The following is a 144,179-nucleotide window of genomic DNA, read 5'->3' on the forward strand; positions in this document are numbered from 1 at the left end:
CCACTAGCTTGACGTACTACTAATCCTATGTTCTCGTTCTATATCATATCGCCACAAATTGTTACACCCAGGTACGTGTATGAGTTGATCGGTTACTGATGTAGTTGTACGATACTTCGTTTGTGAAGTGCAGTAGCTGACACCTCTGAACATTTAAAACAAATTTCCAAACTTATTGCGACTTTGCAATAATATTATCAGACCAGGCTGAATATCTCCGCAATTGTTTTCAGATTGTACTTATTCTCCTGCTTTTATGGCCTTATTGGACCACTCCAGTCAGTCATTTTCTAATTATTTTCTTCTGTAAGTTTCCTTTCCTAACTGACCAGTACCTTTTCATTCGTTATAATCTTTTTTGTCGTTCCTCATCTGTAAATAACCTTTTCGCTGTAGGTCGTTTGTCTAAGTTTGTTCTGAATCTTACCTTTTGCTGCGCAGGGTAGCCGCGCGGTCTTAGGCGCCTTGTCACGGTCAGCGCAGCTCCCCCCCCCCCCCCCCCTCCCCTCGGAGGTTCGAGTACTCCCACGGGCATGGTCGTGTGTGTTGTTCTTAGAGTAAGTTAAAGTTAGATTAACTAGTGTGTAAGCTTGGGGACCGATGATCTCAGCAGTTTGGTCCCACAGTACCTTACTACAAATTTTAAAAAAAATAAAAAAAATCTTACTTTATGTTTTTCAGTTTCTTTAAATTCTTCTCCAGGTTTAGTTCTAGCTTTTTCATGTCCTCCATGATTTCCTTTATCCACCCTACTTGTTGCTTCATGTCCTAAAATATCTCTATAACTTTTCGTGGTAATTTGCTTTCTGGTGTCCTCATAATGTAGCAAAACGAAGAGATCCTTTTCCTCTGCATAGAATGGGGCTCCAGTTCACTGTACACCACTTCATTTGGCACTATCCGCCATTGCACACCAATATGGTATTTCTTATTTAGGCATATTCTAGCTGTTCTTTCCTCTGTTTTTATGGTTTTTTCGATCCTGTTTTAATACGATCTTGACGTGTGCTCAATTCGCATCATAACAGCAAGCGTAAATGTTCTGTCTAATGGTTCGTTGACCCTTTTTTGATATTTTTATTTCGAGCTGTACTTGGTAGGATCATACCCCTGAATATTTATATTTTCCTTTCTTCTTCGAGATATAAAATCTGATGATGCCATAAAAAGGCGAAACGCATCAGTCAACAATAATTTTCGCAACTAAGACTTTTCCATAAGTTCCTTTCCTCACCGCTTCTGCGGAGAACGTCCTCGTTCTTCAACAGTCGCCGGCCAGAGTGGCCGAGCGGTTCTATGCGCTCCAGTCTGGTACCGCGCGTCCACTACGATCGCAGGTTCAAATCCTGTCTCGGGCATGGATGTGTGTGATATCTTTAGGTTAGTTAGGTTTAAGTAGTTCTATGTTCTAGGGGACTGATGACCTCAGAAGTTAGGTCCCATAGTGCTCAGAGCAATTGGAACCACTTTTTTCACCAGTCCATTCTAACCTTCAAAATCCTTCTATAGTACCATATCTCGAAACCTTCGATTCTGTTCTTTTCCGGTTTACCCACAGTGCATGATTAACTTCCATACAATGGAATATGCCTTCTCAGACATTTGTTCCTTAATTTAGGCCTGATGTTTTTTTGCAAGTAACCTTATTTTTGCGAGGAATACCTTCTTTGCCTGTACCAGGCTACATCGTATATCTTCCCTGCTTCGACCAACTCGTGTAATTTTGCTTCCAAGGTAGCAGAATTCCGTCATTTCGTTTACTTCATGCTCACCAATTTGCATGTTACCTTTATCCAAAGCATCAGTTTTAAGGTTGAATAACAAGTGTCTTCGTAGGACATCGGGGCTCTTTCAGAAGCTAGATACGTCTTTGAATAGAATTCTAGTGAAGTCAATGAGAATGCAGGCCGGAGACATTTCTGGAGACGCCCGCAATGGTGGGATACCAAGCTGATTATCATTATCGCCCGCCATACGAAGGGACAACCAGAAGTTACGGTCTGGGGTACCAATTCATTTCGCAGAAGGACCCTTTTCGTTGTCATTCGCGGCACCAAATTACAGCAGCGGTTCGTCGACGATATTCTTCCGGGCGAGAGTTTCTCCTGCATGACTTTATGCTTACCAAACCCTACCTTGGTCAGAAAAGTCGTTGTATCTCCACCCGACTGACAATATTTGTAGCATAGTTGGCAGGTTTCTCCAACCATCTCAGGATTTTGTCAATCAGACGCACCAGTTGGACAGAATCTGGCACTGTATCCATCATGGGGATATCCAAAAATGCTATCTATAAATAAGGGCCTGAAGTGGACCAACGCGTTATTGAATTGCTCAATTTGTGAAGCTTTTTCTTTCGAATAAATCATCCAAGTTTTCTGAAATTGTCATGAGCTGTTTGTTTGTGCGTGTACATCACATCTGCTATTTGCGTCCCATTCGGACGTTTCCTTCTTGGTGCGTCTTTTTTTAATTTTTAATTTTTATTTCTTTTTAACTTCTTCCTTTTATCTTGTTTCTTGCCAGCAACATGGACGCATGAGCTGTTAAGATGACTGTGCGATAGTTCTCGCATTTATCTGCTCTTTCTTTGAGATTGCGTGAACGATGCTTTTACTGTTGTCAGATCGTGTGTCTCAAGACGTTCCTTATTTCTTTTTAAACATATCGTCTGATAATTAGTTTCTGAGAAGTAGAGGCGAGAGACTACTTCCATTACACACTTTTTAATTCGAGCACTTAGTTCTTGGTCTTCCACCCTTATTATTCCCTCTTGGTTCTTGTAATACTCTGCCGTTTCTGCAAAGTGCAACACTGAGAAGGAATTACCCGAATAGCGCCACACTTGGTGGAAGTGACGAAGGATGTTCAAGCAATACGTGATACGTTTTTGCAGCGAGACGGGGTACACGTAGGCCGAGCTGAGCCCTCTCGTGTCCGCCGACAGAGTCGAGGTTGCGTCCAGTGTAGTCGGTGCAGAGCTGTCACACAAGGTGGAAACAATACAGTGAGTGCCACTATGCCTCGTCGACGTCAAAGGGCATGAGCCTGAGTTTGCACGGAGCAGAATGCTCGGCCTTCAGGAAGCGGGGTTGTCGTACCGTGACATTTCGGCTCGCACAGGGCATGCTGCTACGATAGTGATGCGTATGTGGAAGCAGTGGAGAGAGGAAGCGACGAGCGGGAACAGATCCACGGAACATGACCACAGCACGGGATGACCGTCATCTTGTGCGCATGGGCATTACGGTCCCTACAGCGTCATCCACAGTGTTGGCTCGTCGCTGGAGCAGTGCAACAGGTGTGAACCTGTCTGCATGGACGGTTCGTCGCCGTCTGCTGCAGGTTTTACTGGTTGCACGCATGCTATTAGGTCGGCTTCCTTTGTCCAGAAACCACAAGCTCCTCCGACTTCAAAGGGCACTTGAACACCGTCACTGGGGTGCTGAGTGGCAGCATGTAATCTTTTCGGATGAGTCCAGCTTCAACGTGTCCTACAGTGATGGCCGCATACGTGTCCGGTGGTACCGTGGTGAGCGCAACATGGAGGGCTGCATTGTGGAGCGACATAGCGGGCAAACACCAGGTGTAATGGTTTGGGGCGTCATCGGTTACAACAACCGATCTCGCCTCGTACGTATTGCGGGCATTTTTGAACAGCAACCGCTACCTAACGGAGGCTGTGGAGCCTGAGATACTCCCCCTGCTTCAGGCATCTCCAAAGGCCACATTTCAACAGGACAATTCCCGGCCACATATTGCGAGGATGCGAGGAATGTACAGGCCTTCTTCGAAGAGCGACGGGTACCATTGCTTCCCTGGCCTGCAAGTTCGCCAGAAATGTCGCCCATCGAACATGTATGGGATATGGTTGGTAGGCATCTGATGTGTCACTGTTCTCCGGTAACTGGTGTCACGGATTTGTGAGCTCGGATACAAACTGCGTGGAGAGAAAACCCTCAGGAACCTATTCAGAACCTCATTGATTCAATGCCACGGCGTATAGCAGCTCTAATTGCAGCGCATGGTGCTCACATGTACAGATTTGAAAAGGTAATCATTTGTTATTTGCCATGTACCTAACCTGTGGTATTAAATTAATTGAATTCATACGTTTCCTTCTTGGTGTTGCAATTTCCACAAACGGTAGTGTTCAAAAATTTTCAAATGTGTGTAATTCCTATGGGACCAAACTGCTGAGGTCATCGGTCCCTAGACTTACACACTACTTAAGCTAATTTATGCTATGAACAACACACCCACCAATGCCCGAGGGAGGACTCGAACCTCCGGCGGGAGAGGCTGAAACGGTAGCGTTACTGTGTTTCTTTACTGCTTACACCTGTTTTCCCGAAAAAACCGGAAGTCACACCACTTTACATTATCGAACTGTTTTCCAAGTCGACATATCTTGATTTTTCTTTAAGTCTTGGTTCCATTATCAAGCGAAACGTCAGAGGTGTCTCCCTGGTTCATTGATTTTTTCTAAAGCCAAACTGTAAGTCAGCTATAGGATTCTCATTTTTTACATACTTTTGTACATTTTTCTCGTCAGCGACGTGGACGAATGAGCTGTTAACCTTATCGTGCGATAGTTTTCACTCTGACCTGCCCTTGCTATCTTCGGGATTGTGTCGAAGATACTTTTCCTATTCTCAGATGTATTATTTCTCAAGACCTTTCTTATTTCTTTTTAAACAGGCGTCTGATGGTTATTTTGTAACAAGTCGAAACCAGTTAAGATGACTCTTGTGTGACATGAGACTGAAAAAAGAGCTGTAGAAGAAAAAGATTTTCGTCTCCGACTGGCTGTTATCTACTCCTTCGGTTCTACTCAGTTTAGGAACCGGCATCATCTACATAACTTTGTTGCTGAACGTTAAAACTTCCGGTATTTTCACATGTTTTTCGTTTCCGTCCCCGGTACTTTTGCATCTGAGCCGTATTCCATGCGTACCGATCTTTTTATTGGTGGACCCCCACCGTTTTCCGTATGAACATGACGTACACTGTAACCCTCATTTTAAGTCTTTCACTTACGGTCGTCGTGGGAAACGATTCCCAAACCTCAGACTTACGAGACAACGATGTTACCTCGAGCCAACAGCGGTCAGCATACACAGTGTGTTCCAGTTCCGTTGGGACAGCTTGTGTTGGTTGGGGTGTTTGGGGGAGGAGACCTAACAGCGAGGTCATCGGTCTCATAGGATTAGGGAAGGACGGGGAAGGAAGTCGGCCGTGCCCTTTCAAAGGAACCATTCCGGAATTTGCATGGAGCGATTTAGGGAAATCACGGAAAACCTAAATCAGGATGGCCGGACGCGGGATTGAACTGTCATCACCCCGAATGCGAGTCCAGTGTGATAACCACTGCGCCACCTCGCTCGGTACAGCTTGTGTGATATCCCAAATTGCAATGCTATGTCGTGGTGGGTTGCGCCGCTACGATCCTTGATGTTTCAAAACCTGCTGTGTAGAAAGTCAACGTGCTAGTATTTTCTGAAACAGGCGTCCGCGAATGCAACAGTTCGTGTCTGACACTCGTCGGGAAATGGCAATGAAGCTACGTCAAGTTTTTTGAGTCCTCCAGCGTTTGTGGGCGAGAATTCGTCAATAAATGTTAACTCCATATTGGACTCAAGAGCGTGGGTCAGTGGCTGGTCGGTGACGTGTAATAATGCTGTGTCAAGAGACGTTATTCTTATAATGTTTCAACAGGCAACCAGTTTCGACGTTCCAAGCACGTCATCTTTAGGTCAGTCACATGAATGACTCGTGCATATATAAGACAGGGAACCAATTTTCGTATGTGGTTCCGTAGATCTCCGCTCTTCATGAGCATGTCTGAAGATCAGTAGTTGTTCTCTTGGTGTCACTCATGCGACAGACCTAAAGATGATATGACTGGAACGTCGAAACTGCATGCCTAATAAAAAAGTGCAAAATAACGGGTGTTGGTTCGGTGTTATTACATAGGAATCCGGCGAGTTCGACATTGATACCGAGAGGCAGGTTCCCTATTGCTCCTCCGTAACGACACACAGCGAAGACTGTGCCGAGTTTATGGCCAGAAAATGGATCACAGACCTGGAGCACATGATGATGATGACGTCTGGTTTTTTTTTTTTTAGGGTGTTCAGCTGCGCGGTTGTCAGCGCCCGTCCAAATTTCGAATCTTTACTCAGTACAGTCTCTCCACTTTCATGGATGACGATGAAATGATGACAACACCAACACCCAGTCTGTGGGCTCAGAAATCCCCCAACCCGGCCGGGAATCGAACCCGGAATCCCGTGAACCAGAGGCATCAACGCTAGCGTCTGGACCACGAGTTGCGGACAGTCCTGGATCACCCAACGTAGTAGCCGGATTTGGCCTTAACCGGCTTCTGGCTGTTCCCCAAATTGAAGGTGGCTATGAAAGCACATCGTTATGACACATCAAGGTTATACAAGAAAATCGTACTACAGTACTAAACGCAACTCCAAAAACGATTACACCGACTGTCTAAACACTTTTAAAACGATTTCAGCTGCGCTTTGAACAAAAGAAAAACTATTTTGAAAAAAAGGGCAATTTTGTGAACAATCCATGACTTTTATTCTCCATAGCCGAAATCCTTACGGAACTGGGACACACCGCTTGCGTCAGAGATTACACGCCCAGCCAGCAGGTAATGCGGTATGACTTCAAGTATGGGAACTGATATGTTTACTGAGTCACCGTGAGGCTACTACTGGTGTGCAGTAATAGGTGGAGCATTTCATGGGACTGGCGGTTCTCAGTGTTCCCAGTGACGTGGAGGAAAACAAACCATCCCAGTGTCTGTGTGAACGGTTTATATGCGATTTGTTTCGGTGAGTGGATGTGTATGTGTGTGTGTGTGTGTGTGTGTGTGTGTGTGTGTGTGCGCGCGCGCGAGCAGAGCAGACCGGGGCAGTTCGGCCAGGGCAGCATTTAGCGGTCGCTGCTTTTGACAGTTCATTAACTGCGGGCTGGCTTGCGGCTCACCGCACTGGTCACCGCTCCGTTTGACCCGCGAGGCCGCTTCGGCCAGACGGCTCGCGGCGCATGCGAAAAATCTAAAACGAATATTCCGAACAATGAGGTAGGAACGGAGATTTGTATCTATCTCTTGGATCTCGGCAGAAATCGTGTATGTGACTTTTACACCTCTGAGCTACAGCTCCTATAAGTATCTTTCGCATCCACCGTAACGCTCTTCCGTATCTGAGGCTATTACGCGGGAAAAAGAGGCAGTTCCCGACAGGTAAGTAACCACTTCTAATCTTTTCGTTCTAAAATTCTAGTATGTGATAAGCTGACTGTGCGTCAGTGTCAGTTTTAAAATCTTTTCAAAATGTTAGGTACAGAGAAATCAAATCGCTGAGAACGATTCTTAGTCAAACACGAAGAAAAAAAAGGTTAGGGTCAAACGTCCCGTCCACGACGAAGTCATTAGAGACAGAGAGTGAATTGCGGACGGGAATCGGTTATGCGCTTCCAAAGAACCCGCAGCATTCGCCTCACTAGAGTAAGAAATCCTGAATATGGGTAGCCTAGTGCGGCTTGGAATACCGCCGTCCAGAATCAAATCCACTGTCTTAAAGGCTGCATATGTCACTCGTTCTGCTTTCGAGATTATGAACTCTTGGTGATTTTCGGTGTACATAACGCGCTCGCTACATGGCCAACTGAATCAGAAATGAAATGACCGCGTCACGCCATATCGACTTATCGTAACCATTATTGAACTTCTGCTGTTAAATGTTCATTGCGATGCTTATTTAAGATACTACAGTCATGCGGCATAGGGCAGAGGCCTGAGATGTTGTTAGTCATTACCCCCTGTGGTAGAGAATTATATCATCAATAACCCTCGTTTGCTATCTTACCCAGTTCTGCTCTAAATTAGCCTGGGAGTTGTCTTAGCATCTGTTCCTCCCTTGCTACTTATTAACGAATTATTCAATTGAAAGTTAGACACAGGACGTATTTCAGCAGTCAAACCTTTCTTTAATGTATTGTAACTGATACAAACCAGAGTTAAAAAGACTAATGAAATCATAATACTTAATGTCCACTGATAAATGAGACGTGATTACCAGACTTAATTATTTATATTTTTATACTGAACTGTATGGTTCACTTAAATAAGAATGTACACTGGAAGTGCATTAAGCTGAACTGCAAGCGCACGGTTGTGCAGTGGATCACATTAGTTCGACAGGGGAAACTGCCCCTGGGGAGAATTCTCAGAACGCACTAGCCGGCAGCTGCAGAAGGCAGTGCTGCTCGGTGAACCAGGCTTTGTTTGAGGACCTATGACTGGGCACCGGCCACGTCAAATTACAAATAGGATCTCCTGTTGTGCAGGGCCATCAGCAGAGTCTGTTTTACAACTTGAATATGGAAGGAGGAGAAATTTAGATTTTGTGAATAGAATGTAGGAAACAGGGCTTTCTTCGATATAGACCACCCGCCACAGGTAATTTTCGAAGAGTGAAATGAGGTCTTGGAGTGTTGCGAAACTAAGGCACTGACAAAACCGAATGCTTAACACAATGTGAGAGCTGCCACTCCCAGATGACAAGGTTCAAGGTTGGCACAGGACAGGAATTTGTGGTATTCTGCATCAAACGAGTCAGAACACTAATGACTAGCAAACAAAAAATGAGCACCCAGGACAGACTAACGTAAGTAAATTAGAGAGAGAGAGAGAGAGAGAGAGAGAGAGAGAGAGAGAGAGAGACTCGACTCTGCTGCTGAGGACCCATCTCATTGGTCGTAGGAAGAGAGAGAGAAAGAGAGCAGGATACAGTTCTTCAGAACTAGGTGTTATGGAGCGACTTATTGGTTAATCACTTGAAATCAGAGTCAGAGGCAGAACCAGCTTCCTGTAAAGCATCTTTTTACTGACAAGCGATTGGGATATCCATAGTTTAGTCAATCTAAATGACTCCTAAATACCGAGTCTTCGTTTTTGGAAGAAGATGGAACAAAATCACTTCTTCGCCAGAGTTTCTCACCACCAAGGATCTTCTCTCTCGAACTCTTGTCCACCAGATACCTTCTCCACCGAGCAGCCAGGTGCCTTCCATTTTCCAAACTTGGAAAATTTTATGGTTGAGTCTAACTTAGTCGAAGGTGCAGCTAAAGACTGGTTTTACGTTCACTTCAACCCCCATCTGCAGATTAACATGGCGAGATGAGTCATAGGGACAGTCAAATAATTTTCACTGAGCATCAGTAACTACAGTCTTCATTCTGAAGATCTGCTTTCAACTCTGACCGCAGATGCAAACGTACACCATTCTGTTGTGCTGCCTGCCTCTTAATACTAACATTTTGGCAATTATGGCAAGACTTCGCAATCACAGTAGTGTTGTACTGATATTAGTTTATTAAATTAGACCCAAGACCCTTTAATAATCTTGGCAAGGTATTACTTTTGATTTTCCAATCCTTGTCAGATGTTTTATAATGCACTTTCAATGTAATAAACTGAATTAATTGTGAAACTTCCTGGCAGATTAAAACTGTGTGTCGGACCGAGACTCGAACTCAGGACCTTTGCTTTCGCGGGCATGTGCTCTACCACTACGAAAGGCATAGGTCCCGAGTTCGAGTCTCGGTTTGGCACACAGTTTTAATCTGCCAGGAAGTTTCATATCAGCGCACGCTCCGCTGCAGAGTGAAAATCTCTTTCTGGAAACGTACCCTAGACTGTGGCTAAGCCATGTCTCGGGAATATCCTTTCTTTCAGGAGTGCTAGTTCTGCAAGGTACGCAGAAGAACTTCTGTAATGTTTGGAAGGTAGGAGACGAGGTACTGACAGAAGTAAAGTTCTGAGGACGCGGTGTGAGTCGTGCTTGGGTAGCTCAGTTGGAGAGCTCTTGCCCGCGAAAGGCAAAGCTTGCGAGTTCGAGTCTCGGTCCAGCACACAGTTTTAATCTGCCAGGAAGTTTCATATCAGCGCACACACCGCTGCAGAGTGAAAATCTCATTCTGAATTAATTGTGATTCTTGGTTAATTTCGTAGCTAATGACTTCCTTATTCATTTATTTTGGAGGGAACAATTAATTGTTAGCCGGCCGCTGTGGCCGTGCGGTTAAAGGCGCTTCAGTCTGGAACCGCGTGACCGCTACGGTCGCAGGTTCGAATCCTGCCTCGGGCATGGATGTGTGTGATGTCCTTAGGTTAGTTAGGTTTAATTAGTTCTAAGTTCTAGGCGACTGATGACCTCAGAAGTTAAGTCGCATAGTGCTCAGAACCATTTGAACCAACCAATTAATTGTTGCAAATTAACAGGTCCACTAAGAAAAACACAACCTATGTACCTAAATTATAGCCTCCTGCCGAAATTGGTTGATGATTTCTGCGGAATTTTTGTAGGCCCGTAAGAAACATATAAGGTAAGTTGCAGATCTAATTTAAAATTCTGGCCTTTTTTTTGTTTTGGCATTCCGAATTATTGCAAATAGGCAAGCACTTCGGCAAGACTGATTATGTCAGTCTTTCATATTAAAGAGCATTTTCGTTTTATTAACACTTTTTCTTTCGTTATGTCGCGAAATAGTATTTCTCCAGCTGAGTTTCAAAACGCACTTTTGTTCTGGACGTGGAGGCAATGAGTTGGAAGCTGTTCGGAGACGGTGATTGCAACTAAGGACTGGTGAGACCTTTATAGTTATTTGTAATAGTTATTAACATGCAGCGTATACGAAATCTCAGTGGGATAACATTTCGCGTGTTGAAATGGTGAAGAAGCGCGTGAGTGGTCTCTTATTTAGTCGTGTAGTACTAGAGATTCTCAGAGATCGATTACTTTTCCTAAGCTGGTAGCTGATTACAGGTCTCTGTCGTAATTGTATGGTACAATCTAATACATTTTGCCCTCAGTTTCGCCATTCTCTCGTGCACTTCAGGTTCTGCAACGCTTTCCTCTCTCCACTGCTTCCACACACGCGTCACTGTCGTAGAAGCATGCCCTGTGCGAGTCGAAATGTCACGGTATGACAACCCCGTTTAACTGCTCAGATAATGGGTATCCACATGCTAGCCTCTGTAAAACTCTTCTTTGAACAATACTGTGTTTTATTATGTAAGGCAGATATCCTGTCCAATACCTGGAGTGTGAGGGTGGGGGAACTGAATGCCACTCTGGCTACCTAAGCTGAGAGCGACCCTTGCAGTCTGAAGATTTTTCCAGTAGCCAACTCCTTTTAAGACTTATCTTTTGCTAACCATACGCTCACAACTGTGTTGTCTCTTTGTAAGATGGCAGTTTGAATGAATGTTTATTTCGCACCTTACATCGGATTCTATACAGCGTTGTGTTTAGGTTGTTTTGGGGGAAGAGACCAAACTGCAAGGTCATCGGTCTCATCGGATTAGGGTAGGACGGGGAAGGAAGCCGGCCGTGCCCTTTCAAAGGAACCATCCCGGCATTTGCCTGGAGCGATTTAGGGAAATCACAGAAAACCTAAATCAGGATGGCCGGACGGGGGATTGAACCGTCGTCCTCCCGAATGCGAGTCCAGTGTGCTAACCATTGCGCTACCTCGCTCGGTCTATACAGCGTAACGAGTAGATTGATATGTCACATGACATACTTCGGTGATAGTAAGTAGGTTTGACTATCAAAATGTACTGTATGTAAGGCAAGGTATGACAATCGATTCGATGGTATTAACACACCAAACCCAAATCTTTCATGTCAATGAGCAAAAGGTCGAAAAACCTGCTGGAAGAGACGCTTGAGTTTTGACAGACTCGGGTACAGTGAAAGGCTTTTAGCTGTGAGTAACCTGTGGCAAGGGAGACGGCGAATGCACCAGATGGTCCATCAGAGCGAGCAGGTGACGACCAAGCACTGCCTACGATGGAGAAACTCTTTAGAAAACTGCGTTGGGGAATTTCTAGATAGATACAAACAGGTGTGAGACGTAGTTAAATGGAATCGCATTTTCTGATCACATGTAACGCCTGTGGTACTCTTGTGATGTATGCGTGTAACTTTTAGGGGTCAGGAGGGGGCAAAAAATGTACAATTGGCTGAAATAATCTCAGAAGGAGTAGAAGTGGCGAGATTATGGCGCAGTTTGAAGGTATACCCTTTGCCATTGGCACGGTAGTTTCCACGAGATGAAAAGAACGCTTCCATTGAACTAAAAAGCCATGGCGCGAAGCGCAAAAGGACGCAGGTAGAGGACAGTTTGCTACGAAAGACAGATTACCGAAAACTTCGTGGTCTCTCCTTTGAACCAGCGTCAAGTGTAGAACAGAGCGCATCACGCTCTGAACGACGTAAAAAGAGGAATTTTATGTGACCACTACATCTACATCTACATCCATACTCCGCAAGCCACCTGACGGTGCGTGACGGAGGGTACCTTCAGTACCTCTATCGGTTCTGCCTTCTATTCCAGTCTCGTATTGTTCTTGGAAAGAAAGATTGTCAGTACGCCTCTGTGTGGGTTCTAATCTCTCTGATTTTATCCTCATGGTCCCTTCGCGAGATATATGTAGGAGGGAGCAATATACTGCTTGATTCCTCGGTGAAGGTATGTTCTCGATACTTCAACAAAAGCCCGTACCGAGCTAAGCGTCTCTCCTGCAGAGTCATCCACTGGAGTTTATCTATCATCTCCGTAACGCTTTCGCGATTACTAAATGATCCTGTAACGAAGCGCGCTGCTCTGGTTGGATCTTCTCTATCTCTTCTGTCAACCCTATCTGGTACGGATCCCGCACCGGTGAGCAGTATTCAAGCAGTGCGCGAACAAGTGTACTGTAACCTACCTCCTTTGTTTTCGGACTGCATTTCCTTAGGATTCGTCCAATGAATCTCAGTCTGGCATCTGCTTTACCGACGATTGATTTTATAAGGTCATTCCATTTTAAATCACTCCTAATGCCTACTCCCAGATAATTTGTGGAATTAACTGCTTCCAGTGGCTGACCTGCTATACTGTAGCTAAATGATGAAGGATATTTCTTTCTACGTACTCGCAGCACATTACACTTGTCTACATTGAGATTCAATTGCCATTCCCTGCACCATGTGTCAATTCATTGCAGATCCTCCTGCATTTCATTACAATTTTCCATTGTTACTATCTGTATCCACTTTGGCTGACTTTCAGGTAGAAATTAGCCATAGAGTCGTTGAGCTCCGGTAGTGGAGAAAGGAACCAGCCACGTAGTTAATTGTTTTGGCGAGAACAGAGAAGGCGTTGCAGTATACATGCTGCTCCATCTATGCAAGTGTATATCGCCATATTTTACAGTGCATGTTTTCCCGCCTAGCGAAAAACATAAGGCAGTTTCAGCTGATAAAATTAGTAAGGATTTTGGTTAGCTTTTTATAGGATTTTCAGAGGGTGAGGGCAGCCATATACCTGACAATATGTCGCAGCTAAAGGTAAATGCTGCTGGAAGAGGCGTAAAAATATTGGATCACCAGCTTGTGTTCACTGTGAACACGAGCAATCTTGACTATTCTTTTGCATATCTCGTCACAAAAGCTAACCATCCTCCGTAGACTTGATTGTCATCATAAATAGTACCAAACTTAGAACCTTGAATTGGATGATTTGACGTAATATTGGCCAACTCAGACAGTGCTTCACTGTCTAGACGTAAGAAAAAAAACTCGTAGAGAACCTTCTATTTAAATTTGATATTATTGTGTTCAGTGTTATTTCTGATAATCAGGACGTAATATGTTATCTTGACAATTGTCCTGAAATTGTCATGTCGCACTCTGTGTAAACCAGTGTGCTTCATTGACAATAATACAGTAAATGAACCAATTTTGTACAGCTAAACGCCGATGTCTTCTGTCGTGGAATAAGGGTCCACTACTACCCAATTAATTTATTCTAGTGACGCTAACGCACTCACAGGGTGATTCTGCTGATGTCTGACGAATGTGAAAACGAGTGGATTGTCAGATCTTTACCGTACTAAAAAGAGAAGTTGAAAGAAAGATACAAAAATAACAGTCAGAGGAGGTGCTGAATCTAGGTTGTAGTTTTTATGCGGCGCCATAGATCGGCTACATTGTACAAAGGAATGAGCATAAAATATTCTGAAAGATGTTTCGAGAAAGTTTCAGAGGAAAATGGCCACTTAAAAACTGGTTAGACGCGTGTTAGTGCAAAAGTTTCCACTTCAAAAAACATCTGTACTAACTAGAATAACTATTTATCACACTGTATACGTATTTTGTTCTTGGGTGTCTCTTGCACCCTTCCTAGTTTGGTGCACCAAACGGCTGCGATATCCAATACCAGTGTCAGGCCAAAAGGGAGACTGAACATCATTCGTGTTGTAAGCTTCGTTTTTAACAGAACAGCTAAGTTAGATTTACTAAACTTGTATTGGAAAAACACCTCTAGTGATATTGATTCCTAAGACACAGAATAACTTAAAGTCATATGCGGTACCAGAGTGATTAACAGTACACAGGTTAAGTACAATAATAACAACTGTAGCAGTACAACGAAAGAACTAAAAATTCTTTCTCAAAAGAAACTTTAAGATTTACAATCCGAAATGAAAAATATACTCCGCAAATAAGCACATTATAAGAAAATTACTCTACCGCCGGATAGCGGAGGTGCACAAGGCAAGTAAGAGGAATACCCAGGCAAAATTGATATTACGTATTGCAGGATAGTGGATATCGGAGGTGCGCAAGGCAACTAAGTGAAATAACCAGACAAAATTGATGTTAAATATCGCGTCGCGAATCGTACAAATGGTCTGTGAGAACTGTCATGAAATTAACATATCTTAAATCTCCCAGTGTCTGACCAGTTCAAAAACCAACAGTATGCTGAAGGCGTATGATGAATAATCATTTAGTTGGCCGACCCACACTTGTATAAACACATTTATGTAAATAAATCTAATAATTACTCAACTGGCAGATTAGCTTGTCAACACTTCAACAATTTACACGACTAGATACAAATAAAAAAATAAAAACAAATAGGGAGCTGCAATATAGATTACCCGTTTTGCGTCCATGCGTCCGCACTTCAGCACCTCATCTGAAGCTCAGGGAAAGATAAGCATTAACGGTCTTCTCTTGCCACATGTTTCTCGAGGTACTATCTATCCTAAAACCGTACCACTTGTAAGAGCTGTATTTGTTAGTCTGCAAATGATGTAAATAGTGATGTAATGTTGTTCAGTACACATTTCTCAGTCAACACCAGAAATATCTGCACTTCTACGCGTTATACCTGTGTGTGTTATGTGAATTCACGGCAGTTAGCAGGTTATTGAAATATGATGTCATTGGATTAATACGGAGAATTTAACCAAAGAGCTTTCCATCATAAACTGTTGATAGAATGGATAAAGTTATGGGGGAAGAATATAATATGAGAATTAATAAAGCAAAAACAAAAGTAATGGCATGCGACAAAAAAGATCAAGTGAAAGTCCAAGTTCATGTAGGCAATGAACTGCTTGAACAAGCTGATAAATTTACTTATCTGGGCAGTAATATTACTAGGGATGGAAGGAGCAAGGCAGAAGTGAGAAGTAGAATTGCTCAAGCAAAGGCTGCTTTTAAAAAGAAGAAAAACATCTTAACGTCTAAAAGCATGAGCCTTGAAATCAGGAAAAGATTTTTGAAATCATGTGTGTGGAGTGTGGCATGCTATGGGTGTGAAACATGGATTCTCGGGACAGAGGAAGACCAGAAGCTAAATTATTTTGAAATGTGGTGCTATAGACGCATGCTCAAAATAAAATGTATCGGCAAGGTCACAAACGAAGTGGTTCTGGAAAGAGCAGGTGAGAAGAGAAGCTTCTGGAGTTTCATTGTTAAAAGAAGAGTGCAATTTACAGGCCATATATTAAGACATAAAGGACTCCTGAACACAAACATAGAGGGATATGTCGAGGGAAAAAGACCAAGAGGAAGACCACGACTGAGGTACATGGATCAAATCGTGGAAGATATGGGATGTAACACCTATAAAGAAATGAAGAGAAAAGCTGAAAGACGCACAGAATAGAGACAAGCTGCCATAGTAGCTGTTGCAAACCAATCCTTGGATTGACCACTACAGAAGAAGTAGGATTAATACGAAAGCTGTTTACAAAGAAATATCAGATGATCGCGTTAGAAATTTCTTTGGCAATTGTATTAAATTGTAGCTTTTACAAATTAAGGGTTTCGCACTTATGTTTCATTATCTTCTGGGTTAGTTGACTAACGCAAATTCTTTACAGACGAATGGAAAAACTGGTAGAAGACGACCTCGGCGAAGATCAGTTTGGATTCCGCAGAAATGTTGGAACACTTGAGGCAATACTGACCCTACGATTTATCTTAGAAAATAGATTAAGGAAAGGCAAACCTACATTTCTAGCATTTATGGACTTACAGAAATTTTTTGACAATGTTGACTGGAATACTCTCATTCAAATTATAAAGGTGTCAGGGGTAAAATACAGGGAACGAAAGGCTATTTACAATTTGTACAGAAAACAGATGGCAGTTATAAGAGTCGAGGGGCATGAAAGGAAAGCAGCGGTTGGGAAGGGAGTGAGACAGGGTTGTAGCCTGTCCCCGATGTTATTCAAATGGCTCTGAGTCCCCTAGAACTTAGAACTACTTAAACCTAACTAACCTAAGGACATCACACACACCCATGCCCGAGGCAGGATTCGAACCTGCGACCGTAGCAGTCCCGCGGTTCCGGACTGCAGCGCCAGAACCGCTAGACCACTGCGGCCGGCCCGATGTTATTCAATCTGTATATTGAGCAAGCAGTAAAGGTAACAAAAGAAAAATTCGGAGTAGGTATTAAAGTCCATGGAGAAGAAATAAAAACTTTGAGGTTCGCCGATGACATTGCAATTCTGTCAGAGACAGCAAAGGACTTGGAAGAGCAGTTGAACGGAATGGACAGTGTCATGAAAGGAGGATATAAGATGAACATAAAAAAAGCAAAACGAGGATAATGGAATGTAGTCGAATTAAGTCGGATGATGCTGAGGGAATTAGATTAGGAAATGAGACACTTAAAGTAGTAAAGGAGTTTTGCTATTTGGGGAGCGAAGCAACTGATGATGGTCGAAGTAGAGAGGATATAAAATGCAGACTGGCAATGGCAAGGAAAGCGTTTCTGAAGAAGAGAAATTTGTTAACATCGAGTATAGATTTAAGTGTCAGGAAGTCGATTCTGAAAGTATTTATATGGAGTGCAGCCATGTATGGAAGTGAAACATGGACGATAACTAGTTTGGACAAGAAGAGAATAGAAGCTTTCGAAATGAGGTGCTACAGAAGAATGCTGAAGATTAGATGGTAGATCACATAACTAATGAGGAGGAATTGAATAGAATTGGGGAGAAGAGGAGTTTGTGGCACTACAAGAAGAAGGGACCGGTTGGTAGGACATGTTCTGAGGCATCAAGGGATCACAAATTTAGCATTGGAGGGCAGCGTGGAGGGTAAAAATCGTAGAGGGAGACCAAGAGATGAATACACTAAGCAGATTCAGAAGGATGTGGGTTGCAGTAAGTACTGGGAGATGAAGAAGTTTGCACAGGGTAGTGTAGCATGGAGAGCTGCATCAAACCAGTCTCAGGACTGAAGACAACAACACAGTTGGCTTAGTAAGTACTGTCCTGTCAATTACGACAATGTTGTTTCCGTGCAGGTTATCGGAAGACTTCTGCTCGTTCACTTAGCTGTGAAAAAGCTCACTTTTCCTTTCAGTCACGAGTCGGCTGACTGTATTCGAAGTATGCTACTTCTGTCGCTGCGAGCTTGTGTCAGTGCGTGTGTGTGTGTGTGTGTGTGTGTGTGTGTGTGTAGCTGCGCGTTCACGGGTATGCGCTCGCTAGCTGCAGAGCCGAAAATACCTCCGGGGCGGCCGGTGTACCGGAAAGGGAACGCAGCGGCGCGTGGGTCTGTTTGGTAGGCAGCGGCTAAGGGGGGGTGAGAAGGGCGGATCGGGCGGTCTGCATACGGCGCCGTGCAGTCGGAGGAAGCGCAGCCATCAGAAGAATATTTACGGCGTCGCCGCGGAATCCGAGATCTATCTCGCAAAGTCGGCGCGCGACGGAGACAGAGGCACAGTGGGCTGCGGTGGCGGAGAGCCAGTGGCGCCGCTGCTCCGCCACCCACTCCCTGCCTCCTCCCCCAACAAAACCCTCCTCCTGCCAGTCCGAAGGAGGAAGGGAGGCGTATTCCGCGGCCGCCGCGCCGCTCTGCATGCGGCTTTCTGCGGGCGACGTCGGCCGGAATATGCGAATGGCAGCCGGGACCCTTTCTGAGACAGACGGATCCACCGCGCAGCGGACTTCTCCGCTCCTTCCGAGATACTTTGCGCCCAGACTCACACACATACACACACAGAAGCACGGAGTGTCGGCCCATTGCAGGCGGTCCTTGAGACACACGCGGTCCGGTCCACACTCCGCCTTTCGCAGCATCACAGACGCATTCTTCGGCGCCATCTGTCCTTCCCGCTTATCTGCTCACTCGCTCCTTCTCACGGTCGGCGCCAGTTGTTTCCTTATCTGCTTCAGCGAAACGCCTGGGGCCGTCTGAGGAGTCCCCTCTAGGTGCTCGCACACCTCGTCTCGTAAGCCTGAATTTTTTTATGTGTACCCCGATGTGGTTATGAGGAATTAGACATGACTTGAGGCAAAATGTATACATGCCAGGAGTGGAGATGCCAGCCACGGTCGAACAGCAGCATATCTGTCGATTGGGCAAGAGGGAAATAGAACGACGTTTCAAATTTTCGCCAATAGTGTACTGGTAGATAGGAAAGCTTGGCTGTGGAAGTGGAAGGGTAGGCCACAACATAGACAACAGTATTCACAATTACAAGCACCCGTGCTTTAATGATCTTCTAGCAATAAAGGCTCTTAACAAATCTCAATTAAGCAAGGACATAAACTTGGTTACAAACATATGTTAACCTTCAACGAGTGAATAACCCCAATAAGGAATTACCAATCAATAAAACGTAGATAAAGGACTGCTTTACAAGAATCCTCAATTTAGGTAAAATCATGAAAGCTAAGTTGCAAATTTTATGTTAAGCTTCAACAGGTGAATAACCCCAATAAAGAATTCTCATTTAAATAAAACATAGATAGGAAAATGTCTTACCAAAATGCTTGAATTGTGTAAAATCGCCGGCCGCGGTGGTCTCGCGGTTCTAGGCGCGCAGTTCGGAACCGCGCGACTGCTACGGTCGCAGGTTCGAATCCTGCCTCGGGCATGGATGTGTGTGATGTCCTTAGGTTAGTTAGGTTTAAGTAGTTCTAAGTTCTAGGGGACTGATGACCACAGCTGTTAAGTCCCATAGTGCTCAGAGCCATTTGAAGCATTTTTTTGTGTAAAATCATGAAAAGCTGAGTTACAACTTTTCTCACAAACTACTTAGGAATTTACAGCAAATAAACAAGTTTAATCTGCTCAACCAGAAGGTAACTGCCAAGTCCAAGCGACCGAAGCCACTCAGAGCGGACGACCGCCCCGACGCTGGTCATCAACCGACATCGTCACGGCCCGGTGGCCACCGTGCTAAAACAGACTAACGTTTCGGTAAGAGACCGACAGCAACACAGGAGTAACAGTGACTGAAAGTCGGCGCACACCTTACGAAACACGGCACACCCTGAAGCGGGAGCAGGCACAGCTGACTAGCGGCCATACAACCGCGAGCAAATAAATCTCACGCCGCCCGTACTAACGCGGGAAACGATAGCGAGCGACAAGACGCCACGCGCAAAGCAGCAACCGTGCCTACCCCTCGACCACGGAATGTGCCCTGTCTCCTTGTCTATGGTAATACAATTTATAGCACACAAGAAACGATTTAATAATGGCATTAGTTCAACGCAAGATCAGTTAACAGTTAGGTCCAGTAAAGATTTACCAACGGATTTACCTTCAAACCAACTTCCGGACAACAGGCGGAAATCAGTAAACTTGGCATAAGTTTTCACCAGACCGATAAACAAGAAATCAAATTAAACAGTTGCCAAAAATACAGTCACAATATGCAAGGCCTTCAAGACCTTGCTATCTTACTCATAGTTATCATTAACGGCGAAACATACACCAATGAATGACAAGAAATTCACCATTGAAAGCAAAAAAACAACACACCACAAAGGTTAAATTAATTAATTTGCAGACGAGCCAGTCACTGAAAGCTCAGTTCCACAAGATTAGGACTAACCTCACTCGGCAGCAATACATTCGTGTGCGTGATAACTAGGTTGCCCAAACAGGACTCCAAAACCCAAAACAACAGGTCACACGTTAGCTGTCTTGTTCTCGGATACTAGGCACCACGGGGCTAAAACAATCGCGACGAAAAAAAAATATCTCTGAAATTACAGCTGCATGCAGCAAAACAAACGAGTCAGGGTGCATGAACGTAAAGCACATGCCACTGTTCAAGCCGGAGCGTAACCTTTTCAGTGCACGTACGGACAGAACAACATACATGGGCATAAAGGGAGCAGCAGATGCGAACCAAGCAAACTATACTGCGCCAAAATACGAGCCACGTCGCGTCCACAAACCGGAGCACTGCTCCCGGAGCTGGTGTCTGCTCGCTGGACTGCCGCAACTCTCTGTCCCCCGGAATGCGATGCTGACTGCCGCCTTGCTCAACGCTCCCTTCTCGGCCGTGCACAACTCTTCTCTTGTCGCCTCAGAGTACGGCCGCGATGTCCGTTCTCCCCTGCTGTCCGCCCGAGACTCCCGTACTCGCACTCACTCCCTCGGTAGGACTCGCTCCGACAGGAGGCGCTCTCGATCGCACATAGTGCCAACCTCAACCAGAGGAGTAATCGATAGCGTCTTGCGCCCGAGAGCCGCGCCACGGCTCAAATAGTATCGGAATGGTTTTATTGTGGAGCGATTTCAGAAGTGACAGTCTCTTACTACAGTCTATTAGAATGTGGTAATAATCGTCATCCAGAATTACTGTCGCTTAACTGCTCCGTAGCTGAATCCTGAGTAGAAGGCTTCCCTGCAAGTGACAGATGACTCAGTGATTCTCGGCAACCTGCGTTCAAATGGTTCAAATGGCTCTGAGCACTATGGGACTCAACTGCTGTGGTCATAAGTCCCCTGGAACTTAGAACTACTTAAACCTAACTAACCTAAGGACATCACACACATCCATGCCCGAGGCAGGATTCGAACCTGCGACCGTAGCGGTCATGCGGTTCCAGACTGTAGCGCCTTTTACCGCTCGGCCACACAGGCCGGCAACCTGCGTTCACTACCGTCTTACTGCGTTACAGATCACTGTATCTAAGTACTGCGAGAGCCTCACTCATCGCCTGTACATTTGGTCTACCTGAGCTCAACCAAGAGTCCACTGAATCCTGAACACTTGCTGCCATTCAACGTCCGAAGGAATCTACTGTGAAAATTTTTTTAAATTTCACTAACATTTCGGAAATTTTTGAAACTGTTTCATACCACGCTGTTGTTCTGATTGTAAGTGCACCAAATCGACTGTATGACACTTGTAAGTAGGCTGTTTAGGTTTTTATATTGATAACGCCACGTAGCGCTCTGTATGAAAATCACTGACTGTGCAGTGTGCAGTCTGTGACTGGCTTGCATTGTTGTTTGCTATTGTAGTGTTGGGCAGCTGGATGTTAACAGCGCGTAGCGTTGCGCAGTTGGAGGTGAGCCCCCAGCAGTGGTGGATGTCGGGAGAGAAACGGCGGAGTTTTGAGAGCGGATGATCTGGACGTATGTCCATCAGAGACAGTAAATTTGTAAGACTGGATGTCATGAACTGATACATATATTTTGACTTTTGAACACTATCAAGGTAAATACATTGTTTGTTCTCTATCAAAATCTTTCATTTGCTTAGTATGCCTATCAGTAGTTAGTGCCTTCAGTAGTTAGAATCTTTTATTTAGCTGGCAGTAGTGGCGCTCGCTGTATTGCAGCAGTTTGAGTAACGAAGATTTTCGTGAGGTAAGTGATTCATGAAAGGTATAGGTTATTGTTAGTCAAGGACATTCTTTTGTAGGGATTATTAAAAGTTAGATTGCTTTGCGCCAGAAATATTGTGTGTCAGTTTAGTGTTGATCAGAATAAGTAAAGAGAGTAATGTCTGAGTACGTTCAGTTTTGCTCAGCTGTTTGGAAAGCAAATAATGTAAGAGGTTTATCAGCACAGTTTTCTAAGGGGACGTTACACACTTTTGTAAACACACGACCTCATGCAGGGAATTCGTATATTCATAGGCCCGTCACATGAAAAATTGCAAACACTGAAAATCACGATTGAGATAATGCTCGAATGGCCTACATATGCTCGTACAACTAACTGAGTCCATTCAGTATGGGCGCCGTCTTGAAAAGTCTTCCATCAATTTGGGAGAAACTCACAAAATGCATTTACAAAACATTTTATTGCTATTACTATACATCTAAACATTTTACACAGTTCGTGCTTACGCACTGTTACTTCAGACATGACATATACCATCTGCACTATTAAATTTGCTTTTTAGGGTTCCGTACTGCAATCAGTAAAAACTGAAACCTCATAGGATCACTTTTTTGGCAGTCCGGCGATCTGTCGGTCTGTCCGATTGTTATGACTGCCTTTTCTCAGGAACGGTTAGATGTATCAAGTTTAGAGCTCCATGGTCTCCTGTCGGTGTTAAAAATTTAAGCTTGTAAGTCATTGTTATCAAAAAATACAGCCATTAGTGTCACATATTTTGATACTAGTAAACTCACTCATCAAAACCTATATGGTACCTCCGTTTAACCTAGAATAAAATTTTACATATGTAGTTTATTAATATTTCGTGGAAAATTGGGTGTGTAATGAAGATTAGATGGGTAGATCACATAACTAATGAGGACGTATTGAATAGAATTGGAGAGAAGAGAAATTTGTGGCACAACTTGACTACGAGAAGGGATCGGTTGGTAGGGCATCTTCTGAGGCATCGGGGGAATTTAGTATTGGATGGCAGTGGGGAGGGTAAAAATCGTAGAGGGAGACCAAGAGATGAATACACTAAACAGATTCAGAAGGATGTAGTTAGCAGTAGGTACTGGGAGATGAAGAAGCTTGCACAGGATAGAGTAGCATGGAGAGCTGCATCAAACCAGTCTCTGGACTGAAGACCACAACAAGAGCAACAACAATGAGTAATTTATGAACTCTGTGAAAGCGATGCTATTGCCATCTTCTGGTGAAAGGTAGACTTAATACTTAAAATTAAGACATTCACTGAACTCTTGGCATTTCAGGGATGGATATAATTCCAGGATCCATATCGATAACAGTCAAAAAACGTGGAGGTTCTTGGTTCCGGGGATGGCTAAACTTTCTATATACATAATTAAGTCAGCATAGAATCATCAGTGCGCGAGTCATACTAAGACTTACCCATATTTTTTTTTATAGGTAAATCCTGTACAATGTCGCTCGTCGGTCATGCGCGGACTTTTCAATGAATGAAAACTATATACAATTTTCAATAGTATTTCACCAGATTTTATATGGTTACTTACTTTCTGAGTGTTTTAGCTTGTGAGTTACTTGTATTTCATTATGATGAAGTGTTCAAGGTTAGCAATATTCATCATAATTATTTAAACCAAGGGAGGATTATAAATATACAGACAGCTAATCTGATTAATTACATCACAACTCCGCTATTCTTGCTCCATTTTCAATTTGTTTTACCATCATAATCAACATTACAGCTCATTAGTCATACTGTACTGATTTCTTAAAAATGTAATTCTGTCTCTCAGTAGGGCTGTTCCAGTGCTATATCTGACAATGAATACTTTATTTTGTTGTTGCTGATGTATATATGCTTCTACATCTATGCCAGGATGGATACCATTTGCTGTCTCTTCCTACTTGGAGTTTTTCTTTCCTATACACGTAGGTAACACAAACAAATTGTTTTCAGTATTCAAATATTTCCTTTCTGGTGCTACAAAGTGAACAGGCAGACAGGTTGGGCAAATCTAACATATATTTCTCTAGCAATGAATGGCGTGTATATCTCTATTAGGTATTAATCCTCCTTACCACAACATAACCTTTCAAATTTCAGTTATTTCATTTGGAGAATATTCCAGGATTAGATTTAGTCCAGCATATACTTTTGTATTACAAAATTTGCCTGAAAGCACTTTTATATCCGACGTTAAATCATTTACTTTGATTTTATGAATGTATTCCAAACGCTATCCAGAGATCATATATTTTGAAATATAGATGGTTTGAATGTTCATTAATAATAAGTGTATGTAGGTTAGCATAATCGTCCTGTACATTAAATATGGCAACAGAAAGAGAAATTAAACCCCACATGAGAATTATTAAATTAATTTTGTGTTGATGGGTACTTAGAAGCTATAGTTTCCAATTATGATGACCATGCAATGTTTATGGAGAACTACCCTTTTCACCAAGGCTTTGCATGCATAGGCATTCGACACACACCTGGACACACCTTCTCCTCCCTCTGTCTATGCACCTCATCCTCCCATCTCTATCTGTCTCACCCTTCCCATTCTCTCTGTCAGTTTTCTCTGCCCCTGTCTCTGATCTATGTTCCTCCCCCTACCTCTGACACTATCCTGTCCCCCCCCCCCATCTCGTCCCATCTCTGCCCCCCTATCTATTTTCCATCAGCTCCCCACCCTTCCACACGTTCCTCCCGCCCCATGTATCATGCATCTCCCACTCCTCCTTCTCTCTGTCCGTTTCCTCCTTCCCCTTGCTCTGTCCATCATCTTCACTATCCATCTCATCTGTCCCCAGCTTTGCTCATCAGTAAGCGCAGCCTCTGAGGTACAGTGTAATAAAGACATCAGTACCACTCCCACAAGATGTCTGTCATTCAGTACAGACTACACACCAAGGGGTTGAAAACCACTTATTTGCTCTTGAAATACATGCTGCTATGTAAAGCAGATCGATAAAGCAGGCCAAAAGTAGTTGCGGACAACACACCCATCATGTAGGGCAGCCTACATGTTGGGGGCCGGAAAACAATTTCTTGTCTGTAACACACAGGCTGCCCGGCAAAGTGCATTGATTCAGCAGGCCAGTACTGTTTTCACACAACATGCCTGTCATTCAGGGAAACCTACAAGCCAGGGTCTGAAAGAAAATGTGTTCTTCACCTATCTCCACTCTTTTGGAATTAGGAGGTTATAAACCCCATAAGACAGGCCTGCTGTTTCTGCGCCATTCTTTTAATCGATCCAGAGTTGGCAGAGGATGATCCCAGATACACATTTACATTATGTCCTATATGTATAACAGATTAGGAGTGATGACTAAAGCACCAGAAAGAGGAACTGCATGCATGCAGCTTTCATCATTGTTGAGGGAAAATGCAAAACTCAGGGTATTCGGAAAAACTTTGTTGATATAACAGGTTGATTATAAAACTTTCCTTCTCAATATCTGCTGCAAGAACAAGACTGGTGTTTTCATTTCTTTTGAAGACACGTTTTCAAAATCATAGTGAGCAAGCAGTTCGTCACTCTACAAAAATGGGAATCATGCTTGCAAAAGCCTAAAAGCATATACTGGCCACATGATACAGAAAAGATTTTAAAAAAGCTCGTGTGACACAATATTCACGTTTTTGTTTACATAATCGTTACTATTTCACTGTTTTTGGATTTCTGATTAACTCTTTTCACGTCCTTCTACAGTTATCGTGATAGTTCCTGAGTTCCGTTTTGTTAGTTGCCGAAGACATTGTCAATGAATCCCAGGTCACGTGCGGGTTTCATAAGCAGTACCATGTTGTACTCTTTTCTGTTCATCGTTATGTATACAAATAAAAATATAAATGTCCGTTTGTTCAAAATCGTATATCTCCTAAAGTTTGCCGATTCCTTTGAAATTTTGACAAAAATATTGTATTCTAACATGTGCATGTTTTGGTTTACCTACTGGAGAGCAACGTATAATATATAAATATTATGTAATAATTATAGAGGAAATCTGTGTAAAAATGCAAACGTTCGTTTATACAGAATCTCATATCTCCGAAAGATCTTCACCAGCTGCTTCGAAAGTTTGACGTAACGTTGCATTTACATATATATAACATAGAAATAAATATATACTGTATGAAAGGAAATTTAATATCAAAACTTTGGGAGATTCTTGAGCGATTTACTTAAAATTTTTACACGATGCTCTAATGAACACTCAGACTGTCATATGCTGTATACATTTCAAATGTATGATACGAGGGCTATTCGGAAAGTAAGGAACTATAGGTCGCAAAATGGAAACCAAAGAACGTGTTCATTGCCCCTGCAGAATGAGGCTGAAAATTGTCTTGAAGAAGAAAACGCACGACAGTTATGTAATGTTGGCTGCATAGCTTCAGGCGAAATTCCTCACCTGGCCCTCATACTTGGCGGCAGACACTACTGTTCTAGGTATCTTTATGTGCTGTGTGCTCAGAACTAAAAAGAACGACGTAACGAGATTGACGGGCATACTAGAGACACTGCCCAACACGCTTGTGCAAAACTTCATCAGATTTTCAGTGTGGTTTCCATTTCGCGACCAATCGTTCCTTACTTTCCGAATAATCCTCGTATTTAAATACACATGATGTATATAAAGGGGAAACATTGTTTCCAAACATCTCAAAAAGTACAACACCGAAATGCTTAAAATCTTTACTCATGAATATAACAAACGTTTTGATACATATAGTCTATATACTTTTAATATATATAATACATAAACAGTTATGTAAATATATAACAATGAAACACTGTTAAATACAGGTGACAATTATTGAACTATATGAAAAAAAAACATAAATTAGTTACTAACTACGGCGCCCTCACACTTTATTCAACATGTATACGTCACTACAGATACTCATATTTATGCTATGAGATGTTCGATATGCCTGCAATCATTAGAGATGATGAGGCGCAGACGAATAGCGAAATTCTGCATGACCCGCTGAAGTGTCGGAACGTCGATACTGTCGATGACCTCCTAAATGGCTGTTTTCAGCTCAGCGATTGTTTTGGGGTTATTGCTGTACAACTTGTTTTTAATACAGACTCACGAAAAGCAGTCGCATGTGTTCAGATCCGGAGAATATGGCGGCCAATTAAGGCCGATGCCAGTGGCCTCTGAGTACCAAAGAGACAGAATGCGGTCCCCAGAGTGCTCCTCCAAAACATTAGACGCTCTCCTGCTTCGATGGGGTCGAGCTCCGTCTTGCAAGAACCACATCTTGTCAAAATCAGGGTCACTTTGGATAATGGAGATGAAATCATCTTCGAAAATCCTTCACGTACCGTTCGGTAGTCACCGAGCCATCAAGTAATATCGCACCGGTTATTCCGTGACTGGACATTGCACACCGCGAGGTCACCAGTTGAGGGTGTAGAGCTTTCTCGAACACGAAATGCAGATTCTCAGTCCCCAAAATGCGCCAGTTTTACTTATTGATGAACGGATACTAATGAAAGTGGGCTTCGTCGCTAAACCCAACCATACATGCATACTAATTCCCGTCATGCCACACGGCCAAGTGTGCAATTTGAACGTCCTAACACAAACTATTCAGATTAATTTTAAGTTTAATAATTAACAGCCTCAGTTTCACCGTTTACCTAGAAATTTACCTAGGTTTCAGTAGGGATAACCCAACCTTCTTCAGAATAGCAGTAACTACCGTTTGTCCATAGTGGAGCCACGAGTTTGCAGTTCCAGTACAGCACTCGCGGCTACCGCATCGCGGTCGCGAAGTGAGGCCGAGGCCGTTCCAGATAAATTTTATAGTCTGACGATAATTTATGGATTCGTAGTTTTAGCTTGACGATGTCCACTATGGACAAACGGTAGTTACTGTTATTCTGAAGAAGGTTGGGTTATCCCGACTGAAATCTAGGTAAATTTCTAGGTAAACGGTGCAACTGAGGCTGTTAACTATTAAAATTAAAATGAATATTTATACAGTTGCTGACAGGGCCGCGAAATGTTGTAGATATTTAAACTATTCAGAAGTTACGATGAATTATTTCATTTTATATAGTTTCATAATTGTTACCCTGTAGGAAAGTTATAATTATGGCTCAACGGCTTGTGAGTGGAATACTGTGCAGAATCTGAGTTTGCAATAAAAATAAACAAATCAGAGAGAGAGGGTGAGAAATAGGATATGGGTAAAGGGGTTGGAGGCAATTGATGTGGAAAGCAGAAAGGAGAAGATGGACAGAGAGAGGACAGAGGAGAACAGCATGGAGAGGAGAGAGGAGGTGGTGGGCAGAAAGAGGGGAGAGGAGAAGGAGATGGACAAAGCAGATAGACAGTGATAATACGTGGGCGGGAAAAGTTAGTTACTGTCGCAGCCCTTTTTCTGTTTTCGCTTTTTCGTCTAATAGGTGAAAGTTTGATTTTATTTTTTACATATTGACTGTCATTGAAGGGTTTTACTTTTATTTAACATTCTCCCGGCTAAGTATCAGTTTGATTACTTTTAAAACCCAATGTTAAACGTGGGTCACTGCACGTATAGATTTCCCAACTTTGAGAGAGAAAATCTTTAGTAGGTTTACTACCAATGTTTACAGACGACGATACTTTAACCTATCGTTCAGTTGTTTTAGTCACGAATCGCTAGTTTGTTCTTGGCATGGATCACGTAACCTTAACGTTTATTAATCTAAGTTAAATTAATGTTCAAGACTTTTATTATGTTCCAAATTCACAACGTCAGTTTATTGACAAGAATTATTAATAAATAGGTTCACTCATACGATCTCGTTCAAAGAAGTTCTTTAATTAGATATCTAAGTAGGACTCCCGCTAGCATCAGAGATGTTAGATAATATCCTGTCACTTTCGGGAAATAAGTTATTTCTATTTAATATCCGCAAACTATCGTTAACTATGATCACTAGTCGCGTGAAAAAGTTTTCCACTATCAAAATTCAAAGTCCGAATCCGGTTGAGATTCTCAATTCAGTAAAGCGTTTAAATATGCACACGAATTGACATTAAAGCCAAAGAGATTACTATTCACCTTCCCATTTATCTAATCTGATAAATGTCCAAATTAAAGTCTTGAATTGACAGTCCTCAAAAACAATCTCATCACGATCTATTCTTGATCCCCGTTTAATAAAGTCCCAATTGTTGTTCTCTAAAGCTGTACGTCCTAAATAACTTCCGAACTACAACAGACTAGAGACTGGAGTATCGTAATTACAACGTATGGCTATTTATACTTTGATAAACACTATCTTTGGTGTCCCAGACCTACGTTCTATGACTATAATATTGATTTTCTTACATACTGGAATATTAATATTTTAATATTTTCTACTGCTTTTTCCCCCTTCCCATGTTTCTAAAATTTATAATTAAATTCCCTTTTTCTTTTCTTTTGCTTTCTATACTAGCTATTTCCCTCTATTTGTTTTTCATTTATTTTTCGTAATTACTACTTGTGGAGGGACTTGGGTAATTCTGTGAATTGATATTTTAAGCACATGGGAGCTAATTTGGGAGCTATTTTTGTTTTTTCAACACCGAGAGCCGCTGTAGGTGTTACATTACTCATCTAGTAGTCGTACATAGAGTTGAAGCACTCAGAAATCTGGATGGACGTATAGAGTGGCATCTTCTCATTTGCAGGAAATTTCGTTGATTATATTTTCATAAAGAACTACTCGAATGAATTTCTGAGATGCTGTGAACCCGAGACCCTTCTTCTTCAAAAAGAAAGCCAGCAGTGAACTCAAGCACGTGGAAGGAGGTGTTCCATTACCGGGTTTTCTTCAGAATCCGCGGATTATTTTGCAGCCTACTTGTTACGGAAACTTTGGGGCGTATCTCGGCTTGCATTTTGTTACTGCCGTGACTGGGTGCCGGTGGGAGAGCAGTTCAGGTCTTCCTTTTGTGCTGCCCTGTGGCCGATCCTTCATTAGGGCAGCGGCGGACGAGCGGATCAGATTAATGGGTCGTGGGAGCGGGGATGCGTTAGAGGGGATGGCGCGCTTTTTCCGCGTCTCCAAGTTTGAGGGGCAGAGGACGGACGGAGGCCCGCTGATCCATCACTGCGGAATTAACGAGCCGCGGACCCAAGATTGATGTGTTGATGAATATGCAAACGCGCCAAGGACACGCGTCTCGCAGGGCTGTTGTTACACGCGCCCCGATCGCATTCCTGTCGGTCAGCGAAAACGCTGTGGGACAAGCCTAAACGTGTTGGACAACGTCGCCAGAGGGGCTACGCTAACCGGCGGTTTAATGCGCCCTCTTGTTTACAACGATGTCCTTCCATATAGGTTTCTGCATTTTTATAAATCTTGCCGCTGGTTTAATGCGGCCCGCCATGAATTCCTCTTTTGCGCCATCCTCTTTATCTCAGAATATAACTTTCACCCTACGTCGACAATTATTTGCAGAATATATTCCAATCTCTCTTTCCAGTCAACATTGTCAAAAGCTTTCTCTAAGTCTACAAATGCTAGAAACGTAGGTTTGCCTTTCCTTAATCTAGCTTCTAAGATAAGTCGTGGGGGTCAGTATTGCCTCACGTGTTCCAATATTTCTACGGAAGATGAAGAAGCTTGCACAGTATAGAGTAGCATGGAGAGCTCCATCAAACCAGTCTAAGGACTGAAGACCACAACAACAACTCTCTTTTCGCTACAGGTATTACCCTCTGCAGCTCCCTCTAACACGAGAGCGTCCTGGAAAGCAACGCCACGAATTTTTATATGAAACAAAGGTTTTTCAATAAAACAAACCTTATTAACAATCCGGATCTTTATTATTCAGTCTACGTATCTGTTTCTCGACATAGTCACCCTGACGACGAACGCCTTTCTCTAGTTGGAGACCAGTTTGTTGATGCCGTCACTACATACGAGGCTGAGCCAAATGAAAACATTAAATTTGCAGTAACAAATCGAAATTTCGCGGCATTATCCTGTAAGTTGGTAAGCGTGCTACAAACAGCGTACAGAATGGCCTGTAGGTGGCAGCATAGTGCAGATGCACACATACCGTCGCAGTATGAGTATAAAGACGGCCGCCCCACTTGCGACTTGTACCAGGGAAGAACAGCGTTCTATTACTCGGTTTTTGCTTAGTGCAGGTGTGAAACCTGTTGAAATTCATCGACGAATGAAGGTTCAGTATGGTGATGCATGTTTGTCACAAAAGCAAGTCTACGAACGGAGTAGGAAGTTCGCAGATGGTGAGACTCCAGTGGAAGATGCTCATCGTCCAGGTCAGGCACAACGAGTTGTGACTCCACAGAACATTACAGCAGTTGAAGCCATAGTGAAGGAAAACCGCCGAGTGACACTGAATGACATTGCACCCAGTTTACAGATTAGTCATGGGTCAACACACTACGTTGTGCATGATGTGCTCCAGTTTCACAAAGTGTCTGCAAGATGGGTGCCATGGCAGCTGACTCCTGAAATGAGAGAACGACGTGAAGAACTTCTTCGGCGATTTGACGAGAAGGTGATGGCCTCCTTGCAAGTATCGTTACTGGGGACGAAACCTGGGTTCACTTCTACCAACCGGAAACGGAGAGAGTGAGCAAGGAATGGCGCCATTCCTCATCACCAAAACCCAAGAAGTTTCGAACAGAACCATCTGCAGTGAAGGTTATGCTGACTCCCTTTTGGGACGAAAAAGGCATCATTTTGGACCATTACATGCCTAGAGGGACCACTGTCACCAGTGCATCATACCCAGATCTCCTAAAAAAATCATCTGCGGCCTGCAATCAAATCAAAGCGACGTGGATTGCTGTCAGCAGGTGTCCTTTTGCAACATGACAATGCAAGGCCCCACACTGCCTGTACAACAGTTGCAACAATCACAGACATGCATTTTGAGTGTCTTCCTCATCCGCCATACTCACCAGTGTTGTGTCTAGACAAGACAGTCTAGACACAGGGTGAGGTTTCCGAGGGGCACGCGTCAACTCACACCGACTGGCGTGAAGTCTGGAACAGGATACTTTGTGAATGCTATAGAGAAAAGTACGTATCTAAGTTAATACTCATCTTTAATCCACCATTGTGGTACATCGCTCTTGACGATACAAATGAGACTTTAATTACAATCACTGTAAGGCTAATGGCGCCTTGCTAGGTCGTAGCCATGGACTTAGCTGAAGGCTATTCTAACTGTCTCTCGGCAAATGAGAGAAAGGCTTCGTCAGTGTAGTCGCTAGCAAAGTCGTCGTACAACTGGAGCGAGTGCTATTCCGCCTCTCTAGACCTGCCATGTGGTGGCGCTAGGTCTGCAAGTACTGACAGTGGCGACACGCGGGTCCGACATGTAATAATGGACCGCGGCCGATTTAAAGCTACCACCTAGCAAGTGTGGTGTCTGGCGGTGACACCACAACCAGGCCTTGCCCCAAGTGATTTCCATATGTTTGGACCACTCAAAGACACAATGGGAGGAAAGAAGTTCCGTCCTGATGAAGAAGTACGCCACGCGATGCGTGAGTGGTTGCGCGGACTACCAAAAGAATTTTTTTCTAAATGAATTTATGCACTTTGTAAGCGCTGGAGGACTTGCATTGAGCATGGGCGAGATTATGTTGAAAAATGATACAGCTTTCTACCACTTCTGCACAATAAATAATATTTTAAAAAATCTTTAAGGTTTTCATTTGACTCTCCCTCGTAATATTTGACTTCGTTGATGGAGCCTCAACCTAACATCTGCTTGGACCGCTTCATAACTGTCAAAGTGAAGTCCCCGAAGGTGTTCTTTAAGTTTATGGATGAGATGAAAATCGAGTTGGGTCAAGTCAGGAATATATAGGGGATGATCGATGACAGTGAACCCAAGGCGTCGGACTGTTATAGATGCCGCAGCTCTCTAGTATGGTCTGGGATTGTCACGATGAAGCAGAGATACTCCATGTGTCGACGGACCCTTAGAATTCGAAACTCGATTACAGCACGCTGTATCTCATCCGCCGGTATTGCTACGCTACACACAAGAATGCTACACCTTGCAGTTCGGAGGCAAAGGGCTGCAAATATGTAGACATGAAGAATGAAGATGTAGAACGTTAATAACGTGTGTTTCATTTTAGAAGATGTAAGAGTATTCAGATAAAGTGTTCGGAGTCATTATTTTACAGCAGTCCCTCGTGCCATGGAGGGTATTCCTTGACGCTTTAAAACACATCCTGTTATCCTGTGCCTTCTTCTTGTAAGTGTTTTCCGTACGTTCCTTCCTTCGCCGATTCTACGGAGAACCACCTCATTCCATAACTTTTCAGTCCACCTGATTTTGAACGTTCTTCTGTAGCGCCACATCTCAAACAGTTCGATTCACTTCCGTTCCGGTTTTCCCATTGCCCGTGATTCACTAATATACAATGCTGTGATCCGAAAGTACATTATCGGAAATTTCCTCTGCCTGTTACTACGGAAGGAACTTACCTGCCTTACATAACGTGTCTTTGTTTTGCCTGTACGTTGACAGTGGGAAGCTGGAATGTTTCGTACGGCTGTCTAAAGTAAATGTCTATTTGCAGACAGAAAAGACAATGAACCGGAACGAAACAACGTCTTCAACTTTAATTCTGCCTCTTTTTATTTATTTTTATTTTGTTTATATATTTATTTTTGGCTCAAGTATTGTGACCTGTCTGGAAGCCGAAAATACCCCCCGTTGCAATTAACATGGATACCGCAAACAACGATCGTGCGAAACCCAGCTCGCTCTGTTAATTTACATGACAAGGAACATAGGAGACGCAGATAGATTTCCTGTTATTTACCTTCTAGGACCATTCGACATGGTTCCGCAGGTCGTTAATTGAAAAAAAAAAATGCTAGCGTACGGATTAGCGGACCACCACTGTTTTGGGATTAAGGAAAACATAGAACACAACACGTCGTTCTCAATTGTATGCAAATCTTCAGGCATAAAAGGAACTTCGGGTGTACATCATGGGAGTATTTTCGTACCACTACTGGTCACTATACGATTATCTGCATGTCTCTCCTAAAAGACGTCAGACACATTTTCTTGGTGTATTTGCTGTTTTGATTTTACAATGTGTATCTGAAGTGAGCCCAGACATACAATTTACTGCTCAACACACATTTTATGCGAGGACCAGTGTAGACGGAAAGCATCCGTTTATTTCCTGTTAGAAGCAAAATTATTTTTAAAACTGCATTTTGCGAGCCCTTTTGATAAAGCGGTCCCAAATTAGTCCATTCCGATATTCGTTCGATCCATATGTATTAAAGGGAACCTACAACATCAAGGATGACCAACATCAAGGATAAACAATATTCCAACAGCAACGGAGCAGCCCTGCTATTGTGGTAGCAATCAGCGTGGGCCATGGCGGTGTCGCCGTTGCTGGAGCACTGGTTATTCTTCGTGTTTCACTGACCCTGTTAGTTCATGTCGATGAAAAGAATATCGCACTGAACTAATATGGAACCCTTCTATCGAATGGGTACGCAAAACTGCGCTTTAAAAAAATGTTTGTTTGTTTGTTTGTAATGGGAAGCAAAACCGCTATGCAAATTGTTCCTCTTGTAGTGTCTGCCACAGGACTCTGACGAGCATTAACGTGACACTTTTGCGTTTATCAAACTAACCTGTGTCGAAACACGCTGCTTTCTTTGAGTAGCTTATCTGATGCTTATCAGTTCTATCAGAAGCATCCCAGAATGACGGGAAACAAACATCTGTCGAATGAGGATTTTGCAGGCGACCTCCTTCTTCCAGTAATTGTTTGTGAACCGCGAAGACTCCAGCTCCAAGGACCTTTGACTTTCATGGGCAAGTGTTCTACCGACTGAGTTACCCAAGCACGGCCCGTCCTCACAGCTTTACTTCCGCCAGTACCTAGTCGCCTACCTCCCAAACTTCACTGAAGCTCTCCTGCGAAACTCTCGGGACTACCACATCTGGAAGAAATTATACTATTGAGTCATGGCTTGACCGCAGCCTGAGGGAAGAATGAAATTTTCACTTCGCAGAGGGATGTGGGCTGATATGACAGTTACTGGCAAATTGAAACTGTGTTCCGGACCGGGACTGAAACACTGGACCTCGGCCATTCGGGGGCAGGTGAGTCGTGGTTGGAAATCTCAGTCGGAAGGGCACTTGCCTGCTACAGGCAAAAGGGCCGACTTCGAGTCTCGGTGCAGTGAACGGTTTCAGTCTGCCAGGAAGTGTCATATCAGCGCAGGCTCCACTGCAGAGTGAACGTTTCTTTCTTTGAGTACAGTTCTTGCGGGCAAAATGTCTAAATTGCATACGGACCCACAGTTAAATTCTGGCGGTATTTGGAGCAAATGCAGTGCCACGTCTAGCCGTACTGAACTGTTGATCAAAGCCACACGGAGGTGAGCGAAGTCCAGATCTTGCACCATGTAGTTTCCATATTTTCGACAACCTGAACGAACTTCTGGGGGAAAGAGATTTTCCAACGACGAGGACTTTCACACATAGCAGTTCTCTATTGAATTCACGATCAAGAAGTAGATTTATGTCCCCGAGGAGGTGAACTATTGATGGAACGTTCCGTCAGTTGTGCACAGAGACTTGCTGACTAGATTGAAAAACAGTGTTGTGTATATGTGTTAGTTAAGTGTAGTGCAGCATTTAATATACTTAGTCTGCCAAGATATAGTCTGATTTACTTTTTACAGTCCAGTTATAAGCTTTACGTCGAGCTAAATTTGGGGAGGGGCAGGGGTAGGGAAGTGTTAATAACTAACGTTGATCCCTCGCTCTCTCCCGACAACCTAACCCGTTTCTGCGGCTGGTCGATGATATGAGGGGCGACCAAAAGTTTCCATTCAAAGGCCACACTAAATCCTTGCGTAGATACTGGTGCTTATATACCCGCATCGGAGTCGCGCTGGGTTGCATATACGTCCCAGAAACGCAGTCAGACTTCAGCCTTTCGTCGCTCCAACCATTCGGAGGCCGTAAAGTCCAGAATCCGGATGCCATTTAGCTAAAATCACCGTGAGCGTTGGGTTTATCATCTCACCGACGCAGCGGGTTGAAGATACCCCTTTGAAAAATCACCTGCTTCTTGAAGAAGTCCTGCTACACATCCTCGTACGACAGAAATAGTCGACCATTCAATGCCTTTTTATGGTACCTATGGCGGGATAATCTCATGGTTCGACATCACGATTATAGAGCGGATTCTCGAGTGTTTCCCACTTGAGTTGGCGTAGCTTCTGCGTTTCGATGTTTGCGATGTGGGGACTAGCGTTTATATGATGCAGCGGCACCCCTTACCGCAGTTTTTCCCGACGTTTTGCCTAAACTGCACGCCACAGATTATCCACGTTGGACAGTACCTTTGACCAGTTATGGAGACATCAGGTATCTTAAGATGGATGGGGCTTGCTTCTCAGATCGACCGGCGTCTTGTGTCCAGTCATAATCAGCATGGGATTTGGCGGAGCATTCCCTAACGGTGGTTTTCAACAGACGTGCTGTCCCCTTACACGTTCTTCATCCTCCGATTGTTAGCCTGTTGTTTGTCCTACGGGGGCCAAGAAAAGAATAACAGTATTGAGCTGCGAGTGACTCATGTTCATACCATCTTTATTTAATATCTTGTTTTTAATACATGTTCGAATGTGGGTGAAATCTTATGGGACTTAACTGCTAAGGTCATCGTACCCCAGCTTACACACTGCTTAACCTAAATTATCCTAAGGACAAACACACACACCCATTCCCGAGGGAGGACTCGAACCTCCGCCGGGACCAGCCGCACAGTCCATGACTGCAGCGCCTCAGACCGCTCGGTTGTTTTTACCGTGCGGCCGCCTCGTCATTTTAATTTCAATTACTGGCGTCACCGAATTGCTGTCTTGTCTGCCTGTGAGCGGCAGCAGCAGGGCGCATCGATAAGTGCACTGTTGTACTATCTCTGGGCGACCGATAGTATTTCCGAGTCGTCGTGTGTCTGGCAGTGAGTTGGAGAAGGAGCAGCAGGGCGGTCGGCACGCGGCACCAGTGCAGTCGGGCACGGAGCCGCAGCGAGGTCCGCACAGCCAGTACCAGTGGGGACGACCGTTGGTTGGACGTTCGGTCGGTCATCTCATCGGCGACGTTTATTTGGGTCGGTTCCTTCCTGTGCAGAGATGTCGGTTGTGTTCCCTCTGCATGGTTGGGCCCGAGCCAGTCTCTCCCCGACGTCGTGCATCCGAAGGAAGTTAGTCAGTGGGAAACGCACCAGCAGTGCAGTCGTGACGGAGCAGCAGTCGCGGACGGACCAGCCGTTCAGTCGGCTGGTTGGCGTGGAGCAGCAAGCAAGCCCCCGTCGTGTGGAACCGGGCTGGAGCCGCTGGCGGCGTGCACGCGCGGTTGGAGTGAGAGGTGCTGCTTGCGAGTGCTACAGAGGTCGTCGCCCACCGATCTTGGACATGAAAGTTGAGTCCTCACTTAACTTACAATCGAGCCTCAACTGTTTATATTTCTTCGTTTGATCCTGTTTGTCGCTTTTGGGACACTCCCACGAGTAACAATGTGTGTGTATTTAAGTCGACTAAGATTCCAGCCGTCTTCTTGTGAAATTAATTTATTCCCCGTTATTGAAGTTCACCAGCAGTATCTTCTGCCTTGTGGGCATTGACGTTCCTGTTACCTGCCCTGGTCATTTACGTAATTTTAGGCAGTGTATTTTCCTCGTCGTGTTGTTGCTGTCTAGTGCGGTGTGTAGTTCGATAGCTGAGGTGTTGTTGGTCATTGTGGGCGCCACTATTTTCTGTGTCGTTGTATTGAAATCTTGTGTTCGTTTTTGCTGGTTCCGTGGAGTGGAACTGATTTGCTTGATTGGTCTGTCGGCTGTCTGTCGGTTGGGTTGCCTCCAGATTAAGAAGTAATTGGACAGGCTGCCTGTCTCATCAAAATGGGCGTTAGTGGTACAGTCCCAAGCCGACCCTTGGAAACTTCTGAGTGCTGTTCCTTGTGTGTTATGTAGTAATTTCCCTGTTTGGATTTTAGTTATTTGGTTGATGTATGGCCTTCAGCCGAGTTTTTATATTTCATGAATTAATGTTCCTCTCTTGCCCTTTAGGAATAAGATTGTTATTCCTTATATGGGGCTTTTTGCCGAATTTTACATCAGATGTTTTAAGGTCTTGAACTGTTAAATTATTGTGTTGATGTGTGGCTTTCAGCCGAGTTTTAATATCTCTTAAATTGATGTTCTTGTCTTGCTCTTAAGGCATAAGACTGTGATGCTTTTTATGGACCTAGAGCCGAATTTTGCATTCAATGTTTTAAGATAAGACCTGCCTTTTGATTGAAACTCTTCTTATTGCTTAATATGCGACCTCCAGCCAAGTTTCATTAAAATTAAATTGCTAAGGCCTTCAGCCGATTAGACTGAAGATTTAGGAAACATTCTTGAGTGAAACCTCCAGAAGAACCTTGTAGTTCAGTTTTTGCTTAGGGCTTGTGTCTTCCAATTTATGTGTGGCCTTCATCCGATCTGAAGTTAATCAAGGATGTCGATTAAAGTTTAGAGTGTTTTTCATTCTTGTTGTAATATTGTGTGTTGATAAATAAAGTTTGTATGTTGAGTGCAACTGACAGCAACCTATTTTGGCCCCTTTCCACAACCTAACCCGCTCTGGCCTGCTAGCCCAGGCATTTCAAGTCTGTTGGTACTGTTCGATCACATTTGGTATTAATGTCACCATAGTTCACGTTCCGTCATTTATCGTCAGAAAGACATGAATGCCACAATATTCCCTTGTTTACTTGTCTGTGATTGTACAGGTAAACATTAATAAAACTGACAAACTTCAGGGATGTTTAATGATTGAATAAGGAGGAAAAAAGGTCGTATGAAAATGTGTCCGGAAATGCGTCGTTGTTACGTTAGATGGCGCTGATGAATGAAAGTTACTCTGACCACGTGACGTGTGTCTGCCGTGTGTTTCAGGATGTGTGATCGACGCAGCGTTCTGTATGCAGCAGAATGATTCGGTATTCATGCCAGCAATAAGCTGCGATGGTGTCTGTGTACGGTCAAGCAGACGGAACTGGTCGAGAGCAGCACCGCTACACCAATCCAAGTACCCTCACGGGCACCAACCACATCACACAACATTTTAATCCCTCTTTGGGCGTTTGTGTGATCCTGAGTCCTTTCAGGCACATGGAGGTAGGAGGGGGACTGTCCTTACACCAGATTTGGCCAACTAGGCTGTACAGGATATTCAGACAAACCTTAGTACAAACCTCAAACAAGCGGCGCTCAAACGTTGTGTAAGCCAAAGAACGATTACGTGTAACCTGCATGATAACCGCTACTACCCCTATCACATGCGACGAGTGCAAGGATTATCAGCAGCGGATTCTTCCTACGGGAAAAAAAAATTGTGGACGGTTTTTGCACCGGAACCTGAGAAAGAGTGCGGCATTCCGTGATTCGACGTGTGAACGCGTGGTTGTCTTTGCACGCACACCGTCCAATTCCTGACAGAAGTTCATATGAAATTTTTTCCTCCATATCCAGTCACGTGTCCGTCCCCGCATTTCGTCTGTTTTATCCATGTTCGCCCTGATACCCGCATCGGAGGCGCTCTACGTTCGATATACGCTGCAGCAACGCCCTCAAACAGTAAGTTTGTGATTGCCCCTTATAGTTGACTGAACCACTGTACATAAATAGAAGCTGCGCCAAGCACGTAGTCACGAACACCTTTCACAGTCAGTAAAGCACTACTTGTATACTTCGTTCAACATAAAAATAAAACTGATGTAAACAAACAAAAACACAATGATTGGTCAGCAAGCCGTAGCTCTCGTATACTGGTGTTGTTCCGCTCTTGGAAGTAGGTCCAATTTACGTACGAGGGTAATGCCAAAAGTAAGGTCTCATATTTTTTTGTAAGTACATACGCCTGTTTATTTCTACAATAGTTTACATCAGTTTATAGCTTGAACATTTAGCTATTTTTCGACAAAATCATCATTTCTGTTGATGCATTTTTGTAGACGCTGTGGCAGTTTTTGTATGCCCATGTCATACCAGCTCGCCGACATGCTGTTCAGAAAGTTACGAACCTCTTCTTTCACCTCGTCGTCGGAGATGAATAGCTTTCCGGTCACATGTTCATTTAACCTAGGGAACAGGTGATAGTCACTGCGCGCCAAATCGAACTATAGGGTGGGTTTGTGGGTGATTATGTTCCACTGAAACTGTTGCAGGAGAGCAACTGTTTGCCAAGTGATGTGTGGGCGAGCGTTGTCATGGAGAATGTGTGCGCCCTGCTCAACATTCCCCTTCTCCGGGTCTGAATGGCCCGTTTGAGTTTTTACAGAGTCTCACAGTACCTGTCAGAGTTAATTGTGGTCCCTGTGGATACCCCTTTCCAATCCCGAAAAACGGTTGTCATGACTTTACCTTCAGACTATGTTTGTTCGAATTTCCACGGCTTTGGCGAAGAAGGATGCCGCCACTGGCGTGATTGTTGCTTGGTCTCAGGTGTAAAGTGGTATGCCCAGGTTTCGACACCCGTGACAAATGAGTCCAGAAAGTTGTCCTTTTCGGCTGTAAGGCGGTGAAGAAATGCGCGGGAAGCATCAACTCGTTGCCGCATGTGGTCCTCAGTCAGCATGCTCACACCTTCAATGTTTCCGTTAAAATTCTGTGAGTTGTTTCTCGGGAAACCTCAGGAACTAACGTGCAGAGATCATCCAGGTTGATCCGCCGATATTCGCGCATGCTTTGCTCAACCTTCAACACTGTCTCCTCATAAATTGACGGTCTACCGCTCCTTTGTTCGTTGTGAATTTCGGTCCGGACAGCTGCAAACTCTCTACACAACTTAAGAACATTTTTGGCATCCATGCACGACTCACCATACACTTTCTTCAATTGGCGATCGATTTCAATCGGCGCAGTGCTCTTTGCGTTCAAAAACCGAATACTGCACGCAATTCGCACTTGGCGGTAACATCCAACGGGAGCTCCATTCTCAACGGCTGCCACGCCAAGACTGGGCGCCTCAGCGTGGCGTGTGTATGTTCACACACAGCGCGTGAAGCACTCTTCATGACAGTGTGACCAACTGCCACACAAACAAAGTTCTGTACCTATAAAAAATAGGAGATCTTACTTTTGGGATTACCCTCGTATTAGACATCTTACTACTACGTCACTGTAAATGAAACTTTCGGACGTTCTGATGTATTAACAGCCATCAACGCTTGTAACAATAGTACTTTAGCTAGGTAATTTTTATTTCGAAACATAGTCTCCGTTAAACGCTTCTTGTGCTCTGATTGTCTCTCAGTTCATCAGTACCGTGACAAATGAATGATAATGCTTCCTGCTTCGTACTGAAACACGCGAGTGGGATATTGAATGATATGCGTGGCGTAATCCGCAGTGTCGAGGATAAGAAAGCGTGTATGCTTGTGGATGGCAGTTGGCAACTCATTGTGATCTATAACTTTTTTGCTAGGTTTGAATACCCAAATCATTTAAACATGAAATTAATCAAATATATGGTAATTAACTCATACTTAACCATCATTTTTCAAGAAAGAAGCATGTCTTCTAGTTTCTAATCACATATCGCAAGCAAAATTCTGGTTTACGTTGCAAATACACATTCTTAAATACCGAAATTCTATAAAATATTGTTAGAGATAGTTCAAATTAAGAAAACATTACACAATTAAATTTTTGAGAGAAAAATGAAAAATCTAATACTTTTTGTTTGAATATACCTATTGTTTTGTATGACAGATGTGGTCTCACAGGAACCATAGGGATAAGCGTCGTAGGAACATGGAAAACAATAATTTTTACAGTTATCAGCTTAACACTGGAATCTGAACCCAACAGAAATGATCTGGAGCCAAGTTAAGGGATTTGTCACGAGAAATTACAAGACATATAGGCTGCCAAACGCAATGGAACTAATGCAAGAAGCTATGTGAAACATCACTGCCGAACGTTGGCGAAATGCAGAACAGGACGTCATAAAAGAGGAGAAGGAAATCTTGATTTTTTGGTGGGTTGGGATTCTGCTGCTGATCGCCTCGTTACTAACGTAGCAATACTGAAATGATATGGAAGGAGTTCAGAGATTACCAGACGACTGAGTGTAATAGCTTCAGTGGCTTCAACGTTTAACTACATGGTCAATTCCCAGCTGTGCGCTTTTAGGCCACACCAAGCTCATGCAAAATCATTACCCTTGTTAACGTCAGGAATTTTCATTACTTGTTTTTAACTATAGTGCTTTGTTGGCTAAGATCAAGAGAATGCTATGTTTTCATTCCGCTCCCCTAAGAAGTGTATTGCCTGAATTCTACCAAATATCATACCTGCCAACATTCAAAAACAGAAATCCAGAGGATCCCAAATCGTAAAATTTTAACGTATGCATGCGTCGCAATGTGTTCAAATATAGCTAGAAAAGACTACACAGAAAGAGATTCCAAATAATGTTAACACATATAATGTGGGCTACATTTTAAGATTACTATTTTCTAACTCTAAAGTTTGGTACTTACACTAGTTACTTACTGATAAGTGTTCACTTGCTGTCACTTAACATTGGGAACAATTCACACGCTACACAAAAATGAGCATTTCTGCACTTGATCTTGCAAGCCACAATTTGAACGACACTGTCAAAACTACTAAACTGAACATTTATTTATACTTATTTATAAAATTTTCTAAAGTTCTCAGAACAGTGGCTGTATTACATCACAGGTTGCAAAGGAGAGATGAAGATTAGTAGCTTTCTTCAGTTTCTTCAGAAATTCTGAAGGAAAACTATTCATGTGACATGGACCACTGCTTCTTGTTTTCAAAACAGAAATGGATCCCAGAGTTTCATTCGACATGGAGGAGCTATACTGATTGCGATTCTTCTTCACCAAGCTGAACACACACTCAGTATCGGCATTGCTGTGCAGTAGAGTCAAAACAGAAAGCATTAGCCTGGATAGTCTATCGTACTTACGAACACCGTCAGCTCCACTACCGCTAATCAAGGGAGCCCATTTGGTATCATCTGTCAAGTTCTAGCTCTCAACAGCACCAGAGTCATCAACCTGCAGAGCCACTAAAAGTTCATCAATCTCAACAGGCAAACTGCTTGCACCTTTCTCAGCAGCCAAGTTGATCAAACGACATGAGCAACCCAGCACAAAGACATGTAGCTGTGCTTCTCTTAACACAGCAGCAACCCCATTTTTCTTTCCAATCATGACTGGAACATTGTCTGAACACAGCGCTACAAAAGTCTCAGTTGGTATTTTGTAATATTCCAACTGTGAAATTAACAAAATCCTAACACTATGTCCCGATGAATCACCCACCAATGCTGGGACAGACAGCACCCAAGTAACTATCTTTTCCTGCTTGTCCTCAAAACAGGTGACGACTAACGGCTAAAGCTTAGCATCACTATCATTGCTCTTATCTGTAGCGAAAGTAAATTGTTCACACTGCATGCACCTAATGAGTTCATTTCTTTCAAAATATGTGAGGTTTTTGTACGACCACAACGGTATCTTTCTGGGTTTTGCAAACCAGAAAACATTTTATTAAAAACGGCACCAGCATGATCAGCAGCAGCTAACGGAATACTATGTTTAACTACAAATGAAGTGAACAAACATTCTGCTCTTATTACATCAAGGTCAGCTCTAGGAGTGCTACAAAATGAATAAGTTTTCCTACTGCTATTCTTCATTTTCGTATTGGAGACGTGTTTAACCGATTTAATACGATCTATTAATTCAGTTCTTTCTCGATAAGCAATGTTTATATCACATGAACACGTGGAACAGACTGCAAATATTTCACCTTCGAGCGATCGCATAATACACGGAAATTCAGCAGAATATGCGTCCCTGAAAGACTTATGATATCGTTTCTTAGTTGAGCTCATCACGACAACACTAAATCGCACAAAAATACACTCCTGGAAATTGAAATAAGAACACCGTGAATTCATTGTCCCAGGAAAGGGAAACTTTATTGACACATTCCTGGGGTCAGATACATCACATGATCACACTGACAGAACCACAGGCACATAGACACAGGCAACAGAGCATTGTACAGGCACTAGTACAGTGTATATCCACCTTTCGCAGCAATGCAGGCTGCTATTCTCCCATGGAGACGATCGTAGAGATGCTGGATGTAGTCCTGTGGAACGGCTTGCCATGCCATTTCCACCTGGCGCCTCAGTTGGACCAGCGTTCGTGCTGGACTTGCAGACCGCGTGAGACGACGCTTCATCCAGTCCCAAACATGCTCAGTGGGGGACAGATCCGGAGATCTTGCTGGCCAGGGTAGTTGACTTACACCTTCTAGAGCACGTTGGGTGGCACGGTATACATGCGGACGTGCATTGTCCTGTTGGAACAGCAAGGTCCCTTGCCGGTCTAGGAATGGTAGAACGATGGGTTCGATGACGGTTTGGATGTACCGTGCACTATTCAGTGTCCCCTCGACGATCACCAGTGGTGTACGGCCAGTGTAGGAGATCGCCATGATGCCGGGTGTTGGCCCTGTGTGCCTCGGTCGTATGCAGTCCTGATTGTGGCGCTCACCTGCACGGCGCCAAACACGCATACGACCGTCATTGGCACCAAGGCAGAAGCGACTCTCATCGCTGAAGACGACACGTCTCCATTTGTCCCTCCATTCACGCCTGTTGCGACACCACTGGAGGCGGGCTGCACGATGTTGGGGCGTGAGCGGAAGACGGCCTAACGGTGTGCGGGACCGTAGCCCAGCTTCATGGAGACGGTTGCGAACGGTCCTCGCCGATACCCCAGGAGCAACAGTGTCCCTAATTTGCTGGGAAGTGGCGGTGCGGTCCCCTACGGCACTGCGTAGGATCCTACGGTCTTGGCGTGCATCCGTGCGTCGCTGCGGTCCGGTCCCAGGTCGACGGGCACGTGCACCTTCCGCCGACCACTGGCGACAACATCGATGTACTGTGGAGACCTCACGCCCCACGTGTTGAGCAATTCGGCGGTACGTCCACCCGGCCTCCCGCATGCCCACTATACGCCCTCGCTCAAAGTCCGTCAACTGCACATACGGTTCACGTCCACGCTGTCGCGGCATGCTACCAGTGTTAAAGACTGCGATGGAGCTCCGTATGCCACGGCAAACTGGCTGACACTGACGGCGGCGGTGCACAAATGCTGCGCAGCTAGCGCCATTCGACGGCCAACACCGCGGTTCCTGGTGTGTCCGCTGTGCCGTGCGTGTGATCATTGCTTGTACAGCCCTCTCGCAGTGTCCGGAGCAAGTATGGTGGGTCTGACACACCGGTGTCAATGTGTTCTTTTTTCCATTTCCAGGAGTGTACATCACACAGTTGCACGAATAACAGAGCCACAGCAAACACCGCATAAAACCGAGCATAAACAAAACTTTCCCGCTAACACGCAGTCGAAGCACAACACACATACACTAAATCGGGCACCGATTCGTGACACAATTGCAAGAATACCGGAACATACACCAAACACTGTATACAAGCAAATATAAATGAAATTTTCCCGCTAACATGCAGTCGAAGCACAAAGAGTACGCAACAATAATCTGTCAGATGTGATTATCGATAGAGCGTTCTATGACTTCCGCCGACGGTGTTTCAAACACACAGAATTATTGATAAAAGTGCAGCGATATTCTGCGAGAAGAGTTTATCGATAATATTATCGGTCGACTTTCAGTCGAATTTCAAACACCCGTGTCTCAGATAGCAGCTACTGTCGAAAGTCTAAACTGAAATGCGATATGAATGCAGAGGGCGGGAAAAAGCCCGGGAGTTGAAAACCTGAAAAAAAAGAACTATGTTCATCCGGAAAACCGGAACACTACTCCAAAATCTGGAAATCTTCCAGGAAAAACGGGAAAACTTGGCTGGTATGATATATTATTTCCTTCCGTTAAAAAATTAAATGATATCCAAAGCTACATTGTTTTCTGCTCGTCTCTTTTTACGTCTTTACTGCAACGGTTCACATCGTTGCAGGTTAGAACTATATTAATACGTTCAGCTGTTGACGGGCGTTGATATATCTCAACGTGGACAGGTGAAAATGTGTGCCCCGATCGGGACTCGAACCGGAGATCTCCTGCTTACATGGCAGACGCTTTATCTATCTTTTTCTTTTCTTTTTTAATCTCATTTTGTTCACTTTCGTTCGTTGCATCTGCTCGGGGCGGCCGTCGTAAGACAACCGCTTAAGTTCGTCTATGATCGATGAACTCAGTTTTTTATTACAGAGGGCAGCTAATCCTCTGACCGAACACGCTGAGCTACCGTGCCGGCATCCATTTCAGCCACCGAAGGCACAGAGGATAACGTGACTGCAGGGACTGTCTCGCGCACGCCTCCCGCGAGACCCCCATTCTCAACTTGGATGTCCACACACTACATTCGTAGTGTCCCACCCCAACACACTCATTACTCGTGGCAAACATTCTTACCAAGTCCCGTAATAGTTCGGGGAATATGTGTGCATCCTCACAGAAGAAGAAGGTCATGGCCGTTATTGCCAGAACAATATACTTATATGGATATGGTGTCTGTTCTTTCGGACATATAAATTTGAAAACTGAATAAATCACGGAATAACGTAGATAGAGAGGTACAAATTGACACAAACGCTTGGAATGACATGGGGTTTTATTAGAACAAAAAAAAAAAAAGATACAAAAGTTCAAAAAATGTCCGACAGATGGCGCTTCATCTGATGAGAATAGCAATAATTAGCATAACAAATTAAGACAAAGCAAAGATGATGTTCTTTACAGGAAATGCTCAATATGTTCACCATCATTCCTCAACAATAGCTTTAATTTTGTGAACAGCACTGTAAAGCATGTACGGAGTTACTGTGAGGTATTGGCGTCGGATGTTGTCTTTCAGCATCCCTAGAGGTGTCGATCGATCACGATACACTCGCGACTTCAGGTAACCCCAAAGCCAATAATCGCACCGACTGAGGTCTGGGGACCTGGGAGGCCAAGCATGACGAAAGTGGCGGCTGAGCACACGATCATCACCAAACGACGAACGCAAGAGATCTTTCACGCGTCTAGCAATATCGGGTGGAGCGCCATCCTGCATAAGCATCGTACGTTCCAGCAAGTTTTTATCAGCCAGGCTGGTGATGATGCGATTCTGTAACATATCGGCGTACCTCTCACCCGTCACGGTGGCAGTTTTGCTGTCCAGCGCCATCTGTCGGACCATTTGTGACCTTTGCTTTTTTTTGGTTCTAATAAAACCCTATGCCATCCCAAGCATGTGTGTCAAATGGTTCAAATGGCTATGAGCACTATGGCACTCAACTTCTGGGGTCATCAGTCCCCTAGAATTTAGAACTACTTAAACCTAAGTAACCTAAGGACATCACAAACATCCATGCTCGAGGCGGGATTCGAACCTGCGACCGTAGCGGTCGCGCGGTTCCAGGCTGTAGCGCCTAGAACCGCTCGGCCACCGCGGCCGGCCATGTGTGTCAATTTTTACCTCTCCATCTACATTATTCCGTGGTTTATTACGTTTTCAAATTTATGCTGACTTTTTGATCACCCGGTGTATCGCTGCAGGTTAGTCGGATCTCTTGCCTGGCCAGGGCTGTCCAAGTTAAATGCGCTGTAAAGCTGTTGCCCCGTGTTATCACTGACAAGGGAACCTCCCGATCGCACCCCCCTCAGATTTAGTTATAAGTTGGCACAGTGGATAGGCCTTGAAATACTGAACGGATCAATCGAGAAAACAGGAAGAAGTTGTGTGGAACTATGAAAAAAATAAGCAAAATATACGAACTGAGTAGTCCATGGGCAAGATAGGCAATGTCAATGTCAATTTGAGCTCAGGAGCACCTTGGTCCCGTGGTTAGCGTGAGCAGCTGCGGAACGAAAGGTCCTTGGTTTAGTGTCTGTGTTTTGCGACCGCACCGCAAAACCGTGCGATTAGTAGAATAAAGGACGTGCCTCTCCAATGGCAACCGAAAACATTTGATCGCAAGGTCATAGGTCAACCGATTCCTCCACAGGAAAACACGTCTGATGTATTCAATACGACACTGGTGACGGCATGTACGTCACATGACAGGAATATGTTTTCGACCCACCTAACTTGAACACTTGGCGAATGGGTAAAAAGATTCTTCTACCTTGCCCGATTTAGGTTTTCTTGTAGATGTGATAATCACTTCCAAAAAAGTGATGAAAATATAAGAGTTTGTCACATAAACTGCAACAAATGAATGCAACAGTTTCACAGTCGCACAGTTTTCCCTGTGCTCTGTCAAAACATATGTTCTTAACATTTTCAAATTTTTCCGTATGTAGACCGTCAAATCCTGCATATGTCCAAGCAAATCTGAACATGTCCTGGAATTTTGGAGAGCGAAGTTGATTATGTGTGAGTGCTTGAACTTTGATAATCGTTTGAAAATAAAAAGTTGAACTTTTTACTCGAGGGAAGACTTGAACGAAGGACCTCTCGTTTCGCTGCTGCTCACGCTAACCACGGGACCACGGTGCTCCTAAATTCACACTCTCCTGGGTGTTACCTATCCTGCGCATGGACTACTCAGTTCGCATATTTTGCTTGTTTTTTTTTCATAGTTCCACACAACTTCTTCCTGTTTTCTCGATTGATCTGTGTTCAGTTTTTCAAGGCCTGTCCACTGTGCCAACTTACAACTAAACCTGACGGGGGTGCGATGGGGAGGTTCCCTTGTGAGTCGACGTACAGGTAATGCACAGCACAAAACGTGTCATTGTCGTATTTGACTGTACGCGAGACCGCTTGGCTTCTGTTCCGCGCGAAACTAAATCCAATGATGACCCAACAAACGCGGAAGAATACATAGTGTAATGTTTACATGAGGTTCATCCCTATGACGGACGGAGTATAGAGCGACGGAAGGTAGTTTATGGCGGGCACGATGAAAGCTGCGACGATTTGCATTCTGCAACGGCGGCCGGCGCGGAACGTTTGTGCGCTTTGAGTAGGAGGGCACAAACGCTGTCGCTGACGAGGCCCTCGAGTCGACGGCCGGCATTCAGAGCGGCCGCAGAGGCTGCGGCTAGACAGCTGTCAGCGCGGAGCGCGCCCCGCGGCCGGGCGGCGCGACGTGTAGTGGGAGCGGGGAAGCCCCTCGGAGGCTTTGTTTGCCGATCGGGCGCCCAGTGTCTGCGGCGAGGAACAGCCCGGCCCGCTCGCTAATGCACGCCTCGCCTCGGCCGCAGCTCACTCTCGCTAATGGCGACGTCGATGCGCCGGCGACGTCGAGCGCTCAGCCGCGACCTCCAATCGATGGCAGAGTGCAGCTGACGTTCCCCGAGGTGACGTGACAGCCATTCAGCTCGAATGCCCCTTCAGAGCCTCGCTTGTCGGTGCTCACATTGTCCGATCTGTGCAAGCGGGATCGGTTGCGACGCAGCAGTACCAACGACTACCTTACGGTGCTTTCATGCGAGTCGTAATTCGTTTTCACAGTTTCATTGCAGACAGCATGGTTGCAGTATCGCTGCAATACAAGGGAATATTCACGAAACATATATGAGTAAAAAATGAAAATTCCGCTCGAACTACCTACGAAGGCCCAACAGAACCGACCGGCCGCCCTGTCATCCTACAACTAAAAGCATGGAGGGGCATGAGGTCAGTACACTGCATTCCCGGCCGTATGTCAGTTTACGAATCCGGAGCCGCTACTTCTCAAACAAGATGGTTCAGATGGCTCTGAACACTATCAGACTTAACTTCTAAGCGCTTCAGTTTGGAACCGCGTGATCGCTACGGCCGCAGGTTCGAATCCTGCCTTGGGCATGGATGTGTGTGATGTCCTTAGGTTAGTTAGGTTTAAGTAGTTGTAAGTTCTAGGGGACTGATGACCTCAGAAGTTAAGTCCCTTAGTGCTCAGAGCCATTTACCATTTTTGAACTTAACTTCTGAGGTCATCAGTCCCCTAGAACTTTGAACTGCTTAAAACTAACTGCCGGCCGCGGTGGCCGTGCGGTTCTAGGCTTTGCAGTCCGGAACCGCGGGACTGCTACGGTCGCAGGTTCGAATATTGCCTCGGGCATGGATGTGTGCGATGTCCTTAGGTTAGTTAGGTTTAAGTATTTCTAAGTTCTAGGGGATTAATGACCTAAGATGTTAAGTCCCATAGTGCTCAGAGCCATTTTAAACCTAACTAACCTAAGGACATCACAAACATCCATGCCCGAGTCAGGATTCGAACCTGCGACCTTAACGGTCGCGCGGTTCCGCGCCTAGAACCGCTCGGCCACTCCGGCCGGCTCTCAATCAAGTATCTGCTCAGTTTGCCTCAAGACGGCGAATGTACCCCGCTTGCCAACAGCAGTCGGCAGGCCGGATCGTCATCCACCCAAGTAGTAGCCCAACCCCACGGCAAAAAAGGAAGAATTAATTGATTGACAAACTGCCTATTGGCTTCTGTCTCGGGTTCTTCGGCCGACGTTCATCTAATGATTTTTCTGACGTTTCGCCAGCACGAGTGGCTGGCATTGTCAAAGCTTCACCCTCCATTGCCGGTGGTGAACTGGAGCCGAGCTCGCGGCCGCAGACTATATGTACCTGTCCTTGAGCTCGGCTCCAGTTCACCACCGGCAATGGAGGGTGAAGCTTTGACAATGCCAGCCACTCATGCTGGCGAAACGTCAGAAAAATCATTAGATGAACGGCGGCCGAAGAACCCGAGACAGAAGCCAATAGGCAGTTTGTCAACAAGTGGCCACGAAAGCCTTAACAATTTTGTAATGAATTGATTGTTGGTGCTAATAACGATCATCCTCCTTTACCTCCTCTGCATCACTGAAGATGACGTGTCACTGGGCACATTTGTTCTGTGCATGCAGTACACGTGAGGCGCCTAGTTGTTTCCACTGCACTGTGTGGAATACGAAGGTTCTGTTATAGCCCACTAACCTGCTGTCTTCAAGTTGATGTCCCCAACGCAGAAAACAGCTCGCAGGTCGTAGGTTCTGTATCTTGAGGCTCAAACTGACTTTTAGCTAGGTTCTGTTCTGAAATAATGTATCACTTCTGTGGGACGCCACTCGCGTATTTTAATATAGCCACACGAGAAGACTACATGATCTTAATACAACACCTTCTGGTACAGCAAAGTACGTGATCAAACACTATGTTTACGAAAATGTATCTTTACACTATTTGTGGCACGTGTCTGTGACTCATGACTACCGGAGTGAATCTTTTAATACTGAATACTGGCAAACACATCCTGCCACAGACAACATGACTGTACATCTCAACTGCCTAATCCAGAGTGACGAGCAGGAACTTAAATAAAAATTGGAAACACATCCTACGTCAGACAACATGTCTGTACTAGGTTCAAATGGCTCTGAGCACTATGGGACTTAACATCTGTGGTCATCAGTACCCTAGAACGTAGAACTAATTAAACCTAACTAACCTAAGGACATCACACACATCCATGCCCGAGGCAGGATTCGAACCTGCGACCGTAGCAGTCGCGCGGCTCCGAACTGAGTGCCTAGAACCGCGAGACCACCGCGGCCGGCGTCTGTACTTCTCGACTGCCTAATCCAGAGTGACGAACAGCTCGAAACACTTCGCGCGCCATACCAGAAAAGGCGTGACCCGAACGCTTCCGAAGTGCTTCGTCTGCAATTTCGTCAGTCTTTTGTTTTTTATTTAAATTGTTTTTAATAATTCTGAAATGACTGATCGATAGTCAGCTGTTGAGAGATATTAATAGTAAAAAGTGAAGTCATTCCAATGAGTAGTTTAACTAACAATAACAACTATAACGTTTTGGCGCCCTTGCTCCGAACACAGCAGTAAATCACAGAGCAGTAGTATTATGCAGGCGGTCTTTCTCACGGGAATGGTACCAAATCTAACATCTGTCACAGGTACCTCACACCACATTTCGTCATCTATATACTTCTTGCATCTCCACTGGTCTAGGAACAGCTTCTTGGAGCCTAATATGATGGTTGAAATATTACGACCCGATAGCGCATAACTTAGGTGATCTGACGGCAACAGGTCTTACCACTGCGGCAAGACAATTGGCAAACGTGTGTGAATGGCAGTGACATATTGCTCAGAGAGCTGGTAGTCATCGATGGGGTAGAGGTTTTTCGCACATGAGTTTGACAATGTTTGGTTAGTAGAGCCTTATCAGCGTGTACTTTGTGTGAAAATGCTTCTCTCTCATCCACGTAAAGTCCTCACAGCTCACTTTCCCAGCAGCACTGTACAGAGAAACTACTATATATGGTCGCCATCTAGACCAGACACGGGCAACTTTCGTGACTGGCAGGATTTAAGGGAACGAGTCTCCTTGTCACATTACACGACAGCGGCTCTCCCAGCCCATATCGTCCGTGACTAATATTTATGGGGTGACCCAGCGATATGAAAGGCACATGGGGTGGCGCACCGATATAAATGGCGCACCTTTCCCGACTTACCACGCCAGCAACTTACGCCTATAAGCACGCGTTTCTGAGAGTACTTTCACTTTATCTTCACTCTATCTTCAGATGTTTACATTTATGTAAGCGGTATATACACTATATCTTTAATTACGACGTTTTACAATAGGGGTCTTAACAACTTCCGTTCCAAATTCTGCAACGTCGTTTAGCAAGGAAACGATGTTCGACACGTAAGGACATGTAAACATTTGAAGATGGGATGCCAGGCATCTTCAAATGGTATCATGGAAACATAAATCTTCAGTTTCAACAGTTACAGTGCTCTAATACGTCGAAAAACGGACAAGAGATACTTACTGATGCTAATCGAGAAAGAATGGAAATTGCCAATCCCAATCGAGAAAAATAGGAGTACCTTTGTGAATTTCTACCATTGACCTGATTGAAAGGCGTCTGTGGCGAGATAGACTCCTGTCAAGGGCCACAACCAAAGACGAGGTGCAAAAAACTGCTGTCAAGAAAAGAGAAAACTATAAAAGGAGATTATTTAAGAAACAGCTGAGTGAAGTGTAACACCCCCCCTCCCCTCCCCTCCCCCCCTCCTTCCGTTTTACAAATACTAAAAAGCCAACTGTAAGCTGCTTGCCACAGATTACTCAGACGATAGTGACTGGCTTGGCCTTTTGCAGGGTAAATTTGCGAACTTCCCTGAGTTTAATTGAGATTAAACTCAGACTGGACTGTGGTATCGTACACACATACGTGGTATCTGAATTAATTGGGAAATGGAGAAAGTTCGACATGGTACCCACACTAATAAAGCAGAATAAAGTTTAACAATGAAATATATTCCACTAGAATTCATAAAATTACAGCCGAGAGCAGTCTTCACTAACGAGTTCGTACTACTTACTTTCAGAGATAGCAAACGATGAAAGCAGAAATCAATATAATTATCAAAAAGACTTACACAGCACGTGGACTGTTCACGTGCTGGACTGAACAGTGAAATAACAATCGAGGTGACAGGGAGATGGTTGAGATGACTGCTTAGCATATGGCGGAGCGTAGCGTCTCATGACAAAAAACGCGACCTAATCACGCGGACCGAATGAAAATAGTGGCACCTATATGTGGGCAATGCTGCTCTCCTCCGCTCAAAGTAAACAACAGGCTAGCAGTGATGTGACTCAAGGCGGCAATCGACAAGAGTCTATACTGCATTTGCGTCGGAGTCGTCTTGCTAGCAAATTCCACCTGGTTGTGTCGTGCTCTGAAGTTCTTTGACCTCGAGTGACCACACCCCAGTGAGCTCACGACCTCAGAAAAGACTGTCAAATTTAGCTATTTTGTCGGTAGAATATGATACAGATGCCAAAGTTGACAACTAATGTCACAGTAAATGAGTCAGCTTCGTTCAAAACAAGAAAACGCAAAGTAAAATTATAATGAAAAACACAGTTGCTATGATGCGATGTTTTCTCAACTTTTGATTCTAGCCCTCTTTTTTAATTTCTACTTGACAGTCTTCGCTGAACTAATACATGAAGAACATATAAAATAGACAGTGCTTTTGGAGTAAATACTAATTAGGCTAATGGGGAACAACTCCACCCTCTGTTAAGCTACTGTTAGTTTCTGGGGTCACAGACCATACATGCAGAAAACGGAAAAAAATGGTATACAGACGTCTTCGTTCAGTCAAGATAACATAAGGACTTCTTCCGAAGCAAAAAAGGGGCACCTGATTACAGCCGGTGTCTATGAAATGACATACTGTTGCGGCAAAGTGTGTATAGGCGACAGGGAAAGATCTGTTGAAGAATACTTTAAGGAACACGAACACCATATGAGGCCGAAACAAGGTGTGAAATCTGCGGTAGTAGAGGCCTTGACATTGATTTCAGTAACGTATGTGTCCTGTCTAAGGAATCCAACATGTATAGAAGAAAAGATGAGATAAGATAGAAATTTCTAAGAACAAATGTAATTTAAATACAGAAAAGTGATGTAGGTTTCCGCATTCATGGTTGCCCGCAGTCAAGAAAGTGAATACACGGTCACGGTGCGCGAGCAATGCAAACGACGGCCAGGAAGCCCACTCTCCGCACAATAATATTTTTTACAAACGTTCCCTCCCTCTTGCTCTTTCCCTTTCGCTTCTGTTCAATGACGGTGGCCAACGAGTAGCAGCAAGACGAATTTTAACCAATGAGTCTCCTCCAGGATAAATGCAGGAACAGTCTCTTCCTATCCAACGACGATGGGCCCACCAGTGGTAACCACAAGTATTTTAGCCAGCAACCCGTTTCTCAGCATTAGCGGGAGAATCTTCACTTACCGATCAATGACGGTGACCCACAAATGGTAGCCACAGGAAATTTACCCAATAAAAACAGTTCTCCAACGTTGGTGGCGGGAAAATTTCCCCTTTTTAAGAAAAGGCAACACTGATCTTTGACAGTGTTCCGTGAACTACGGACAACACAAGATCCTGAAAAAGTTCGCAGCAGAGGGATCGAAACATTGATCGTATGAGAGGAGTACGTCGCGGCCTAACAGCCCAGAAAATTTTACTTTCCAATAAAATCTGTTCTTTCTCGTGTATCGTACTAAAACAAATGTATGACACAAGATCACCTGGTACAGCTCTGGGAAAATGAAAAAACAGCCAATTTTGCTAGTTAGATACATTTACTACCCGATATGTGGAGTCACATCTGTACAAAGACTGTGCCAGGAAAATGGACATGAGATCGGGTATACAAGTCTGTAGTGTTTCGTATCCGTTGTCATTAACGATAAAATCTTGATTCAGTCTGTAGGCCGAGCCCTATTCCTCTTCAAAATACTTCACTCCGCGACGTTTCGATCGGTCTGCCGGGATCTTCTTCAGGATTGCATCGTTGCCCCTGGATGGCTGAACACTGTCGAAAGGCAGTGTCGCGTTCACCTCAAAGGCTATTTTCCCAAGAAGATGGCTGACTTTAGCTGTCATCACTATTGAAACTGTACTAATTCTTCGGTATTTCGACTGCTTCACGGACTTTGCTTCTACAAATATTACTTTATCAGGAAAGTACGCATATGTTCTTAAAATAACCTGCCCATCGTTTTCTTGATGCTCCTCTGCCGCTGACAAAAAGTCTTGTCTTAAAAGTGCATGGCGTCTATGCTCCTTAAAGCGCTCTTTTACCTTTCTTCCAGTTTTGCGAATATACAGGATGGGGCAGCTGCCGATACCTATGGGTATTATGCAGGCCGCAAGGCCTTCGAATACCACACGCAAGATCAAATTCTCTCGCTCGTTAAGTGCAAACTGTTAGTCTCTCCGAAAAAGAAATGAACGCGACCTTTTTTCCAGGAAATTTAATGTAGAAAAATTTTGTACTAGGATACAATTTCGCTAGAGGCCGTAGTTAATGAGATGGTCTTAAACTCAATTATTCCGTACACAGGAGAAAATTTCGCACTACTTAACCAGACGATGCAGGGGACTTCTGCATTTTCTTTATAATGTTTTCCTATTTAACTCAGAAATGCCACACCAAACATTGTGTCATCTGCTGCCTTTACCCTCTCAGCTTATTGCACAGACTTTGTAAGATAAATTGAAAAACATATTACGTTTTAATAAAGAAAATCGTGAAACACGGACCTTGCCGTTGACTGGGAGCGATAGCCATACCGTAGATGCAACCATAATGGAGGGGTATCTCTTGAGAGACCAGACAAACGTGTCGTTCCTGAAGAGGGTCGAAAGCCGTTTCCGTAGTTGAAGGCGCAACAGTCTAGACGACAGATCTAGCCTAGCCAAAACGGCGTTGCTGTACTGATACAGCAAGAGGCTGAAGGCAAGGGAAGCTACAGCGGTAGGTAAAATAATCACCCACTCGAATTTCTGGGCAGAGACTACTCGGGAAGATGTTGTCATCAAGAGGAACAAAGCTGGCTCTCTACCGATTCGAGCGTGGAACGAAAAATGGTTCAGATGGCTCTGAGCACTATGGGACTTAACATCTGTGGTCATCAGTCCCCTAGAACTTAGAACTACTTAAACCTAACTAACCTAAGGACATCACACACACCCATGCCCGAGGCAGGATTCGAACCTGCGAACGTAGCAGCCGCGCGGTTCCGGACTGAGCGCCTAGAACCGCGAGACCACCGCGGCCGGCGAGCATGGAACGTTAGATCCCTCTACAGGGCAAGTAGGTTAGAAAAGCTATAAAGGGAAATGGATAGGGTAAAATTTGATACAGGGTGGTCCACGGATCGAGACCGCTGTAACAGTCACAAACGTATAAGTACGTGGAATCACGTAACATACCTGCCAGTGCGGACGGTATTTGCTTCGTGATACATCACCCGTGTTAAAATAGACCTTTTTCCAATTGCGGAAAACGTCGATAACGTGTTGATCTATAGCTATTGTGATCAAAATGCCCAACGGGCGTGTGCTAGGTATGCTGCTCGGTATCCTGGACGACATCATCCAAGTATCCAGACCGTTCGCCGGATAGTTACGTTATTTAAGGAAACAGGAAGTGTTCAGACACATGTGAAACGTCAACCACGACCTGCAACAGATGATGATGCCCAAGGAAGTGTTTTAGCTGCTGTCGCGGCTAATCCGCACATCAGTAGCAGACAAATTGCGCGAGAATCGGGAATCTCAAAAACGTCGGTGTTGAGAATGCTACATCAACACCGATTGCACCTGTATCATATTTCTATGCACCAGGAATTGCATGGCGACGACTTTTTAACGTGCCACTGGGCACAAGAGAAATTACGGGACGATGACAGATTTTCTGCACGCGTTCTATTAAGTGACGAAGCGTCATTCACCAACAGCGGTAACGTAAACCGGAGCCAGATTTTAAATTTTTTTTAAAGACATTGCCAGGGGTAGATATGGACTCTGACTACAATTTACTGGCTGTGAAATGTAGATTAAAACTAAAGAAATTGCAAAAATTAGGAAATTTAAGAGACAGGAATTCGGTAAGTTGAAAATTCGAGAGGTTGTTGACAGTTTTAGATGTAGCATTTGGGCAACGCTCGGCTGGGTAGCTTTCATCTACATCTACGTAGATATTCCACAATCCACCATACGGCGGGTGGCGGAGGGTACCCTGCTCCAGTACTAGTCATTTACCTTCCTGCTCGACTCACAAATAGAGTAACGGAAAAACGACGGTCTATTCGCCTCCATATGAGCCCTAATTTCTCGTATATTATCTTCATGATCCTGTTGGCGGCAGCAGAATCGTTCCGTAGCCAGCTTTAAATGCCGGTTCCATAAATTTTCTCAATTGTTTTCCTCGAAAAGATCGTCGCCTACCCTCTAGGGATTTCCATTTGAGTTCCCGAAGCATCTCCATAACAGTTACGTGTTGTTCGAACCTACCGGTAACAAGTCTAGCAGCTCACCTCTGAACTGCTTCGATGTCTTCCTCTAATCCAACGTTTTACGGGTCCCAAATACGCGAGAAGTACTCAAGAATGGGTCGCAGTAACGTCCAATGTGCGGTCTCCTTTACAGTTGAACCAAACTTTCCCAAAATTCTCCCAATAAACCGAAGTCGACCATTCGCCTTCCGTAACTCACCCCTCACATGCTGGTTCTACTTCACATCGCATAGCAGCATTACACCCAGATATTTAAACGACGTGACTGTGTCTAGTAGGACACCACTAATGCTATATCCGAACATTATGGGTTTGTATTTCCTACTCATCCACATTAATTTACATTTTTCTACAGTTACAACTAGCTGCTATTAATCACACCAACTAGAAGTTTCTTGTAAGTCACCGTCCTACAGTCGTTCAACTTCGACACCTTAGCGTCATCAGCAAACAATCCCAGGTTGCTGTCCACCTGGTCCGCCAAATAATTTATGCATATAGAGTAGAACAGCGGTCCTATCACACTTTCTTGCGGCACTCTTCACGACACCCTCGCTTCTGATGAACACCGCCCTCAAGGACAACATACTGCAGTCTATTACTAAAAAGTTTTCGAGCCACTCACGTATCTGTGAACCTATTCCATACGCTCGTACCTTCGTTAACAGCCTACAATGAGACCAGTTCAAGTGCTCTTCGAAAATCTAGAAATATGGAAACTACCTGTTGCTGTTCATCCATAGTTCGCAGTATATCATGTGAGAAAATGACAAGCTCACTTTGGCCAGAGCGATGCTTTTTAAAACCATGGACATCGGTCTTAAGAAAATTTATTGCATTGGAACTGAGAATATGTTCAAGGATTCTGCAAACAGAAGTTAGGGATATCGGTCTGTAATTCAGTCGTTTGGGACTCTGCGCTGGGCGAAAGATTCACGAAAAATGCAGAGTAGGAAAGAGACCAGTGCCGTAGAATACCACAACATCATTCAGCAGTTACAGCATGCATCCACACACAAAGAGATGAAGGCCAGTAAATACTTGGTTACGTACCTGTTGTCTAGGGGTAGTATCTTTGATTAATAATCAAAACGTCCTCGGTCCTGATTAGATACCCTCCCCCCCCCCCCCTTTTGTAAAACTGAATTGGAATTACATCCGGAACTGGTGACTTGCTTTCAGATCTTGGGATTCTTATTACTATGTCAAATACGGCAGTCTATTCGGTGGCCAGATGACGGTATGTTTGTAGGAGTTTCTTGCGTGAACGATTGCTTGAACATGAAATAAAAAAGTTCAGGTATCGTTTTTGCTATTTGCAGCAACCACACCAGACGGTAACAAGGGACTCATGGAAGACTTAGACCCACTTAGCGATATTACATAGAACCAGAATTTTCTCGGTCCTCTGCCAGATCTTTTGCTAAGGTATGACGGTGGTAGTTGTTGTAAATTTCGCGCGTAGATCTTTACACATACAAACGAATCTCTATTAATCTGTGCTTGTCGTCATTTGTGCGTTCTCGTTTGAATCAAGAGTGGTGAAACCTCTAGTTCGGCAGCATTTTCCGAATTTCATTACTAAACTAGTAGGCTCTTTTCCAACTAGTAGGCTCTTTTCCATCCTCAATCCACTTACTAGGGACGTAACACTCCAGACCAGGCTTTAAAATCTGCTTAAGCTTTCCCTGCGATAGTGAAGGCAGCAGAGTATGAAAAAGGTAACAAGACAAGGCCTAGTAGCAATCCTTGGACGACACAGAAGACGCTGAATTTAAGTGACGACGAGTGAAAATATAAAAACTCGGTAAACAAAGCAGGCGAAATAGAATACAAACATCTAAAGAATGAGATTAATTGGAAAAGTAAAATGGTTAACATGGAATGGCTAGAGGACAAATGTAAGGATTTAGATGCATATATCATTAGGAAGAGATAGATATGGCGTACAGGGAAATTAAAGGGGCATTTGGAGAAAAGAGAAGCAGCTGCAATAGTGTCATGAGTTCAGATTCAAAACCAGTCTCAAGCAAAGACGGGAAAGCTCGAAGGTGGAAGGTTACATAGAGGATCTGTACAAGGGTGATATACTTGGGGACAACATGATAGGAATACAAAAAGATGTAGATGAAAGTGAGAGAAGAATTTGACTAAGTCCCGGAAGTAACATTCATCTAGAACTACTGATTCACTTGGAGAACAAGCCATGACAAAACTCTGACATGTGGTGTGCAAGATGTAAGGAACAGGCGAATTACCTTCTGACTTCAAGAAGAATATACTAATTTCAATTCCAAGGACAACAGGTGCTGACAGGTGTGAATATTACGGAACTATCAGATTGCTAAGTCATCGATCTTTACAGAAGAATGTAAAAAACTAGTTGGAGCCTACTTCGGGGAAGATCAGTTTGGGTTTCGAAGAGACGTAGGCACACGGGAGGCAATAACGGCAGTAAGACTTCTTTTAGAAGATATGTTAAGGAAACACAAACGTTTATAGTATTTATATACTTAGAAAAAAACTTTTGACAATGTTGATTGGAATACTCTTTCAAATTCTGAAGGTAGCAAAGGTAAAATAAAGGGAGAGAAAGGCTTTTTACAACTTGTACAGGAATCAGACGGCAGTTACAGTAACTGAGGTTCATCGAAAGGAAACAGTGGTTCAGAAGGGAGAGAGACGGGGCTGTGGCCTATCCCCGATGTTATTCAGTCTGTACATTGAGCGAGCAATAGAGGAATGAAAAAAATGAAGTAGGAATTAAAGACCAGGGAGAAGAAATAAAACGCTGAGGTTTGTCGATGACAGTGTAATTCTGGCAGAGACGGTAAAGGACGTGGAAGAGCAGTTCACCGGATTGGATAATGTCTTGAAAGGGTGATTTAAGTAGAGCATTAACAAAAGCAAGACGAGGGTAATGGAATGTACTCGAGTTAAATGAATTGTTGCTGAGGGAATTAGATTGAGAAACAAGAGGCTTAAAGTAGAAGATAAATCTTGCAAAATAACTGATTATGGCCGAAGCAGAGACGATATAGAATGGAGCAACATTTTTTTTCTTTTTCTTCACGCGACTGTGAACAGCATCAATATACTCTGAGATAGGCGTGGTTAACACTGTGCTGTCTTACAATATATTTATTCACAACCGGCTTCGATTACTCATCATCTTCACAGTGGAAAAATATTGTGACATCTTCACATGTCATACATAGTCAAATAGCGTGTATAACATGTGATGTTCTCACAATATTTTTCCACTGTGAAAATGGTCAATGATCAAAACCGGTTGCGAATAAATATATTATGTAAGTTAGCACAGTGTTTAGTGTGCATTTGTCCATGTATAAAATGGAGATTGCCAATGGCAAAAGAAGCGGTTCTGAAGAAAAGAAATTTGTCAGCATCGAATATAGACGTAAATGCAAGGAAGATTTTTTAAAAAAGTATTTGTATGAAGTGTAGCCATGTATGCAAGTGAAATATGGTCGATAAACAGTTTAGACGAGAAGACAATAGATGCTTTTGAAATGCTGAAGATCAGATGGGTACATCCCGTTACTAGTGAGGAGATAGTGAATAGAACTGAAGAGAAGAGATATTTGTCACACAACCTGATTAGAAGAAGATGTGTTGGTAGAACACATTCTGACACGTCAAGGGATCACCAATTTAGTACTGGAAGGAAGTGTGGGGGGGGGGGGGGGGGGGTAAAAATCGTAGACAGAGGCAGGAGATGAATGCAGTAAGCAGATTCAGAAGGATGTAGGTTTCAGTAGTCGTTCGGAGATAAAGCGCTTGAAGAGGATAGAGTAGCATGGAGAGGTGCGTCAAAACAGTCTTCGAACGAAGATCACAACAAACAACAAAAAAGAGATGTAAGATCTCAACATGATGTGAGTTAATTACTGACACTGCGGTTTCTATTGCAGCAGCACTCATTAGTAACGTATTACACCCTGCCTGAAGGCTTACACGACGCGGATAATATCCTTCAGTAGTATAAACATGAACGATCACTTTGTGATTGCAGCTCAATTTGCATCTACTTTAGTAAGTAGAGTTTCGGAGAAAATGCATTGTCATTCCAGGAAATGAAGAAAGCTGCACCGAAAGATATATTAAATAATCAATTATTGCTGTAGCCTGGAACAGGACGTAATCGATACTCATTGATATACAATACAACAATGCTATTCATATGTATGTTGCATTGTGTGCTGACTGAGGGGAGAATGGAGAACAGTGTGCATAACATTTGTATCCGTGTACTAATTAGCTGTTTCACAGTGTAATTAGCTTGACATTGCTATGCACCCCCGCAGGCTATTGACGTCTGCTGACATTCTCGTTTTCTGTCTTCTTTGTTATAACATTCAGTATTAAACTCTCATGTTCAACTATAATGAAAGTATGAAATAAAATAAGATTCCTCTTACCTCAAGGCATCCTCTAGTGTAAGACTTCATCTGTACTTTTGACTGGAACTGGACATTTGTTTAACCAACTTGTTGCGGAGTTGCTAATTCTCTCTGATAGCTAACGGTGTAACGAAATAGATCCATTTTCTGTTTCATATAAACCTTTAGTACAGAACATCATTGTTGTCACTTGCATCCCCGACGAACTTCTCACAGAATAAATCTTTCAGTGATCGAAACAGGTAGCAAGCGCGTCCATACACACACACGTACCAGGGAACATTAGATACTATAGAAGACACAATTAACTAGCTGCACAACGCTGCTGCAGAAGAAAGTGTGTTCCGTTAAAGGTGAAACAGAACCAATAAGTTGTGGCTAGCACTTTTACTGTACTACGGTGCGTCCTTAGAGAACCAGTTTCGTAAAGTAAAGAAGAGAACTATGAAGGGTTATTCAAAATGATCTAGTCACTTTCAAGTGTGATATATGTATGGAAACAGCAATTCAGAAAGTTGTTTCTGTCGTATTTACAAATGTTCAGTGTGTACCATTAGCTACACGGTACACGCCTAGTACATAGCAAAATTCATCCCATTCTCTACCCAACGTGTCCGCATTGATGTCAGCCACAGCTGCCCTCATAGTCCTCGTAAGACAACAATGTTGTAGGGAAGTGTAGGTGTGAAAACTGTGTCTTTTATGTGACCCTGCAGCTGAAAATCACACGGTGCCAAGTCCGGACAATGTGGGGCCATGCCAGAAATTGAAGATTGCCAGCTAATTCGCAACCAATCCCTAGACACAACAGCCTACGAACGATAACTCACGAGTGTTTTTGTGGGAGTGCAGAGAAGTACGATTCTCTTGAAGAATGACATTATGAAAGTCCTCCTGCAATTGCGGCATAAACTTCGCAAAATGTATTCTACGTTGGTCCAAATGGCTCTGAGCACTATGGGACTTAACTTCTAAGGTCATCAGTCCTCTAGAACTTAGAACAACTTAAACCTAACTAACCTAAGGACATCACACACATCCATGCCCGAGGCAGGATTTTATAGATAATCAAAATGTAGTGGGCTGACAAGACAGCCAGTCCACAGTGACGGGTAACCGAAAGCACGCGTACACACACACACCGGCTGGCGTGAGTTCTGGAACAGGATACTTTGTGAATGCTATAGAGATAAGTATGCAGCTCCTCGGATACTTAACTTTATTCCATCATTGTGGTACATCGCTCTTGACGATACAAATGAGACTTTAATTACAAGCACTGTAAGGCTAATGGCGCCTTGCTAGGTCGTAGCCATGGACTTAGCTGAAGGCTATTCTAACTGTCTCTCGGCAAATGAGAGAAAGGCTTCGTCAGTGTAGTCGCTAGCAAAGTCGTCGTACAATTGGGGCGAGTGCTAGTCCGTCTTTCTAGACCTGCCATGTGGTGGCGCTAGGTCTGCAAGTACTGACAGTGGCGACACGCGGGTCCGACATGTACTAAAGGACCGCGGCCGATTTAAAGCTACCACCTAGCAAGTGTGGTGTCTGGCGGTGACACCACACAAAAGGCCCAGCACATTAGGAACACAAATGTCCGAGTGCGACTCACTGTCCAGCATAGATTTTCAACCAAACAACTAGTCAAATAACCAAAAGAAGGAAGAATAGGTTCAACGGCCACTCGACTACAACCTTATTAGAGACAGAGCATTAGCTCAGACTCGGATAGGACATGAATGGGGAAAGGAAACCTTTTCAAAGATACCATTCCTGAGGGGAACCACGGAAAACTGCATAGCTTGGACAGGATGGGAAGCCGAATGTCTTAACCACAGTTCCATCTCGCTCGATTTGTAGTAGGTGCTCACCCACGTACATCCCGCGAAATGATCACGGCGAGAACATTCGAGAAATTAGAGCTGATACAAAGGCTTACCGCCGATCAGTCTTCCCACGCGCCACTCTCTAATGGAATAGGCTAGAGAGGAACAGTTAGTGGTGTCAGAAGTAACCTCCATCACACACCGTCAGAAGGCTTGTGGAGTAAGAGGCAGATATAGATGCAGATCGTATCTTCCATTGTGGGCAATACAGCATGTTGAATACTTTGAAAATGTTCTCTTGGTGTTGTGTCCTATTAACTAACGGCCTTTATTTAAGGTAACAACAAATATTCATTGTGAAAGGGGTTATTCTGTGTCCGCAGCTCGTGGTCGTGCGGTAGCGTTCTCGCTTCCCGCGCCCGGGTTCCCGGGTTCGATTCCCGGCGGGGTCAGGGATTTTCTCTGCCTCGTGATGACTGGGTGTTGTGTGATGGATGTCCTTAGGTTAGTTAGGTTTAAGTAGTTCTAAGTTCTAGGGGACTGATGACCATAGATGTTAAGTCCCATAGTGCTCAGAGCCATTTGAACCATTTGGTTATTCTGTTTCTAAAATTTATTAATTTATTGACCATGAAGACTAAACTAACAGTTGGCGATTATAGCTAAAATTGATCTTGGAGTGCCCTTACTGTAGCTCTTGTCGTAACATCTACGTGTTACCGGTACACGCTTGCCATGCACTTTGCTGAATACGCTGTCTGATGGTCGAACCTCGTTCAGATGTTAAACATGTTGTCAAATGGAGCGGCATTCAAATCGCACCTAGTCGACTGAAACAAATCATATGAATGATTCTTTCGATTAGCTCACGGATTGCTCTAATTTCTTCAACTAAGAAGTACTTTCGTCTCTAGCAAACCCGAACTCAGTCCAGTCTACACGTTTCTATACGTGCTCACCCCCAAAACGGAACTGAATTATTGTTACAGTATTTTGCCAAAGGATCAGGTCCGTACTGTGGGAAGGGCGAGATAGGCCACCACATTGGTCAGAGGTACAGAAAGAGTATAAAAATTAATCGAACGAAAATCAAGGAAGATGCATGGCTTAAGAATAATCGGGTGATGTTTTATTTACTCTTTTCATTCTTCACTCCTAAGGGTAGAGCGGGCTGTTTGCGTACAGGCCCATTAGAGAGTTCTGTCTAACCATTTATCAGACAAGTTGGGGCAGTTGGGGATCCCAATCGAGACTAAATAGGGGGAGCTCGCCTGTTCCGGCATACGCCTCACCTGCAGACTAAGACCATATTAACTGGTATCTGGAACAATGCCCACTGACAACGTTGGTCACAGCCAAAACTTGATGTATGTGTGAATACACTGTGACTTTTTGTTGTAGAAGTGTTTACGTGTGACTGGACAAAGAGGTGTACTGTACGGGCTCTACGTGAGTTCTCCTATCACTCATGTTCCTGTATTCCGTCTACAAGAAGAAAGCTTTCTATCGGTCCCGTCACTTTAAACTCAGGCTGCCGCGCAGTGTCATTTTTACTTAATTTTGTCCGTTTCGCAGCATAAAAACGACTACTACCCAACAGACGCCTATCGTTAACATGTGTGGTGTCACCGCCAGACACCACACTTGCTAGGTGGTATCTTTAAATCGGCCGCGGTCCATTAGTACATGTCGGACCCGCGTGTCGCCACTGTCAGTGATCGCAGACCGAGCGCCACCACACGGCAGGTCTTGAGAGACGTACTAGGACTCGCCCCAGTTGTACGGACGTCTTTGCTAGCGACTACACTGACGAAGCCTTTCTCTCATTTGCCGAGAGATAGTTAGAATAGCCTTCAGCTAAGTCCATGGCTACGACCTAGCAAGGCGCCATTAACAATTTCTAGAGAGAGTCTCACTTGTATCATCAAGAATGCTGTATACAAATGATGGATTAAAGTTAAGTATTCCAGCAGCTACGTACTTTTCTTTATAGCATTCATTACGTATCCTGTTACAGACCTACCGGCCACCTGCGTGAGTTGACGCGTGCATTTCGGCCTCCTCTATAAATTAGTGTACGTTGTGTTGGCTAATCTGCCGACACAACAACATGGTTTTTGTGAAAACAACGCACTCGGTTCACACAACTGCCGGCTATGCAGATCTCAGATGTTCAACAATGGAGTTCTCGCTGCTCCTTTGCTACTGCGCAGGATGTCGACGAGCGGATGCTGGAGCAAGTAAGTTATTTGACCGAAGACGTCCTATTTTTAGACGGTTTCCGCCCACTGAGGACTGGAACGAAACGTGACAGTGCAGGGAGCAAGCAAAATGGATAGGGGTGTATGCCACCTCAGCCAGTACCTTAGGAACTCCGAAGTTATGTTTGGTACGATGTGCTGCGCAAATCAAAAAAGATTTCAAGAATGAGCGTTATTGTAGCTGATGATCAATATTACGGAATTTTTCGAAGGATGTATTCGCCGATGACTGTAGATGTTATTTATTTCACAATTGAAGAGCTACAGGAACATCAAACGAATACGAGGCTCTGTACATCGTGAAAAGATGTAAATTACGCGAAATGTTAGCAGAGTTAAATCGCTACAAATAAGTGTTCTAAAGTACTATTTACATATGAACTAAGCCATGGGTGCGAAAATGCATTCACAGGACAGACTGTCTGTGCACAAATTAGAGACAGTACATTCCAGCGATGACAGTTATAAGCTTCATACCATAACATCTTTTTACATCTGTTGACAACATACAGTTTTGTGGGTGATGATATAGTCGTAAGGCACCAAAGGACAGGAAAGGAAAATTTATTTATAACAGAATAGTGTAAGAATGCGTTTGTTATCTGTTCATAAAGGTCTCACATTGACTTGAGTATCCATATGGAACACGGCAGCAGAACTCTGACATATTACTCGTACTTTGTTTGCGTATACATTACAACTGATGTAAAATGCGCGAAATGCTCACCAGTGATACAACCAACAGTGCAGCACAACAAATTTGGAAACTGTGTGAGCACTGATCCAAGAATTTCGGACTCACAACCCTACGGCATTGTCTCGCTTTTATATTCTACGAATGCACGATTTTTTTGCGTAGAATGATTGAGAAAACAACTCCCGCCCAACCACTCTAGTAGTTCTGAAGATCGCCCAATGTGTTTCTTACTTGCCTCTGTGCGGAAAAAAATCTCCCATCCAACTTTGTCTTGGCCTGGTCGGATGTCCCTATTTCAGTTGGTAAGAGCTGATGGTAGGGTTACAGTGTGAAGCAGACACCGTGAAACCATGGGTCCAAGCTGTCAACAAGGAATTGTGCAAGTGGCGGTGGCTCCATAATAATATAGGCTGTGTTCAGATGGGGTTCACAGGGTCCCCTGGTCCAAGTGAACTGATCGTTGGCTGGAAATGTTTATGTTCCGTTACTTGGAAAGGCTTTGAAGTTATTCTTGGACTTCATGTTTCCAAATAACGGTGGAATATTTTGGGTAACAATGCTCCGTATCATCGGGCTATAGTTGTTCATTATTGGTTTGAAGAACATTCCGGACAATTCGAGAGAGAGATCTTACACCGGCAACACTTTCGCATTATTTTTTTTTTTTTGAGTCATCAGTCTTCTGACAGGTTTCATGGGGCTTGCCACGAATTCCTCTCCTGTGTCAACCTCTTCATCTCGGAGTAGCACTTGCAACCTACCTCCTCAATTATTTGTTGAATGTATTCCAATCTTCGTCTTCCTCTATCTTCCCATCTACAGTTCCCTTTAGTACTTTTGTACCATGGAAGTTATGCTCTGATTTATTAACGTCTTATTTTTCACTAATTCTTTCCTCACCGATTCTGTGGAGAGCCTCCTCATTTCTTACCTTACCAGTCCACTTAATTTTCAACACCCTTCTGTAACATCACGTCTCAGATGTTTTGAGTCTCTTTTTTCCGGTTTTCCCACAGTCCATGTTTCAGTAACATACAATGCTGTGCTCCATTCTCAGAAATTTCTTCCTGAAATTGAGATCTATGTTTGATGCTAGCAGCCTTTCTTGGCCAGAAATGCCCTTTTTACCAGTGCTAGTCTACTTTTTATGTAGGCTACCCCTTTCTCCGTCCGTCATGGGTTGTTCTACTGTCTAGATAGCAGAATTCCTTAACATGATCTACCTCGTAATCACCAATCCTGATGTTTAGTTTCTAGCTGTCCTCATTTCTGCCACTTCTCATTACTTTCGTCTTTCGTCAATTTGCTCTCAGTCCATATATTGTATTCATAAGATTGTTCATTCCATTCAGAAGATCTTGTAATTGTTCTTCACTTTCACTGAAGATAGCAATGCCATCAGCGAAAATTATCGTTGATACTCTTTCACCTTGAATTATACTCCCATTCTTGAAAGTTTTTTGTATTTCCTTTATGGCTTCTTCGTTACATAGATTGAACAGTGAGGATGAAAGTCTACATCCGTGTCTTATAGTCTTTTCAATCCGAGCACTTCGTAATTGGTCTTCCGCACTTATTGTCCCCTTTTGGTTCTTATACGTACTGTATATGAAGCGTCTTTTCCTATAGCTTACCCCATTTTTCTCAGAATATCGAACACCTTGCACCATTTCACATTGCTGAAAGCCTTATCACTGTCGAAAGAGTCATTGAATATGTATTTATTTTTCTTCACTCTTGCTTCCATTATAAAATACAACGTCAGAGTTGTCTCTCTGGCGCCTTTCCCCCTCATAAAGCCAAACTGATCGTCATCTAACAGAGCCTCAGTTTTCTGTTCCGTTCTTTTGGGCATCGTTCTCGTCACCAAACTGGATGTTTGAAGTGTTAAGTTAATTGTGCGATAATTCTCGCTCTTGTCGGCTCCTGCAACCCTCGGAACTGTGTGATGATGTTTTTCCGTAAGTCTGATGGTACATCGCCAGTCTCAGACACTCACCACACCAACGTGAATTGTCGTTTCGTTGCCAGTTTCCTAAGAATTTTAGAAATTCCGATGAAATACTATGTATCCCTTCTGCCTTATTTGATTTTAGGTGTTACAAAGCCCTTTTCAAATTCTAGTACTGGACCCATATCTGTTCCCTATAGACTTTTGTTCCTTCTTCTCACCATCATGAAGGCCTCCAGTATATACTTTGCACCTAACCGCTCTATCCTTTACGTTTAACAGTGGAATTCACATTGCACTAATGTCACCGCCCTTGCTTTTAGTTTCAGCGAAGGTTGTTTTAACTTTCCTATATGCTGAGTCACTCCCTTCAACAACATTTCGTTTTCGATTTCTTTATGTTTTTCATGCAGCCATTTCGCCTTAGCTTCCTTGCACTTCCTATTTACTTCCGTCCTAAGTGACTTCTATTTCCGTATTCCTGAATTTCATTGAACATTTTTGTACTTCCTTCTTTCATCGACAACTGAAGTATTTCTTCTGTTACCCATGTTTTCTTCGCAGTTACTTTCTTCGTACCGATGGTTTTCTTTCCAGCTTACGTGATTGCTATTTTTAGAGATGGCCACACCTCTTCAACTTAACAGCTAATCCTTATCACAGTAACTATAGCCCCAGAGAGCTTCAAAAGTATCTTTTCGTTCCTTAATACTTCCGTATGCCATTTCTTTCATACTGACTCTTCCTGACTAATCTCTTAAACTTCACCCTACTCTTCATCACTACTAAATTGTGATCTGAGCCCGTAACTGCTCCTGGGTACGCATTAGAATCCAGTATCTGATTTCTAAACCCCTTTTTGGCCATGATGTAATTGAAATTTTCCCGTATCTCGCGGCCTTTTCCATGTACACCTCTCCCTCTTGTGATCCTTGACGCTCGGGGGTAGCCGTGCGGTCCAAGGCGACTTGTACCGGTTCGCGCGGCTCCTCTCGTCGGAGGTTCGAGTCCTCTCTCGGGCATGGGTGTACGAGTAGCCCTTAGCGTATGTTTAAGTTGGATTAAGTAGTGCGTAAGCCTAGGGATCGATGACCTCGGCAGTTTGGTCCCATAGCCCTTACCACAATTTCCAGTTTTTCTCCCTTGAACAGAGTATTTGCTACTAACTGAAAATTTCTCCTCTCTCATTCCTGGTACGAAGCCCATATTCTACTTCAAGCCTTTCTTCGTTTCACTGCAAGCGCATTCCAATCACCCATGACTATTTCATTTTCAGCGCTCTTTACGTACTGTCTTACTCGCTCAATACCCTCATATACTTTCTTTATCTCTTCGTCTTCGGCTTGCGACGTCTGCATGTATACCTAAAGTATCTTTGTCGATGTTGGCTTGCCATCGATTCTGATTATAACAGCCTTATCACGGAACAGTTCACAATAACGCGCTCTCTCCCTCCTACCTTGTTATCTATAACGAATCCAACTTCCATTATACTATTTTTTTCGCTGTACGCATTTGAAAAGAAGTCCTCGTCTTCTTTACATTTCCCTTCACTGACTCTCAATATGTTTAGACTGAGTATTAGTTAGCATTTCCCTTTTCAGATTTTCTAGCTTCCCTACAACTTTCAATCTTCTGACTTTCCAGTCCCCGACACGTAGAACGTTATCTTCTCGTTGGTTACTCAGTCTTATTCTCATGGTCAACTCCCCTTTGAGAGTCCCCTCATGGAGATCAGAATTTTGGACTAGGCCGGAATCTTTTGCCAATGGAAAGACCGTCATAACACTTTTCAGCTACACGCGACATGTCCTGTGGATACACATTATGTGTCTTTAATGCAGTGGTTTCCATTGCCTTGTGCATACGCATGCCGTTGATTACTGCTGATTCTTCAGCCTTTAGGGGGCGGTTTCCCGCCCCAAGGCCAAGAGAGTGCCCTGAATCTCTGACCGCTCCTCCGCCCTCTTTGACGAGGGCGTTGGATGCAGAGGGTTGAATTTTTGTGCCAGAAATCTTTGGCTACTACTGCTGATGGTTTTTATTCAAAATTTAAGCGTTGGTGACGTTCGAAGCCGGGATCGACGTCTTTTTGATTACTTCGAGATGCTGCACGACATTATGAGGTATCCCAAGAATTTTGTCACCTCAGTACAGAGTAAAACCGTGGGGCATCTCGGCTAGTGCTCCTAGTGTGTCTAACCCCCGGCTTTTCAAAACCTCAGCTAACACAGGCCAAAAATCTACTGCTAGATGCACAGAAACACAATCTGCATAGAAAGAAGAAGAGTCAAAGGTGGCTTGACGTACAAAATCATTGTTGTTAATCTAATAACTCGTTAAAAATAAGATGATCTGTCAGAACATGACTTTAATTGATGACTAATGGGATTTAATTTTTAAAAATGAGAAGTGACAGGTCTGGAACGGTTTAACGCTACTTACACATTTATGTTTAAAATGGCCCTAGCACCACTTGCTTCACCCGTACCCAGATCCTCATTTAGAATCAGCCAATTTAAAATTTGTACACTATATTTACTATCTGTAAATTATTTCTCAACTACCGTAAACTGGAAGAATTTAGATTGTAAATGCTTTGGGCTAGACTACTGTCGCTAATAATAATGGTAATTATAATAACATGTTTACATCTCTATCACTACTTTAACTTGTTGCAGTATTTGTTCGCGTGAAAAATATCTACTTGCTCCTTGGTTCGGAGTCCACGTTAAACTGTATGTGCCACTAGATCTGGCTGGTGAGTCACATCCGAGATTGGAGAAAAGCGACGGCATATCACCTGCAACAGGAGTATGTTTAGTAGAGCAATTTAGTATTCACAACAGTTTTCGGACTGATGACTGTTTCTCTTACTTAATAATAATAATAATAATAATAATAATAATAATAATAATAATATAGTGCACGCCTTACAACAGCGTAGTAGTCATTGTACAATTAATGTTGCATTGTGCTTGTTCATTATGGGCCAGACACCTGAGCATAATCTGACTATCTGGCTGTAAGCTGTATTACTAGTTTGGGTTTAGCTTCCATCTACTCGACACCTGTCATCCACGATGTACTGTTGGTACACGCCTAAGGGGAAGTCTGTTAGAGACCACTGAGGCAGGCAGCAGAGGAGAACTGTGTGCAGAAGTTCATAGACTCTGACGTCAGTTGTTCCCCACAGAGTGGTTGCGCAGCGCGGGCCTTTGTACCTCACCGCATTTAATCGTTTTAATGTTCGATCTGTCGTGAATTTCAGTCCGGAACGTAGTATGTTTAAGTGGTTCATATTCGTATTCACAGCAAGTACTTCATGAAGTCTAATAAGTTTCTTCAGAGAGTCAGCATATTTATTAGAATTATGGATGTGGTACTTGATTTTATGAGAACGTGACGAAAGTTGACTGGCTAATAACAGTGACTTTACGATTTTTACATGTGCCGACGCGATATGATTAACATACTTCTGAGGAAGTTCGTTCATTAATTACGTAATTAATAATGTAATTTATAATTAACATTTTTAACGAAAAATATATGTAGTCTTAATATAAAAGAAATAAACTTCTTCTTAGATCACTGGGAACATTTTGCTGCTGTTATGGCGTAAACAGTGACCCTTCATGAAGTTTCATTCATGGCATAGTTCCATAACATTCTTTTGCCAGTATTTGCTTCGCACACAAATGAGTTATTGAATGTTCGTAGAAAGGTTTCTTGAAGCCGTTTCAGACTGTGCCCACAAAGTCACGTATAATTTACAGATATACGGCGAGCATGTAGCATCCGCATTTTTTAAGCAATATCCTTCGAAGATTTCATTTTCCCAGGATCCTAATACTGATCCAAAATCTGCCATCTGCTTCGTTACAGGCAACTTATCCGGAAAAAGTATGAGGTTTTCTAACATTCTGCGTGGTGTCTGTTTGTTCTATATCGTGTCTCCCTACCACTTTCGCGCAACGACGCTCTGAGCGTGTTTTTTAGGGAATTGACTAGTTTGAACCTGGGATCTGTTGCTGGTGAGGAGACGCCAGACCACACATGACATGTAGAGTTCAGAAGAGTTCAGTGAGACTAGCGATGATATTACCAAATACTTAATGATTTCAGCGTCAGCACTGCACTCCCTGTAAAAGAATCTTAATACTAACCAAATTTAGTGGAAGGGGTTCAAGGCTTTCCTATTTTTAGTTAGCTGGTAAAATAACGTCGAAAAAGCAGTTAAGTTTACCATTGGAAATTTTATTCTACTCACAAAACATTGTTTATAAATTGCACTATTGATCAAAGGAAATGTTTTAATACAGGATGGTAAAAACCAACTGCGTTCAACAAAAATGTGAACGAATATTCCCTGAATGGGTTTCCAAGTTCTATAATGGATCGAAGGATGACCTATGCCATATCACATCTATAATCTAGGTTTAAATTAAGTTTCACAAGAAAGAAAACTATCAAAATGGTCTACAGTGACCCTCAATTATCTTTAATTACTTATCTAACTTGTAGTAAATTACAGTGGCTTCTCAATAACTATATAACAGAAAAATCATCGCGTTTCAGATTTTTACTTCAAGTGACAAATGTGAACACCATGTGCTTTAATTGACGATCGACACTAGTATTACGCAAAAAGGGGGTGTAACAGATGAGACTTCTGCAGTTCTGAGTGAAGCTTTGTGCACTGTTATGCGGCATCGCGTGCGTTCATTACCTTGTCAGTGTTCGTCAGGGGGCGGCGGTCAGCACAGCTCCGCTCACCTCGCCGTCTCGGAAGCAGCTCTTCTCTCCTAACTTCTCCTTACTACAATTTACCGAAGTTGGTTTAAAAAAAAAAAAACTATCTGACTGTGTTTTCATCTGACCAATCAGGGTCTCAATGTTAACCTTAAGCTCTGCCTATAAAAATTCTGTCTATCCAATGAGAAACGTTATACTTTTCTAGGTGGGGCAATGTTTTTAAAGTTTGCAACGTAACAGAGACACGAAAAAGTCTCACGCTAAGACTTGCAGCTGGTGTGGTCCTTTTAGTGTTATCATAAGATCTATACTGTTCTTCTGGAGGGCTCTATCTTTTAACATGGGCTGGGGGATGGTCCTGACGTAACAGAGACGCGAAAAAGTCTCACGCTAAAACTTGCGGGTGGTGTGGCCCTTTTTGTGTTATCGTAAGATCTGTATTGTTCTTCTGGAGGGATCTAGCTTTTAACATGGGCTGGGGGTGGTCCTAGCGGTTAGATGGCGACGTGGGAGTCCTTCCCTTATCGTAGGGCCTTCAGCTTAACACGGTTCTGCTCTCGGCTTCTGTTCTCGTTTCTCCCCTCGGAACTGCGTCTGTCTCACGGTGGGAAGGTATGGCATGCATTTAGGCATTCTTGTGTTAGTCTGTGGTATGTCATTTGCTCACTATTTAGTCGTATTACTTTGGTTAATTTAATGTCACGATTTATTCGGAGCTATGTGACATACTACTGGATTTGCTTATCATGTCAGGGTTTTCATGGAAGGTGTTGGTTTTGCCTGGCACTTTACAGTTTTTATTATATTGTGCACTAGGCCATAAACATACAGCGTGAACATTAAGGATCACAACACTCTTCGATACCGCAGACTTGAAGTTACCTACACATCTACCGATGACGTTCCACCCAATATTACGTGTTCTGTCTTCTTTACTAAGAAGATCTGTCTGATACATCATATGCCTGTAGTATCATTGATGAAGTACGAAGGTCGTCGGTGGCCGTAGTTGTGTAGAAATGAAGAGGCATATATAGAATATACAAGTGTGGAGAGCTGAATCAAACAAATCTTTGGTCTGAGATCACAGTAACAGAGAACAGTATTTGATTCGCGTAATTATGTACGGACGAATAGCCGTTTCATGTGTGGAGTAGCAGAGAAAATATTCAGCTTCAATAATAATCGCTTGGCTGCTCTTTAAATTATTTAACGACCGGTTTCATAGCCTAGAAGCCACATCGTCAGGCTAAATCTGTAAGCTACAAAGAGGGTTTGCTACAATTGTAGTTGATCTATAGTGACAATCAAGTGAGAAAAGAGTAAATTACTTACATGCTGATCGTGACACTAAAGCTGCAACGTGAACGGGACCAAACATCCATTGTCTATAAATAAATGAGACTGCTTGTAGATCGTTAGGGGAGGAAAGCATGTGTCCACGGTCCCTCAAGAGTGCCCAAAATTTTTTGTTAAGAACTACAGGAACCTTATCCGATAAAAAATCAACAATGTGGGAAAACACTCAGACAAAAAAAAATTACGAACATTTACCAAGATTCCAAACGGACGACAGTAGGGCGCACATAATCAGTTAAAAAACAGGTGCCTCAAAATTAATGAAAATATGGGAAGTCTAAACAATATTCCGTGAAGAGAATGAAATTTTCACTCTGTAGCGGATTGAGCGCTGATCTGAAACTTCCAGGCAGATTAAAACTAAGTGTCGGACCGAGACTCGAACTCGGGACCTTTGCCTTTCGCGGGCAAGTGCTAAACCAACAGGAGAGCTTCTGTGAAGTTTGGAAGTTAGGAGACAAGGTATTGGCAGATTTGAAGCTGTGAGGACGGATCGTGAGTCGTGCTTGGGTAGCTTAGTTGGTAGAGCACTTGCCCGCGAAAGGCAAAGGTCCCGTGTTCGAGTTTCAGTCTGGCACAGAGTATTAACCGGCAGGAAGTTTCAGCTTCGGTGAATTTGGAAGGTATCAGACGAGGTACTGGTGAAAGTAAAACTGTGAGGACAGGTCGTGAGTCGTGCTTGGATTGCTCAGTTGGTAGAGCACTTGCTCACAAAAGGAAAAGGTCCCAATTTCGAGTCTCGGTTCGGCAGACAGTTTTAGTCTGGCAGGAAGTTTAATATAAACAAGAATCCACATACTAATAAAACAGTATAAACACAGTAACTGATGGGGAAATTTGAATGAAAACGCATGGAGATGCCGGCGGGAAAATGCCGAACTATGGACTCAGCAGTAAGCCATGTCGGTGGCGGGAATGGGCTCTGCGCATGCACAGTGGAGCAATATCACCTATAGTAATTCGCGTGACGTGATCACATTCGTAGACAAAACATGTAAGGATCCTGGCACGAATAACGTAATGGAACAATTACAGGCTACAAAAACCATGAGCAGAAAATAATTCGATTTGTCATTCGTAAATTTAGCAATTACTGAGAAAATACTCGCAAAAACCATTATCAGAATGTAAAAGTATAAATTATTATTTAAGGCATGCTTGCTTGAGCACATTGTAAGAACAAGTGATAAGTAAACGATGCATATTACTGAACATTTTAGTGAACAGTGGTGAAATATTGGTTAAAAATACTTTATATTATAAAATCTCTGTATACGTGGATCCAAACCATCAGCGATAAAGTAAGGTATACTGGAGCAATACAAACACAGAGTCATTCGACCACTACTAAAGAAACCATCAAGTTCAGGTGAAGGCAACCTTAACTGACATTTCTATTTAAAAAATGAAAGTTCTCCAGAATGTCCTGGCCGGCCGGGATGGCCGAGCGGTTCTAGGCGCTACCGTCTGTAACCGCGCGACCGCTATGTTCGCAGGTTCGAATCCTGCCTCGGGCATGGGTGTGTGTGATGTCCTTAGGTTAGTTAGGTTTAAGTAGGTCTAGGGGACTGATGACCTCAGCAGTTAAGTCCCATAGTGCTCACAGCCATTTGAACCAGAATATCCGATGATGTAGTTCCGGATGTCCCTTTCATGTCTGCTCGGGAAAATACACAATGGACCTCTTAATTTCCACTATCTGAACGATGTTAACTGTGTTCCCCTTACTTCCTGCATGTAAAATGAGGTAGAATCAATAACTGTATGCCATTTTTCCCGAAAATGGGCACTTACTGACGATCTAGAACCCAAACCTCCTTTATCAGGGATAAAACAAGGGAAGTTTTTTTTTCTTTTAAATAAATTATTTACAAGAGCAGCCAAGCAGTTGTCATTGAAGTTGTCTACTTACGGTAGCGGTTGACGCTCATATAAGTTGGTATGTAGAGAAAACAGTGTTAAGATTATATTTTGTATTATTTAAATACTAAAAATTAACTGAACTGTTTCTCTAAAAATATTTATTGCTCGTTTTACCTTTTGATATAAGGGAGAAGAGAATGGTTTGGGTGACGACATGTGAGGACGTGATGAAAATTGATGCTTCTAATTTTTTTATTCTGTTCTCATTATCAGTTGAGGTATTAAATGTCTACCATAATACTCTGTCGACTTTCGAGCTACAAAGATGCAAGTACAGCTTTCTGCTGGTAGAGGGCTCCGAATTATAGCGTGTAATATAGCAGTGTGTGACCCAAGTACGTCGATGTGTAAGAAGCAGCGTGCTGTAATCCCGTTTCTAATAGCAGACAACGTTCTTCCAATCGAAACCCGCAGAAGAATGAAAGCTGTGGCATCAGTAATATGAGTTTTATTCGTGTTTGTAATGTAAGAAGCGGTGGCAGTAATCTCAACGTGTGCTACAAAGTTCAGAATGGACGACCGCTTACGGCGACCGACGAGACGCATCGGAATCGGGGTGGTGACCTTGTAAGAGAAAATCATCAGATAAAAAACACCACGTACGAGCTCTGCGAAATATACGGCAATCCGCTTTGGGTTCACTGTCATCGATCATCCTCCATACTGTCACGATTTGACCCCATTTGATTTCCATCTGTTTCCAGAACACCTTCGAGAATTTCACTTTGAAAATGATGACGCTGTGCAAGCAGAGGTGTGGCTGTCACTCCGTCAACAAAGTCGAACAGTCTACAATGACCGTATCAGCTAACTGGTCTTTAGTTGGGAACAGTATTTGCGTCGTCAGGGAGGTTATACGAGGTGCATTCAAGTTCTAAGGCCTCCGATTTTTTTCTAATCAACTACTCACCCGAAATCGATGAAACTGGTGTTACTTCTCGACGTAATCACCCTGCAGACGTACACATTTTTCACAACGGTGACGCCATGATTCCATGGCAGCGGCGATGGCTTCTTTAGGAGTCTGTTTTGACCACTGGAAAATCGCTAAGGCAATAGCAGCACGGCTGGTGAGTGTGAAGCCACGGAGAGTGTCTTTCATTGTTGGAAAAAGCCAAAAGTCACTAGGAGCCAGGTCAGGTGAGTAGGGAGCATGAGGAATCACTTCAAAGCCGTCATCACGAAGAAACTGTTGCGTAACGTTAGCTCGATGTGCGGGTGTTGTCTTGGTGAAACAGCACACGTGCAGCCCTTCCCGGACGTTTTTGTTGTAGTGCAGGAAGGGATTTGTTCTTGAAAACATTTTCGTAGGATGCACCTGTTACCGTAGTGCCCTTTGGAACGCAATGGGTAAGGATTACGCCCTCGCTGTCCCAGAACATGGACACCATCATTTTTTCAGCACTGGCGGTTACCCGAAATTTTTTTGGTGGCGGCGAATCTGTGTGCTTCCATTGAGCTGACTGGCGCTTTGTTTCTGGATTGAACGATGGCATCCACGTCTCATCCATTGTCACAACCGACGAAAAGAAAGTCCCATTCATGCTGTCGTTGCGCGTCAACATTGCTTGGCAACATGCCATACGGGCAGCCGTGTGGTCATCCGTCAGCATTCGTGGCACCCACCTGGATGACACTTTTCGCATTTTCAGGTCGTCATGCAGGATTGTGTGCACAGAACCCACAGAAATGCCAACTCTGGAGGCGATCTGTTCAACAGTCATTCGGCGATCCCCCAAAACAATTCTCTCCACTTTCTCGATCATGTCGTCAGACCAGCTTGTGCGAGCCTGAGGTTGTTTTGGTTTGTTGTCACACGATGTTCTGCCTTCATTAAACTGTCGCACCCACGAACGCACTTTCGACACATCCATAACTCCATCACCACATGTCTCCTTCAACTGTCGATGAATTTCAATTGGTTTCACACCACGCAAATTCAGAAAACGAATGATTCCACGCTGTTAAAGTAAGGAAAACGTCGCCATTTTAAGTATTTAAAACAGTTCTCATTCTCGCCGCTGGCGGTAAAATTCCATCTGCCATACGGTGCTGCCATCTCTGGGACGTATTGACAATGAACGGGGCCTCATTTTAAAACAATGCGCATGTTTCTATCTCTTTCCAGTCTGGAGAAAAAAAATCGGAGGCTTTAGAACTTGAATGCACCTCGTATAGGGAAATCAGTATGTAGATATGAAGGATAAAGGTACACAATGCTAATAAAGTTTATTTTATTTAAAAAAGCTTTAAGAGTTTTCACGTGAATATCCATAGGCATTACTTTTCAACACGCCTTCGTAGTTTTCGGGGGAGGAGAGGGATGGTGGTGCTGGCTGTGAGAGACAAGATGCGGACGTTTGTATTGGTGAGATGTGCAAGCGATGAGGGCAGATATGGAGGAAGATGAGGTGGAGGGGCGCCGTCATTCACTGACGGACAAAACATTGCAGCACCAAGAAGGAGTTGTGCGACGTAAACGAAAGTTGGTCGCCGTGTTTCTACATCTGAAAGATGATGTCTGTTCGGCTTTCGTGCCAGTCCCATAAAACTGATTCTAGTAGCGCCATAATGAGGATACAAATCGTATTTGCTTTAAATACACGCTGTAACAGTGGTGAGCGTTAGTTAACTCTGAGACTGGACTTGGCCTAGTCAAGAACCTCTTCAAAGGGACAAAGACGCAATTATGAACACCTCACAGTTCGAATGAAGCTATGCAATAAGTCTACGTGAAACTGAGTGTTCCTTCCTTGTTACTGCGGGAAGACTAGACAGGACTGTAGCCACTGTAAACGACTGCTGGCAGGGATAGTCACGAGAATATACGGTCGTAAGAAGACCGGGCTACGGACGGCCCCGTGGCACTAATGAGAGAGAGAGGACCATCGTGTTCGGATTATAGCTTTGGTCCCTTATAATGCTTCTGCAGTTGCATTTAAAGCGTCAGTTGGCACCGCAGTGTGTGACGGAACGTCACACAAATATTGACATTTTTATCGGTTGTAAACCGTAATGAAGTATTTTATGAATATAATTAGTGTGAAAGATATAGTTAATGTTCTTGAAACAACTGATATGCAGCGATAATTAAAGAGTAGCATCTTTATTCAATGTCTATGAAAATAAAAAAAGGTCAAAAGAGACGCGATTGTACGGCCGAGGAGGAAGGACGTATTTTAAGGGACACACACTGTTTTGTTTCGCTGTACGGAAGGCAGCCATTGAGCGGCTACACATATTTTATGTAAGTTATTCGTATTTACTGCTAAAATAAACTTGTTATTATTATTACAAAATGAATTTCTTTGTAATAGTTGTCACCTCAAATGCTCGCAGTGGCTAATTATTTTTAATAAGCATTTTTTCAGTAATTTGCGCTGCGAGAAGCTCATCTTCCGATGCAGCCTCTGGTCGGCCATTACGCGCTGAAGTATTAATTTATTTTTCAGTGTTAACAGTAACTGTAAATGCGAGAGATTTCGTTATAAGATCCTTTTTAAATTGGAACAGAAAATTAATTTATGTTAAAGTTCATGTTTTTAAACAATACAGATTCCATGAGTTCGGTAAGTTTTATCTTGGCCGCTCCACAGCGACAATCGAAATTCTCTCAAGCCTTGCTTTGCAGTCAATAAATAGAAATTAACAAAATTACGTTCAATTCAGTTAACGGCAACTATATTTTAGTCATAACGTTCAAAATCTAAAGTTGGTACATGAATAACTGAGGCCCTTCTAGAACCCGTTTCATATTTGCTTATGCACGTAAGTAAAAGTGATAAGAAAAGACAATATCCCTGAGAGAAAGAAGCATGCTGATAAATTAAAAATAAAAATAAAAATATATATGTAATATCCTTTGTATATGACGTAACGAATGCCAACGACGTCACTGGTGATACAACGAAATGTTACAAAACGGTTACTTCGAGGACAGCTTGGAGTGACACACCGCCATTTACGATTTCAGCGGTATCAAGTGACAGGTCACTGGACGGTACGGTGGAGGTCTGTTTTGTTTTCTGATCAATGGCAGTTCTGCCTCAGCGCCAGTGACGGTCGTGCATTGCTTAGGAGGAGGTCAGATGAGGGCCTGCAATCAGCCAATCTGTCTGCTAGGCACACTGGACCTACACCATGGAATTATGGTCTGGATTGCGATTTCGTATAGCTGCAGGAGCATTCTCGTGGTTATCTCGCTCACCGTGACTTGAACTTTCTACGTCAGTCTCGTGATTCGAACTGTTGTGCTACCATTCATGAATAGCATTCCAGGGGATGTTTACCAACATACCCCACATACCGCTGTTGTAAGCCCGACATACTCTGCAGAGTGTCGACATGTCCCTTGACCTGCTTGATCACCAGATTTGTCTCCAGTCAAGGTGGGACACCATCGGACGACGGCTCTAGTGTCTTCCGCAAACAGCATTAACCATCTTTGCGTTGTCCGAACAAGTGGAGCATGCATGGAACTCGTTCCCACAAACTGACATCCGGCACCTGTAAAACACAATGCATGCACGTTTGTATGCTTGCATTCGACATTCTTTCGCTTATTAATGTACCAGCATTTCACGTTTGTTAATAACATGAACACTAACAAAGCAAAACAAGGATAATGGAATGTAGTCGAAAAAGTCTGGTGATGCTGAGGGAATTAGATTAGGAAATGAGACACTTACAGTAGTAAAGGAGTTCTGCTATTTGGGGAGCAAAATAACTGATGATGGTCGAAGTAGAGAGGATATAAAATGTAGACTGGCAAAGGTAAGGAAAGCATTTCTGAAGAAGAGAAATTTGTTAACATCGAGTATAGATTTAAATGTCAGGAAGTCGTTTCTGAAAGTATTTGTATGGAGTGTAGCCATGTATGGAAGTGAAACGTGGACGATAAATAGTTTGGACAAGAAGAGAATAGAAGCTTTCGAAATGTGGTGCTACAGAAGAATGCTGAAGATTAGACGGGTAGATCACATAACTAATGAGGAGGTATTGAATAGGATTGGGGAGAGGAGACGTTTGTGGCACAACTTGATTAGAAGAAGGGATCGGTTGGTAGGACATGTTCTGAGGCATCAAGGGATCGCCCGTTTAGTATTGGAGGGCAACGTGGAGGGTAAAAATCGTAGAGGGAGACCAAGAGATGAATACACTAAGCAGATTCAGAAGGATGTTGGTTGCAGTAGGTACTGGGAGATGAAGACGCTTGCAGAGGATAGAGTAGCATGGAGAGCTGCATCAAACCAGTCTCATGACTGAAGACCACAACAACAACAATGACCTATCTCGCGCTTGCGAGACCTAACTTATCATCTTGAAAAGTTAATCACTTAAATGTGTTACCTAGACAAACCTATTCACGAAATTTACGTACCATTCATTCTATTCTATGTATCTACTTGACAGAAAATCCTAGGAAGTTCTGGTCTTACGTCAAACCAGTAAGTGGATCGAAACAGCATCTCCAGATACTCTGGGACGATAATGGCATTGAAACAGAGGATGGCACCCGTAAAGATGAAATACTAAACACCTTTCTCCAAAGCTGTTTCTCAGAGGAAGATGGCACTGCAGTTCCTTCTCTAAATCCTAGCACGAACGAAAAAATGGCTGACATCGAAATAAGTGTCCAGGGAATAGAAAAGGAACTGAAATCACTCAACAGAGGAAAGTCCACTGCACCTAACGTGATACCAATTCGATTCTACACAGAGTGCGCGAAAGAACTTGCCGCAGTTCTAACAGCCGTGTACCGCAAGTCTCTAAAGGAACGGAAGGTTCCAAATGATTGGAAAAGAGCACAGGTAGTTCCAGGTTTCAAGAAGGGTCGTCGAGCAGATGCGCAAAACTACAGGCCTATATCTCTGACATCGATATGTTGTAGAATTTTAGAACATGTTTTCTGCTCGCGTTTCATGTCATTTCTGGAAACCCAGAATCTACTCTGTAGGAATCAACATGGATTCCGGAAACAGCGATCGTGTGAGACCCAACTCACTTTATTTGTCCATGAGACCCAGAGAATATTAGATACAGGCTCCCAGGAAGATGCCATTTTCCTTCACTTCCGGAAGGCGTTCGATACAGTTCTACACTGTCACCTGATAAACAAAGTAAGAGCCTACGGAATATCAGACCAGCTGTGTGGCGGGATTGAAGAGTTTTTATCAAGCAGAACACAGCGTGTTGCTCTCAATGGAGAGACGTCTGCAGACGTTAAAGTAACCTCTGGCGTGCCACAGGGTAGTGTTATGGGACAATTTCTTTTCACAATCTACACTCCTGGAAATTGAAATAAGAACACCGTGAATTCATTGTCCCAGGAAGGGGAAACTTTATTGACACATTCCTGGGGTCAGATACATCACATGATCACACTGACAGAACCACAGGCACATAGACACAGGCAACAGAGCATGCACAATGTCGGCACTAGTACAGTGTGTATCCACCTTTCGCAGCAATGCAGGCTGCTATTCTCCCATGGAGACGATCGTAGAGATGCTGGATGTAGTCCTGTGGAACGGCTTGCCATGCCATTTCCACCTGGCGCCTCAGTTGGACCAGCGTTCGTGCTGGACGTGCAGACCGCGTGAGACGACGCTTCATCCAGTCCCAAACATGCTTAATGGGGGACAGATCCGGAGATCTTGCTGGCCAGGTTAGTTGACTTACACCTTCTAGAGCACGTTGGGTGGCACGGGATACATGCGGACGTGCATTGTCCTGTTGGAACAGCAAGTTCCCTTGCCGGTCTAGGAATGGTAGAACGATGGGTTCGATGACGGTTTGGATGTACCGTGCACTATTCAGTGTCCCCTCGACGATCACCAGTGGTGTACGGCCAGTGTAGGAGATCGCTCCCCACACCATGATGCCGGGTGTTGGCCCTGTGTGCCTCGGTCGTATGCAGTCCTGATTGTGGCGCTCACCTGCACGGCGCCAAACACGCATACGACCATCATTGGCACCAAGGCAGAAGCGACTCTCATCGCTGAAGACGACACGTCTCCATTCGTCCCTCCATTCACGCCTGTGGCGACACCACTGGAGGCGGGCTGCACGATGTTGGGGCGTGAGCGGAAGACGGCCTAACGGTGTGCGGGACCGTAGCCCAGCTTCATGGAGACGGTTGCGAATGGTCCTCGCCGATACCCCAGGAGCAACAGTGTCCCTAATTTGCTGGGAAGTGGCGGTGCGGTCCCCTACGGCACTGCGTAGGATCGTACGGTCTTGGCGTGCATCCGTGCGTCGCTGCGGTCCGGTCCCAGGTCGACGGGCACGTGCACCTTCCGCCGACCACTGGTGACAACATCGATGTACTGTGGAGACCTCACGCCCCACGTGTTGAGCAATTCGGCGGTACGTCCACCCGGCCTCCCGCATGCCCACAATACGCCCTCGCTCAAAGTCCGTCAACTGCACATACGGTTCACGTCCACGCTGTCGCGGCATGCTACCAGTGTTAAAGACTGCGATGGAGCTCCGTATGCCACGGCAAACTGGCTGACACTGACGGCGGCGGTGCACAAATGCTGCGCAGCTAGCGCCATTCGACGGCCAACACCGCGGTTCCTGGTGTGTCCGCTGTGCCGTTCGTGTGATCATTGCTTGTACAGCCCTCTCGCAGTGTCCGGAGCAAGTATGGTGGGTCTGACACACCGGTGTCAATGTGTTCTTTTTTCCATTTCCAGGAGTGTATATAAATGACCTAGTAGATAGTGTCAGAAGTTCCATGCGGCTTGTCGCGGATGATTCCGGCCGCGGTGGTCTCGCGGTTCTAGGCGCGCAGTCCGGAACCGCGCGACTCCTACGGTCGCAGGTTCGAATCCTGCCTCGGGCATGGATGTGTGTGATGTCCTTAGGTTAGTTGGGTTTACGTAGTTCTAAGTTCTAGGGGACTGATGACCACAGCTGTTAAGTCCCATAGTGCTCAGAGCCATTTGAACCATTTTTCGCGGATGATGCTGTAGTATATAGAGAAGTCGCAGCATTACAAAATTGCAGCGAAATGCAGGAAGATTTGCAGCTGATAGGCCCTTGGTGCAGGGAGTGGCAACTGACCCTTAACATAGACAAGTGTAATGTTTTGCGAATACATAGAAAGAAGGATCCTTTATTGTATGATTATATGATAGCAGAACAAACACAGGTAGCAGTTACTTTTGTAAAATTTCTGGGAGTATGCGTACGGAACGATCTGAAGTGGAAAGATCATATGAAATTAGTTGTTGGTAAGACGGGTTCAAAATAGTTGAAATGGCTCTGAGCACTATGGAACTTAACTTCTGTGGTCATCAGTCCCCTAGAACTTAGAACTACTTAAACCTAACTATCCTAAGGACATCACACACATCCATGTCCGAGGCAGGATTCGAACCTGCGACCGTAGCGGTCGCGCGGTTCCAGACTGTAGCGCCTAGAACCGCTCGGCCACCCCGGCCGGCGGTAAGGCGGGTGCCGGGTTATGATTCATTGGGAGAGTCCTTAGAAAATGTAGTCCATCAACAAAGGACGTGGCTTACAAAACGCTCGTTCGACCTATACTTGAGTATTGCTCATCACTGTGGGATCCGTATCAGGTAGGGATGAAGGAGGAGATAGAGAAGATCCAAAGAAGAGCGGCGCGTTTCGTCACAGGGTTATTTGGTAAGCGTGATAGCGTTACGGAGATGTTTAGCAAACTCAAGTGGCAGACTCTGCAAGAGAGGCGCTCTGCATCGCGGTGTAGCTTGCTGTCCAGGTTTCGAGAGGGTGCGTTTCTGGGTGAGGTATCGAATATATTGCTTCCCCCTACTTATACCTCCGGAGGAGATCACGAATGTAAAATTAGAGAGATTCGAGCCCGCACGGACGTTTTGCGGCAGTCGTTCATCCCGCGAACCATACGCGACTGGAACAGGAAAGTGTGGTAATGACAGTGGTACGTAATGTGCACTCAGTCACACACTGTTGGGTGGCTTGCGGAGTATAAATGTAGATGTAGATGTAGATGAACTGTTTTTTGGTGTTGCGATTTTTGTGCGTCTGTTCTGGGGGCCTCTGTCTGGGACCGGTCGAAATTGCGCGTAATATTTTGGTTTCTGCCGCATTTCCTAAGATTTTGTTACATTGCCCTGACGAAGGCTGAAGTTTCATCGCATGCGTAGCTTCTGAAGAAAGTCCATCGTATCGCAGATCCGACCAATACTATCCGTAATGCAACAGGCTCCTTATTATGACTTTATACCTCCGGACTCCTCATTGCATGTGCTTGTCTCGTGATGAGTAATCGCGTAGTTTCCCTAGGCTAGAGTGATTGCAGCGATTAACGCAGGCAACTTTTCCAAACAGTTTTTACGTAGAAAGCAGCCTCTGCCCGGAACATTTGCCGCCCTCGTATTTCGTTGCGCCACGCCCAAGTTTTTGTATCCCCCTCTCCCCACTTCTAACCCCCTCTCCCTCTCTCGCAACGCATCGCGGAGCCAAACTTTTCCCTTGCCGCGGTGGGCCAAAGAAATTCGTCTTGGCTCGTGAACCGACTCGGGGCTGCGCCGGGCCATGCGTCGGTGCGGCGTGCTGGCCGGGGATGTGGGGAGATGGCCAGAAATGAGCCGCCCGACGCCCGCGCGCGCACAATAACGGCCGAAAAAGCGGGCCCTTCCCTGCACTGCGCCGCCCGCTCCTCGCACCCCTTTGGCAGAGCTCGCCGGCGGAATTGGCAGCGGCCGCGTAGGCGTTCCCTCCATCAAGCCGCCACTCCAGCCATCCCTAAATCTCCCGTACACGGCCCTCATTTGCATTCCGGCCGTCCTTTCTAATGGATGGACCCTAGGCTGTGGGGTTTTCTCGCGTCTTTGTAACACTTGCATCGGCAAACGCAAGTACGGGATTCTGCTGGAGACAGTATATTTAGTACTTTTGTAATCGTTAGTGATGCTTTGGGTAGATGAATCGCCTCATCACTGACGCTTACAAGCTTTCCTTTTTCATTTCAACAAACTAGCTGCGTCTCGCATCAACTGAGACCTACTTTGTGCCGGTTGGCACATTTTTGCCTATCGACAGGTTTGTGGCCGCTAGTGGACCGCGTGTCGTGCATCTCTGGGAGGACGGCGGCGGCAGCTAGGACGTTTATTACGTCGGGGACCGCGGAGCGCCAACAAGCTAGTGCGGACTATAGACCGATGAGCCGAAACATTGTGACCAGCGCCCAACACGACGCTGGATGCCGCAAGGTGGCGTTGTGGGCACCTAACGTGGTAATAAAAACGTGTAAGTGGAGTAGACACAGAAGGGGGATCACCCTAGCGGAGATACACTACTGGCCATTTCAACTGCTACACCACGAAGATGACGTGCTACAGACGCGAAAGAAGATGCTGTGATAGGCAAATGATTTGGTTTTCAGAGCATTCATACAAGGTTGGCGCCGGTGGCGACACCTACAACGTGCTGACGTGAGGAAAATTTCCAACCGATTTCAACCGAGCGAGGTGGCGCAGTGGTTAGCACACTGGACTCGCATTCGGGAGGACGACGGTTCAATCCCGTCTCCGGCCATCCTGATTTAGGTTTTCCGTGATTTCCCTAAATCGTTTCAGCAAATGCCGGGATGGTTCCTTTGAAAGGGCACGGCCGATTTCCTTCCCCATCCTTCCCTAACCTGAGCTTGCGCTCCGTCTCTAATGACCTCGTTGTCGACGGGACGTTAAACACCACTAACCTAACCTCCAACCGATTTCTTATACATAAACAGCAGTTGACCGGCGTTGCCTGGTGAAACGTTGTTCTGATGCCTCCTGTAAAGAGGAGAAATGCGTACCATCACGTTTCCGACTTTGATAAAGGTCGGATTGTAGCCTATCGCGATTGCGGTTTATCGTATCGCGACATTGCTGCTCGCGTTGGTCGAGATCCAATGACTGTTAGCAGAATATGGAATCGGTGGGTTCAGGAGGGTAATACGGAACGCCGTGCTGGATCCCAACGGCCTCGTATCACTAGCAGTCGAGATGACAGGCATCTTATCCGCATGGCTGTAACGGATCGTGCAGCCATGTCTCGATCCCTGAGTCAACAGATGGAGACGTTTGCAAGAGAACAACCATCTTCACGTACAGTTCGACGAAGTTTGCAGCAACATGGACCATCAACTCGGAGACCATGGCTGCAGTTACCCTTGACGTTGCATCACAGACAGGAGCGCCTGCGACGGTGTACTCAACGACGAACCTGGGTGCACGAATGGCAAAACGTTATTTCTTCGGATGAATCCAGGTTCTGCTAACAGCATCATGATGGTCGCATCTGTGTTTGGCGACATCGCAGTGAACGCACATTGGAAGCGTGTATTCGTCATCGCCATACTGGCGTATCACCTGGCGTGATGGTATGGGGTGTCATTGGTTACACGTCTCGGTCACCTCTTGTTCGCATTGACGGCACTCTTAACAGTGAGAGTTACATTTCAGATGTGTTACGACCCTTGGCTGTACCCTTCATTCGATTCCTGCGAAACCCTATATTTCAGCAAGATAATGCACGACCGCATGTTGCAGGTCCTGTACGGGTCTTTCTGCATACAGAGAATGTTCGACTGCTGACCTGGCCAGCACATTCTCCAGATGCCTCACCCATTGAAAACGTCTGGACAATGGTGGCCGAGCAACTGGCTCGTATACTGTCTCCCTAAATAAAGAGACTTATTTCCGACAGTGTCGCCACTTTATAGTATAATAAAATAATGAAATAGATGATAATAATATGCGTGGCTTCTTAAAATGTATTGAATTAATGAGATTAATTTTTCGGCGTGAATGACAAGCACAATAAGCTGAGCTGTGCCTGGAAATAAGTCCGTATTAGTTCATATTATTTTGCAGGGCGGAGTAGTTTCTTTCTCCGCTGTAGATTTGTGCTTACCATTCTTTATAATACTATGTTTGGTCGCCGCGTTCACCTTTGAAGTCTTGACCGTGTTCCTATTAAGCTTATCGGATCTTCGTAATTTTCCAAAGTACACAGGTGGGCTTCAGTGGTTGTAATTATTGCACTATTTGAAATAACAACTCACACGACCTTTCTGTTAATAAAACAATACTGTATTTTTCTGAACGGTGCACATATAAAATCCACACTCCTCACTTATTCATAGCGACCCCAAAATGGCGGTCTACAATTACTCGCTAAAATATTGACGTGCTTCTCACTCTTTCACTAGCCGAGCGCGAATCCCTCCTTGCTCCTACCGGTACCAGAAAAAATCCTCTGTTTAATTAACAACTGAAAGTCAAAAAATACATGACGGTAGGCATAGGCTCTATGATGGGCTACCGCTTCATCTTGTCTCTTTGCCTTTAAGGAAGACGAAAACATAAAGAAAATGCAAAAGGTTTATCACACTCGTCACAATACAGCATTCACTACTCTTGATGAACTGCGGTATCGTGTTGAAGCTGCATGGGCAGCTGTACCTGTACACGCTATCCAAGCTCTGTTTGACTCAATGCCCAGGCGTATCAAGGCCGTTATTACGGCCAGAGGTGGTCGTTCTGGGTACTGATTTCTCAGGACCTATGCACCCAAATTGCGTGAAAAAGTAATCACATGTCAGTTCTAGTAAAATATATTTGTCCAATGAATACCCGTTTATCATCTGCATTTCTTCTTGGTGTAGCAATTTTAATGGCCCAAATGGGGATTCCATTGAGTTAAGCGACTTTGACTAAGTGCGGGTTATTACGAGGCAAAACCTATGAATGAGAATCTCGAAAATGACGATACCGGTCAAATGTTCCTGTGCTACTGTCGTGAGCATCTACGGAAAGATATACGACAGTGAAATTACCACTAGGCGCTTAACGGCTGGACGGTCACGACTCTTCACGGAACGTGGGACTCCGAGGGCTGTCAGTTCTGAATAGTAGGATAGACGGTGGTCTGTCTCATCTCTGGCGAAAGAGCGCAATTCTGGTGCACGGGAAAGTGTTTCGGAGCTCACCGTTCCTTGTACTTTGTTGAACATAGAGCTCCGCAGCAGACCACCCCTAGGTTTTCACTTGTTGACGCAACGACATCGTCAATTAAAATTGCACTGGGCAGGGTCTCATCGGGATTCGACCGTAGATCAATGGAAACATGTCGGCCCTTCGGGTGAATCACAGTTTCGCTACATTAGGTCGATGGTCGTCCCCAAAAGCGTCGTCATCGAAGTGAACGGCGATTCAGAATGTGCAGCGCGCCACGGACGCAGGCTGGTGGAAACAGTATTATGCTGTGGGAGGCATTTTACTGCGCTTACGTACGACCTGTGGTAGTACACCATGTCAGCTGCGGATCACCTACAACCTCTCATGCTTTTTGTTTTCTCTGGCATCGATGCCATCTTTCAGCAGTATAACTGTCCGTTTCTCAGAGCCAGAACCATGGTACAGTGTTTTGAGGAGCATTGTACTGGACTCGGGGTGATGTCTCGGCGACCAAATTAGACTGATGTAAATGCTGTGGAATCTTAAGACCCCATCTGGGCGCCATCTCTAGCGGGCGCCATCTCCGCATACGAAAATCAGCGGCCCGTTATTTACGCGAATTACATGACCTGTGCGTGTGCACCTAGCGCCACATACCTCCTCAGACCTACCAACAAACTGTCGGATCCCTGGTGCGCAGAATCAGACATGTATTTCGTTCCAAAGACGGACAACAAGGTAATAAGTAGGTGGTCGTAAATTTTTGGCTCATCAGTGTGTATGGGGCAAGACGTAACGGACCGTGTCTCTAACAAGTGGGGCTGCAGCAGTCGGTGTTCCGTGAGTGACGTTGATTACTGTAGTTAAGTCTGTGGAGACTTTGATTTACTGATTTCAGAGTAGAACGAGGGCCGCATAGCATGGACATGACAGTATATTTTTATGGAATGTGGTAGACTGTAGAAGCTTACTGTTTTGCAGTACCGACGGCCAAGTCAAGGGAATGTTGTGTGGCAGGCCTTCTGAGTAATTCCGTATGGAAGGGAACTTGCTGGTCTGAAATGACGTCATTCATTGCTTGTCGTCACTACGTTTTTCCGGGAACTAATGTGCGGTATAGTTCAAATGGCTCAAATGGCTCTGAGCACTATGGGACTTATCATCTGAAGTCATCAGTCCCCTAGAACTTAGAGCTACTTAAACCTAACTAACCTAAGGACATCACACAACACCCAATCATCACGAGGCAGAGAAAATCCCTGACCCCGCCGGGAATCGAACCCAAGGCAGGTTTCTAACCTGCGACCGTAGCAGTCGCGGGGTTTCGGACTGAAGCACCTAGAACTTCTCGGCCACCGCGCCCTCTCGGTATCGTTGGTCTTTGCCTTGTGACCTGCTAAGCAATATACGAGTAGAACTCACGTAACGGACCAGACGTTATTGTTGGTTGTTTACCTGTTGGGTTAGTGCGTGTAAAGTTCACAGTATGGTGATGTTGGGACTGGGTTGTAGTGTATTTTTGGTATCAAATCATTTTCACCCAATTGTAAATAACTATGTCATCGGACCTCATGTCGATTTTTCTGTATCTTTCTGGGCAACAGGAGCTGTATCGTATGATATCTCTGCTTCAGATGAATCTTAGATATGATAACTACCTGTTTTTAGTGTGGACAGTGAACTGAAAGCCTCCAACAAGTAACGGCGGTTAGATGAGTGGAAATGTTCCACGCTGGTAGAAGAAGATTTAACTGATTGAGCCAGTCCACAGATGTTTGTCAGTTACGTAAATGTTTGTTTTTTATTTTTATGATCCTCGTGTCATATCTTAATGCGGTTCTAATTTATTAATTAATGAAATAGTTATGGATTTTTGGATTTTAGTAATGCTATTGTTGGTCTGCGGTTTTAATAATGCTGTAAGTGGTATTAAACGAAAATTTTCAAATCAGAGTGCAGAGGCTACTCTGTAGGAAATGAGATGTGTAAATATAGAATGATCGGGAATGCACGAAAGGTTCACACTGAAATCTGTGTTTGAATGATTCTATGCTGCGCTCGTATTGGAGCCACATATGTCCTGTTAATATTATGTGTCTGTTATCACTGTGAAATGTGGGATAACTTCTATGTCTGGAAGTAAGTGTTAGGGAACCCGTGTGGTGTTGGTTTCGAATTTAAGTGTAGTTGAAGCATCATAAACATTGTCTTTCAGCAATGGGTTATCGCTCATAAAACGTTCCTACTCGGAAACTTAATGGAATTATCTTTTCTACGAAGATTTTGATATGATGACTTTGTTAACATACAATATAAATGGAATATTAATCTCTTAGTAGAGGTCACTATACTCATTCTCTGAGTTTAATTCAAGTACCTGAGGTTACACGGCACAACCTTATGGATATGTACAGTATACCCAGAGTTCATTTTCTGGAAAGATCAAGTGATACTCTGAGTGACCTATTGGCAATCTCTAACTCTTACAAATTATTGCTGTGAGAAATCGTAACATACTTTCCCCGCTACGTTCGCAGGTTCGAATTCTGCCTCGGGCAAGGATGTGAGTGATGTCCTTAGGTTAGTTAGGTTTAAGTAGTTCTAAGTTCTAGGGGACTGATGACCTCAGAAGTTAAGTACCATAGTGTTCAGAGCCATTTCATCGAAAAGTCTGGTTTAAGAAGAAAACGAACTGTTATAGAATGATGAGGGGCATGATTTCAGGATGCTTATCTACTGAGTGATTAGTGGCATTATACAAAACAAATAGAGTTAAGTGAGGTTAAGGCTATTTAAACCAGTGGTAAGCCATGAAATTAAACACAAGCGACAAGTAAATTCAACACTGACCCAAGGAAGGTCTTAACAAAAATAAAATACGAAACACAAGAGAAAACAACGCAGAACGTCACTCCGTCAGATCCATTTTAAAATATCAGTACTATACTTTCCAAAAAGGGACAACATCAATGTGGCTGTGTCCAGATCATGATAATGGATGACCCGCTGTGAAAAGATGAAAGCGTGTTCGCTTTGTGGTTTGAAACCGTCCACCCATTACGCTACTCACTGCCCTGACAAAGCCTAAAACAAAGAATTTATCTCCATCTCCAGGCAGGATTCAGCCTCGTCTTCACAATCACAGGCGTGATGATCAAGGATGGAAGAGGATAGCAAAATTCTGCTTAAGTAAGAATCGCTTGCTTGGTTATGTATAAAGAACACACAGTTACATTAATAACGAAGATCACGCTATGGGATAAGGTAAAGAGGCACTAAAGTAAGTGGCATAGGTGCTGAATACGAGTTGGTTATCGCTGGACTGGAAGACAATGGTCGGTAAATCAAGACAAATCACGTACCAAAGTAATCAGGGAACACGCAGAAAATGAAAACAAAATGTGTATTTGCCGGCTCTGTGGCCGAGCGGTTCTAGGCGCTTCAGTCCGCAACCGCGTTGCTGCTAGGTCACAGCATCCTCGGGGATGGATGTGCGTTATGTCCTTAGGTTAGTTTTTTTTTTTTTTTCTTGGTCATCAGTCTACTGACTGGTTTGATGCGGCCGGCCACGAATTCCTTTCCTGTGCTAACCTCTTCATCTCAGAGTAGCACTTGCAAATTACGTCCTCAATTATTTGCTTGACGTATCCCAATCTCTGTCTTCCTCTACAGTTTTTGCCCTCTACAACTCCTCTAGTACCATGGAAGTCATTCCCTCATGTCTCAGCAGATGTCCTATCATCCTGTCCCTTCTCCTTATCGGTGTTTTCCACATATTCCTTTACTCTCCGATTCTGCGTAGAACCTCCTCATTCCTTACCTTATCAGTCCACCTAATTTTCAACATTCGTCTATAGCACCACATCTCAAATGCTTCGATTCTCTTCTGTTCCGGTTTTTCCACAGTCCTTGTTTCACTACCATACAATGCTGTACTCAAGACGTACATCCTCAGAAATTTCTTCCTCAAATTAAGGCCGGTATTTGATATTAGTAGACTTCTCTTGGTCAGAAATGCCTTTTTTGCCATAGCGAGTCTGCTTTTGATGTCCTCTTTGCTCCGTCCGTCATTGGTTATTTTACTGCCTAGGTAGCAAAATTCCTTAACTTCATTGACTTCATGACCATCAATCCTGATGTTAAGTTTCTCGCTGTTCTCATTTCTACTACTTCTCATTACCTTCGTCTTTCTCCAATTTACTCTCAAACCATAATGTGTACTCATTAGTGTATAAAATATTCTCGGTATTCTTGCCGCGTCAGTTCTAGATAAAATCTCGAGCTTTCGACGATTACCTCCATCGTTATCGTCAGGAGCTGACTGTCTCTACTGCTGCTATGGTAGCCTCTATATAGCCCGAAGACGGCTTCTGATTGGTCGGATTCTGATTGGTCGGCGATTACGTGCTGCTGTCTCAGACGGTGTCACTGTGTGCGCCGGTGGCGCCACCGCTTCCGTTTAAACGTAAACCTTGGAAGGAACGTCTCTGCTGCTTCTCTGCATCAAGCGCTCGTTTCCACGCACAGCTCAGATGGTATCCGCTATCGCGGTTAAAGTTCTTTTGGCTCATTCTGATTTCAACAGCCTCCTTAATAACAGAATCCCACTTTAACCGCGATAGCGGATACCATCTGAGCTGTGCGTGGAAATGAGCGCTTGATGCAGAGAAGCAGCAGAGACGTTCCTTCCAAGGTTTACGTTTAAACGGAAGCGGTGGCGCCACCGGCGCACACAGTGACACCGTCTGAGACAGCAGCACGTAATCGCCGACCAATCAGAATCCGACCAATCAGAAGCCGTCTTCGGGCTATATAGAGGCTACCATAGCAGCAGTAGAGACAGTCAGCTCCTGACGATGACGATGTAGGTAATCGTCGAAAGCTCGAGATTTTATCTAGAACTGACGCGGCAAGAATACCGAGAATATTTTATACATAAGTGCCGCCGCGAAAAACTTCGTTCTCATGTACTCATTAGACTGTTCATTCCGTTCAGCAGATCATTTAATTCTTCTTCACTTTCACTCAGGATAGCAATGTCATCAGCGAATCGTTTCATTGATATCCTTTCACCTTGTATTTTAATTCCACTCCTGAACCTTTCTTTTATTTCCATCATTGCTTCCTCGATGTACAGATTGAAAAGTAGTAGTACAGATTGAAGAGTAGGGTAGTGCTCGTATGAATACGAGCACTTCGTTCTTGATCGTCCACTCTTATTATTCCCTCTTGGTTGTCGTACATATTGTATATGACCCGTCTCTCCCTATAGCTTACCCCTACTTTTTTCAGTATCTCGAACAGCTTGCATTATTTTATATTGTCGAACGCTTTTTCCAGGTCGACAAATCCTATGAAAGTGTCTTGATTTTCTTTAGCATTGCTTCCATTATTAGCCGTAACGTCAGAATTGCCTTTCTCGTCCCTTTACTTTTCCTAAAGCCAAACTGATCGTCACCTAGCGCATTCTCAATTTTCTTTTCCATTCTTCTGTATATTATTCTTGTAAGCAGCTTCGATGCATGATATATTAAGCTGATTGTGCGATAATTCTCGCACTTGCCAGCTGTTGCCGTCTTCGGAATGGTGTGGATGATGCTTTTCCGAAAGTCAGATGGTATATCGCCAGACTCATATATTCTACACACCAACGTGAATAGTCGTTTTGTTGCCACTTCCCCCAATGATTTTAGAAATTCTGATGGAATGTTATCTATCCCTTCTGCCTTATTTGACCGTAAGTCCTCCAAAGCTCTTTTAAATTCCTATTCTAATACTGGATCCCCTATCTCTTCTAAATCGACTCCTGTTTCTTCTTCTATCACATCAGACAAATCTTCACCCTCATAGAGGCTTTCAATTTATTCTTTCCACCTATCTGCTCTCTCCTCTGCATTTAACAGTGGAATTCCCGTTGCACTCTTAATGTTACCACCGTTGCTTTTAATGTCACCAAAGGTTGTTTTGACTTTCCTGTATACTGAGTCTGTCCTTCCGACAATCATATCTTTTTCGATGTCTTCAAATTTTTCCTGCAGCCATTTAGTCTTAGCTTCCCTGCACTTCCTATTTATTTCATTCCTCAGAGACTTGTATTTCTGTATTCCTGATTTTCCCGGAACATGTTTGTACTTCCTCCTTTCATCAATCAATTAAAGTATTTCTTCTGTTACCCATGGTTTCTTCGCAGCTACATTCTTTGTGCCTATGTTTTCCTTCCCAACTTCTGTGATGGCCCTTTTTAGAGATGTCCATTCCTCTTCAGCTGTACTGCCTACGGCGCTATTCCTTATTGCTGTATCTATAGCATTAGAGAACTTCAAACGTATCTCGTCCTTCCTTAGTACTTCCGTATCCCACTTCTTTGCGTATTGATTCTTCCTGACTAATGTCTTGAACTTCAGCCTACTCTTCATCACTATTATATTGTGATTGGAGTCTACATCTGCTACTGGGTACGCCTTACAATACAGTATCTGATTTCGGAATCTCTGTCTGACCATCATGTAATCTAATTGAAATCTTCCCGTATCTCCCAGCCTTTTCCAAGTATACCTCCTCCTCTTGTGATTCTTGAACAGGGTATTCGCTATTACTAGCTGAAACTTGTTACTGAACTCAATTAGTCTTTCTCCTCTTTCATTCCTTGTCCCAAGCCCATATTCTCCTGTAACCTTTTCTTCTACTCCTTCCCCTACAACTGCATTCCAGTCGCCCATGATTATTAGATTTTCGTCCCCTTTTACATACTGCATTACCCTTTCAATATCCTCATACACTTTCTCTGTCTGTTCATCTTCAGCTTGCGACGTCGGCATGTATACCTGAACTATCGTAGTCGGTGTTGGTCTGCTGTCGATTCTGATTAGAACAACCCGGTCAATGAACTGTTCACAGTAACATACCCTCTGCCCTAACTTCCTATTCATAACGAATCCTACACCTGTTATACCATGTTCTGCTGCTGTTGATATTACTCGATACTCATCTGACCAGAAATCGTTGTCTTCCTTCCACTTCACTTCACTGACCCCTACTATATCTAGATTGAGTCTTTGCATTTCCCTTTTCAGATTTTCTAGTTTCCCTACCACGTTCAAGCTTCTGACATTCCACGCCCCGACTCGTAGAACGTTATCCTTTCGTTGATTATTCAATCTTTTTCTCATGGTACCTCCCCCTTGGCAGTCCCCTCCCGGAGATCCGAATGGGGGACTATTCCGGAATCATTTGCCAATGGAGAGATCATCATGACACTTCTTCAAATACAGGCCACATGTCCTGTGGATACACGTTAGGTGTCTTTAATGCAGTGGTTTCCATTGCCTTCTGCATCCTCATGTCGTTGATCATTGCTGATTCTTCCGCTTTTAGGGGCAATTTCCCACCCCTAGGACAAGAGAGTGCCCTGAACCTCTATCCGATCCTTCACCCTCCTCGACAAGGCCGTTGGCAGAATGAGGCTGACTTTTTATGCCGGAAGCCTTCGGCCGCCAATGCTGATTATTTATCAAAATTTAGGCAGTGGCGGGGATCGAACCCTGGACCGAAGACGTTTTGCTTATGAATCAAAGACGCTACCCCTTTTTTTTTACATTTTTATTGTATTTCACTAAAACATACATTTCAAGTTCAACAGTACAATTAATGATTAAACCATTGGCAACATTAAAAAAAAGAACCAGTTTTAAGCTATTTTTATGCTAAATATGTCTAATACAGTAATATTGGTAAAACAAATTTTAATAGTGGGTTACAGTAAAAACTTTGCTCAAGATAACTGAGATTATTCTAAGGTGCAAACTATTGTCACCCAATCACTGGGTTTGTCTTCAAAGTTTAAATCACTGTTTAATTTGTAAACTGTCCATTGAATAAAAAATAATAGCATATTTAATACCAGTTTTCTTGACTATGAACCAGTTTAAATACAATCCAATAAACACATACAACAACACACACACACAAAAAAGTTCCGGAAGCAAGGTTAAAGTAAATAATAATAAGGAACCAAGTGACTTTTATTTTTCTTCTGTTCGTTCCCGTTCAAGGTGTTGTAGTTTTTTTCACATATTTAACCACCACCCATTCTTTCAAAAATGATCTTCAGCATGTTGCCATAGTGCTTCTTGTGGTTGCGATACGTGCTGATTTTTGCATATTCACACTTCATGTAAACGCGGAATTCTATCTCGTTGTCCGACCCAAGTGAGTGGATGACATAACTAACATATTTTCCCAGTAACCAGCTAATGGCGTTGGTTTTTAATTTCGGAAAGTATGTCATGTCCGGTCTCAGGAGGAGCGACGGCGTTATATATTGCGTAGAGGATCTGGTGAGAAAGGCGATTTGTTGCCTGATCCAATTCCAGTTATGCACATTGCCACCACAGGTGAATCTGTGGCTGAGTGTATCCACCAGATTGCATTTTCCACAAAGGTGTGTCTGGTTTAAACCGATCCCATATAGTCTCTCGTTGGTGCTGATGACATTATTAACTGTTTTGTACCATGCGGAAATAGCGTCTGTAGATAGCCCGGCATAGTTGATGTTCCGCCATACAGCTTTCCAGTCACAATTTGGGAATTTCGTTTCAATTTTGTTTCTACCCTCATTTAACTTCCTTTCAAGTATGATGTCGCGCGCTGTGATACGTGTGTTGCTTCTGATTTCGTCACTAAGATAACTTGCTTCGAGGAAAAAGTTCCTCGCATACTGCAGACGGGCATTAATCCTTCGCACATCAATCGGTGCTTGCAGGCTATGGGGTTATACATTGTGGAAGTTCTCTGAGTATATGGAAAGTCCGTTTGAGGAAGAGAGCAGACGCTTTATTGCGAATATACATTGTGGAAGTTCTCTGAGTATATGGAAAGTCCGTTTGAGGAAGAGAGCAGACGCTTTATTGCGAATATCCACCAAACCGAGGCCCCCGTTTCTGACATCCAGTATAACCGTAGTCGCACCAACCCTGAATATGTCTCCTCGCCATAAATAATTGGTAACAGTGGACATGATCCCTTTCGCTACTAGTTTAGGGATTGGAAATACCTGCGCAGTGAAATACGCTTTAGACAAAACGCAGGAGTTGATGAATCTGACTTTTTGTACCAGGTCCATAGTTCGATGGATGTTCTCCATTACAGCACCATGAACTTTTCTCCTAGTTTCCGTCCAGTTAAAAGCAGCCATCCGCATCGGACATGCCATTAAGGTGATTCCCAAAGTTTTATGTTTGTTGTCTTGTTTTGCCCATGCCAGTCGAAGGTGATCTAGGCCCCGTAGATTCAATATTTGACTTTTGTTTTCATTTGCTGTCGCTCCCGACGCTAGACAATATCTTTGGATTTCTCTTTCCAGTGTAACTGTCTCCTCCTTATTCCTTATGACAACGCCCACGTCATCAGCATAAGCTCGTATGACAGTTTTCTCACCACTCAATGTTATGCCTGTTAATCTTGCGTGGACAGTGCGGAGGAAGGGCTCTAATGATACTGAAAATAAAAACATTGATAAGGGACTGCCCTTTGGAACCCCTCGCCTTATCTGTATGGGTTTAGATGTTTGGCCGTTGATTGCAATTTTCGCATTTACACCTGTTGCAATATTCCTTAGCATGTTCACAATCTGGGGGTGGAAAGCCATTCTTGACAGCGTCGCAAAGAGGTATCTATGACTAACACTGTCAAAAGCTTTGTTGAAATCGATAAAGATTAAAGCACATTTTATACTTGTCACTGAGGTAATTGCAATGACGTCTCTGTATGCAGATAGACTTTCGAATATCGTTCTGGTCGGAGAGCAAGATTGGTGATGACTCAATATTTTGTTGGAAAAGGCAGAGAGTCTTTTGTTGATAATACGCGAAATTATTTTGTAATCAGAATTTAGTAGCGAAAGAGGCCGAAAATTGTTTAAGTTGGTTTTGCCTTTACTCTTAGGAATCAGTACTATTTTACTTTCCTTAAACTCTGCAGGGACCGTTTTTCCGTTCAGGACCTCATTTGCCATGGAAGTGATCTTATCCCCAATTATAGACCAGTAGCGGGCATAAAACTCCACAGGGAGGCCATCAAGTCCCGGAGATTTTTTGAGAGGTGAGTTACGCACTGCCTCATGCACTTCGTCTTTAGTAATAGGTGACAGGATGTCAGCGTTGTCTGTTCCCGACAATTGTGGACCTAAAATAGTGAGAAAGTCCGCGAGAGCTGCATCTTCCACTGTGGTAGGGGCATATAAGGTTTCATAGTACCTGTGGACTTCGTCCAGTATTTCTTTCTGGCATGTGAGCTTTGTACCAGTATGCGTCTGGACTTCATCAATAAAAGTTTGACGTCTATTTTTAGCATGCCGCACCAAGTGATACAGAGAAACTTTTTCATCTGCTATGACTGATGTGGCTTTCGATTTAACTTTTAGTCCCTCCATCTGTTGCCGTTTAATGCTTAATAAGTTGGCTTTTATTTTTTTGATATCATTCAGACGAATTACGTCATCATGTGCCTGTTTATATAAGTCTCTTAAAACCTTATAATAAAACTCCATTGTATTCCTCAACTCCCTGTGCCTCGCTGCACTATACTGCATGACAACTTTCCGCAGCCTTGGTTTAGCCCTCCTTGTCCACCAGTCAATGACTGTTGGGTGCTTGTCTACTGTGCGGAGGCACATAGTCCACGCAAACCTTATTTCCTGTTCCAGTTCTTCGTCAGTTAAAACAGAGATATTTAAGTTCCATTGGCCTCTGAATCGACGGGTTGGCTGTACACTTAGATTAAAGCAAGTTAAAAGTGTACTGTGATCGCTAAAATACACTGGAATAGTCTCAACGTTTAATAAATAATTTTGCAAATTTGATGACACGTAAATTCTATCTAGTCTGCTGCGAGAGTGGCTGGTTATATACGTGAACCCGACTGACGTCGGGTGCTGAAGTTCCCACACATCCTTAAGGTGTAGATCACTTACTAACTTTTTTAACTGTGGCGAGTAGTTGAAGTTGGGTTGTTGATCTTTCTGGTTTAAAACACAGTTAAAATCTCCACCTAGTATAAGAGAACACGGATTTTTCCTCAATAAATAAATCAGTTCATCTTGAAAAAACTTCGCACGATCCAATTTGTGGGAAGTTCCTGGTGGGGCGTAAAGGTTAATCACTGTCACATCGAAAATTTTTATGCCTATTGCTCTTCCTGATTCTAGTCGTTCGATTTCAGTCACCGGAATGCCTTCCCTTATAAGAATGGCTGTACCGATTTTGGCTTCCGTAGAAACATTAACAATTTCAAAAAAGCCTGGGATCCGAAATTCCGCTATCGCAACTTCTTGTAGCAACGCGATATCTGTTCCGGACTGGTACAAGAATTCTTTTAGTGCTGCCAATTTCAAGGGTGACTGTATTTTATTACTGTTAATAGTAGTAATGCTATAAGCTTGCAGCACAGACATACCGGAAGAAGCTATTTGGGATGAGGTTCGGTATGATTATAGCAGCAAACGTGCTTCCCTACAAGGCACGATCTTTACAAGCTGTGTGCCCATTACATGTACTAACTGCCTAGAAAAATTTGCACTGCTTTTAAACAAATAGCTTGAGAAGAAAAGTATCCTGAAATCCTGACAACGCATTGCTATAAGTCACTGTGGCCATTCTCTTTCTCCTCGTCAGTGTTGGCCCTGATGACTTCATATTTAATATTCTTTTTCTTGATGTCTTTCTTCTCTGGTGTGACTTTCGCTTGATGACGCGTGGCAACAAGACCCGGTGTCTGTCGCAGCCGCCGGCGGTGGCTGAATGGGGCAACGGCCGTGGCTTGCGAGTCGTCAATGTTTGGTTCCGGCGTGGTGTCTGTTGTGTTCTTTTGCTGGCGAGGCGGTGATGCTTCTGTATTTCCTCCTTCGGCGCGGCGTTGCGCTTCGGAGTCAGCAGGTTCTTTACCTGGTACTTCCTCGTACGGTTCGCACTGTATGGGTTGTGCACTTGATGCGGTTATTTCAGCCGTGACCTCAGGCTCAGGGTCACATTTCCGTGAAAAATCACTACCCGCTGCGTCACTATCTGTTCGTGGCGGTGTAAGTCCTTGGGCGGAAGTGGGAGCCACATCGACCTTCATTCCATCTCCTTTTTCCACTTCCAACAGATCTTCAGGACTGGGCTTCGGCCTCCTGGCAACGGGTGTTTCACAGGAAGAGTCCTCATCAACATTTCTTTCAGTGTCCTCTAGAGGACGCTTTTTTGTGGGAATCTCGCTGTCACGGGACGGAATTTCAGCAGTTAATGCAGGTTTTAAAGACGGAAAGTCATTAACATTAAGTGCAACATTTTCAGAGGTAGTAACAGGATCCACGACTGCCGCCGGCTCTGTTGTATTACTGGCTGGCAACAAATCGTTGAGTGTCAATTTCCGGCGTTGCGTAAGGTTATTTGTTAGCACAAGTACACGGCGAGGGCAGTCCTGACGGAGGTGACCAGACTCGTTACATACATGACATGTAGGGGTTTGCCCTGAGTACATAACATGCGCCTTGTGCCCGTCAACAAAGATGTGGGAGGGAATGTTTGCTTTCACTTCCATCTCCACGGAGCGAATGCCGTTAAAGCACTGCAGCTTGAAATGCGAAGCCCACCTTTCGTTGACTATTTGCCTGACAACCCCATACTTTGAAAGGACATCTTTAATTTTCGAATTGTCTACTTCTATGGGAATATTCAAAACCCTAACATTCCTAATTACAGACTCGGAATTCCTGAGTTTGACAGTACTTTTAGTACCATCACGGTGTATAAATTCCGTTTCATAACCAAATTTTGCCGGAAAGCGGTCTACACTCGCGGAATCGTTAAACTTTACAAAAATGCAGTATTCATCAGAGTCCAGCTGCATGGTATGAACAGATTCAGAATGAAGGCCAATTACCTCGGTAATCCAGTCGCGTATTTCAAGTGCAGAGGGCTGTACTCGACGGGTGTACTTGTCGAAGGTGAAAATCACGGTGTTTTTTCTCACGGAGTTTGCCATGGTGTTCTGCAGCGAAGAAATCTCGGACAACGCCGAAATCCCAACGTCACTTCGTAGAAAGATGACACGAAAGAAGACCAAATGCTCAATTGATAACGCTTAATTCACGTGCAAAACGTCAATAAACGAGCACAAAACACGAAAACACTGGCGTAAACACTGAACGTTCACGGAGCAAACTTGAGGAGCGTGCGACCGCTGCGGCAGCTAAAGCCAGACTGACTAGACCACGGGTTAGTTAGGTTCAAATAATTCTAAGTCTAGGGGACTGATGACCTGAGATGTTAATTCCCATAGTGATTAGATCCATTTAAACCATTTGAAAACGGGTAATTAAGGGCGAGCAAGAGTGGTACTCTCTGTTGTTGAACATAATAGCAGGACGTGACAAATTACCTAAGCCGTGGCTTCAGTGGTGGGATGCATCGTCGTGATGACTTGCTATCGTAGTTTCGGATGGACTTACTGTCGCAACTAATGGGCATTGACATCCTTAACTACACTCATAAAACAAGCTTTGCACCACCCAGGCTTCCAGAACGCCTGAAGATAGACGTTGACTGTGGATATTGTATCACAGACACAGTCGCTTTGACTGTTCAGGATGCCACTAAACCTGCACAAAGCTGTAAACAACCATGCATGAACAGCGCCTATTAGACGGAGGTGGTCCGACAGCCGGTAAGTTCCAGTCATTCCACCCAGGAAGGAGGTACACTGCTCGTGTTGTCTGTAGTTCAACCATACGTAGACGGTCAATACTGCGGTTAGATCGTGTCCGCATTGTTACTTTGTGCAAGAAAGTACTCTAAAACAAGGGAAGTGTCCAGGCGTCTAGGAGTGAACCAAAGGAATATTGTTCGGAAATGGAGGAGATACACAGAGACAGGAACTGTCGATGACATGCCTCGCTTAAGCCGCCCAAGGGCTACTACTGCACTGGATGGCCACTACCTACGGATAATGGCTCGGAGAAACCCTGACAGCAACGCCACTACGTCGAATAATATTTTCGTGCAGCCACAGGACATAATGTTACGACTCTGTGCGCGATAGGCTGCATGATGCTCTAACTTCACTCCTGACTTCCATGGCGAGGTCCATTTTTGCAACCACGACACCATGCAGCGAGGTACAGATGGGGCCGACAATATGCCGAATGGACCGCTCAGGATTGGCAGCACGTTCTCTTCACCGACAAATGTCGCATATGCCTTCAAACAGATAATCGTCGGATACGTGTTTGGAGACAACCCGGTCAGCCTGAACGTCTGAGACAAACTGTCCAGCGAGTGCAGAAGGTGGAGATCCCCTGCTGTTTTTGGATGGCAGTATGTGGGGCCGACGTATGCTGGTGGTCATGGAAGGCGTCGTAACGGCTGTACGATACGTGAATGCCATCCTCCGACCGATAGTGCAACCATAACGGCAGCATATTGGCGAGGTATTCGTCTTCATGGACGACAATTCGCGCCACCATCGTGCGCGTCCTGTGAATGACTTACTTCAGGATATCGACATCGCTTGACTAGAGTGGCCAGCATGTTCAAATGGTTCAAATGGCTCTGAGCACTATGGGACTTAACGTCTGAGGTCATCCGTCCCCTAGAATTTAGAACTACTTAAACCTAACTAACCCAAGGATATCGCACACATCCATCTCCGAGGCAGGATTCGAACCTGCGACCTTAGCAGTCGCGTGTTTCCAGACTGAAGCGCATAGAACCGCTCGGCCACACCGGCCGACTCCAACATGTTCTCCAATGAACCCTATCGAAAGTGCCCGGGACCGACTGAAAAGGGCTGTTTATGGACGACGTGACCCACCAACCACTCTGAGGGATCTACGCCGAATGGCTGTTGAGGAATGGGACAATCTGGACCAACAGTGCCTTGATGAACTTGTGGATAGTATATCATGACGAATACAGTCAACATGGGTTTAGAAAACATCGTTTTTGTGAAACACAACTAGCTCTTTATTCGCATGACGCGCTGAGTACTACTGACAAGGGATTTCAGATCGATCCCGTATTTCTGGATTTACGGAAGCCTTTTGACACCGTATCACACAAGCGGCGTGTAGTGAAATTGCATGCTTATGGAATATTGTCTCAATTATGTGACTGGATTTGTGACTTCCTGGCAGAGAGATCACAGTTCGTAGTAATTAACGGAAAGTCATCGAGTAAAACAGAAGTGATTTCTGGCGTTCCCCACGGTAGTGTTACAGGCCATTTTCTGTTCCTTACGTATATTAAAGACTTGGGAGACAATCTGAGCTGGCGTCTTAGGTTGTTTGCAGATGAATCTGTCGTTTATCGACTAATAAAAGTCATCAGAATATCAAAACAAAATGCAAATTGATTTAGAAAAGATATCTGAATGGTGCGAAAATTAGCAGTTGATACTATATAACTAAAAGTGTGAGGTCATCCACATGAGTGCTAAAAGGAATTCGTTAGACTTCGGTTACACGATAAATCAGTCAAATCTAAAGGCCGTAGAGTCAACTAAATACTTAGGAATTATAATTACGATCAACTTAAATTAGAGGGAACACATAGAAAATGTTGTGGGAAAGGCTATCCAAAGACTGCGTTTTATTGGCAGAATATTTAGAAAATGTGACTGATCTACAAAGGAGACTGCCTACACCACTCTAGTCTGTCCTCTTTCAGAATACTGCTGCATTGAGGGATCCTTACCGGATAGGACGGACGGAGTACATCGAAAAAGTTCAAAGAAGAGCAGCAAGTTTTGCATTATCGCGAAATATGAGAAAGAGTGTCACTGAAATGATTTGGGTTGGATATCATTAAAAGAAAGGCGTTTTTCTTTGCCACGGAATTTTCTCACGAACTTCCAATCACGAACTTTCTCCTCCAATTGCGCAAATATTTTGTTGACACCGACTTACATAGGGAAAAACGATCACATCTACATCTAAATCTACATTTATACTCCGCAAGCCACCCAACGGTGTGTAACGGAGAGCACTTTACGTGCCACTGTCATTACCTCCCTTTCCTGTTCCAGTCGCGTATGGTTCGCGGGAAGAACGACTGTCGGAAAGCCTCCGCGCGCGCTCGAATCTCTCTAATTTTACATTCGTGATCTCCTCGGGAGGTATAAGTAGGGGGAAGCAATATATTCGATACCTCATCCAGAAACGCACCCTCTCGAAACCTGGGCAGCAAGCTACACCGCGATGCAGAGCGCCTCTCTTGCAGAGTCTGCCACTTGAGTTTGCTAAACATCTCCGTAACGCTATCACGGTTACCAAATAACCCTGTGACGAAACGCGCAGCTCTTCTTTGGATCTTCTCTATCTCCTCCGTCAACCCGATCTGGTACGGATCCCACACTGATGAGCAATACTCAAGAATAGGTCGAACGAGTGTTTTGTAAGCCACCTCCTTTGTTGATGGACTACATTTTCTTAGGACTCTCCCAATGAATCTCAACCTGGAACCCGCCTTACCAACAATTAATTTTATATTATCATTCCACTTCAAATCGTTCCGTACGGATACTCGCAGATATTTTACAGAAGTAACTGCTACCAGTGTTTGTTCCGCTATCATATAATAATACAATAAAGGATCCTTCTTTCTATGTATTCGCAATGCATTACATTTGTCTATGTTAAGGGTCAGTTGCCACTCCCTGCACCAAGTGCCTCTCCGCTGCAGATCTTCCAGCATTTCGCTGCAATTTTCTAGTGCTGCAGCTTCTCTTTATACTACAGCATCATCCGCGAAAAGCCACATGGAACTTCCGACACTATCTACTAGGTCATTTATATATATTGTGAAAAGAAATGGTCCCATAACACTCTCCTGTGGCACGCCAGAAGTTACTTTAATGTCTGTAGACGTCTCTCCATTGATAACAACATGCTGTGTTCTTCAATCCAGCCACACAGCTGGTCTGATATTCCGTAGGCTCTTACTTTGTTTATCAGGCGACAGTGCGGAACTCTATCGAACGCCTTCCGGAAGTCAAGGAAAATTGCATCTACCTGGGAGCCTGTATCTAATATTTTCTGGGTCTCATGAGCAAATAAAGAGAGTTGGGTCTCACCCGATCGCTGTTTCCGGAATCCATGTTGATTCCAACAGAGTAGATTCTGGGTTTCCAAAAACGACATGATACGCGAGTATAAAACATGTTCTAAAATTCTACAGCAGATCGACGTCAGAGTTATAGGTCTATAGTTATGCGCATCTGCTCGTCGATCCTTCTTGAAGACTGGGACTACCTGTGCTCTTTTCCAATCATTTGGAACCTTCCGTTCCTCTAGAGACTTGCGGTACACGGCTGTTTGAAGGGGGGCAAGTTCTTTCGCGTACTCTGTGTAGAATCGCATTGGTATCCCGTCATGTTCAGTGGACTTTCCTCTGTTGAGTGATTCCAGTTCCTTTTCTATTCCTTGGACACTTATTTCGATGTCAGTCATTTTTTCGTTTGTGCGAGGATTTAGAGAAGGAACTGCAGTACCGTCTTCCTCTGTGAAACAGCTTTGGAGAAAGGTGTTTAGTATTTACTTACTGATTTAACGTAAGACCAGAACTTCCTAGGATTTTCTGTCAAGTCGGTACATAGAATTTTACTTTATAATTCACTGAACGCTTCACGCATAGCCCACCTTACGCTAACTTTGACATCGTTTAGCTTGTGTTTGTCTGAGAGGTTTTGGCTGCGTTTAAACATGACAAAATGAAGGAAATCAGAGCACGTACGGAAAGATATAGGTGTTCGTTCTTTCCCCGCGCTGTACGAGATTGGAATAATAGAGAATTGTGAAGTCGGTTCGATGAGTCCTCCGCCAGATACTTAATTGTGATTTGCAGGTTACCCATGTAGATGTAGAAGAGGACGTGCTACTGGGTATTAGAGGTACCGGTGTGTACAGCAATCTGGACCACCACCTCTGAAGGTCTTACTGCATCGTGGTACTACATGTAATGTGTGGTTTTCATGAGCAATTAAAAGGGCAGAAATGATATTTATGTTGCCCTCTATTTCAATTTTCTGTGCAGGTTCCGGAACTTTCGGAACCGAGGTGATGCAGAACTTTTTTTGATATGTGTATTTCTCTACTAATTGGCAAACTTTTATCGAACGTAGCTGCATGTAGCTTTCGATGGAACTGTACATGACATCTAAATGGTAGAATCATGTCGTCTGTAAACTGACTGTACAAGCCAAGGAAAGGCGTCATGGCGTCTTTAGAACTCTAGTTCAAGTGAGGCAGAACTCTTGCTGTGAGGTTATTTATGACCTCGAGCTTTAAAGAAAAGGGCCAACAATGCGGAGGGCTCTACATTTCGTAGAGAGCCTAATTGTCCATTTGCGCAATCAGGATGCTCACTTAAGTTAGAAATGGTCAGGCTCTGACTCTCTGGAACCTTTCTAGTGTTTCATGTGCGAAATCCTGTTGAAACCTAACACAAAGATAAATAACCTCAAGAACAGAAAACATAAATGCAAAAATAATAAAAAATGGATAGAGCGTCTGCCATGTAAGCAGGAGGTCCTGGAGTCGAGTCCCGGTCGGGGCACACATTTCCAACTGACACCGTTGACTTATATCAACGGCTGTATGCAGCTAGGGGTGTTCATTTCATTGTAATTTCATTCCAACGAGCTGCATGGTCACCGATGGTATCGGACATGTCCGAAAGAACAGATACCATCTTCATATATATAAAAGCAAGTAATAAATCTCAACCCTGTGAATGTAAATACTAACATAATCACTTCGTCCCGATAATCTGATTGTGTTACCATTAAATATTAAATGTGTCACAACAAAATATGTCCAGATAAACAATTATTTTACAGACTGATGATGTTTAATGTGAATAGGTGAAAGTTCTATGATCGTAAAAAGAAAAGAAAACCCTTTCAATTGTAAAATACGGACAATATTTCTTTTTACTTACTCCTGCAAGATGAACACAATGGTGGAAATTATATTTTATTGTTTTACTCATTTTACATCCTTCAGTTAACTCTCTTCTTCTTTTATTAATTTCTTTTCCATTTTTAGTAGTGGAAGATGAGTTGTTTAAACGAGTGGATCAACTGATAGCTAATATGGTGCCACAGCTTCAACTTTAGAGAAGCCGTTATTGATCTTTACAAGTTATCACAAATATGTTGCCCAGACACCGGGGAATATAACATCGTAATGCAATAATTCAACGAACAGCAACAAAAATATACATACACACTGCAAATCTCCTCCCTGAAAAAAAAAATGTCATGTTTAAATTCGTTTGGGTCACCTTATTAATCTAGCAGAGACATCGTATGTAAAAATAAGCAAATGAATTGAGTGAGCCAAAAAAAAGTGAGAGAACCGTCACACGTTCCTTACGCCTTTCGTAAGAACATAGTTCCCAAAAGAGACTGTTCACATGCCACAAATGCCAGAGAAATTCAGTGCTCGTTAGGAATCACTTCTTTCGTTTCCTTGGCCTTTTACGAAGACTGCGTCAAATTATGCATCATAAACATGTCACCCTGTCACCAAAAGTACGCTTAAATTTGCGTGATGTACCTGCGTCGTAGCTCACAATACATTTGGGGCAGCGTTGAAGTATTCATGCCGCCCCTCGAACAAATATTGGCAGAACGTGTATTTCCGTTTCTCCCTCTGACTGCTCCGTACGATCGGTAGACTCGCTCCCCTTTATTGAAATACCTTCTGCCCTGGTGCCGACATTTCCGTGCGTAAACACTCAGTGGCTTATCGCCAAAGTATTCCTTTTGGTACGGCGTCATTTGCTCTGAATGCGAATCGGGTCTCTAGGAAGAGATTCTAAATATTTCTCGAAAGGAGGAGGGTTCAAAAGTATCGTTCGCGGAGCGCAATATTTTTCGCTCTGCATCGGTTCATCGAAGAAACTCTATGAACTTAAAAAAAAGTGTAAATTCCACGTTGTTAATAACAGATTCTTGTAGCGAATTATTGTCTGCGTGGACGACATTTCTTGATCGAAGTCACTGTCGGCCTTCCTCATTTGATTGTCAGGGAGAAATAAAAGTTATATCTCTTAAGATATTATATCTCTTAACAGGTCAAGGCACCAAATAAAATTCCTGGTAACAGAACTGAAATGAGAAACTGTGATATTATTCACAGTAGTGACATATTTATCTGTTTAGATATTGCTCAGGAACGTAAATGAACTAATACTGTTTAATGTAACGTAATAGGTCGTACGAATATTGAAAGGATGACCCATTACAGTGTTGTGAATGAAACTTTTCGCAGATAAAAAAAAATGGTTCAAATGGCTCTGAACACTATGGGACTTAACATCTGAGGTCATCAGTCCCATAGACTTAGAACTACTTAAACCTAACTCACCTAAGGACATCACACACAACCATGCCCGAGGCAGGTTTCGAACCTGCGACCGTAGCAGCAGCGCTGTTCCAGACTGAAGCGCCTAGAGCCGCTCGACCACAGCGGCCGGCTTTCACAGACATATATCGGGAAATGCGTTAATGTAATACGAAGCCACTTGAGAGCTGGAGCCTCACTGACTGGTTTACTAAATGAACGGACGCTTGTCTTCAAAACAAGTGAACAACTACAGTGCTACAGACTGAATGTATAGTTACAGAAACGAGGGGTTAACCCTCTTAAACAGAACAACACATACGAAATTGAATAAATGTATTATGAAGGAAAGAGAGCAAAATCTAAACAATTAACCTATCGATCTGGAGATCTGTACCGGGCGAGAACAGAAGTCTCATTCTTGTCAGTAGTAGATACAACATTATAACACGCTGGCGACTTAGCAGTGATATTTCTACTGATCGTTGTCGAAATATTTCAAGCTCACTCTTAGAATGCTTCCAGGCTAATTTTAAGCTTTTAAATGTGTTTCCTCAATATACATTATTCCTCAGAGCCTATAAAATGGTATGAAAAAATTGACGAAGTCCGCAGCTCGTGGTCGTGCGGTAGCGTTCTCGCTTCCCGCGCCCGGGTTCCCGGGTTCGATTCTCGGCGGGGTCAGGGATTTTCTCTGCCTCGTGATGACTGGGTGTTGTGTGATGTCCTTAGGTTAGTTAGGTTTAAGTATTTCTAAGTTCTAGGGGACTGATGACCATAGATGTTAAGTCCCATAGTGCTCAGAGCCAGCCAGTCTCTGTACGTAAACGTTGGAAGGTGCCACGTCTTCTTGAACTAACCGTAAGCGTTTCTTTTTTTTTTCTCATTTGTTTATTGGCTTTCTGAACGTGCAGATACACCCATCTCGACTCTGAAAATGTTACACTACTCTTTGTTTTGACAATTCAGCGTATACATTAGCTTAAGTCGTACCCTCTTATGATGTTGCATATGCTTGACAAAGGACAGATACCGACACAAAATTTATTTTACACCGACAGTATAGTGAAAGGCGTAAACAAGACGATAATGTAACACAGTGTACACAAACCGCAAGTGTTCACAGACGACTATGAGCTCTATTATTGCCCTGATATACGCCACCAGATAGAAAGCATGATTTACGGAAAAAGCGACCCGATGGCAAAGGTTTCCTAACGCACAACAACAGCGGGGAAATTTACTCGTCCTTAATACCATTTAAACATTTAATACGTAGTGAAAACTGTGAACTCCCCTCTACACGAAATCGCAGCGTGCACTCAAAGTTCACACTGTGGGTCCAGCTAACTCCAGTAACGTACCTTACAAACCATCATTGCCTAATAAGCTGAGAGCACAATTCCTGTTGATGAAAGTTATTTATTGCCAACCCGTCTCCACTGCCGGATGACGGAGTGTTGCATCAGCTTCAAATCTGAAAATCATTTACAGAAAGTAAATTCCAATGGAACGTGCGTATATAATATGACCCTTAAGCAAAGTGCAGCGCATATTCGTCAGATACGTTGTACCACAGGACTATTCCGAAATTCCATCTTGGGCGCGTTCAGGTTAGGCAGTGCTCGTACAGTAGGATAACTGGTGTAAGTGAATTTCCATAAACAAATTAAATGAAATCGCATATAATTAACATCTAACAATTGAGAAAATAATTAAAATTGAAATTCAGCCCTCGTGGCTCTGAAAGCACAAATTAAATGGACTACCTTTAAATCCCTTACGGACAGTACCTTTGAATCACATACGGGATTAATAACTCCAGTGCATAAAACATCATTCTTTTAGATTTAAAATAGGTGCCTATTAAATCACTTCAGGTGTCAGAGTACATTCAGTTGCTGAGAGAAAATTAGTTGTGGAAACAGCCCTCAGGAAGTAGCTACGCTTTGTCTCCACAATATCCTTTCTTCCAGGACTGCTATGCAGGAGAACTTCTGTCAGATTTGGGAGGATGGACGTAAACTGTGAAGGCGGCTTGTGAATTGTGATTGAGTAAGTCAACCGGTAGAACACTTGCCGAAGAATGCCAAAGGTCCCAGATTCGCGTCGTGGTCCGGAATATAGCCTTAATATGCTAGTAAGTTGTATATTTTCATTTGGCGCCAATGCTATCAGATGATCTGCCGGTTGTAGGGCGGGGTATTCTACGGATCTTGCCTGCTCGCTGACTTGCAGCAGCATGAGCCTTCATACACTGTATAATGAAATAAGATAAGACTTGGGCTGGTATGGAAATAAATGCCACACAGTGTCAGAACTTCCAGTGTCATTACGAGGGACGTTCCAAAAGAATGTTTTGGTAATGTTTTTTGAAAGAGAAGGCGGTGCACCAATTGACACAAATAAGCTTCATACGAATTCACACCCGTTTCTGATTCAGTGAAGGAAGGGGTATTACCGGAAGAGGAATGAAGCACGCACAGAGCGCCGAAGAAAACAGAGTAACAGCAGACAGCCATGCCCAGGGTCATTCGAGTACACGTCACCATGCCAGGCGGGCGTGTACTCACAACGTGGACGCCAATGGACGTGCGTGCTGTTATCTGGTATGAATGGGCACGTGGGACTAGTGTGTGCGTCAGCCATGAACGCCTACCGATCGTGTAAGGTGAAGACGTCATGTCTCGTCAAATGTTCGATCGCTGGTGCTGCATATTCAGAAATGGGAGGCAGCGTATGAAGGTGGAAGCTCGCATCCCTCCACAGCCAAGATCGAAAACAGCATTGCTAGAGTGTAAGACATGTTGTTAGCGGGCAGGTGCATAACTGCGTCAGATGTCGCGTCCGTGCTGTGTATTGGCCATGTTCAGGAGCATCGCATGCTCCATGGTGTGTTGGGTTACCGAGAAATGTCTGGAAGGTGGTTGCCGAGTACCCAGTCCCGGACCACGAGAGTGCAAGTATTGAAATCAGTCTGGACCACTTGGTGCCTTACATGCGACAGGAAAATGAGTTTTGATCAGAAGCACCACAAGCGATGAGACATGGGTGCACAACTTTACCTCAGAAACCTAAGCCGGCTCACTGACGTTGAAACATCCTGGTTCACTAGTGAGGAAAAATTTCGAAGTGTCACCTTCCGCAGCAAAGGCCACATTCTTCTGGGAAGCGGAAGGTGTGGTTTCCTCCAGCAAGAGACCATCAATGAGGCACACTACTGCGACACCCACACCAAACACAGGTCCACTATTCGGCGGAAGAAAACAGGCCTCCTGAGTGAAGGTATTGTGCTCTTGGGCGACAAAGCAAGACCACACACAGCAAGGCTCACACAGGATCAGATTCGTCGCTTCGGATGGGAGTGATTGGAGCACCTGGCCCACCACACCGATCTTGCTCCTCTACCGCCCTCTGCATTGAAACCCACTCTTTCGGAAAGTCACTTCCAAACCGAGGCAGTGCAGGCAGTTCGACAGTTCTTCGCATTGCAGGGCACCGAGTTTTACCAGAGTGATTTTTCTAAACTGACTGCTCCCCACGACAAATGTTTCAGTGTTAGTGGCGACTATATCGAAAAATAGTGCAAGCTGTGTACTTCATGATGGTAGGCCGCATTTGCTTTCGCCTAAAAAGTTTCCGTGTCAAAAAGAATGATGAAAATTACTTTCGGAACAGCCCTCGTACGTCATGCTAAGACTGTTGTATATATTTCGGATCACGGAAGACACCGTTCCCTGGAACCGATGTGCATGAAGGCCAGGGATAATCCTTCAACAGTCTGAGAAAATCTGATTATTGCCAGCCTGAATGTTGAGGGAATATCAGACAACAAACACAACATAATTTCGCAGCTATGCCAAACGCATAAATTGAATGTACTGTGTCTATAGGAAACGTACAGAGATTAACCATGAAATAGGCCCAGATTAATAGGAAGCCTTTAGCTATGGACGTACCACATACTAAACAAGGTAGTGCAATTTTCTTTAGATTTTATCTGTCTAAAATTCCACAGGGAAGAATGCAGTAGCTGACCCTAAGATATTAACTATAGAATATGGAACCTTCATAATGACATCCGTATATAAGGCCCCTGGTGAAAACCTTGGGCTTATTAAATTAGGCAACTGCGTAAGGCAAAAGTCACAGTTTGTCATCGGTGACTTCAACTGCCATAGTACAACCTGGGGATACAAGGAAACTGATGGCAATGGCAGTTTGCTAGAAGAATGAATGGAAGTGAATAATTTCTTTTTGCTACATGACTCAAAGTTGCCCAGTTACTTCATGAGCAAAATCCAGGAACATATAGGATAACTATGTTTGCTCTTCGAAAAACTCAACACAGACAATTACAATTCAGGTCCTCTCGACAATCAAACCTGTTAACGTACTCTTTCGAGGAACGTTCAGTTTTAAAAAGTCAGATGAACGGATTTCTCCAGGGAATTAGACGAGGACATTAACAACATAAATCCCTTGACCCGAAAACTACATGCTTTTGTAGAAATTCCCCATAAAGTGTCAAAAAAGCACGTTCCATGAGACTGTAGACGGAAATTAGTACCAAGACTCTCTAAGGGTACCAAAAACATCTTAGCTAAATATGAAGAACTGATCTAAAAATACCCTTCCAGTGAAGAGACAATAGCTTGTGGCACAACTCTTGCAACATCACTAAGTGAAACAAGGCAAAAAGGAATGGGTCGAAATCTTGGAGAAAATAGATGTGTCGCACTGCAGCAAAACTGCATGGAATCTGTTCAGAAAGCTCACTGGGAGCCCAAAAGAAAGCAAAGAAATGGTTAGAGTAACACCTAACCAAACTGCGGATCAACTGATACTGAATAGCAAGCCCAAGAAAATAATGGAATAAAAGCAAGTTACAACGTGATACCCACACAGATATTCACAATTCTATTCTGCTTTTGTAATGAGAGAGTTCAATAGGGTACAGACTCTTTGAAAAACGGAAAGGCAGTTGGTGTTATGATGTATGTGTGGAACAGGTAAAACATTTCGGACCGAATGCCTAAAATATGGAGGAAGTGTAAACTAACAGCATAAATAAAACCACGAAAAGAGCCCGACTCACCAAGCTGCTATCGGTCCATATCCTTTTTTGTGCCACCTCTTCGAGCTATATAAAAGGCTAATCCTCAGTCGAATCAGTAACATCAATGATTCAAAGTTAATCTCGCGGCCAACTGGCTTCAGGCCAGATAAGTGTTGCCCTAGCCAGATACTGGCACTCACAGAGCATATAGAGGAGGAATATGAAAAATAATTGGTAGGACAAGTCTTGTTCAGGGAAGTGTTCCTGCTCCCATCCTTTTCATTGTACATATGAAGAATCAGCCAATACCTTGATAAGGGACATTTTCACGATTTGGGTATCGCAGCGCAAGGAAGAACCTTTGAGGAAGTAGAGGTAGCGTCTGAGAATACCCTAGAAGCTATGTCAACATACACTCCCGGAAATGGAAAAAAGAACACATTGACACCGGTGTGTCAGACCCACCATACTTGCTCCGGACACTGCGAGAGGGCTGTACAAGCAATGATCACACGCACGGCACAGCGGACACACCAGGAACCGCGGTGTTGGCCGTCGAATGGCGCTAGCTGCGCAGCATTTGTGCACCGCCGCCGTCAGTGTCAGTCAGTTTGCCGTGGCATACGGAGCTCCATCGCAGTCTTTAACACTGGTAGCATGCCGCGACAGCGTGGACGTGAACCGTATGTGCAGTTGACGGACTTTGAGCGAGGGCGTATAGTGGACATGCGGGAGGCCGGGTGGACGTACCGCCGAATTGCTCAACACGTGGGGCGTGAGGTCTCCACAGTACATCGATGTTGTCGCCAGTGGTCGGCGGAAGGTGCACGTGCCCGTCTACCTGGGACCGGACCGCAGCGACGCACGGATGCACGCCAAGACCATAGGATCCTACGCAGTGCCGTAGGGGACCGCACCGCCACTTCCCAGCAAATTAGGGACACTGTTGCTCCTGGGGTATCGGCGAGGACCATTCGCAACCGTCTCCATGAAGCTGGGCTACGGTCCCGCACACCGTTAGGCCGTCATCCGCTCACGCCCCAACATCGTGCAGCCCGCCTCCAGTGGTGTCGCGACAGGCGTGAATGGAGGGACGAATGGAGACGTGTTGTCTTCAGCGATGAGAGTCGCTTCTGCCTTGGTGCCAATGATGGTCGTATGCGTGTTTGGCGCCGTGCAGGTGAGCGCCACAATCAGGACTGCATACGACCGAGGCACACAGGGCCAACACCCGGCATCATGGTGTGGGGAGCCATCTCCTACACTGGCCGTACACCACTGGTGATCGTCGAGGGGACACTGAATAGTGCACGGTACATCCAAACCGTCATCGAACCCATCGTTCTACCATTCCTAGACCGGCAAGGGAACTTGCTGTTCCAACAGGACAATGCACGTCCGCATGTATCCCGTGCCACCCAACGTGCTCTAGAAGGTGTAAGTCAACTACCCTGGCCAGCAAGATCTCCGGATCTGTCCCCCATTGAGCATGTTTGGGACTGGATGAAGCGTCGTCTCACGCGGTCTGCACGTCCAGCACGAACGCTGGTCCAACTGAGGCGCCAGGTGGGAATGGCATGGCAAGCCGTTCCACAGGACTACATCTAGCATCTCTACGATCGTCTCCATGGGAGAAAGCAGCCTGCATTGCTGCGAAAGGTGGATATACACTGTACTAGTCCCGACATTGTGCATGCTCTGTTGCCTGTGTCTATGTGCCTGTGGTTCTGTCAGTGTGATCATGTGATGTATCTGACCCCAGGAATGTGTCAATAAAGTTTCCCCTTCCTGGGACAATGAATTCACGGTGTTCTTATTTCAATTTCCAGGAGTGTATTACGATGACAACTCTCAAAAAACCAGATCCCACTGAAATGATAGTTTGCGCTTTTAACCTGCACACACGCCAAGCAAATAGGAAGCTGCTCGTCACCTGGAGTGGGTGTACCCTTGAGTACAGAGATCAGCCGTCACATCCCGGATTGACGCTTGACAGGTCCCTCACTCACAAACATGACTGCGAGAAAACACGAAATAATGTATCTGAGAGGAATAATTTCCTTAGAAAGCTAACTGGCGGTAAGTGGTGCACCAAACCTAATGTGCTTGGAACCACTGCTGTAGCACTTTACTTTTCCGCAACGGAGTACGCGTTCCCTGTCTGCTTTAGATCGACGCATGCAAAGAAGATCGACATAAGCCTTAGTGAAACTTGTAGGCTAGCTACAGGGCGAATGAAATCCATTTCACTGGAAAAGTTCTGCCAAGCTTCAAGTTTCAACAGTCTCAAGTTTCGTAGGGTAGCTCATGAACATAACGATCAGTACAGAAACACACCTTATGACTGTCATCCACTATAGGGCAGCCTTTGTGGATTAAAAAGACTAAAATCAAGACATAGGTTCCTCAGTTACATCTTGGACGAACACCCTGTCGGCTATCATATTTCAGGACATCCACTAAGTGGTGTTGAATTAAACTACATGTCATGGAAGATGCTAAACCATTTCAGAACTGTTGTTTTTTTTTTCTTTTTTTTTTGGGTCATCAGTCTTTTGACTGATTTGATGCGGCCTTCCACGAATTCCTCTCCTCCTGTACCTTTTCGTCCCAAACAAATACTTGCAACCTACTTACTGAATTATTTAAAATTATTTACCTGATTTATTCCAATCTCTGTATTCCTCTACAGCTTTTGCTCTCTACAGTTTCCTGTAGTAACATGGAAGTCATTCCCTGATGTCTTAACAGATTTCCTATCGTCCTGTCCCTTCTTATCAGTGTTTTCCACATATTCCTTTCCTCTCTGATTCTGCGCAGAACCTCCTCATTTCTTACCTTGTAGTCCATCTAATTTTCAACATCCGTCTGTAGCAGCACGTCTCAAATGCTTCGATTCTCTTCTGTTCCGGTTTTCCCACAGTCCATGTTTCAATACTATACAGCGCTGTACTCCAGACACAAATTCTCAGTAACTTCTTCCTGAAATTAAGGCCTATGTTCGATACTAGAAGACTTCTTTAGGATAGGAGTACCCTTTTTTCCATTGCTAGTCTGCTTTTGATGTCCTCCTTCCTCCATCCGTCATTGGTTATTGTACTGCCTAGTTAGCTCATTACTTAACTTCGTCTTCTTCGTAACGATCAATCCTGATGTTAAGTTTCTCGCTGTTCTCATTTCTGCTACTTCTCGTTATTTTCGTTTTTCTTCGATTAACTCTCAGTCCACATTGTGCACTCATTATATTGTTGATTCCATTGAGCAGGTCATGTAACACTTCTCGACTTTCATTCAGGATAGCATTGTCATCAGCGAATCGTATCATTGATAATCTTTCACCTTGAATTTTAATTCCACTCCAACAACCTTTCTTTTATTGCATCATTGCTTCTTCGATGTACAGATGAAACAGTAGGAGTGAAAGACTACATCCCTGTCTCACACCCTTTTTAATCCTGCTATTCTTATTATTCCGTCTTGGCTCTTGTACACATTGTATACCACCCGTCTCTCCCTATAGCTTATCCCTATTTTTCTCAGAATTTCGAACATCTTGCACCACTTTCCATTGTCGAACGCTTTTCCCAGGCCGACAAACCCTACGAACGTGTCTTGATTTTTCTTAGTGTCGCTTCCATTATCAACCGCAACGTCAGAACTGCCTCTCTCGTGCCTTTAACTTTTGCTAAAGCCAAAGTGATCGTCATCCAACAAAACTTCAGTTTTCTTTCCATTCTGCTATGTATTATTTTTATTAGTAATTTGGATGGAAGAACTGTTAAGCTGATAGTGTGATAATTCTCGCACTTGTCAGCTCTTGCAGTTTTCCGAATTGTGTGGATCATATTTTTCCGAAAGTCAGGTGGTAAGTTAGAAGAAGGGATCGGTTGGTAGGACATGTTTTGAGGCATCAAGGGATCACAAATTTAGCATTGGAGGGCAGTGTGGAGGGTAAAAATCGTAGAGTGAGACCAAGAGATGAATACACTAAGCAGATTCAGAAGGATGTAGGTTGCAGTAGATACTGGGAGATGAAGAAGCTTGCACAGGATAGAGTAGCATGGAGAGCTGCATCAAACCAGTCTCAGGACTGAAGACCACAACAACAACAACAACAGGTGGTAAGTCGCCAGACTCATACGTTCTACACACCAACGTGAATAGTCGTTTTGTTGCCACTTCCACCAATGATTTTAGAAATTCTGATGGATTGTTTTCTATCCCGTCTGCCTTATTTGATCTTAAGCCTTCCAAAGCTCTTTTAAATTCTGATTCTAATACTGGAGCCCCTATCTCTGGTGCAGCCCCATTTCTACATCAATTTGATAAAATGGGACCTATTAGAACTTGATGACAATTAGTGCGACTATGGAGAAAGACAAGACATGCAAATCTAACATGCAGGAATTGTTCTGCACGTTGCTGCTTAGACGAAAATTAATCCGCAAAATTGGCTATTCCGGGAATAAAAAGTAAAGTATTGTGTTTATTTTTAACAAATGATTATTACTTGTTTCATATTACGTTACCAACGTTACTTTTGTTACAGTGTTATTCGCCTTGTGATGAGTCCAGTCACAAGCGTCCACGAACGCCACCTTCAGCATGGTAAGTACTTCTATGTGAGAGGGGTTTTCTACTTGCTACCCTCAATGTATTGTCCCGAACAGCACGGCGCTATAGACAAGCACTGAAAATTAGGTAAACTGAACAGAGATAAGTTGGATATGCACATACTCGGTGAGTAAGGAACATGTGGAAGACACTGACAACATGACGGGACAGGATGACAGAGCATGTGTTAATAGACCGAGGAATAAGTTCCGAAGCACTTGAGGATGATGTAGGGGGTAAAAATTGTAGGGGAAGACAGAGAGATTGGAAGACACGCAACAAATGATTGAGGATGTTGGGAGTAAGTGCTACCCTGAGGGGAAGAAAGCAGTAAGCCGTGGTAGACCTCTTCAACACAGTCAGAACACTGATGAAACCAAAGTGTAATATATTTATAGTATGTAACGAATGAGCAGAGCACCTTGGCAGTGTAATTAACGCGTTCGACGTTGCTCCAGTGAGCAGTAGCTTCTCTAATGGAATCCAGAGTTCAGCCAGTCTAGTTGCGGAGGCGTAGCGGGACACCTGCCCGGCTGAGCTGGCGCGCGGCCGCTAGAACGCCCCCGGCTGCTCTTATCGTAGACCGCACTACGCGCCGCTGCGTCATTTCCTGCGCTGCCCGGCAGCCGTGGTCACTGGGGTGTGAATGCGATAGTCCGAGGCCGGCGCGCTTTGTCCCAGCAGAATGGCGAACGCCCACCTTCAGCCGCTACCGCACTCCAAACTGGGCTCTCCGAACAGGCTAGGACACGCCGTGTACCTCGGGCCTGAGTTACGGTTTTAAAATGCTGTGGTCACTAACAGCCAGCACAATGACAGTCGGAGGGGAAATTTATGAGGCGAAATACCACCTCTGTAGATTTTATGACTTATTTCTTACAACATACGACGGGCATTCAAAAACTAATGCAACACATTTTTTTTTCGTCCAATTTTGGTCAGAAATAAATACGGCAATTGTTGTGGGACATGGTGAAATATTCCCGCTTCAGCCCCTTATAGTTTCATGAAGTTACGATAGGTGTCGACGCTATTCGTATCCTTCAAAATGGCGTCTCTGATGGAGGTGCATTCCAAGAAGAGAAATATCATTGAGTTTCTTTTGGCGGAAAACCAGGGCATCGCAGTTACTCACTAGCGCTTTCAGAATGTCTCCGAAGACCTAGCAATGAACAAGAGCACGGTGAGTCGTTGGGAGAGGCGTCGTTATCGCAGCAAGATCACGCAAACCTGTCCAATTTCTCGCGTGCCCGCCGCACACAACTGTGACTTCAGCGTGTTCGTCACCATAAAAATGAAAACGAAATTCTCGTTCTCCATGATAACGCAATATCTCACATAAGTGTGCGCAAGCGAGAGGAATTCAATGTTCTTCCTCATCCTCTATGCAACCTGCATCGTGCATCTTATTACCATCTGTTTGGCGCAATGTAGGACATTCTCCACGGGAAGAAGTACGTGATGATGGGGAGGTAATTGATATAGCATTACAATGGCTCAGACAACAACCAGAAGTGTGGTATGAAGAGGGAGTAAGGCCGTCTCATTGACGGAAGTTACATTGAAAAACAGTGTTTTGTAGCCCAAAAAGTGGGGAATAATATGGTGTTTGGAATCCTGAGTAAAACCAACTTGCTTTCACAAAAAAATGTGTTGCATTATTTACTGAACGCCCCTCGTAGCCTTGCATCATTGATGGGGCTGAAGGGAAAGCAGTCATGTGGATAATTACTACGTTTCATAAAGGCTTCTTGTGTGACATTACTTTTACCTATCTCAGCAGCATCACTGTAATAGCATTACGTTCTGTGTGGCTTTCATGGAACAGTAACTTCACCAACGTCGATTAATTTTCCAGTTTTGGATCTGTACCTTTGCGCGTGACGCTCTTCTCTTCTCAAGAACATAAGTATCTGCCATACCACTTTTCCATTGCCAAACGCTGCTGGCCACTAAACTCTCCTCCATGCGGCAAAAAAGAGCTGTTCTGATTACCGTGTCAGCTGAGAACCAGCGCCCTTAACTCAAAAAAATTTCATATGGTACCCAGCGTAGATGTTGGATGTGATATGCACGTGTTACAATTTTATCGACCGGTGCTCTGCTTACCTATTCATAGGACGAGGGATGTATTGCATGGGGGCTTAATTAAATAAAAATGCAAATATTTTTTAGTAGCTGTAAGTCCGATTACGCAAGTCTCGTAAACGGCTGGCCCTGACTAGTTTTTGTACGCAATCTGACTGCATATAACAACAACAAAGACTGAAATGAAAATTTCCTGTTAACACAATTAATTTACTAAGTCCCCAGCAACTATAAAACCTACGAAACCAAAGCACAAGTATAACTGTTCTGTATGTGGGAGTGTGACTCAACGTACACATCTGGCACGGTTCTTCTTCAACAAGACAATAAATTTTTAAATACCACTTATACTGACGTGATAAAAGAAAATTAGAAATACTATAATTGCGCAAGAAAACCAGAATTACACTCTAATACAAGAACACAAGCCAGATGCTTTGTTGGCTGAACCCGTAATGATGCATTATCTGACACACAGAAATAATAAAAGAACATAATGTTCTGTTACCTTCATATATATTGACGAAATGCAATCTGATCATTACAATATCTCCATTAGAATAACATCTGCTATCTCTCCCATCAAATAACTGCATAAAACATGGAACAAACACTCCCTACTACCACATCTCCACTCCGACTTCACGACAAGCAGTGTCCACCACAACTTCTCGGCAAGAACTCCCCACTAAATCTGAACAAGAACTGTCCACAACAACGTCTCGGCAAGCACTGCCTGCCGCTACTTCTCAATAATCACTGCCAGTGGAGGCGGCGGAACAAAACTCTCTGGCGCGATCTCTGGCGCTGTGGCTCAGTGTAGCCACCTTTCATATGCCCTTCCTCCACGGGCTAGAATTTGATGGTATTTTTGCCAGCATTGGTGGTGAAAATACCACCAAATTCGTCAAAAAAATACAGACAAAAATAAAAGATAATATTAATACGTAAATATCCCATAACTAGATAAAATTTTGGCTTTGCACTGACCTTTCAATAACCTAATATATAAAATACACTAAGCAATACAAATTCTTTCATACATGTGCCTTTACATAATAGTTTACACAATTATTATGTGGTTAAACAGCTCAATCAATAGCGTCAGCAATGACGAATATGTACAGGTAAGAGTCTCATAACTTTTCACAAACAGTAATACACAAAAAATCAGTTTATACAAATATTCACATAAATCCTTTCCATAGTTCAAGAAACAAGTAGTTGACAGTTCCAGCAGTAGCACCCAGCAATGTTGAATAGGTGCTACAGCAACAAGTGACATCATCTCAGTAGAAGCAGTTCCATCAGTTGCACCCAGCAATGTTGAACAGGTGCAGACACCAACAAATGACATCATCTCAGTAGAAGCAGTCCATCAGTGGCACCCAGCAATGTTGAGTAGGTGCAGACACCATCAGGTGACATCATTTCAGTAGAAGCAGTCCATCAGTGGCACCCAGCAATGTTGAGTAGGTGCAGACACCATCAGGTGACATCATTTCAGTAGAAGCAGTCCATCAGTGGCACCCAGCATTGTGGAACAGGTGCAGACTCCAACAGGTGACATCATTTCAGTAGAAGCAGTCCATCAGTGGCACCCAGCATTGTGGAACAGGAGCAGACAGCATCAGGTGACATCATTTCACCAGAAGCAGTTCATCAGTGGCACCCAGCAATGTTGAGTAGGTGCAGACACCATCAGGTGACATCATTTCAGTAGAAGCAGTTCCATCAGTGGCACCCAGCATTGTGGAACAGGTGCCAACGCAACAAGTGACATCATCTCAGTAGAAGCAGTCCATCAGTGGCACCCAGCATTGTGGAACAGGTGCAGAAAGCAGTCCATAATATTCACTATCACTGATCACACTGTTCATCAGAGTTTATAAGCAGAAATTAAACATGTCCTAGTGGCACCAATCATGTAGAAAAAGTACAAGTAACAGTTCATAATATTCACTATCACTAATCATACAGTTCATCAGCAGAAATTAATCATTTCTAACTGTCACACATCACTGTTAAACAAGTGCAGGTAACAGTTCATAATATTCACCATCACTACTCACACAGTTAGGCATGAACAATAGTTTGAATCCACATACAAATGCTTTTACACTAAACATACAAATTCTAATAAACACACAAATGATATCAGATAATTGTCATATTAACTATTACAAATACTCAAATATCAGTAAACCTATAATATTTATGAGTGTCAGTGCAAGCCACTACATACAAATAAAATAATATTTAGGAGTTAGGTGGGTAGGATTAGGAAAGGAAAACACACAAAACGCACTCACTCATCTTTCATCCACATTAAGTACTACTGTGTAATTGAATAGTGTTAACTGTGTAAATGGAATTCTGTCCAAAATTTTATGTAGATCATGTGTATCAAGTAGTAGTGGCAGCAATGTATAACAGTCAATAATAGTTAAGTCAACGTCATAGTCATCATGTCAAGACCAATGTTTGCCAAGCCAGATCAAAATGTATGGTTGCTGAACAACTGTCAGTGTGCCAAGATATGCAAATACTTCCTCTCTCCAAAAAAAAAAAAAAAAAAAAAAAAAAAAATATGTACTGCTTAGTGATTTAACAAGTGTGTGTAGACAATCTTCCTTCCACTTTAGTGTTTTAGTCTGCTATCTTCGTCCTCCTTGTTCCATATAGACCAACAAAAAAAAATATGCACCTCACTTACTTTACCTCTTATCCACCAAAACTCCAATAATCATCAGCATCACATAGTCTCAATACTTCAATAATACCTCTTACGTCGATACATATAAATCTTATCATCAATATCAATTACCTTACCTCTTATCCACGAAAACTCCAATAATCATCAACTTCATATAATCTCAATACCTCAATAATACCTCTTCAATACGTCGACACATATAAACCTTATCGCCAATATCATTTCACTTCCATAACAACTCTTTCCTCCAGTCAGTCTCCTCGAACAAGTACAGATAAAATCCTAATGCAAACCTCATCATACCATATAATCCGAAGACACACTGTCAACACACAACCTCTGTGTAATCCATCTAACCCAAATCTTCTACTCATTATGAATTATAAACAAAAGAAATGCATACATGACCTCTAACAGACTTAGTTCGAATAACTCTCAGTAATTAAGTACGATTACGGAGTGTGAATGATCCTAATATTTCACAGTGTGTACACCACTTCAAGAATTATGGCAAACAGAAGCAAACATGTGGAGTATTTCTTGTGTCAAGTGTCACTTCCTATTTCAATTGCTCACGAAAAATGCAGAGTAATAACTGTCAATGGTCTAAACCTAGTTTTGGTATGTCATGTCGTTAGCTTCCTTCCTATTAGCATAAATTTATACAGCTTCCATAAAACCTCAGCTCATGTGACTTCTATGAAGTTTCTTGTACTAATGTCGTTCGTCGAATTATAGCAGTTCATTTTCCTATCTTAAAAATATAAGGCACTGAGCGTAAGCAAAACAAGCAATAGCGAGTAAATATACCAGTAGAGAACAGAATGTCAACAAGTGGATGCAGCACAATTCTTACAACGAGGCTCTGCCAAGCGAACAATCTATAATTAATACAATAGTGTGACCTAAACCCTATGTTCATACACAGTACAACAGCATTTCTATATACCAAATTAAAGAGTAGTTATGACAACAAACAGAAATGTATAAATATGCAATCCATACGCATAGCAGTAAACATATACCTTACGTAATAATCAGGTCATTAGCATCATATCAGCATAAGCAAATAAATGTTCATATGTAATCCTAATAAGTAAACATGAAGGCGCAAGCAGATAAATCACTAAGTATAACTTACATACCTAACCACATCAGCACAATTAATCAGGTGACAATTATAATTTATATAAATAAGCACAGCAGGCACATAATTAAAAAATATGACATCAGTGAAAAAGCAGTGCAGCCAAGCGATGCATAATATACACAAGTTACAATCCAGTTCATTAATAATCATTATCAAAATCAGTTAATGTACGCAAGCACGTCGTTTCACAAGTAAATTCATAGAACATGAAATTAGCACAAAGTATGAATCACGTAATCGGGAGCAGCAAATTACGTCTAAAGTACGTACCTAAGTGGAAATATGTTACCTGAAAAATGAACTCAATTAATAGTTACCTTTTTTAATTTATTAGTTTCTTCTTCTAAATTACATTCTTCCTGAAAAATTCTCGATAGCAAGTCGTCTTAACGTCGGACACGCACAGAATTTACCTGAAGTTCTTAAATATTTTATAGAACCGTATCCTGAAAAATACTGAATGTTAATAACAGAATTCATCAAGTCACTATAGCTTTATACTGAATTTAATCGGAGAAATTAGACTGTGTATCTGTTTACGGCTGTCAGTGCATTCGCACTGAGCGCTCGATCAGCTGTGGGCGCGTGACGTAGGAAGTAATTGTTTGCGGTCAACGACTGCCTTGTGCGGCGCGCAGACTTGACTGTTGCTTTGAGTATCTGCCGCCGCCAAAACACAGCGCGGTATCCTTGTACTCTCCGCATATTTACATGTAGCTGTTAGTTTCTCACAAGTATGTCATTCTACAAAAATTTTTTTTAAAAGTATATCATTCCACAAAAATTTTAACGTTAGATATATGAAGTATTCCCTTAGAGCGTCGTGATTTAAGAGTTTCTACTTCGACAGTGTTATCATGAATAATTTTGCGAATTCTATATGGACCGTTATATAGCAGAAAAAATTTGCGACACAAGCCTTTTCCTTTGTGAGACAAACGATGAGACTTAATTAACACCTTTTGACCAACTGACAAGATTTTTAAACGACCAGGATGCTTAGCTGATTTCTCTCTTCTAGCAGCCGCAGATGCAATATTTTGTAGAGCCAGGTTGACAACTTCAGAATGGCGCAGTTTCCGTGAAGGCGGAAAAGGAACGATTTCAGATATGCGATTTGTCGGTGCTTTGTTTTTTAATATCAGTATAGGCGGTAAAGAAGTTGAGTCATTAGGAAGTTCATTCAGGATGTTTTGAAAAATATGAAGATACTGATCCCAAGTTCTGTGATTCTGATGACAATAAAGACTACACAATTTATTGATTTCCTTCATCCATCTCTCTGAAGCGTTAGATTGAGGGTGGAAAAGTGAAATGAAAATTGGTTTAATCTTACGACGCCGTAGAGTACGAAGCCAAATTTTAGAACGAAACTGTGATCCATTATCTGATATAACCTTATCAACATGACCAACTTCCTTAAGAAAATGGTTAATGAAAGCATTAGATACTGAACGAGCTGTTGCTTTGCGTAACGGTGTAAAACACACATATTTTGATGTCAACTCCACTGCTACGAAAATGTACGCAAAACCATTAGTAGAACGAACCACTGGACCGAACAAATCAACTGCAGCCATGTCCTTTAATTTCGCTGGAATGATAGGAAACAACGGTGCTCTATGAGAAATTGTTGGCGGCTTAGCCTTTTGACATAATTTGCATTTGGCCAGAACAGATCGAATACGTTTTTCCATATTATTGAAGTAGCAATTTTCCCATAATTTATGAAAGCATTTTCTGGGACCAAAATGTGCATAACTGAAATGCGTATACCAAATCAGCTTATTAACCCACTCATCAGGAATACAAACTAACCAAACAGAGTTGTCGACCAATTTTCGTTTGAAAAGAATGTCATTGCGAACTAAATAATGCTGTCTAATCGCTACGCTTTCCTTTTTCCTCCACTTCTCCTTACTGTCCTTCCAGATTGGATCCTTATTTTGCTCCTTAGCGATGTCCTGGAGCGAAGACGAAATAAAGTTCTCAAACGCAACACCTTGAATATACATCAAACAATAATTGTTTTCCTTGCAGTCCTCTTCAGCACTTTGTTTCAAACCCATAGGTGCACGTGATAAAGCATCAGCAATAATATTTGAAGAACCCTGTACGTAAACAATACTAAAATCAAATTCCTGTAGGTACAACGCCCATCGTGACAATCTGCCGTGAGTTAATTTTGTTGACATAAGAAATTCCAGAGCTCGATGATCGGTGTAAACCATAGTATGTCTGCCAAACAAAAATGTGCGAAATTTTGTGAAAGCCCATACAACAGCTAAAGCTTCAAGTTCCGTAATCGAATAATTCTTTTCTGATTTAGAGAGAACACGACTTCCAAATGCAATAGTTTTCTGGACTACAACGCCGTCTTCTTCTATCTCTTGAAATAAATGTGCACCTAGGCCTTTGTATGATGAGTCCGTCGCCAGACAAAAATCTTTAGATAAATCCGGATGTGAAAGAAGTGGAGCAGCAACTAAAGCATCACGAAGTTGTTCAAATTCTGACTGAGCTTCCTCATCCCAACACCAATTAGAATTCTTTCCAGATAGTTCACATAAACGAGGTGTGGCCAAATTGTCCAATCTAACAAAGCGTCTAAGAAAATTACAGACACCAAGGAAACTACGAACATCACGTTTTGTGGTAGGAACAGCATAATTACGAATAGCGTCTAATTTCTCTGGATCAGGAAGAATACCTTCTGTAGAAATAATGTGACCGAGAAATTTCACCTGTGAACGTCCAAATTCAGATTTTTCCAAGTTTACTGTAATGCCAACTCTTGCAAAAATACGTAATAATGAATCCAAAATTTTGTTGTGCTCACTCCAAGAACGTTTAGCAATAAGAATGTCGTCAACATATGAAGTAATATTGTCACGAAGATAAACAGGTAAAATTTCATTTAAGCTACGAATGAATGCTGCTGAAGATACAGTAAGTCCAAACGGTAATTTCCGAAATCACTTTTAGGTAAAATCGTCATATCCGGTTATTGTTTATCTACTCTCTAGATAGATTGATAGTTGAAGAGTTGTATTGACAGATGCAAAGAATAGTAAAAGAGTAGGCAGCGGTGCAGAAAACTAAAAGGGAAATAGCACCACTACAGCTCGGGGCCCTATGCTCGCTACGGCACGTATTCACTTAGAGTAGTGAATCCCCTGAGGACTTTAATAGCTGCACATAAATTTCAGTTTGTGACTTAGTGGCAAATTTGGCGGAAGTGCGTACAGAAATTGAGCTAACCATGAACATGGATGTATGTCATTCTTAGAATTGCGGAAGATCTTAAATTTCCGAACAGTCAAAAAGTGTTTATAGTCAAAGTTTTCGCCTCGTGGCGACAAAGACCTACCGCGTCTGTCCCAGTCCCAATGACGATTATTGTCAAGTTCGCGCGCATGGCGATCTCTTGTTGCATCCCGTAAATGAAACAAATTATTTTCTTCAAACCCCTCTGCTATCTGTGATTCCAAATTTCTTTTGCTGTCTTTTCCTACAATTTCGCCTTCTATCTGTTTGACTTGCTTTCGTAATGCCTCAACTTCCCTTTTAACGCGTTCATTAAATTTTCCCTGATTTTCAACATGTTTATTTATGTTCTGATACTCTTCGGTTTCTGCAAATGACAATGGTGCTGTATCATCTGAATCTCTGTGCCCACTTAAACTAAGACTTGTCAGTTTATCTGAAATCTCCTCAACTCTTTCCGATAAATCACCTATTTGTTCTTTCTGTTTATTTACGTCTTTCGTAAGTGTCGCGACTCGGGTTTCAGTATTAACACATTTAGTAGTTAACTGTTCATACTGTTGTGTTAGGTTATTTAATCTGTCATCTGGTACGGATTCCTCGATTCTCTCAAATATTTCTTCCTTATCTTTTGCACGTTGTAAATTTAACTCTGAAAATTTCTGTACTATCACGCGATCTCTTTCTTCCTGTTCTCTATCCTGTTCCCTTTATCTAATCACTACTGCAACTAATCTATTATTGTGAGCATTCAAAATCGGTTGTACTTCTTCTCTGATTTCTTTCTTTAATTCATCTTTCATATTTTTGAAACATGTCCCTATTCGTGAATCAATCCGTGTTTCCAAAGTTCCCATCTCTGTTTTAATTGTTCCTATCTCTGTTTTTAATTCAGATCCTAACTGTGATCCAAGTGAGTCTAACCATGTTTCCATTGTTCCCATTCGTGAGTCTAACTGTGTTTCCATACGTGCTCCTGATTTTAATATAGCACTCATCAACTGCTCCATATTTTCTATCGTTAATCTCGAATTCTGAAAATTTTTTGATTGTGAAAAGTTTTGAACTGGTTCCGGACTATTTTCCCTGCTTATTAAATTGTTTTCTACTGCATTATTCATCATACAGTTGTCCTGTGTTGGCGAGTTCGCCATGTCAACAATTTCGTCATTCTCACTATCCATCATTTTCGCCTTTTTCATCGATCGCGTAATCATTTACAAAATATACAAAACTCGTCACTATATGAAAATTGCACACAATGACACTTTATCTCCAACAATACCATTCACACGAAATGTTTCCTTCAAACACGATTAACGAACAATTGAAATAATTGCACTAAATTGTCAAACCCGTAGACAAGACAACAAATTTAAATTTTGGAAAATACCATTAGAAGAGTCTACACATGCAAAATAGACTACAATTACTAAACTACAAATTACTACAACAATACTACTGTCTACTATTTTTACAATCAGAAGATTCCAAAGGACGATCCTGGCAGGGTCGCCACGTGCATGGGGGCTTAATTAAATAAAAATGCAAATATTTTTTAGTAGCTGTAAGTCCGATTACGCAAATCTCGTAAACGGCTGGCCCTGACTAGTTTTTGTACGCAATCTGACTGCATAGAACAACAACAAAGACTGAAATGAAAATTTCCTGTTAACACAATTAATTTACTAAGTCCCCAGCAACTATAAAACCTACGAAACCAAAGCACAAGTATAACTGTTCTGTATGTGGGAGTGTGACTCAACGTACACATCTGGCACGGTTCTTCTTCAACAAGACAATAAATTTTTAAATACCAATTATACTGACGTGATAAAAGAAAATTAGAAATACTATAATTGCGCAAGAAAACCAGAATTACACTCTAATACAAGAACACAAGCCAGATGCTTTGTTGACTGAACCTGTAATGATGCATTATTTGAGACACAGAAATAATAAAAGAACATAGTGTTCTGTTACCTTAATATATATTGACGAAATGCACTCTGATCATTACAATATCTCCATTAGAATAACATCTGCTATCTCTCCCATCAAATAACTGCATAAAACATGGAACAAACACTCCCTACTACCACATCTCCACTCCGACTTCACGACAAGCAGTGTCCACCACAACTTCTCGGCAAGAACTCCCCACTACATCTGAACAAGAAATGTCCACAACAACGTCTCGGCAAGCACTGCCTGCCGCTACTTCTCAAAAATCACTGCCAGTGGAGGCGGCGGAACAAGACTCTCTGGCGCGATCTCTGGCGCTGTGGCTCAGTGTAGCCACCTTTCAGTATGCAAAATCAGAAGCTTCATTTTCCAGCGAACAACCAAAGTTTTCGTAAACGTAAGGTGGGTGGAGCGAAATTTGAATCTCGATATCTTAAAAACTAATACCTTGCACAAACCACTGTGTTACATTTTTCGATACAGGACTTATTTTACAAGGTATCGTTATGTTGTTAGATATCACTTTACTGAACAATAATGTTGCATAAAACCTGTGATAAGTTTAAATGATCCGAATAAGCGGAATGCTAAACGCTTAAGTGGACAGTGAAGTATTTTCTTCAGCTTGTTATCAGCAGAGGATATGTGTTTCAGGAAATTAATGATGCATAGTTGAACAACTTCCTACCGGCTCCTGTATAAGACCATCGTATCAAGGTTAAAAAGACAAAAGTGACTACAGAACCTCGAAATACAAAACATCATGTAGATACCGATATATAAAAGTATTACTAACGAAAAATTGGTAATACAAATGTCACTCATATAGCAACATAAATTCTTCTAAACTATCAAGATCATGAACAACAAAGAGGTAGACAATGATTTTTCCGCATCAGCAGCAGTTACTGTCATACAGTAACGCAGTAACTGAACCCTATTTAGTCAGGGCTTAACCTGACTAACCAATTACTCGTAACTTTAAAGATAAAACCGCAAATACACTCCTGGAAAATGAAATAAGAACACCGTGAATTCATTGTCCCAGGAAGGGGAAACTTTATTGACACATTCCTGGGGTCAGATACATCACATGGTCACACTGACAGAACCACAGGCACATAGACACAGGCAACAGAGCATGCACAATATCGGCACTAGTACAGTGTATATCCACCTTTCGCAGCAATGCAGGCTGCTATTCTCCCATGGAGACGATCGTAGAGATGCTGGATGTAGTCCTGTGGAACGGCTTGCCATGCCATTTCCACCTGGCGCCTCAGTTGGACCAGCGTTCGTGCTGGACGTGCAGACCGCGTGAGACGACGCTTCATCCAGTCCCAAACATGCTCAATGGGGGACATATCCGGAGATCTTGCTGGCCAGGGTAGTTGACTTACACCTTCTAGAGCACGTTGGGTGGCACGGGATACATGCGGACGTGCATTGTCCTGTTGGAACAGCAAGTTCCCTTGCCGGTCTAGGAATGGTAGAACGATGGGTTCGATGACGGTTTGGATGTACCGTGCACTATTCAGTGTCCCCTCGACGATCACCAGTGGTGTACGGCCAGTGTAGGAGATCGCTCCCCACACCATGATGCCGGGTGTTGGCCCTGTGTGCCTCGGTCGTATGCAGTCCTGATTGTGGCGCTCGCCTGCACGGCGCCAAACACGCATACGACCATCATTGGCACCAAGGCAGAAGCGACTCTCATCGCTGAAGACGACACGTCTCCATTCGTCCCTCCATTCACGCCTGTCGCGACACCACTGGAGGCGGGCTGCACGATGTTGGTGCGTGAGCGGAAGACGGCCTAACGGTGTGCGGGACCGTAGCCCAGCTTCATGGAGACGGTTGCGAATGGTCCTCGCCGATACCCCAGGAGCAATAGTGTCCCTAATTTGCTGGGAAGTGGCGGTGCGGTCCCCTACGGAACTGCGTAGGATCCTACGGTCTTGGCGTGCATCCGTGCGTCGCTGCGGTCCGGTCCCAGGTCGAAGGGCACGTGCACTTTCCGCCGACCACTGGTGACAACATCGATGTACTGTGGAGACCTCACGCCCCACGTGTTGAGCAATTCGGCGGTACGTCCACCCGGCCTCCCGCATGCCCACTATATGCCCTCGCTCAAAGTCCGTCAACTGCACATACGGTTCACGTCCACGCTGTCGCGGCATGCTAGCAGTGTTAAAGACTGCGATGGAGCTCCGTATGCCACGGCAAACTGGCTGACACTGACGGTGGCGGTGCACAAATGCTGCGCAGCTAGCGCCATTCGACGGCCAACACCGCGGTTCCTGGTGTGTCCGCTGTGCCGTGCGTGTGATCATTGCTTGTACAGCGCTCTCGCAGTGTCCGGAGCAAGTATGGTGGGTCTGACACACCGGTGTCAATGTGTTCTTTTTTCCATTTCCAGGAGTGTATGTCTAGTCGATAAGAGTGGCACACAGGGTAATTTTAAGACAAATACCATAATAACAGCCATTACAGAAAACACATAAGTAACATATGTACCAAACCAGAATAATAAAATCCACAATTAATCGAAGTTATCATCCAGCAACATCATAATTTTTACGTAAAAATCATGTTACCGACTAATAAACTATTATAACTGACTTAAAAGTAAATTTCATAAATAACTGAAACCAAAGTAACTGTGACAATTCATTCCTTCATTCATTTCGTGTAGTCCATCTTTGGCCAGAGTTATTTCAACTGTCTTGCTTTACGTCGTCTGATGTTTGCCCAGTGCTTCCGCATTCGTTCTCGGTGTTGCTCCTTCCTGTCCTGGGTTCAAGCCTTTCCTGTTTTAGTTTTGGTTTTTCTTGGAAATCCTGCCACACCATAAGTTTCTCCTTGAGTGGGACACGATACAAGATGTCATCATGGGTGATCCCCACTTCTTCAAGATCTTTCTCCGTCTCTGTGAACCAGGCCCATTTTGTTTTCTTCTCCTGAAATAAGTGATCATACGATTGGTGAGTCTTCCAGGGTTCATTCGGGTCATATGTCCATAAAACATAATCCTTATTTTCCGGCTGGTATCGGTTATCTTTCCTACGTGGGAATGCAGTTCATGATTACGACGTCTTCTGTATTCCTCATTCTCTTTGATGGGACCTAAGATCTTTCTCAAAATCTTCCTTTCCTTGGCCTCCAGTTTTTCGATTAGACCTTTTTTGTTCATTACTGGGCATTCAGAAGCGTACAAGACCTCCGGACGGATAACACTGCAGCAATGCCTTAACTTTGCAGTGAACGATGCTGATCTTTTGTTGTAGATGTTTTTGGTGAAATGGAATGCCATTTGCATTTTGTTCAAGCCCGATATGGAGGCTTCTTTCTCTGTATTTGACAATAGTATTATTATCTACAATTTTTGAGTACAATAGATCTCCCAGTTCAGTGTATACCGTCTCCCAAACGAAAGGAACCACGAAAACAGCAATACCCGAGTAAATTAGACAGGTAGACTGTGTAAAAAATGCTCAATGAATTACTGAACACAACCCTATCAAAACTATGCAGAACACAATGTAAAAAGCTCGATGAATTATTGAAGACAACCTTAACGATACTACGCAAAAATGTTGTAAATAAAGTGTTTCACATTAATAGCGAAGCCTTGCCGGCCAGGGTAGCCGAGCGGTTCTAGGCGCTATAGTCTGGAACCGCGCGACCGTTACGGTCGCAGATTCGAATCCTTCCTCCGGAATGGATGTGTGTGATGTCCTTAGGTTAGTTAGGTTTAAGTAGTTCTAAGTTCTATAGGACTGATGACCTCAGAAGTTAAGTCCCATAGTGCTCAGGGCAATTTGAACCATTTTTTTTTTTTTTTTGAAGCTTAAAATAATCTAGCACACAATACACAACTTACAGTCAACAGGAATAACAGTGAAGTACATTTCTCAAAAGGGTATGTACACAACATAAAAATGCGTCAGACTTAAAAGTCACTATGGGTACATCTACTACTAGTGAGGTTTTTGTAGTCAATCTAAAACAAGGGAGAACCAGGGTAATCTGGCTTAGACTACTGAGCACTGTAATGTATGGATGTGAAGCATGTAACTGATCACGATAAAATAAAGAAGTAGATTTATGGAACAACTGTAAATTGAGCAAATAGAAAACAGTTATCAACTATTGCCGATCATAAATAATCTTACGTAAAATATCCGTTAAACTACTAATGTGGGCCGGCCGAAGTGGCCGTGCGGTTAAAGGCGCTGCAGTCTGGAACCGCAAGACCGCTACGGTCGCCGGTTCGAATCCTGCCTCGGGCATGGATGTTTGTGATGTCCTTAGGTTAGTTAACTAGTTCCAAGTTCTAGGGGACTAATGACCTCAGCAGTAGAGTCCCATAGTGCTCGGAGCCATTTTTTTTTTTTTACTAATGTGGAAGAACGACCAGGAACATACGTAAATATATTCAACTCTGGCAAGCCATATAACCATCATGAGGTGTAATCGAATTAAATACTATAATGCAAACCCTCATAGTTTAGAGGGTGACCAGAAGGTGTAATGTGACTTACCAATAAGAAACCATGTATAATGATTGTCCCTTTCTATAGTCTTCACAAACGTGTACTAAGAACAGCTCTATTTCTTTTTTCATAATCTTCACATACCCAAACAGTTTCCCACATTTGTTTGTAAAGGACGATATCTTAAGATTATTAATAACGCCGATATCCGAAAAAGTCGTCCAGCTAACCTACAGAGCGTTGAAGATGCGCGTTGTAACCTGCCAGTAGGTCACCATCCTGCAAACTATGTGAATTTATATGCCGACGGACCACAGGAAGTCACCACTGAATTTCTGCACAGTGTTTTCTTACCAACTAATAGTAACTGCTCACTATCCGCCTCATCCGTCCCCTCCCACTCCCCAGCTCCATCCCAAGAGGAATTTAATGTCATTATTATTACAAATAGAATATAAAATTCATATTCTTCTGTCAGCAGCGTATCAACACGCTGCATTCACACTAAGTTTGTAAGTATCGTATGAAGTATATGTGATGAGAACTCGCCACGTTTTCGCTAGCACCTCGAAAAAATAAAGTTACGTAATTAATTTTTCCTTTCTCTGCAGCCACATGTTTGCACCTCTCCTCGCCACAGTACTGTTACGTAGCAGAGATGTTTTATAGGCAAATGTAAAACTTTCTCAAGTCCTCTCCAGCCAGCCCCAACTCAGGACGGCCCAGACCAAACCCCCGTGTCGCAATGAAAGCCATGAACAGGTACAAAGCAGATACTGCAGGAAACGGAACAAACCCAGAAGAGACTGCCTCACTACGCACCAACGAGAAGCTTGAATTGTAAACTCAGAGCCACAACCTAAGCGACCGGATGGCATCATGTCGTTGTTCAGCCTAGTCGAAAGAGTAGTGAAGCTGCCACAAGATCACCTATCAGGATGCTGATATGGTAGAAAAGCAACAAGTTGAAAAGCAACACGCTGAAGCACTGAAAGCCATTCTTGTGAAACAGAGAGTGGTGAAGACTGCTGATGAGCCCGGAAAAGCTCATCGCCGTCCCAGCATAACGTCACTGCCTCAAACCAGTAGTAATAAAAACTCAGACTTCCGAGCCTTTGTGTTAAATCATTACGTTACAGTACTCAAGCTACGAGGCCGAGCACATGACGCGCTGCAACTAATCACCAAGATTACTCCCGCCTCTGAGATTGCTTCCTGTCTGGTCAGCAAGACACTGTGAGCACTGACCTCTCAATTACTGATGACAGGACTTGAAGACATCTACCTACGGATTGCTGGCTGTGATCGACACACTGTGCACATGTCACAATATTCGCGAGGTGCGCTAACTGCTGCTACCCCCAACATCGACATCCCCGGCATTCTGTAGTAGAACAGCTTTGCTGTGGGCCATCTCCACACTATGCAGAGCTGATTAGACATTACCCGAGCGCAACCCCTTCGGCTTCAACTAACCTGCTCTGGTAATTCGCAGTCGCCGTTCTGGTCTGCGCTGTCTGCCCTTAGGGCTACCGTCTGTCGTCTCCGAGGCCCATCACCCATATTATTCCTTCATTACATGACGAGAATACACGATTGTAAACTTTAATGAATAAATAATTGTTCCGCTAATCTTGTGTCATCAGCGCCCAGCACGCTCACTGGCCTACTCCACTGCACTCTGTATTGTGTCATCCCAACAACTGTAGACGTCTCAATCCTGATCACTACATCACAGTACCACACCTCTGGAGAGTACAGAATAATGTGTTACTGTCTGTTAATGAAGTGGATTAGTTTTCTGAATCTGAAGGGGTACAACTACAATGTTACACTACTGGCCATTAAAATTGCTACACCACGAAGATGACGTGCTACAAACGCGAAATTTAACCGACAGGAAGATGATGCTGTGATATGCAAATGATTAGCTTTTCAGAGTATTCACACAAGGTTGGTGCCGGTGGCGACACGTACAACTTGCTGATATGAGGAAAGTTTCCAATCGATTCCTCATACACAAACAGAAGTTGACCGGCGTTGCCTGGTGAAACGTTATTGTGATGCCTCGTGTAAGGAGGACAAATGCGTACCATCACGTTTCCGACTTTGATAAAGGTCGGATTGTAGCCTATCGCGATTGCGGTTTATCGTATCGCGATATTGCTGCTCGCGTTGGTCGAGATCCAATGACCGGTAGCAGAATATGGAATCGGTGGGTTCAGGAGGGTAATAAGGAACGCCGTGCTGGATCCCAACGGCCTCGTATCACTAGGAGTCGTGATGACAGGCATCTTATCTGCATGGCTGTAACGGATCGTGCAGCCACGTCTCGATCCCTGAGTCAACAGATGGGGACGTTTGCAGGACAACAACCATCTGCACGAACAGTTCGACGACGTTTGCAGCAGCATGCACTATCAGCTCGGAGAGCATGGCTGCGGTTGCCCTTGACGCTGCATCACAGACAGGAGCGTCTGCGATGGAGTACTCAACGACGAACCTGGGTGGACGAATGGCAAAACGTCATTTTTTCGGATGAATCCAGGTTCTGTTTACAGCATCATGATGGTCGCATCCGTGTTTGGCGACATCGCGGTGAACGCACATTGGAAGCGTTTGGTCAATGGTGGCCGCGCAACTGGTTCGTCACAATACGCCAGTCGCTGCTCTTGATGAACTGTGGTATCGTGTTGAAGCTGGAATGGGCACATGTACCTATACACGCCATCCAAGCTCTGTCTGACTCAATGCCCAGACGTATCAAGGCCGTTATTACGGCCAGAGGTGGATGTTCTGGGTACTGATTTCTCAGGATCTATGCACCCAAATAGCGTGAAAATGTAATCACATGTCAGTTTTAGTATAATATATTTGTCCATTGAATACTCGTTTATCATCTGCATTTCTTCTTGGTGTAGCAATTTTAATGGCCAGTAATGTACATGCTGAGTTAGTGGATGTGTACAGCGACAGTGTGCCATAATATGAGATAAGATAGCACAGGAACTTTCAGTGTGGTCAAACAAAAGTGAATGATGAAGAACAATGTGGACGACCAGCTGTCTGTGAGGAAGTGGTAGTCACAAGTGGACGCTCTGGTTACTGAAGATAAGCTTATCATTATCATGGAAAAAGTGAAAACTAGACTTGTATTAGATTTCAGAAACTTGCATGGCAGTTCGCACATGACAAACGTCACCGACCACTGCAGCTGCATCAGACCAACTCACCATCGCTTCTTGAGTTGAGTAATCTCTACGGACGAGTGCTGAGGATATCACTATGACTCGCAGACAATGGAACACCGCGGGACTGCTACGGTCGCAGGTTCGAATCCTGCCTCGGGCATGGGTGTGTGTGATGTCCTTAGGTTAGTTAGGTTTAAGTAGTTCTAAGTTCTAGGGGACTTATGACCTAAGATGTTGAGTCCCATAGTGCTCAGAGCCACAATGGAACAATGCAAGCAGTGGAAGCATTGTGACACTGCATCACGTAGCGCTATGCGATATTGTTTCATTCTCTGCAATTATTTTGTGGGTATTATTTAGTGACTACTACATCTGTGCGCTGAAAGAAAAGCTTCGCGGTTTTTACACTGGTACAGTGCACAGCTAGTGTGTTCTCAGAGCCCTGTGGTTGGCAGAAGGCAGTCAGTGGATCTCACTAGGAGAGCCGTACCTCCCAGGAAGATGGGCAGTTTTGGCGGAAGTGAGACTGCTGCCTGTTTCACGCTAATGTAGACAGTGCCAGCCCCCTGGCGTAGCTGTAGGAGGGGGTACCATGGCGAACCAACTGTCCCTGAAGAATAATTGAGTTTGATATTTTTGCCTTTTCTGCGTGTACATCAAAGGCTTGGCTTCCATACCACTGCCTCGTCAGCGGGAGAAGCACAGTTCATTTTCAGCAAAATTTTGGTTACCCAGTCGAACTGAGTTGCCCCACTTGGAGCAAAGGGCGTGACCGATGCAGCCGATGCAGGGAATACTGCTCCAGACTGGTACCAACTTCGCGTTTCTTAATGCACCAATTATACGACAGTGGTACGAAGGTTTTGCTGCGTTCCCTACTTCTTCGTGAAATAATCGATGTTCTCGTCCGTTAAATTGGCAACAACAGTAGACTGCCCCCTCCATGCAGAGTTCTTTGAATAGTAGAGAGTGGAGAGCTGTGATCTGGGCATTCGTCTCCAGCCGCTGTTTGGTGCTGATTGGTGCACGATAGCTGATTTGCAGACCTGGAGAAACGCAACTGTCCCAAATTGCGGTCGTGTGATCTACATTAGGAGCAGCTTGTTACTTGATTACTTTGCATGGAGCTTTGCGCCGCGCGGGATTAGCCGAGTGGTCTCAGGCGCTGCAGTCATGGACTGTGCGGCTGGTCCCGGCGGAGGTTCGAGTCCTCCCTCGGGCATGGGTTTGTGTGTGTTTGTCCTTAGGGTAATTTAGTTTAAGTAGTGTGTAATCTTAGAGACTGATGACCTTAGCGGTTAAGTCCCATAAGATTTCACACATATTTCGCGTGGAGCTTTGCCTAATTTGGTTATAATTTGTAGTATAATATTTCTGATTTCGCGAGATGCCCAGATGAGCAGACCTCGTTGCATTTTTTACAAAATGTCATCCACACTTTTTGGTACTTACCCACAGTGTTAGAATAATTTTGTAATTCGATATGAGTTTTAAAGAACTCTCTGTTGTTTTTACTCTGACATACGTCAGTCATTAAATCAAATAAATGAATGCTAATCTCAGTCTTCACTTAGAATTCAATGGTCCCTACTGTGTCCTATGACTTCCATGGTTAGACAACCCAGAAATAACAAACATAACCTGTAGTATAACCAATTTGTTGTTCCCACTGTGGCGGCGTTTTCTTTGTGTACAGTGGCCAAACTCAACAATAAGTCATGTTAAGAATTTAGAGAAAAGAACGAGCATTGGACTTGCGGATCCTGTGTGGTAAAGTCCTCAAGTCTGAAGTGAGACACACCAGACGCAAGCTTCCAACATACTAATGTTCAGTCGTCTGTCGATCGGGACATGTGTTGCACTGAAGGATCAGCAGTCTCACCGATCTTCATGGCCACAGATTGACTTTATTTCCGAGGAAATAAGTAAAACCTAACGTCTAATGCCCATAGTCGCTAAAAACAGAGGTAGCAGGCGAGTTAATCAATTTCGGAACGGGATGCTATCGTAAACCGAGTTCAATATCCTTAGTGTGCTTGCGATGTTAAGCACATTGTGTTAAAAGGTTCTAGAGGAAGTCGGGAAGTTACTTTGGTAATGCCTGAAGTCGAAGGTAGACGTAAGCCTCTGAGCTTTCAAGATAAAAGCAGCTAGTAGTTAATTAGATACAGGTACCCAAGAGCTCCTCAGTTCTTAAGTACTTTTCCTTATGCGATTCCACCAGTTCTAATTGGGATTCCAGCTCTCTTACGCTGCCACTGTGAAAAGCCCCTTAAGCTTCGTAACGCAATACAAGCTGCTGAAGTGACGGCTGACTAACGCTAAGGTGACCTCAATGCTCCATCACAGAACACCAAAGAATACCTGCGATCCTTGGAAATCAGTTTTCCTATTTACTTGGCCTATTAAAGCAACGTCGCTACTTCGAAAATAAGTTCCCTCTCTTATCTGAGACGTTCCGGCAACGACGCATTAATCATTCAAGGGTACGACCAGTTATTTTCCTCAATTGTTGATGTTTCGGACTTAAATATTCAATTTCAACATTTGGAAACAGGCTATGGAACGGTTTCATGACTCAAAGAAATTATTTCTTCGTTTTTCGTATTTTGACTTACCTCCTGGAAATTTTTGCTGTGGATACATGTGCTAGAGTCTGTTGTTCAGTTGTTTCATTAGTAAAGTACGTGAGGACTGCGAGTGAAACAGAGTAAAGAAAAATATCATTTCTCCGTTTTTTTTTTGTTATGTAAGTTAAAGGTGCATATTACAAGCGTCGAGGGCAGGAGAAGTAGAATATTCATAAACCCTCTACAATGTAACAGCAGATGACGTTTTGTGAACGGCGTACTTAATATATTCATTATATTTCAGACGTTAGGAAGTGATGGCAAAAGACAGTTCATACTATTTCTTCTTCCGGAAATTGATGTTTTCTGACACTTTGCAACTTTATATCACAATATTCACACTGTAAAGGATTTTATTCTTCTTTTCGGTGTGTGTCTCTCTACCATTTCGGTATCCATTTGCCGCGGTCCTGTTCCCCCGTACTCTCCTTTCACTTTATCTAAATCTCCAATTTAATTGTTCCCGATTTCACTTCCTCTTATGAATGTTTCTCCTTGATTTCTCTTGACTTCTGCCTTTTATAATCCACATTCGTTTCGAACCCAGTGAATAATGTGTAATGTGAAGTAAGAGGATAGTAACGCTCACTTGAGAACTTCATTAACGCCAGTGTTTTGTTTACTTCAAAGGAAGACTTCAGCCTACGAAATTTCCTGTGTTATGCAGTCGTGATTAGAACTCATACAATATTCTTTTCATAGTTTTGGGGAGACAGTCTATAAAATAAATAAAATAAAATAATATTATTTATTTAAATATTAATTATTCTATCTGTATGATGGTGATTGTGATTGTAATTGTAATAAATATTTGCTTATCTGGAACGTGGACGTTTAATTATTCGATATCAGACGCTTGACAATGGCTTTCTCATAAAGGCAATGTACTCGTAGTTGACCGTGAAATAAAACTGAAATAATCGGACTTCGTAAATAAATCGTTTCCAAAGACTGCTGCGGTAGGTGCGGACTTATAATCTAAATCTCAATATTTCAATAATTTGCCAGCCATGCCAATACGTCGTACAGAGGTGATTGTCTACTAAACATAAAAAAGTTACACAGTTAGTTAAATCAGATATATTCAATGAATAAGCCTACAGTTCATAATCCTACTTACTTTTATAAATATAAATTCTTTACAGAATCGAGTGCCTAGTCTGGTTGCAACTCGCAGTATTCTTCTATAACATGAAATATGGCGGTGTGCCAGACAATAGAATAAAATACGTGCTTCTCGCACCACTTCTACCAGAGCTCTCTCTTTTCTTAATCAAACATCAGAGTAACGTAATTGTGCTTTTGTTTTATCAGCGACACAGCGCTGCAGTTGTGTGCCATAGGCTTTATTTATTTGTCACTGATTATTTATTTAATTAAAATTTCGCGTTTCCGAGGAAACTCACGCTCGGCATGCAAATGTGCCTTTATATTGCCCCCTGAATTGCGAGGCGAAAGGACACACCTGCAGGCGAGCAATTCACCTAAAGGCACAAGAAAATCTAAGTTATCTACAACTATTTACATGACTTACATTATACACATTATATACAAAATTTGAATGACGCGGGTGCGCCGTAGAAGTTCTTATGTTGGCAGATAGAGTGCGCGCATGCGCAGAAGCGTCTGTGTGACTCCGGCACTGCTGTTATATCGTACAGTTAGATCACGCAGCACAGTATTGCAGTTCATATTGTTCGTGTGCGCGCGTTTCTCAGTCGTTGCACAAAGAAAATATTCAACCAAGATTACATATAAAGACTACATTCTATGACAGGTAACTTAGTTTTAAATTTACAATATTTGTTATAACACAATACAACTTAGATTGTTGAATGTTCTTAGTTACATAGTATTGTTTTGAAATACTTCAATGAAAAATGTCCGTATGTTTCAGCTGCGTTGACCTATACACATCGTGTCGTTATTACAGTTCATATTCATCTGCTGCACAATGATTTTTTACAGGTTAGTACCGTCGTGGTAAAGTTTTTTGATCACAGTAACATCGTTGTATAACAACGTGATTAATACATAAGCGTGTCCATTTCCCATTTCCATTATAGTCGTTGTGATGCAGTTCGTTGTGACTAAAAGCATTGCTTATTACAGATCAGACGTGACCCGTCGAGTAATTGGTCCACGTGCAGTTCGTTTTTTACATTCCGTGGAAGCTTGGTTGCAGAACCTCGGACGGCACATAGCTGGCGTCGATCCTTGGACAGTCCAGGTAAGAGTGTCCGTCACATTTCGAGAACATTTCATTCCCTGAAGTTCCAACCAAAATTCTTCCACCCGTCGTGTTGTTTTCTGGACAGGCACTTTGTGTCCATTTAATCCAGTTAACATCTTGAAGTTAGGTACTGTAGTAATGTCACTAGACGATGCACGAATTATGCCCTTCACATTTTCAGTTTTTTGCTGAATATAGCTCACCTAAATGTTCGTAGTTATTAATCAAAGAAATCATTCATCGCGTTTACATAGATACGCTGCATA

The sequence above is a fragment of the Schistocerca cancellata genome, chromosome 5, assembly GCF_023864275.1.
Source record: "Schistocerca cancellata isolate TAMUIC-IGC-003103 chromosome 5, iqSchCanc2.1, whole genome shotgun sequence".
Taxonomy (NCBI): domain Eukaryota; kingdom Metazoa; phylum Arthropoda; class Insecta; order Orthoptera; family Acrididae; genus Schistocerca; species Schistocerca cancellata.